The sequence below is a fragment of the Salvelinus namaycush genome, chromosome 40, assembly GCF_016432855.1.
Source record: "Salvelinus namaycush isolate Seneca chromosome 40, SaNama_1.0, whole genome shotgun sequence".
NCBI classification, from domain to species: domain Eukaryota; kingdom Metazoa; phylum Chordata; class Actinopteri; order Salmoniformes; family Salmonidae; genus Salvelinus; species Salvelinus namaycush.
In genome coordinates, this window is record NC_052346.1 from 8,448,819 (window position 1) to 8,592,997 (window position 144,179).

General features: G+C 44.5%; 4 protein-coding genes across 4 annotated transcripts; all 4 read left to right on the forward strand.

Moving 5' to 3' along the window:
• The first annotated feature begins 24,919 nt into the window (after positions 1-24,919).
• Positions 24,920-25,864, forward strand: dph3 (diphthamide biosynthesis 3). The gene is made up of 3 exons (XM_038979806.1): positions 24,920-25,114; positions 25,199-25,273; positions 25,470-25,864. Exons 1-3 carry the CDS (start codon positions 25,007-25,009, stop codon positions 25,542-25,544), a joined length of 258 nt encoding a protein of 85 aa, XP_038835734.1. The 5' UTR covers positions 24,920-25,006; the 3' UTR covers positions 25,545-25,864.
• A 1,443-nt stretch (positions 25,865-27,307) lies between these two features.
• LOC120033750 (cytoplasmic protein NCK2-like) lies at positions 27,308-87,321 on the forward strand. The gene is made up of 4 exons (XM_038980204.1): positions 27,308-27,473; positions 74,963-75,204; positions 84,942-85,696; positions 85,980-87,321. The coding sequence occupies exons 2-4, from the start codon at positions 74,979-74,981 to the stop codon at positions 86,172-86,174; spliced, it is 1,176 nt and encodes a 391-aa protein (XP_038836132.1). The 5' UTR covers positions 27,308-27,473; positions 74,963-74,978; the 3' UTR covers positions 86,175-87,321.
• A 2,352-nt stretch (positions 87,322-89,673) lies between these two features.
• Positions 89,674-93,469, forward strand: otos2 (otospiralin 2). Its single transcript, XM_038979479.1, has 2 exons — positions 89,674-89,737; positions 93,276-93,469. Exons 1-2 carry the CDS (start codon positions 89,674-89,676, stop codon positions 93,467-93,469), a joined length of 258 nt encoding a protein of 85 aa, XP_038835407.1.
• A 10,069-nt stretch (positions 93,470-103,538) lies between these two features.
• On the forward strand, positions 103,539-108,665 carry LOC120033197 (augurin-A-like). The gene is made up of 4 exons (XM_038979481.1): positions 103,539-103,728; positions 105,704-105,751; positions 106,900-107,060; positions 108,516-108,665. Exons 1-4 carry the CDS (start codon positions 103,539-103,541, stop codon positions 108,663-108,665), a joined length of 549 nt encoding a protein of 182 aa, XP_038835409.1.
• Positions 108,666-144,179: the final 35,514 nt, after the last annotated feature.

The window sequence follows — 144,179 nt, forward strand, 5'->3', positions numbered from 1 at the left end:
TGATAGGAGGTGTAGAGTAGGGGGTGGGATACTGTCTGATAGGAGGTGTAGAGTAGGGGGTGATACTGTCTGATGGGAGGTGTAGAGTAGGGGGTGTGATACTGTCTGATAGGAGGTGTAGAGTAGGGGGTGTGATACTGTCTGATAGGAGGTGTAGAGTAGGGGGGGTGATACTGTCTGATGGGAGGTGTAGAGTAGGGGGTGTGATACTGTCTGATGGGAGGTGTAGAGTAGGGGGTGATACTGTCTGATAGGAGGTGTAGAGTAGGGGGGTGTGATACTGTCTGATAGGAGGTGTAGAGTAGGGGGTGTGATACTGTCTGATAGCAGGTGTAGAGTAGGGGGTGGGATACTGTCTGATGGGAGGTGTAGAGTAGGGGGTGTGATACTGTCTGATGGGAGGTGTAGAGTAGGGAGGGTGTGATACTGTCTGATAGGAGGTGTAGAGTAGGGGGTGTGATACTGTCTGATAGGAGGTGTAGAGTAGGGGGTGTGATACTGTCTGATAGGAGGTGTAGAGTAGGGGGTGTGATACTGTCTGATGGGAGGTGTAGAGTAGGGGGTGTGATACTGTCTGATAGGAGGTGTAGAGTAGGGGGTGTGATACTGTCTGATGGGAGGTGTAGAGTAGGGGGTGTGATACTGTCTGATAGGAGGTGTAGAGTAGGGGGTGTGATACTGTCTGATGGGAGGTGTAGAGTAGGGGGTGTGATACTGTCTGATAGGAGGTGTAGAGTAGGGGGTGTGATACTGTCTGATGGGAGGTGTAGAGTAGGGGGTGTGATACTGTCTGATAGGAGGTGTAGAGTAGGGGGTGTGATACTGTCTGATAGGAGGTGTAGAGTAGGGGGTGGGATACTGTCTGATGGGAGGTGTAGAGTAGGGAGGGTGTGATACTGTCTGATAGGAGGTGTAGAGTAGGGGGTGTGATACTGTCTGATAGGAGGTGTAGAGTAGGGGGGTGATACTGTCTGATAGGAGGTGTAGAGTAGGGGGTGTGATACTGTCTGATAGGAGGTGTAGAGTAGGGGGTGTGATACTGTCTGATAGGAGGTGTAGAGTAGGGGGTGTGATACTGTCTGATAGGAGGTGTAGAGTAGGGGGTGTGATACTGTCTGATAGGAAGTGTAGAGTAGGGGGTGTGATACTGTCTGATAGGAGGTGTAGAGTAGGGGGTGTGATACTGTCTGATGGGAGGTGTAGAGTAGGGAGGGTGTGATACTGTCTGATAGGAGGTGTAGAGTAGGGGGTGTGATACTGTCTGATGGGAGTGTAGAGTAGGGGTGTGATACTGTCTGATGGAGGTGTAGAGTAGGGGGTGTGATACTGTCTGATGGGAGGTGTAGAGTAGGGGGTGTGATACTGTCTGATAGGAGGTGTAGAGTAGGGGGTGTGATACTGTCTGATGGGAGGTGTAGAGTAGGGGGGTGATACTGTCTGATGGGAGGTGTAGAGTAGGGGGTGTGATACTGTCTGATGGGAGGTGTAGAGTAGGGGGTGTGATACTGTCTGATAGGAGGTGTTAGAGTAGGGGGTGTGATACTGTCTGATAGGAGGTGTAGAGTAGGGGTGTGATACTGTCTGATAGGAGGTGTAGAGTAGGGGGTGTGATACTGTCTGATGGGAGGTGTAGAGTAGGGGGTGGATACTGTCTGATGGAGGTGTAGAGTAGGGGGTGATACTGTCTGATAGGAGGTGTAGAGTAGGGGGTGTGATACTGTCTGATGGGAGGTGTAGAATAGGGGGTGTGATACTGTCTGATAGGAGGTGTAGAGTAGGGGGTGTGATACTGTCTGATAGGAGGTGTAGAGTAGGGGGTGTGATACTGTCTGATAGGAGGTGTAGAGTAGGGGTGTGATACTGTCTGATAGGAGGTGTAGAGTAGGGGGTGTGATACTGTCTGATGGGAGGTGTAGAGTAGGGGGTGTGATACTGTCTGATAGGAGGTGTAGAGTAGGGGGTGGGATACTGTCTGATAGGAGGTGTAGAGTAGGGGTGATACTGTCTGATGGGAGGTGTAGAGTAGGGGGTGATACTGTCTGATAGTAGGTGTAGAGTAGGGGGTGTGATACTGTCTGATAGGAGGTGTAGAGTAGGGGTGTGATACTGTCTGATAGGAGGTGTAGAGTAGGGGGGGTGATACTGTCTGATAGGAGGTGTAGAGTAGGGGTGTGATACTGTCTGATAGGAGGTGTAGAGTAGGGGGTGTGATACTGTCTGATAGGAGGTGTAGAGTAGGGGGTGTGATACTGTCTGATAGGAGGTGTAGAGTAGGGGGTGTGATACTGTCTGATAGGAGGTGTAGAGTAGGGGGTGGGATACTGTCTGATAGGAGGTGTAGAGTAGGGGGTGGATACTGTCTGATAGGAGGTGTAGAGTAGGGGGTGGGATACTGTCTGATAGGAGGTGTAGAGTAGGGGGTGGGATACTGTCTGATAGGAGGTGTAGAGTAGGGGGTGGGATACTGTCTGATAGGAGGTGTAGAGTAGGGGGGTGATACTGTCTGATGGAGGTGTAGAGTAGGGGGTGTGATACTGTCTGATAGGAGGTGTAGAGTAGGGGGTGTGATACTGTCTGATAGAGGTGTAGAGTAGGGGGGGTGATACTGTCTGATGGGAGGTAGTAGAGTAGGGGGTGTGATACTGTCTGATGGGAGGTGTAGAGTAGGGGGTGTGATACTGTCTGATAGGAGGTGTAGAGTAGGGGGTGTGATACTGTCTGATAGGAGGTGTAGAGTAGGGGGTGTGATACTGTCTGATAGGCAGGTGTAGAGTAGGGGGTGGGATACTGTCTGATGGGAGGGGTGTAGAGTAGGAGGTGTAGAGTAGGGGGGGTGATACTGTCTGATAGGAGTGTAGAGTAGGGGGTGATACTGTCTGATGGAGGTGTAGAGTAGGGGTGTGATACTGTCTGATAGGAGGTGTAAGTAGGGGTGTGATACTGTCTGATAGGGGTGTAGAGTAGGTGTGATACTGTCTGATAGGAGGTGTAGAGTAGGGGGTGGATACTGTCTGATAGAGGGTGTAGATAGGGGGTGGGATACTGTCTGATAGGAGGTGTAGAGTAGGGGGTGGGATACTGTCTGATAGGAGGTGTAGAGTAGGGGGTGGGATACTGTCTGATAGGAGGTGTAGAGTAGGGGGTGGGATACTGTCTGATAGGAGGTGTAGAGTAGGGGGTGATACTGTCTGATGGGAGGTGTAGAGTAGGGGGTGTGATACTGTCTGATAGGAGGTGTAGAGTAGGGGGTGTGATACTGTCTGATAGGAGAGTTGTAGAGTAGGGGGGTGATACTGTCTGATGGGAGGTATAGAGTAGGGGTGTGATACTGTCTGATGGGAGGTGTAGAGTAGGGGGTGATACTGTCTGATAGGAGGTGTAGAGTAGGGGGTGTAGCTACTGTCTGATAGGAGGTGTAGAGTAGGGGGTGTGATACTGTCTGATAGCAGGTGTAGAGTAGGGGTGGGATACTGTCTTGAGTGTGTGGGGGAGTGTGTAGAGTAGGGGGGGGGTGTGATACTGTCTGATAGGAGGTGTAGAGTAGGGGGTGTGATACTGTCTGATAGAGGTGTAGAGTAGGGGGGTGGATACTGTCTGATAGGAGGTGTAGAGTAGGGGGGTGTGATCTGTCTGATAGGAGGTGTAGAGTAGGGGGTGTGATACTGTCTGATAGGAGGTGTAGAGTAGGGGGTGTGATACTGTCTGATGGGAGGTGTAGAGTAGGGGGTGTGATACTGTCTGATAGGAGGTGTAGAGTAGGGGTGTGGATACTGTCTGATAGGAGGTGTTAGAGTAGGGGGGTGTGATACTGTCTGATAGGAGGTGTAGAGTAGGGGGGGTGATACTGTCTGATGAGGTAGAGTAGGGGGTGGTGATACTGTCTAGGAGGTGTAGAGTATGGGGGTGATACTGTCTGATGGAGGTGTAGAGTAGGGGGGGTGATACTGTCTGATAGGAGGTGTAGAGTAGGGGGGTGATACTGTCTGATAGGAGGTGTAGAGTAGGGGGTGTGATACTGTCTGATAGGAGGTGTAGGAGTAGGGGGTGTGATACTGTCTGATAGGAGGTGTAGAGTAGGGGGTGTGATACTGTCTGATAGGAGGTGTAGAGTAGGGGGTGTGATACTGTCTGATGGGAGGTGTAGAGTAGGGGTGGTGATACTGTCTGATGGGAGGTGTAGAGTAGGGGGTGTGATACTGTCTGATAGGAGGTGTAGAGTAGGGGGTGTGATACTGTCTGATAGGAGGTGTAGAGTAGGGGGTGTGATTACTGTCTGATAGGAGGTGTAGAGTAGGGGGTGTGATACTGTCTGATAGGGAGGTGTAGAGTAGGGGGTGTGATACTGTCTGATAGGAGGTGTAGAGTAGGGGGTGTGATACTGTCTGATAGGAGGTGTAGAGTAGGGGGTTGGATACTGTCTGATAGGAGTGTAGAGTAGGGTGGGATACTGTCTGATGGAGTGTAGAGTAGGGGTGTGGATACTGTCTGATAGGAGGTGTAGAGTAGTGGGTGTGATACTGTCTGATAGGAGGTGTAGAGTAGGGGGTGTGATACTGTCTGATGGGAGGTGTAGAGTAGGGGGTGGGATACTGTCTGATTGGAGGTGTAGAGTAGGGGTGATACTGTCTGATAGGAGGTTAGAGTAGGGGGTGTGATACGTCTGATGGAGGTGTAAGAGTAGGGGTTGTGATACTGTCTGATAGGAGGTTAGAGTAGGGGTGTGATACTGTCTGATAGGAGGTGTAGAGTAGGGGTGTGATACTGTCTGATAGGAGGTGTAGAGTAGGGGGTGTGATACTGTCTGATAGGAGGTGTAGAGTAGGGGGTGGATACTGTCTGATGGGAGGTGTAGAGTAGGGGTGTGATACTGTCTGATAGGAGGTGTAGAGTAGGGGGGTGTGTATACTGTCTGATGTGGAGGTGTAAGAGTAGGGGGTGTGATACTGTCTGATCAGGAGGTGTAGAGTAGGGGGTTGGGATACTGTCTGATCGGAGGTGTAGAGTAGGGGATGGATACTGTCTGATGGGGAGTGTAGAGTAGGGGGGTGATACTGTCTGATGGGAGGTGTAGAGTAGGGGGTGTGATACTGTCTGATAGGAGGTGTAGAGTAGGGGGTGTGATACTGTCCTGAGTAGGAGGTGTAGAGGTAGGGGGGGGTGATACTGTCTGATAGGAGGTGTAGAGTAGGGGGGGTGATCTGTCTGATAGGAGGGTGTAGAGTAGGGGTGTGATACTGTCTGATAGGAGGTGTAGAGTAGGGGGTGTGAATACTGTCTGATAGGAGGTTAGAGTAGGGGTGTGATACTGTCTGATAGGGGTGGTAGAGTAGGGGGTGTGATACTGTCTGATAGGAGGGTGTAGAGTAGGGGGGGTGGATACTGTCTGATAGGAGGTGTAGATAGGGGGTGGGATACTGTCTGATAGGAGGTGTAGAGTAGGGGGTTGGATACTGTCCTGATAGGAGGTGTAGAGTAGGGGGTGTGATACTGTCTGATAGGAGGTGTAGAGTAGGGGGTGGGATACTGTCTGATAGGAGGTGTAGAGTAGGGGGTGATACTGTCTGATGTGGAGTAGGGGGTGATACTGTCTGATGGAGGTGTAGTAGGGGGTGTGATACTGTCTGATAGGAGGTGTAGAGTAGGGGGTGTGATACTGTCTGATAGGAGGTGTAGAGTAGGGGGGGTGATACTGTCTGATGGGAGGTGTAGAGTAGGGGGTGTGATACTGTCTGATGGGAGGTGTAGAGTAGGGGGTGATACTGTCTGATAGGAGGTGTAGAGTAGGGGGTGTGATACTGTCTGATAGGAGGTGTAGAGTAGGGGGTGTGATACTGTCTGATAGCAGGTGTAGAGTAGGGGGTGGGATACTGTCTGATGGGAGGTGTAGAGTAGGGGGTGTGATACTGTCTGATAGGAGGTGTAGAGTAGGGGGTGTGATACTGTCTGATAGGAGGTGTAGAGTAGGGGGTGGGATACTGTCTGATGGGAGGTGTAGAGTAGGGGGTGTGATACTGTCTGATAGGAGGTGTAGAGTAGGGGGTGTGATACTGTCTGATGGGAGGTGTAGAGTAGGGGGTGTGATACTGTCTGATAGGAGGTGTAGAGTAGGGGGTGTGATACTGTCTGATAGGAGGTGTAGAGTAGGGGGTGTGATACTGTCTGATGGGAGGTGTAGAGTAGGGAGTGTGATACTGTCTGATAGGAGGTGTAGAGTAGGGGGTGTGATACTGTCTGATGGGAGGTGTAGAGTAGGGGGTGTGATACTGTCTGATAGGAGGTGTAGAGTAGGGGGTGTGATACTGTCTGATGGGAGGTGTAGAGTAGGGGGTGTGATACTGTCTGATAGGAGGTGTAGATTAGGGGGTGTGATACTGTCTGATGGGAGGTGTAGAGTAGGGGGTGTGATACTGTCTGATAGGAGGTGTAGAGTAGGGGGTGTGATACTGTCTGATGGGAGGTGTAGAGTAGGGGGTGGGATACTGTCTGATGGGAGGTGTAGAGTAGGGAGGGTGTGATACTGTCTGATAGGAGGTGTAGAGTAGGGGGTGTGATACTGTCTGATAGGAGGTGTAGAGTAGGGGGGGGATACTGTCTGATAGGAGGTGTAGAGTAGGGGGTGTGATACTGTCTGATAGGAGGTGTAGAGTAGGGGGTGTGATACTGTCTGAATAGGAGGTGTAGAGTAGGGGGTGTGATACTGTCTGATAGGAGGTGTAGAGTAGGGGGTGTGATACTGTCTGATAGGAAGTGTAGAGTAGGGGGTGTGATACTGTCTGATAGGAGGTGTAGAGTAGGGGGTGTGATACTGTCTGATGGGAGGTGTAGAGTAGGGAGGGTGTGATACTGTCTGATAGGAGGTGTAGAGTAGGGGGTGTGATACTGTCTGATGGGAGGTGTAGAGTAGGGGGTGTGATACTGTCTGATGGGAGGTGTAGAGTAGGGGGTGTGATACTGTCTGATGGGAGGTGTAGAGTAGGGGGTGTGATACTGTCTGATAGGAGGTGTAGAGTAGGGGGTGTGATACTGTCTGATGGGAGGTGTAGAGTAGGGGGGGTGATACTGTCTGATGGGAGGTGTAGAGTAGGGGGTGTGATACTGTCTGATGGGAGGTGTAGAGTAGGGGGTGTGATACTGTCTGATAGGAGGTGTAGAGTAGGGGGTGTGATACTGTCTGATAGGAGGTGTAGAGTAGGGGGTGTGATACTGTCTGATAGGAGGTGTAGAGTAGGGGGTGTGATACTGTCTGATGGGAGGTGTAGAGTAGGGGGTGGGATACTGTCTGATGGGAGGTGTAGAGTAGGGGGGTGATACTGTCTGATAGGAGGTGTAGAGTAGGGGGTGTGATACTGTCTGATGGGAGGTGTAGAATAGGGGGTGTGATACTGTCTGATAGGAGGTGTAGAGTAGGGGGTGTGATACTGTCTGATAGGAGGTGTAGAGTAGGGGGTGTGATACTGTCTGATAGGAGGTGTAGAGTAGGGGGTGTGATACTGTCTGATAGGAGGTGTAGAGTAGGGGGTGGGATACTGTCTGATGGGAGGTGTAGAGTAGGGGGTGTGATACTGTCTGATAGGAGGTGTAGAGTAGGGGGTGTGATACTGTCTGATGGGAGGTGTAGAGTAGGGGGTGTGATACTGTCTGATAGGAGGTGTAGAGTAGGGGGTGGGATACTGTCTGATAGGAGGTGTAGAGTAGGGGGTGATACTGTCTGATGGGAGGTGTAGAGTAGGGGGGTGATACTGTCTGATAGGAGGTGTAGAGTAGGGGGTGTGATACTGTCTGATAGGAGGTGTAGAGTAGGGGGTGTGATACTGTCTGATAGGAGGTGTAGAGTAGGGGGGGTGATACTGTCTGATAGGAGGTGTAGAGTAGGGGGTGTGATACTGTCTGATAGGAGGTGTAGAGTAGGGGGTGTGATACTGTCTGATAGGAGGTGTAGAGTAGGGGGTGTGATACTGTCTGATAGGAGGTGTAGAGTAGGGGGTGTGATACTGTCTGATAGGAGGGTAGGTTGTAGAGTAGGGGGTGGGATACTGTCTGATAGGAGGTTGTAGAGTAGGGGGGTGGGATACTGTCTGATAGGAGGTGTAGAGTAGGGGGGTGGGATACTGTCTGATAGGAGGTGTAGAGTAGGGGGTGGGATACTGTCTGATAGGAGGTGTAGAGTAGGGGGTGATACTGTCTGATGGGAGGTGTAGAGTAGGGGTGTGATACTGTCTGATAGGAGGTGTAGAGTAGGGGGTGTGATACTGTCTGATAGGAGGTGTAGAGTAGGGGGGTGATACTGTCTGATGGGAGGTATAGAGTAGGGGGTGTGATACTGTCTGATGGGAGGTGTAGAGTAGGGGGTGATACTGTCTGATAGGAGGTGTAGAGTAGGGGGTGTGATACTGTCTGATAGGAGGTGTAGAGTAGGGGGTGTGATACTGTCTGATAGCAGGTGTAGAGTAGGGGGTGGGATACTGTCTGATGGGAGGTGTAGAGTAGGGGGGTGTGATACTGTCTGATAGGAGGTGTAGAGTAGGGGTGTGATACTGTCTGATAGGAGGTGTAGAGTAGGGGGTGGGATACTGTCTGATAGGAGGTGTAGAGTAGGGGGTGTGATACTGTCTGATAGGAGGTGTAGAGTAGGGGGTGTGATACTGTCTGATAGGAGGTGTAGAGTAGGGGGTGTGATACTGTCTGATGGGAGGTGTAGAGTAGGGGGGTGATACTGTCTGATAGGAGGTGTAGAGTAGGGGGTGTGATACTGTCTGATAGGAGGTGTAGAGTAGGGGGGGTGATACTGTCTGATGGGAGGTGTAGAGTAGGGGGTGTGATACTGTCTGATGGGAGGTGTAGAGTAGGGGGGGTGATACTGTCTGATGGGAGGTGTAGAGTAGGGGGGGTGATACTGTCTGATAGGAGGTGTAGAGTAGGGGGTGTGATACTGTCTGATAGGAGGTGTAGAGTAGGGGGTGGGATACTGTCTGATAGGAGGTGTAGAGTAGGGGGTGTGATACTGTCTGATAGGAGGTGTAGAGTAGGGGGTGTGATACTGTCTGATGGGAGGTGTAGAGTAGGGGTGTGATACTGTCTGATGGGAGGTGTAGAGTAGGGGGTGTGATACTGTCTGATGGGAGGCGTAGAGTAGGGGGGTGGATACTGTCTGATAGGAGGTGTAGAGTAGGGGGTGTGATACTGTCTGATAGGAGGTGTAGAGTAGGGGGTGTGAAACTGTCTGATAGGAGGTGTAGAGTAGGGGGTGTGATACTGTCTGATGGGAGGTGTAGAGTAGGGGGTGTGATACTGTCTGATAGGAGGTGTAGAGTAGGGGGTGGGATACTGTCTGATAGGAGGTGTAGAGTAGGGGGGGTGATACTGTCTGATAGGAGGTGTAGAGTAGGGGGTGGGATACTGTCTGATAGGAGGTGTAGAGTAGGGGGGTGATACTGTCTGATGGGAGGTGTAGAGTAGGGGGTGTGATACTGTCTGATAGGAGGTGTAGAGTAGGGGGTGGGATACTGTCTGATAGGAGGTGGAGAGTAGGGGGTGGATACTGTCTGATGGGAGGTGTAGAGTAGGGGGGTGATACTGTCTGATAGGAGGTGTAGAGTAGGGGTGGGATACTGTCTGATGGAGGTGTAGAGTAGGGGGTGTGATACTGTCTGATAGGAGGTGTAGCGTAGGGGGTGTGATACTGTCTGATAGGGAGGTGTAGAGTAGGGGGTGTGATACTGTCTGATAGGAGGTGTAGAGTAGGGGGGTGATACTGTCTGATAGGAGGTGTAGAGTAGGGGGTGTGATACTGTCTGATAGGAGGTGTAGAGTAGGGGGTGTGATACTGTCTGATAGGAGGTGTAAGAGTAGGGGGTGTGATACTGTCTGATAGGAGGTGTAGAGTAGGAGGGTGTGATACTGTCTGATAGGAGGTGTAGAGTAGGGGGTTGGGATACTGTCTGATAGGAGGTGTAGAGTAGGGGGTGGGATACTGTCTGATAGGAGGTGTAGAGTAGGGGGTGTGATACTGTCTGATAGGAGGTGTAGAGTAGGGGGTGTGATACTGTCTGATAGGAGGTGTAGAGTAGGGGGTGTGATACTGTCTGATAGGAGGTGTAGAGTAGGGGGTGTGATACTGTCTGATAGGAGGTGTAGAGTAGGGGGTGTGATACTGTCTGATAGGGAGGTGTAGAGTAGGGGGGTGTGATACTGTCTGATAGGAGGTGTAGAGTAGGGGGTGTGATACTGTCTGATAGGAGGTGTAGAGTAGGGGGTGTGATACTGTCTGATGGGAGGTGTAGAGTAGGGGGTGTGATACTGTCTGATAGGAGGTGTAGAGTAGGGGGTGTGATACTGTCTGATAGGAGGTGTAGAGTAGGGGGTGTGATACTGTCTGATGGAGGTGTAGAGTAGGGGGTGTGATACTGTCTGATAGGAGGTGTAGAGTAGGGGGGTGATACTGTCTGATAGGAGGTGTAGAGTTAGGGGGGTGTGATACTGTCTGATAGGAGGTGTAGAGTAGGGGGTGTGATACTGTCTGATAGGAGGTGTAGAGTAGGGGGTGTGATACTGTCTGATAGGAGGTGTAGAGTAGGGGGTGTGATACTGTCTGATAGGAGGTGTAGAGTAGGGGGTGGGATACTGTCTGATGGGAGGTGTAGAGTAGGGGGTGTGATACTGTCTGATAGGAGGTGTAGAGTAGGGGGTGTGATACTGTCTGATAGGAGGTGTAGAGTAGGGGGTGGGATACTGTCTGATGGGAGGTGTAGAGTAGGGGGTGGGATACTGTCTGATGGGAGGTGTAGAGTAGGGGGTCTGATACTGTCTGATAGGAGGTGTAGAGTAGGGGGTGGGATACTGTCTGATGGGAGGTGTAGAGTAGGGGGTGTGATACTGTCTGATAGGAGGTGTAGAGTAGGGGGTGGGATACTGTCTGATGGGAGGTGTAGAGTAGGGGGTGTGATACTGTCTGATAGGAGGTGTAGAGTAGGGAGGGTGATACTGTCTGATAGGAGGTGTAGAGTAGGGGGGTGATACTGTCTGATAGGAGGTGTAGAGTAGGGGGTGTGATACTGTCTGATGGGAGGTGTAGAGTAGGGGGTGTGATACTGTCTGATGGGAGGTGTAGAGTAGGGGGTGTGATACTGTCTGATAGGAGGTGTAGAGTAGGGGGTGTGATACTGTCTGATGGGAGGTGTAGAGTAGGGGGTGTGATACTGTCTGATAGGAGGTGTAGAGTAGGGGGTGTGATACTGTCTGATGGGAGGTGTAGAGTAGGGGGTGGGATACTGTCTGATAGGAGGTGTAGAGTAGGGGGTGTGATACTGTCTGATGGGAGGTGTAGAGTAGGGGTGTGATACTGTCTGATAGGAGGTGTAGAGTAGGGGGTGTGATACTGTCTGATAGGAGGTGTAGAGTAGGGGGTGTGATACTGTCTGATAGGAGGTGTAGAGTATGGGGTGTGATACTGTCTGATAGGAGGTGTAGAGTAGGGGGTGTGATACTGTCTGATAGGAGGTGTAGAGTAGGGGGTGTGATACTGTCTGATAGGAGGTGTAGAGTAGGGGGGTGTGATACTGTCTGATAGGAGGTGTAGAGTAGGGGGTGTGATACTGTCTGATAGGAGGTGTAGAGTAGGGGGTGTGATACTGTCTGATTGGAGGTGTAGAGTAGGGAGGGTGTGATACTGTCTGATAGGAGGTGTAGAGTAGGGGGTGTGATACTGTCTGATGGGAGGTGTAGAGTAGGGGGTGTGATACTGTCTGATAGGAGGTGTAGAGTAGGGGGTGTGATACTGTCTGATGGGAGGTGTAGAGTAGGGGGTGTGATACTGTCTGATGGGAGGTGTAGAGTAGGGGGTGGGATACTGTCTGATAGGAGGTGTAGAGTAGGGGGTGTGATACTGTCTGATAGGAGGTGTAGAGTAGGGGGTGGGATACTGTCTGATAGGAGGTGTAGAGTAGGGGGTGTGATACTGTCTGATAGGAGGTGTAGAGTAGGGGGTGTGATACTGTCTGATAGGAGGTGTAGAGTAGGGGGTGTGATACTGTCTGATAGGAGGTGTAGAGTAGGGGGTGTGATACTGTCTGATGGGAGGTGTAGAGTAGGGGGTGTGATACTGTCTGATAGGAGGTGTAGAGTAGGGGGTGGGATACTGTCTGATAGGAGGTGTAGAGTAGGGGGGGTGATACTGTCTGATAGGAGGTGTAGAGTAGGGGGTGGATACTGTCTGATAGGAGGTGTAGAGTAGGGGGGTGATACTGTCTGATGGGAGGTGTAGAGTAGGGGGTGTGATACTGTCTGATAGGAGGTGTAGAGTAGGGGGTGGGATACTGTCTGATAGGAGGTGGAGAGTAGGGGGGTGGATACTGTCTGATGGGAGGTGTAGAGTAGGGGGGTGATACTGTCTGATAGGAGGTGTAGAGTAGGGGGTGGGATACTGTCTGATGGGAGGTGTAGAGTAGGGGGTGTGATACTGTCTGATAGGAGGTGTAGAGTAGGGGGTGTGATACTGTCTGATGGGAGGTGTAGAGTAGGGGGTGTGATACTGTCTGATAGGAGGTGTAGAGTAGGGGGTGTGATACTGTCTGATGGGAGGTGTAGAGTAGGGGGTGTGATACTGTCTGATAGGAGGTGTAGAGTAGGGGGTGTGATACTGTCTGATAGGAGGTGTAGAGTAGGGGGTGTGATACTGTCTGATGGGAGGTGTAGAGTAGGGGGTGTGATACTGTCTGATGGGAGGTGTAGAGTAGGGGGGTGATACTGTCTGATAGGAGGTGTAGAGTAGGGGGGTGATACTGTCTGATAGGAGGTGTAGAGTAGGGGGTGTGATACTGTCTGATAGGAGGTGTAGAGTAGGGGGTGTGATACTGTCTGATAGGAGGTGTAGAGTAGGGGGTGTGATACTGTCTGATGGGAGGTGTAGAGTAGGGGGTGTGATACTGTCTGATGGGAGGTGTAGAGTAGGGGGGTGATACTGTCTGATAGGAGGTGTAGAGTAGGGGGTGTGATACTGTCTGATAGGAGGTGTAGAGTAGGGGGTGTGATACTGTCTGATAGGAGGTGTAGAGTAGGGGGTGGGATACTGTCTGATGGGAGGTGTAGAGTAGGGGGTGTGATACTGTCTGATAGGAGGTGTAGAGTAGGGGGTGTGATACTGTCTGATAGGAGGTGTTAGAGTAGGGGGTGGGATACTGTCTGATGGGAGGTGTAGAGTAGGGGGTGGGATACTGTCTGATGGGAGGTGTAGAGTAGGGGGTCTGATACTGTCTGATAGGAGGTGTAGAGTAGGGGGTGGGATACTGTCTGATGGGAGGTGTAGAGTAGGGGGTGTGATACTGTCTGATAGGAGGTGTAGAGTAGGGGGTGGGATACTGTCTGATGGGAGGTGTAGAGTAGGGGGTGTGATACTGTCTGATAGGAGGTGTAGAGTAGGGAGGGTGATACTGTCTGATAGGAGGTGTAGAGTAGGGGGGTGATACTGTCTGATAGGAGGTGTAGAGTAGGGGGTGTGATACTGTCTGATGGGAGGTGTAGAGTAGGGGGTGTGATACTGTCTGATGGGAGGTGTAGAGTAGGGGGTGTGATACTGTCTGATAGGGAGGTGTAGAGTAGGGGGTTGTGATACTGTCTGATAGGAGGTGTAGAGTAGGGGGTGTGATACTGTCTGATGGGAGGTGTAGAGTAGGGGGTGTGATACTGTCTGATAGGAGGTGTAGAGTAGGGGGTGTGATACTGTCTGATGGGAGGTGTAGAGTAGGGGGTGTGATACTGTCTGATAGGAGGTGTAGAGTAGGGGGTGTGATACTGTCTGATAGGAGGTGTAGAGTAGGGGGTGTGATACTGTCTGATAGGAGGTGTAGAGTAGGGGGTGTGATACTGTCTGATAGGAGGTGTAGAGTAGGGGGTGTGATACTGTCTGATAGGAGGTATAGAGTAGGGGGTGTGATACTGTCTGATTGGAGGTGTAGAGTAGGGAGGGTGTGATACTGTCTGATAGGAGGTGTAGAGTAGGGGTGTGATACTGTCTGATGGGAGGTGTAGAGTAGGGGGTGTGATACTGTCTGATAGGAGGTGTAGAGTAGGGGGTGTGATACTGTCTGATGGGAGGTGTAGAGTAGGGGGTGTGATACTGTCTGATGGGAGGTGTAGAGTAGGGGGTGGGATACTGTCTGATAGGAGGTGTAGAGTAGGGGGTGTGATACTGTCTGATAGGAGGTGTAGAGTAGGGGGTGTGATACTGTCTGATAGGAGGTGTAGAGTAGGGGGTGTGATACTGTCTGATAGGAGGTGTAGAGTAGGGGGTGTGATACTGTCTGATGGGAGGTGTAGAGTAGGCTATCGAGGTAATACTCTCTGCTCCTCCTGGTTGGAACACAGAGATCCTCAGCTCCTGTCCTCTGTGGGCTTTGGCTTCCTCTCACATGGCATTCCACAGAGTTTGTGAATCTTTACCAGGCTTGGGGGGTCGAGACCTTGCACCCATCACTAATTAACACACAATTTCCAAGAGCAAAATTTGTTTAAATTACCCCCATTGGTCTGTGGTTGCAATATCTAGTACTAGTCCACATGCTATGTTGACTATAGGCTACAATAAGCAGCCAACTACTGACCACGCCTCACAGTAACTAATCCATTCATTGTGACGTTGCTCAGACCATACTGAACAATCCCTTTGTAGTTTGTGTGTGCCTGTGCAATGTTTATATTAGTGCCTTTACAATATGAAGATGGTTTAATGATAATTGTACAGATTGGTTTAACTCCAATACAAACATATGATTACATGGAATTTGTCAACTGACATTGAATGCTTCCGGGGACCCTAATCCAAATTGAAGGGATTTTTAATATATTTTTTTACATCTTAAATCCAACGTTAATCACATTTTATGGTTTTATACCTTCTTAGTCACGCGGAACCCATTAAGAGCTGTTTCGTAAACAGGCATTACATAAACAGTATGTGTCTTATTATCAAATGAAGGTTTTTGGCCCACCTTCTGAAATTCTTCTCTGCCTTGTGACGTTCACTCCAACAATGTCAAATGGTCCTGCGTGCAGCAAGATATTTCCCCTCCTTTTTTTAAATGTCATCTAGCACTCATGATCCTGGAGAAACCCAAACCATGAGTGTGGTTCCAAACATAGCCTGGACTTAATGTGATAAGGGGAATGTTTGTGTCGTGACACAGATAAGCTGTGAGAGAGACAGTGTGTATAGACTTTTATGACTCTAGACAGTTCCGTGGTCTTGGAAATATCTATTGAAGAAATTAAAGAGAGTGACTGAGTGAGGACATGTTGTGACTGCTGTCCTATCTCTTTGCAGTGAAGTGCTGTCTTGTCAACACCTACAGCATAAACAGATTTGGGACCAGGCTAGTGAAGTGCTCCTAGATGACCCCTCAATGTCGTATGTACTTTACATTTTGGCAGCGCTCCTATACAGGTAACTGCCAAAATAATGGAAACACTTGAGTAAATGACGAATACAAAGTACATTGAAAGCAGGTGTGGTTCCTGAGTTAATTCAACAATTAACATCCTATCATGGTTAGGATTATGTATAAAAATGCTGGGCATGCCATTATTTTGCTACCATGGCTATGTCCCCAAAGGATGACAATGTCCCCATCCACAAGCACAAGTGGTCACTGAATAGTTTGATGAGCATGAAAGCGATGTAAACTATATGCCTTGGCCGACTAAGTCACCAGATTTCAACCCAATTGAACACTTATGGGAGATTCTGGAGAGGCACCTGAGACAGTGTTTTCCACCACCATCAACAAACCACCAAATGATGGGATTTATTGTGGAATAATGGTGTCAGATCCCTCCAATAGAGTGCTAGACACTTGTAGAATCTATACCAAGGTGCATTGAAGATGTTCTGGCTCATGGTGACTTTATGTTGGGGTTTCCTTTATTTTGGCATTTACCTGTACATGACCCATACATTAAGTGCATAGATTTCACCCATACGAGGTGGTGGCGGAGGCCCATGTCACAGCCTGGCATCTTATAAGCACTGCCTGATGGGTAGCCTGGTGACAGATATGTTTGTTCCAAAGTGTGACAATGACCATATGGCAAGACAGTACAAACAGATCTGAGACCAGGCCAACTGATGGGAGCCACAGTGAGTGCCTGGCCTGTCAGGCCGCCTGCTCTCCCAGCATGGCCGCACCGGCTAGATGTAACATAGTAAACGTACATTTGTATCCCTCCAATTAGTATGATATGTTCGGTTTGGTACGGTTACATAAGACAGAAGGTTACTTAAGCCAAAAATGAAAGGAAGGACATTAGTAGGGGAGGATAGGTGGGTTTATAAGGAAAACTTCTAGCAACCCAAAAGGTTACGTGTTCAAATCAAATCCATAGACATTAAAACCTGCAGCTATAACGATAGCGCCAACGTCATCCACGTAGTCGTATGGAAAACTCCTGATGGCGCATGAAGCCGGGAGTATTTCAATTTAAAGCGTGCCATATTGCTGAATGGGGATGAATGGCACCAAAAAATTGCTACGGTTAATGGTTTAAAGTGGCCGTAACAAGCAAAGGATCATGGTCGATGTAATCGTTTTCATCCTGCCTGAGCGAGTCAACCCCCGAGCCTCCTTGTAGCCTGCCGGCCCGAGATTGGTCTGTGTCAGCATGTGTGACGACAAATGTAGTAGTCAGAATGGATTACTATTTAATTAAATATCTCGAACTTTAAAAAAAATCACAGTGGGGATTGAACTTGATCATAATAAACACATTTTAGACCCCAAAACGTCCGTAAAAAAATGGTTTTGCCATTCTGGCGATTATAATTTACATAGGCCTTCTAGGGCAGACCAGGGCTTCTGGTACCGCTAAGTAGCCAACCAACAAAGCTTGTGACTGCACACTCCAGACCAGGCACTAGGGGCCTGATCGAATCACGGACAACTTTAGCATTTTAGGTAATTAGCAACTTTGTAACTACTTACTACTTTTTAGCTACTTTGCAACTACTTAGCATGTTAGCTAATCCTTCCCCTAACCCTAACCTTAACCCTTAACCCTAACCCCTAGCCTAGCTAACATTTTGCAAATGCGTAAGATATCATATGAATTGGAATTGGTAACGTATCATACGAATTGAAGAACGTAATATATCATACCAAATGGATGATGGAGATCCACAAATGAAAACATATCATACTAAATTGAGGAAGACAAATGTACATTTACTATGTTACTTTGACCCCTGAGTCTAGGCTGGCTCTCCCCAGCAGCTGATAAGGCCTCTGGATATAGAGTGCAGATTAGGCTACCAGAACTTAATACTTGCACCTCTGATCATTTACAGAGAAAACAGGCCAGGTTAGGGTAGAGCAGTAAATAATTTACACTGGAAAAAGATCTGTAGCCAAGGCTGGATTAATACTGTATATCTACACACTAAAAACAAATGGTTCTATATAGTGCCAAATAACATTTCTTTGGCTCGTAATGATCCCTTTTTGGTGCTATAAAGAACCATGCTCATATGGTTCTAAATGGAACCTTTATAATGCTATAAAGAACCCTTTCGTAAGGTTCTATAAAGAAAGAAAAAGGTTATATATGGCACCAAAAAGGGTTCCACTATCATCATAACCCACGACTTCAACACCATCATTAAGTTTGCCGACAAAACAACGGTGGTAGGCCTGATCACCGACAAGACAGCCCATAGGGAGGAGGTCAGAGACCTGGCCGTGTGGTGCCAGGACAACAACCTCTCCCTCAACGTGATCAAGACAAAGGAGATGATCGTGGACTACATGAAAAGGAGGGCCGAGCACGCCCCCATTCACATCGACAGGGCTGTAGTGGAGCAGGTCGAGAAACTATCATGGTCCAAACACACCAAGACAGTCGTGAAGAGGGCATGACAAAGCCTATTCCCCCTCAGGAGACTGAAAAGATTTGGAATGGGTCCTCAGATCCTCAAAAAGTTCTACAGCTGCACCATCGACAGCATCCTGACTGGTTGCATCACTGCCTGGTATGGCAACTGCTCGGCATCTGACCGCAAGGCACTACAGAGGGTATTGCGTATGGACCAGTACATCACTGGGGCCAAGGTTCCTGCCATCCAGGACCTCTATACCAGGCAGTGTCAGAGGAAGGCCATAAAAATTGTCAAAGACTCCAGCCACCCTAGTCATAGACTGTTCTCTCTGCTACCGTATGGCAAGCACCACCGGAGTGCCAAGTCTAGGTCCAAAAGGCTTCTTAACAGCTTCTACCCCCAAGGCATAAGACTGCTGAACAGTTAATCCAATGGCTACCCAAACTATTTGCATTGACCCCCCATTTTTTTGACGTTGTTGCTACTCGCTGTTTATTATTTATGCATAGCCACTTTACCCTTACCTACATGTACATATTACCTCAATTACCTTGACTAACCTGTACCCTCGCACATTGACTCGATACCGGAACCCCCTGTATATAGTCTCGTTATTTTTACTTTAGTTTATTTAGTGAATATTTTCTTAACTCTTATTTTTCTTAAAACTGCATTGTTGGTTACTGCTCCAGCGTTCCGCCAGCGGAACTCCTCCCACATTCCACTGAAAAGGCAGAGCACGAAATTCAAAATATATTTTTTAGAAATATTTAACTTTCACACATTAACAAGTCCAATACAGCAAATGAAAGGTACACATCTTGTGAATCCAGCCAACATGTCCGATTTTTAAAATGTTTTACAGCGAAAACAGCACGTATATTTATGTTAGCTCACCACCAAATACAAAAAAGGATAGACATTTGAAGTGGATTTAACAAGTGACATCAATAAGTGATCATAGCTTCACCTGGAATCACCTGGTCAGTCTATGTCATGGAAATAACAGGTGTTCTTAATGTTTCATATACTCACTGTATGTCAAGCATTCTACTAACAGTTAGACTCGGTCCAGAAAATGGACCCCGGTCCAGAACTACAACTTTCCTATGGGACTAGGGACTAGGGGTTGTTAATGTACAGGACCTCAGTTCAGATAAGGCAAAGTATTGTCACTTATAATTGTCTTATTAAGTCAATTAAAAACAAATCTGTCAACAGGGTAAGTAAACTGAGGCTAATTTGTAGTGGTTAAGGTTAATGAAGAGTTAATAAATGCCATGGACTTGGTGTGCAAAGGCTCATAGTAACTTGACTTGTTGTGAGACACATTCTCCGCCATCCAAACCGGGTCAGCGTTGTTTTTATTTTAACCTTGACTGTACAACATATGGACTGTGCGCAGATGTTGTACAGTCATCATCCCCATAAAGACATGTCTTTGCCTGGACGCCAGAGGATGGTCTCCTGATCAGGGCCAGGGGCCAGGAACGCATGGTGCCGTCAATAAGCACTCTTTAAAGAGACAAGAGACAGACAGGAGTCATCAACAGCAATAAATCGACTAAAATCACATGAGCAAATTTTAGACCATTCTAGAATTCTTCAAAATACTGCTGTTATATGGGTTCATGTGGACTGAGTGGACGCCGTACAGTGAAACCTGTTAACCCATGCATTTCACTCAGACTGGTTATGTCTTGCTAATGATAATATAATAATATATAATAAAAATGGCATATATTAACATTATATTATTATCTATTATATTATAGTATAATAATAATATAATAACAATATATGCAATTAAGCAGTTTTATCCAAAGCATCTTACAGTCATGCGTGCATTCATTTTATATACGGGTGGTCCCCGGAATCAAACCCACTGTCCTGGCCTTGCAAACGCCATGCTCTACCAACTGAGCTACAGAGGACCACAAAATGTACAGTAAACATGTGTAAGACATTGCCTCCTAATTTACAGTCTTGTGATACAGGCAGCCATGTAATACAGTTCAGCTGGTGCTTCTGTAGATCCGGGACCGCCAGCGTATCTTGGGTGAATCCTAAATGGCATCAGATATCCCTTTCTAGGGCCACGGGTTTAGGCGAGGCTGTGTCTTGTCCACCAGCCGGCTCCATAGCAATTAGCCTGGGGACGAGGTTATGCTGGTAAAAGTAATGGAGTGTCTAAGGAATAGGGTGCCATTTGGTGTGATTCCTTGGTTCCCTCATCTGAACTATCCTTTTCAGCAGTAATCCAATGGCATCCCCCTTTGTATTAGCATTAAGTGTCTCTGTAGAGCTGATGTAACAAAAGGGGTGTAGAAGAGAATGCATTCTCAGTCTACTTTCCTGGTCAAAAAAAGAGTTTGATACAACATACAGATAAACCACAGCATATTGAATTTCCTTACAGAAACCCATATTGGGTTTACGTAACACTTAGGCCACTAGAAACTGATGGAACCAGTGATGAATGGCAACCACTGACCAGCTGCCTGAACATTCAAAGTTCACAATACTGATGCGGACTAAGTCAACTTTCACTTGCTGGAAAAACAAGTTCAAAGTGTCCCAATTGAATCTCAGCCTATCATGTGTTGACTCATCCCTTTTAGAATTTGGGATGATGTTTTTCCGTTGAGCGTAGTCGAGCCTTCTGAAGTCTTAATTGACAAATCCACTTAATTCACCCTTGCTGACTCTGCTTATGCAATTATCATCTCCGGGTTTGTTGTTTACGACTGATGATCACATGAGGCTGGTTCTCTTGTTGTTTCCCCTATTCATGTGTTCATCCTTCCTCACGAGTTCCATCCAGCCTCATAACAGGAATCGTCTTATTTCATAGTTCCACTCTGGCAGCAAATCTCTTAGGGCTTTGTGCACTGATCTTGCATCAAAAGTTCTCAGAATCAAAATGCATAATAGGTTGTACTTGGAAGACGCTATGTGACACAGATGATTCCAGGAGATGAGTAACTGGGTCTTTAATCATGTGATGTAACATACCCTAGAAAGGTACTGTTAATTCACACACGCACGCACACACACACACACACACACACACACACACACACACACTAGAATTTGAAACAAGAAATCATTCGACTTCATAAGCGTTTCAACAATGTATTCTTTTCTCTCTCCCTGTGCAGGCAGGTGCTTATTAATCTGTCATGACGTAACCCATAAGCTTTGTTAGTCAACTAGGTAACGTTCACATCGATAAGTTAAAGCGTTTATCCACTGAATTATTGCACACAGGAGGTATTGCAGAGACAATACCCTTCATCAATTTTTATTAATTTATTTTGTCAGGCGTGACATCTGAATTTGATTAGGATGTAGATTAGTGGATCACACTCACTTAATCATGGCAGATGCAGACCATTCTATTCTCATTCAAAGTCCCAATTGGGAACATTGGCATAGAGTGCATTCGGGAAGTATTCAGACCCTTTTCCAACATTTTGTTACTTTACAGCCTCATTCTAAAATTGATTCATCAATCAGCAATTTGCCAAAGCCTCCCCCATTTCTCCTTCACCCAAATCCAGATAGCTGATGTTCTGAAAGAGTTGCAAAATCTGGACCCCTACAAATCAGCTGGGCTAGACAATCTGCACCCTCTCTTTCTAAAATTATCCGCCACAATTGTTGCAACCCCTATTTGCTAGCCTGTTCAACCTCTCGTATCGTCTGAGATCCCCAAAGATTGGAAAGCTGCCGCGGTCATCCCCCTCTTCAAAGGGGGAGACACTCTAGACCCAAACTGTTACAGACCTATATCTATCCTACCCTGCCTTTCTAAGGTCTTCGAAAGCCAAGTTGACAAACAGATCACCGACCATTTCGAATCCCACCGTACCTTCTCCGCTATGCAATCTGGTTTCCGAGCTGGTCATGGGTGCAACTCAGCAAGCTCAAGGTCCTAAACGATATCATATCCGCCATCGATAAAAGACAATACTGTGCAGCTGTATTCATTGACCTGGCCAAGGCTTTCGACTCTGTCTATCACCACATTCTTATCGGCAGACTCAACAGCCTTGGTTTCTCAAATGACTGCCTCGCCTGGTTCACCAACTACTTCTCAGACAGAGTTCAGTGTTGCAAATCGGAGGGCCTGTTGTCCGGACCTCTGGCAGTCTCTATGGGGGTTCCACAGGGTTCAATTCTCGGGCCGACTCTTTTCTCTGTATACATCAATAATGTCGCTCTTGCTGCTGGTGATTCTCTGATCCACCTCGATGCAGACGACACCATTCTGTATACTTCTGGCCCCTCTTTGGACACTGTGTTTACTAACCTCCAGACGAGCTTCAATGCCATACAACCCTCCTTCCGTGGCCTCCAACTGCTCTTAAATGCAAGTAAAACTAAATGCATACTCTTCAACCGATCGCTGCCTGCACCTGCACGCCCGTCCAGCATCACTATTCTGGACGGTTCTGACGGTCCTCTCCTTTCAGACTCACATTAAGCATCTCCAATCCAAAATTAAATCTAGAATCGTCTTCCTACTTCGCAACAAAGCATCCTTCACTCATGCTGCTAAACATACCATCGTAAAACAGACTATCCTACCGATCCTTGACTTCGGCGATGTCATTTACAAAATAGCCTCCAACACTCTACTCAGAAAATCGGATGCAGTCTATCACAGTGCCCTCCATTTTGTCATTAAAGCCCCATATACTACCCACCACTGCGACCTGTATGCTCTCGTTGGCTGGCCCTCGCTTCATATTCGTCGCCAAACCCACTGGCTCCAGGTCATCTATAAGTCTTTGCTAGGTAAAGCCCCGCCTTATCTCAGCTCACTGGTCACCATAGCAGCACCCACCCGTAGCACGCGCTCCAGCAGGTATATTTCACTGGTCACCACCAAAGCCAACTCCTCCTTTGGCCGCCTTTCCTGACAGTTCTCTGCTGCCAATGACTGGAACAAATTGCAAAAAAATCACTGAAGCTGGAGACTCATATCTCTCTCACTAACTTTAAGCATCAGCTGTCAGAGCAGCTCACAGATCATTGCACCTGTACATAGCCCATCTGTAAATAGCCCATCCATTACTCATCCCCATATTGTTATTTTTTATGTTGTTGCTCCTTTGCACCCCAGTATCTCTATTTGCACATTCATCTTCTGCACTCCAGTGTTGAATTGCTAAATTGTAATTACTTAGCCACTATGGCCTATTTATTGCCTTACCTCCCTATTCTTACCTCATTTGCACACTCTGTATATAGATTTTTCTATTGTGTTATTGACTGTACGTTTGTTAATTCCATGTGTAACTGTGTTGTTGTTTGTGTCGCACTGCTTTGCTTTATCTTGGCCAGGTCGCAGTTGTAAATGAGAACTTGTTCTCAACTGGCCTACCTTGTTAAATAAAGGTGAAAAAAACCCAACAATAAACCATACAATACCCCATAATGACAAGGCAAAAACAGGTGTAGAAATGTTTGCAAATGTTTTCATTGAAAAACGATATATCACATTTACATAAGTATTCAGACCCTTCACTCAGTACTTTGTTGAAGAACCTTTGGCAGCGATTACAGCCTAGAGTCTTCTTGGGTATGACGCTACAAGCTTGGCACACCTGTATTTGGGGAGTTTCTCCCATTCATCTCTTCAGATCCTCTCAAGCTCTGTCAGGTTGGATGGGGAGCGTCACTGCACAGCTATTTTCAGGTCTCTCCAGAGATGTTCGATCGAGTTCAAGTCCGGGCTCTGGTTGGGCCACTCAAGGACATTCAGATACTTGTCCCGAAGCCACTCCTGCGTTGTCTTGGCTGTGTGCTTAGGGTTGTTTTCCTGTTGGAAGGTGAACCTTCGCCCCAGTCTGAGGTCCTGAGCGCTCTGGAGCAGGTTTTCATCAAGGATCGCTCTGTACTTTTCTCTGTTCATCTTTCCCTCGATCCTGACTAGTCCCCCAGTCCCTGCCGCTGAAAAACATCCCCACAGCATGATACTGCCACCACCATGATCCCCGTAGGGATGGTGCCAGGTTTCCTCCAGACATGACACTTGGCATTCAGACCAAAGAGTTCAATCTTGGTTTCATCAGACCAGAGAATCTTGTTTCTCATGGACTGAGAGTCTTTAGGTGCCTTTTGGCAAACTACAAGTGGGCTGTCATGTGTCTTTTACTTAGGACTGGCTTCCGTCTGGCCACTCTACCATAAAGTCCTGATTGGTGGAGTACTGCAGAGATGGTTGCCCTTCTGGAAGTTTCTCCCATCTCCACAGAGGAACTCTGGAGCTCTGTCAGAATGACCATCGGGTTCTCTCCCCCGATCTCTCTCCCCCCTTCTCCCCTGATTACTCAGTTTGGCCGGGTGGCCAGCTCTTGGAAGAATCTTGGTGGTTCTAAACTTCTTCCATTTAAGAATGATGGAGGCCACTGTGTTCTTCAGGACCTTCAATGTTGCATTGTTTTGGTTCCCTTCTCCAGATCTGTGCCTCGACACAATCCTGTCTCAGAGCTCTACGGACAATTCCTTTGACCTCATGGCTTGGTTTTTGCTCTGACATGTACTGTCAACTGTGGGACCTTATATAGACAGGTGTGTGCTTTTCCAAATCATGTCCAATCAATTGAATTTACCACAGGTGGACTCCAATCAAATTGTAGAAACATCTCAAGGATGATCAATGGAAACAGGATGCACCTGAGCTCAATTTCGAGTCTCATAGCAAAGCGTCTGAAATAAGTAAATAAGGCATTTCTGTTTTTTATTTTCAAATATAGTTGCAAACATTTCTAAAAATGTTTTCACTTTGTCAGTATGGGGTAGTGTGTGGATTGATGAGGAAAACATTTAATTTGATCCATTTTAGAGTAAGGCTGTAACGTAACAAAATGTGAAAAAGTCAAGGGGTCTGAATACTTTCCGAACACACTGTAATAGTATAACCATCTGTAATTGCGAAGGTGTAAATGACCATGCCAACAATACTGTCCTCAGTTGAGGATTCACGACTCTATCTTACCCCCTGATGGTCATATTTGGCTTTTAATGACGACTTGATGTGCGACTGCGCAGAGGTCATTCGTCACACTTTCGCTTAACAGAGTAATGTCGTCAACTAGTTAGCTAGCTGGGTACGAATTAAATAATTTTACTCTAATAATGTCGGTCTATCACGACGAAGTTGAGATCGAGGACTTTGAATATGACGAGGATGAAGAGACATACTATTTTCCCTGCCCATGTGGCGACAGATTTGCCATAACCAAAGTAAGTACAGCGTGAGAAGATCCCCTGCGAGCCACGTCGTGCCAACTAGCCTGTGACGGTTGTATTTAATCTCTCTACTTGCAGGAGGATTTGGAAAATGGTGAAGAAGTAGCGACGTGTCCGAGCTGCTCGCTCATTGTTAAAGTAATCTACGACAAGGTTGGTGTTTAGATAGCCTTGGTGTCTCATGTTCTGATCGAGTCAACGAGACTAAACGAGAATTACGAGGCCTCGCGAGTCTAGTGTATTGATAGCCCCACCCTACTAGCTACTTGTCATTTAATATATTTTTGCTCTTTCTCTGATATTGTAACTATTGTGTTCATGATGCCTAATCTATTTCTCTATTAACCAGGAGGAATTTATGTCTGGGGAGATAATCGAAGCACCAACTACAGAGAGCAGATTGGAACTGGCTCAGTCGTCCTGACAGAGATGACACACCTCTTCAGTTTCTCATCTCCCATCAGTAAAAGTGGACCCTGTTGCATTTGTATGTGCTCCCACACAACACAAAGACACATTATGAACGATATGCTTCACTGGTGAGGTCTGGGATGGAGAATTCTCAGCATTCATTCACATGTTCCTGGCATTGATTTTGCAGAGTTACATAAAGGACCCAAACTACTACCATTTGCACAACGTATTTAAATAAATCCTTTATTCTTTTAAGTCTTTCACTCCCTTTTTTATAAACATGTTATGCATTTTTGTTGATTACTCAAGATTAAATCTGGATGAAGTGAATACTGCTTTTTTTTCTCTTCTTGTTAACTGCTTGTAGTTTTTCTGTTTGAACAGCAGGGGGGGCAGATGTTCAAGGAAAAACACAGGCCTACTTACTGTACACTGTACAGGGAATAAATAGAGTGCCGGTGGAAAAAATGGGTGTATAGACTTCTCTCTATTCTAACCTACAGATACTATCCTTGGGATTTCTGAGATTGTTTCAATTTAAAAGGAATGAGCTGGGGTAAGAAATACGGTGGAAACTCTTTATCCCATGCTTAGGCCAATCTTACATTGGAGAGCACTACACATAACAGTGTAGTGCTCTGCCATTAGTAATGCCATGTTTTAAAACAAAGGGATTTGGTTTCGGTGGTTATATGCGAGCCAGTGATCTTCTTGACCTTTACATTTTAATCTATGAGTCATACGAGAAACATGAATTATTCATATTGACTGTTCATTATGATGTGTATGTTATGGATGGACAAGTTGCTGAATTACAATTCCCTATTTACCTACCCTTCTCTCCCCCTCATGGATAAAAAAAATGCATTGGATCGGCGTAAGCTGGGTCTAGCATGCAAGTTCTCACCATACTTCTCTTACACCAGTCCATTCCTTTAAATCCAGGAAGAGTACAGAATAGTCCCTCAGCCAATACAATAAAATGACTCATTCCAAAGACCCACATAACCATATATTACAATATTGACTGATACTGTGTCAGCGTAGCTACTGTTTCACACAACCAGCTCTCCTTATTGGCTCCTTCGCAGCAGGGCCTGACCTGTCAGAGAGAGGAGAGGCGTGTTCCAAATGGCACCCTATTCCCTATATAGAGCCCTATAGGCTCTAGTCAAAAGTAGTGCTCTGTTTAGGGAATAGAGTGCCATTTGGGACAAATCCAGGGAGAGAACATGATGGTGTCCTTCACATGATATTGAAGGCCCTGCCTGTCTATTTATCCAATATCCAGTTAGCTCTGTGGCTGATGCTGTGGCGAGGGAGGAAGCTGAGCGGGAGTCAATACGTCTAACTGCATCTCCCATCAGGGGGGCCACAGCAGCGGCAGACAGGCATTAACAAACACGCCAGCACTCAGTCAAAGGAACCTCACAGAGCAGGTCACTGCTGAGGGAGAGAGAGAGTTAGAGCACTGAGCAATAGCATTCATGATGTGGGGATGTTTGTGTGGTGTGTGGATGGCATTATGTACAGTTACTCCCTCACATCTGGAGGAAAATAGTCATTATTCATGTGATGATAATCGTTTGTGTGAAGTGTGATAATCAGTCACAAAGAGTCATGAATTGCTCTGTTGAGAGGGATATACATTATACAAGACAATGCAAATGTGATGTAATGTATGTACAATAATTGTGTTGTGCTCTGTGCTCCCTACCCACTGCTTTTGGCAGGCGTGACGTCACATTTCAAGGCAGTTGGTTGAGCTGGAGGTAGAGGAGGAGACGAGCAACCCAGCGAGTTGAGAAAAAAAGGAAAAAAAGATAACCAAGCGTATTGGTTTTTAAACGTCAACTTTTAGACCTCGAAAGTGAATATCGAAGACTACTTTTGCAAATTCCTGACCTGATAATCAGATTCAACTGGAGAAACCACCAAGGTAAGAACACAACGAAACGCTGACGAACTGAGCGCAAAGTTATGGTTGCTTGCTTGACGGGAGGTGCGGTTGGTAATAACTGGCATTTGTGGATTTTGGTTAATGACACCATTACGAGCGGATTCAGATTGTTCTTTTTTAGATAATAAGATACAACAGTCAGAATAAGGCTCGTGGATTCGGCGCCGAGAAAGTAGAATAGTATTGTTGTGTTTGTCCATGCGGTTTTCTATCTCCTCCGTGGCTTTGTCAATGGCAGTACAATACAATAGCCCAGTGCCGCTTGGTAGGCTACGACAGAGATGGGTGTTTGCGCTTTTGCAAATATTCTTTGCAACATTGTATTAGTTATGTTTCAAACTTTAACATTATATCTCTTGAATAATCACTCCGCTTCGATTTTCATTCGTGGTACATTTGTTTACATACTGTAGTTAGACGGTCTTGGTGAGCAACATGTAGGCCTTTTTGCAATAAGCGTTGTTTTTTAAAATTCGCTGTAAAACGTGCTCATACATGCCCCGTGTAGTTGTTGAACTACAAACCCAATATATAAAATATAATACATTCTGCCTATGCGTTTCTGTTGTTTTATTGTGAGGTGATGGTTTTTGATGGCTATGATAAGGTGTGGTGAACCTGTTTTTGCTCAACTGTAACAACATGAAAAACTGTGGCGATGAAGAAGATACAGCCATTATTCTCTCTATGTCAGAGGGTGTTGGCTTGCTAGCCCAAAAGGTGTATGCAAGATGGGACTCAAACCTTTTCGTGCAATGAACACCTTCAGATCTTAGGCCTACATTTTCTTTGGCCACACCTAAACCACTGGAGGCTCCTCAGAGGAGGAAGGGGAGGACCATCATCCTCCAGTGAATTTCATTAAAATAGTAAAATATTGAAAGTTATCCTTTTTAGATAAAACTATAAATATAGTCACGTCACCAAATAATTGATTAAACACACTGTTTTGCAATGAATGTCTACAGTAGCCTCTGGGGCGGCAGGTGGCCTAGTGGTGGACTAGTAACCGGAAGGTTGCAAGATTGAATCCCTGTGCTGACAAGGTAAAAATCTGTCATTCTGCCCCTGAACAAACCCACTGTTTCTAGGCCGTCATTGAAAATAAGAATTTGTTCTTAACTGACTTGCCTAGTGAAATATATATATTTTTAAAACAACTCTGTAGGATAGCACCATGGTGTAGCTGGAGGACAGCTAGCTTCCGTCCTCCTCTGGGTACATTGACTTCAATACAAAACCTAGGCGGCTCATTCTCACCCGCTTCCATAGACTTACACGATAATTATGACAACTTACGGAGGATGTCCTCCAACCTATCATGTTGTCCACCCAATCAAAGGATCAGAGAATGAAAGCATAAGCTACAGCTATCTAGCACTTCAGTGCATAAAATGTGAACAGTTTTGAACAAAGTAATTTGTTCAAAAATGAAGGAAAGCTATATTTTGTATTTTTTTTCTCACTTTCACTTACTTAGCTAAAAAATGCAACTAGCTAGCTAGTTTAGGCAACTCCAGTCCTTGTGGGCCTGATTGGTGTCAAACTTTTTCTCTATCCCTAGCAAACACAGCTGATTAATCAAATTGCGTTCTAAAATGAAGATCATGATTAGGTGATTATTGGAGTAAGGTGTGTTAGCTGGGGCCAAACTGACAACAATCAGGCCCTCGAGGACTGGAATTGCCCACCCCTGGCCTACTCAAACACCCAGATAAAACAGAGGGATACTATGTTAGCTAGCTGGCTATGACTATCCAACAGATAATCATTGCCAAGTCACGGTAAGCTTTTGGTTTTACAAATGTATTACTGAACTGCTTACTGACTGTACACTGTAACGTTACTTCATGATTGTAGCGGGTTTGCTAACATGTTATTTCTATTATGTATCTTGACTATGATGTTACTTTAGCTAATATGGTGACAACGATGTAGGCTGTGTGTAGCGGTTATGATATGGTTTGGCTTGTAAAGGTTTTTTCGTCTGGTCACATACAGCTGATGTGTTCTGCATTGAAGTCCACAAGCGAAGGGAAAAGGTGAGAGGAGGAGAGCCCATAGATGAGAAGGAATATAACGTGGCTGCTATGAAAGTGAACTGTGTTTACGTGTGATCAGGGGTGTATTCATTCTGACGATTCTGTTGAAAAAACGTTTCTTAAATGGAATGAAACGGGGATAAACATACCTGAATTTGTCCAATAGAAACTCTTGTTTGCAACTGTTGGACTAATGATTACACCCTAGATCAGCTAGATGCAGGCAAGAGTGTGCAAGGCAGTGTTGAATGTGTCACTGTCTGTCCATGTGTCACTGTCACCTCATCTTTCTTTCAAACTGTGTGCTCCACCGCTGACCTAAACATAACAATTTTTGGGGGGCACAACCATGTCACCACAAAGGAGTGACAAACACACAGTTTGTCCTCCTGACCCGCATTTAGGAAGCACTAACCTATACTAACCTCGTTGTCTGTTCAGTCAGTCTTGACCTTAACTAGCTCTGTATAGGAGACTTAATTTGCACCACTATGGCTGCATTTGTACAAGCTGCCCAGTTCTGATATTTTCTTCTTACCCTTTTTCTAATTGGTCTTTTGACCAGTCACATAAGATCTTTTTCAGAGCTGATCTGATTGGTCAAAAGGCTAAGTGGAAAAACATATCAGAATAGGGCTCCCTGTGTAAACGCAGCCAAGCAATCTTCTGCACCTGTGCTAGAGATACCAGAAATTCACTCTCTCAGTTCTTCTCACTGCACATTATTTCCTCTACCTGCGCAGGACTAACTTAGAGAATAGTAATATCCTTCACAGACATACTATTTTCATCTGTCTGCTACAATGGATAATTGAAATCCAATAAGTCATGAATTAGTTATGTACCACATAGGGTGGTGCAAAATGTCGCTGGTAACATCATTTGACTCTCATATGCATTCCAACGGTTCTGCTTCAGTTCTCACACTGCTATTAAAAGCAAATCAAAATAGCAGTCTAAACTATAAATAGAGGGAATGAGTCTTTGGATGTAGACTGACTAGTTGTTGAATGACATGCATTGGCATCCAGACCTATGAATGTAGGCTAGAGGAATGGTGAAATGATTATGGTTAAACTTGGTCATAGTATTTTTAAACATAAATAATGATATGACTCTTAGATGGATACTTTGGAATTTTGGAAATGGGGCCCTTTATGTACTTCCCCAGAGTCAATCATTTTTGTCTTTGTGTGTGGTTTGAAGGAATTTGCTAGCTAGTGCTAGTGCTAGCACACTTGCTAACTAGTGCTAGCACACTTGCTAACTAGTGCTAGCACACTTGCTAACTATTGCTAGCACACTTGCTAACTAGTGCTAGCACACTTGCTAACTATTGCTAGCACACTTGCTAACTATTGCTAGCACACTTGCTAACTAGTGCTAGCACCATTGCTAACTATGCTAGCACAATTGCTAACTAGTGGAAAATACCCATAGACTTCCAGTCATTGTGCTAATGCTAGTTAGCAATAGCTCGCGACACTACGTCTAACTTCCTTCATACTGGACACAGAGACATATAAATTATATCAACGAGTTCATCGGACTCTGGGGAAGTAGATTGTGAAAATCCCGAATTATCCCTTTAAACTGTGAAAAGGAAATCTGGGAATGAATTTAACCTGTGTAGTACTGTAGAGTCATGTGTTTCTACTGTATCCCAAAGTGAACCTGCATGGCCAAAAATAATATCCAAGCTCCAGGTTTGAAATGTCTATCTGCAGAGCATTTAATTGCCTGTAAAACGCCTCCTCTCGAATGACGTTAGCTGCCTCTTGACTGTGATATTAGCACACAGTCTAGTTAAGTGTTCAGCTAGTTCACAATGTGTCAACTTAACAGGCTACAGCAGACACATGTTTCACAAAATGGACTGGTTCCAACTCCCAAGAGCAATATTGTTAGAACTTCATTAGCTACATAGTTGTAGCAAAGCAATTACACTCAACTGGCTTGCACATTTTGTGTAGTGCAAAGTCCATGACCAATCCAAGCCAGCTCACAGCACAATCAGGCAGGCCATTATCGATAAGAAGGTCTCCCTCTACTCTGCTTTATTTCCCCAACAGTTGGGTGAAGCAGAACGAGAAGGAGAGGGATGTTGATGGATGTCTGGAATAAGTCTTTTTTTTTATTAGAGGTCGACGTGGAAAAAGTAGCCTTTTAATATTTAATCGCTGTGCAGTGAGTCATCGATGCCATGAACAAGGATGAGTTTGGGTAATGGTACTTGAAAGTATTGGAGGAAACTTTGACTTTCCTTTTACATGAGGTAAATGTTATCCAGCACATAAAGCAAACTCCTGTGCCAGCGGTTACTGAGACAGAGCTGTAACATAACCTTAATGCTCAGGGTCTGCACTATATAGGGAATAGGGTGCCATTTGAGATGCAGCCAGTGAATCCAAGAAAACCTCGGGCTGAGCCACATCCTGGTCAGTATGACCCAGAACTAACCCAATGGTAGTCTAGATTATGCACAGGGCATTTGATTACCCTAGTGCACTCAAACATGGTTTCTTTCGTCACATGAAAGATTATCCCAATAGCATGCTGTAACCTCTGAACATGAGGAGGCATGGGCAGGGGAGGCACAAAGATCCGCTCTGTTTGGTAGTGAGGGCTGACGCACTTCCCGGACCCTCACGTTGGGAGCATATGTCTAGCCGATTTGGATGCAGAACTGCTAGTGCCCCTGGCAGTAGTAGGATACTTCTGTGTGGCCCCACTTGCTCTATCTTTTCTCCATCGCAAAGGGGTTCATTTACGTGGCTTGCAGTATAACACTAGTTACCGGACCTTATGTCACTTCGCCTGGTCTTTATATTGTATTTCCTTCCTCTCTCTCCACTTGTCCTTCACCTTGGAGAATGTAGTGTGGTAATATTTGATATGTGTGCATAGGCTATATTGTGTATATACCTCACATGCAATTAATCTATTAAAACGTATATCTGACTCCGTAAAGATTATTTAGCAATATGCAAGGTGCTATGTAGACCATGTGGAGGTATTATGCCTTTCTAAGTGTATTTCATTACTTTGTAAAAATGAACAATACATTATACAGGGCATGAAGCTTAAGTTACAAAGCATTACAAGGTACTTTTTTTAGGCATGATCAGAGGGAGAATCTCACCACAGCAGGTCAGGAACAAAAAAGAGAACGAGACAATGAATCCAAGACCTTTTATAACATCTGTGTTGGTTGGATTCAAAATCTGAGTTGTTGACAAATAGCATTACTGTAAAGTTAATCCCCAATGAGATATCAGACCTACACGATGTAATACCAACAGAACCTCAGCTTCTCAGAGGTGTGACAATGGGAGTTGGTGAGATCAACACAGAGGAGGCTGAATTCCTGAGAAGATGATAATAGCTTTTGCAGAGAATGTTAATAAGAAGAGTCACTGCGGGGGCTGCCCTACAACAATATTCTTTAGCACTTCTTACTAGAGGAAGGAGTTCAACTTCCTGTATCTCTCTACTATCTTTCAGAACACCATATGAACCAGTCTTTGATTCTGTCTGTGGGAACTTGGTAGTGCGCTAACTTTTAGGGTAGCTGTAAAACATGACCCTAGTTGGCGAGGAGCAGTGTTGCTAATTTGTTATGAGGATACTTTACCGAGTGAGTTTTTAACCCAGTTCCAGTAGCCAGGAATATTTCCAGTATCGGGGCTAGAGTTGGTGTCTCGCCTCTCGAGTGAAGGTGCTATTTGAGCATTCTCCATTTTGGAGTTGAAGCGGGCAAGCATAGACAGTGCATGTGGTGGTGTACGTGAATACAACTGGGTTTGAAACACAGGCCTAAAGCCTTGGGATGCTTGTGATCTTGAGGGCTGCTTGGCGGAAGAGAACATTGTGTTGGGGAAGAAATCCTCACCACTGCTGCTGTTTCTTATCGTGGGAAAGGGTCCTATCGGGGAGTTTCTGCTTGTAGACAGGTAACAAAAAGGCAGACGTTGGATTTACTTGGCTTCTGGTCAAAGCCAGCCAGGAAATCCACGGGCTGTAGTGCGTAGGCAGACCAAAGGGCTGTCAGGGGGAGGCCACTTTTTGGATTGTGAAGGCGTCTGTAGCTTAAATATGATAGCCTAATTGCAGTGTGTGTGTGTGTGTGTGTGTGTGTGTGTGTGTGTGTGTGTGTGTGTGTACGCGTTTTCATCTGCATCTGTCTTCAGCCCTGTTAAGCCTGAAGACAGACAGTGTTCCTCCACCCCAGAGCTCTGAGATTGGTAGTCATTACCGAACTCTGACACATCACGGTACCTCTGCTTCATGCGCCGGCTACATAATGATGTCGTTCCCGCGTCCCACAGGGCCACACCGTTGCGTGATCAGTTTTGCCAAGACGGAGACTCATCCAGAGAGGAAAAACAGAACAGGAGAGGGAACCGTTCAACATACAAGAAATGGTTGTTCCTTTTTCAAGGGGAGCAGATTCCAAGAGAAAAGGGGAATCTACAACATTGACTCTCCAGTGAATCAGAGTCAAAGTGAAAGAGGATGTTATGTAGCCTAACAGCGTAGACTAGTGTGTATGACTAAGTAAGTAAGCCGTATGCAGATAATATATACACACCCCATGCAGTTTCCAGTTTGTACGCTTCTTTGTGTTGACCTAGACTAGAGCAGGCCTCACAACAGGCTGGATGACAGTGAGATTACTCTACCGTGGTAATGTGAACTGCAACAGGAGCACAGTATAATGCAGAGACATTTTTCTGTTGTGTTGAGTGTGCATGTCAGAGTGGTTCTGTCAGAGTAGGAATTTTACACTCCGAGGTCAAAGAGCAATTCTATCAGTGAAGCAGAGCCTGGTGTCACCAGATCATAATCATTGTCACAGAACACCTTTGTCTCTTGTGACTCTGGCTGTCGATGCTAAATGGGACAAAGTGAAACCGGGAGGGAGGGAGGGGGAGAGAGAGATTGAGAGGGAGAAAGGCGAAGGGAGAGAGGGAGAAACAGCCCCTGTAGATATGTCTTGTCTAACAAATTCTGACAGTTACCCAAAATTTGGCACATTTGGCAATTGATCTCATTAAGATGTGCTGACCTCAGAAGCATTATTCCTTAATTGGTCTGAGCTAATAAAATATTTTCACCGGAAGATGGCTCATGGGTAGGTTACAATGTCTCTGGGAACCTTGTTGCTAGTTTGCACTGTTTCCTCTACTTTCATGTGGTGGTGGAAATGTCAGTTGTGTTTTAATAAGAAGTAATTTGAAAATTCTCCATCTGTTCTATCTTCCACCGGTATGTTTGTGAAATGGATGATTTTCCCATCTGTGATTCTCTGAGACATACGGCATCTGCTTCTGTTCTGTCTCTAGGCGAATAGTAATGGCTCTTCCGACTCCACCAATGTGAGATATTTGAATATTTCATGAGTATGTCTTTTTACCTGCTTTGTCCCACTTTTCCTCTGGAATATAGATTTCACAGTTTCTCACTGTCTCTGTTTTCTAAGCACTTCAGCTCAGAATGACAGATTTTAACACCATTTTGGAGGTGGTTGCTATCACAACAGTCTCAGGATGTGCCGTGGATGCCAGATTTCCACAACAATCACTTCACTTCAAATCTCAACATCTTAGTTCGTACCTGGAAGAGTGACTAGAGTTTTTCAGAAATTGGGGCCAAGACGAATTCCCCAACATCTATTTTGTTACCTCACGTAAGTCAGGGTTTGAAACATGCACATTTCAATCACGGGAGAGATCAATGAGAACCTGAAGATGCCTGTCAGAGTCAGACGGCCACAGTCTCTGCTAACCCAGTATACTGATAACAGAGATGCTTCGAGCTCCAGTTCCAAGTTCATTTGATGAAGACTAGAGAGGAACAGGGGCTTTAACTCCAAACTGACCGCTGTGTACAGTCAAATGAGGGATTCCTCTTCTTCCAGGAAACGTCAGGCAGGTCCTGGTCATCACCAAAACAACCTCTGTCCAGCCGAGGCATCCACAGCTTCCTGCTATGATGGCGAATTGCACAGATTCATGTGGACTTTCATAATGTCTTTTAGAACAAGCCCTTTTGGAGCTTGTTTTAGGCTAACTGCTGTGGAGATGGGATGTTACATTCCACTGCTGTGTCATTTTGAATGAGCTTAAAGGATCTGAAAAGCATAATCTTGCTAGCTACCCCTCATAGCAGCCGCCAATTCAAGTTGAGGCTAATACACTAATAGCACACATCGTAATTACTTTTATCGCCACTTAAAAGCCCTTTTGCTCAAAGTTATTCAGAGATTTTGCAGTCATTGACCGCGGCCCCAACAAGTAGAATAGGACCACCCTTACATTTGACATTTTAATAAGCTAGCAGACGATTTACAGAAGCAATTAGGGTTAAGTGCCTTGCTCAAGGGCATATTTTTTTTTTTTTTACCTAGTCGGCTCTGGGATTCAAACCAGCAATCTTTCGATTACTGGCTCAATGCTCTTCTGAAGTTTGAACCAAGGGGATGGCAAATTCACTTTTCAGATGCAGCACCTGACAGCACACACTACTTTTAGATGATTGTTTTGTGACTATGGACAAAGAAAAATACTTTGCAGCAGGCTTGTCATAGATTAGAATAGGCCTACGTCGTGACCTGCGCCTGACCTCATGAACTATCCATTCAATCATGATGAGTTGTAACGTTCGTCTTGTGGTGATTGAACGGACCAAGGCGCAGCGGGTGATGAATACATACTGAATTTATTAAACAGACGAAACACTGACAAAACACTAGAACAAACTACAAAACAATAAACGAAGGCAACAGACCTGAAACAAACAAACTTACATATAGACGAAGAACGCACGAACAGGAACAGACTACCTAAAATGAACGAACAAACGAAACAGTCCCATGTGGTATACACAGACACAGGAACAATCACCCACAAACAAACAGTGAGAACAACCTACCTTAATATGGCTCTCAATCAGAGGAAACGACACACACCTGCCTCTAATTGAGAACCATACCAGGCAAACCATTAACCCAACATAGAAAACACATAACATAGACTACCCACCCCAACTCACGCCCTGACCAATTAAACACATACAAAACAACAGAAAACAGGTCAGGAACGTGACAGAACCCCCCCCTCAAGGTGCGAACTCCGGGCGCACCCCTAAAACTCAAGGGGAGGGTCTGGGTGGGCATCTGTCCGCGGTGGCGGCTCCGGCGGTGGACGAGGACACCACTCCACCACTGTCTTTGTCCCCCTCCTTAGCGTCCTTTGAGTGGCGACCCTCGCCCCCGACCATGGTCCAGGAACCTTCACCAACGCCCCTCTAAAATAGAGGAGACAACTCAGGACAGAGAGGTAGCGCAGGACAAAGAGGTAGCTCAGGACAGAGGGACAACTCAGGACGAATGGCAGCTCCGGACTGAATGGCAGCTCCGGACTGAATGGCAGCTCCGGACTGAATGGCAGCTCCGGACTGAGTGGCAGCTCCGGACTGGGTGGCAGCTCCGGACTGGGTGGCAGCTCCGGACTGGGTGGCAGCTCCGGACTGGGTGGCAGCTCCGGACTGGGTGGCAGCTCCGGACTGGGTGGCAGCTCATGACTGAATGGCAGCTCATGACTGAATGGCAGCTCATGACTGAATGGCAGCTCATGACTGTAGGGCAGCTCATGACTGTAGGGCAGCTCATGACTGTAGGGCAGCTCATGACTGGAGGGCAGCTCATGACTGGAGGGCAGCTCATGACTGGAGGGCAGCTCATGACTGGAGGGCAGCTCATGACTGGAGGGCAGCTCATGACTGGAGGGCAGCTCATGACTATAGGGCAGCTCATGACTGTAGGGCAGCTCTGGCAGCTCCTGACTGGCTGGCGGCTCTGGCAGCTCCTGACTGGCTGGCGGCTCCGGCAGCTCCTGACTGGCTGGCGTCTCTGGCAGCTCCTGACTGGCTGGCGTCTCTGGCAGCTCCTGACTGGCTGGCGTCTCTGGCGGCTCCTGACTGGCTGGCGTCTCTGGCGGCTCCTGACTGGCTGGCGTCTCTGGCGGCTCCTGACTGGCTGGCGTCTCTGGCGGCTCCTGACTGGCTGGCGTCTCTGGCGGCTCCTGACTGGCTGGCGTCTCTGGCGGCTCCTGACTGGCTGGCGTCTCTGGCGGCTCCTGACTGGCTGGCGTCTCTGGCGGCTCCTGACTGGCTGGCGTCTCTGGCGGCTCCTGACTGGCTGGCGGCTCTGGCGGCTCCTGACTGGCTGGCGGCTCTGGCGGCTCCTGACTGGCTGGCGGCTCTGGCGGCTCCTGACTGGCTGGCGGCTCTGGCGGCTCCTGACTGACGGACGGCTCTAGCGGCTCCTGACTGACGGACGGCTCTAATGGCTCGGGACAGACGGGCGGCTCTAATGGCTCGTGGCAGACGGATGACTCAGATGGCGCTGGGCAGACAGATGGCTCAGACGGCGCTGGGCAGACGGATGGCTCAGATGGCGCTGGGCAGACGGATGGCTCAGACGGCGCTGGGCAGGCGGATGGCTCAGACGGCGCTGGGCAGGCAGGCAGCTCAGACGGCGCTGGACAGACGAGCAGTGCAGGCGGCGTTGAGCAGACGAGCAGTGCAGGCAGTTCAGACGGCACTGGGCAGGCAGGCAGCTCTGACCCGCTGAGGCGCACAGTAGGCCTGGTGCGTGGTGCCGGAACTGGTGGTACCGGACTGGAGACACGCACCTCAAGGCTAGTGCGGGGAGCAGGAACAGGGCACACTGGACTCTCGATGCGCACTATAGGCCTGGTGCGTGGTACCGGCACTGGTGGTACCGGGCTGAGGGCACGCACCTCAGGGCGAGTGCGGGGAGAAGGAACAGTGCGTACAGGGCTCTGAGGACGCACAGGAGGCTTGGTGCGTGGTGCCGGAACTGGAGGCACTGGGCTGGAGACACGCACCACAGGGAGAGTGCGTGGAGGAGGAACAGGGCTCTGGAGACGCACTGGAAGCCTGGTGCGTGGTGTAGGCACTGGTGGTACTGGGCTGGGGCCACGCACCATAAGGCGAGTGCGGGGTGCTGGAACTGGAGGTACTGGGCTGGGGCGGGAAGGTGGCGCCGGATATACCGGACCGTGCAGGCGTACTGGCTCCCTTGAGCACTGAGCCTGCCCAACCTTACCTGGTTGAATGCTCCCCGTAGCCCGTCCAGTGCGGGGAGGTGGAATAACCCGCACTGGGCTGTGTTGGCGAACCGGGGACACCATGCGTAAGGCTGGTGCCATGTACACCGGCCCGAGGAGACGTACTGGAGGCCAGATATGTAGAGCCGGCTTCATGGCACTTGGCTCAATGCTCAATCTAGCCCGGCTAGTGCGGGGAGGTGGAATAACCCGCACCGGGCTATGAACACGTACAGGAGACACCATGCACTCTACTGCGTAACACGGTGTCTGCCCGTACTCTCGCTCTCCACGGTAAGCATGGGAAGTGGGCGCAGGTTTCCTACCTGCCCTCGCCACACTACCCTTTAGCCCCCCCCCAAGAAATTTTTGGGTGAGCCTCTCGGGCTTCCAGCCGCTCTGCCTTGCTAGCGCCTCATAATGCCGCCTCTCCGCTTTAGATGCCTCCAGCTCCGCTTTTGGGCGGCGACACTCCTCTGGCTCTGCCCAGGGTCCTTCTCCGTCCAGAATCTCCTCCCATGTCCATTCCTCCTTGAACCACTGCTGCTGTCGCTGTTGCCCGTTAACCCGCTGCTTGATCCGGGTTTGGTGGGTGATTCTGTAACGTTCGTCTTGTGGTGATTGAATGGACCAAGGCGCAGCGGGTGATGAATACATACTGAATTTATTAAACAGACGAAACACTGACAAAACACTAGAACAAACTACAAAACAATAAACGAAGGCAACAGACCTGAAACAAACGAACTTACATATAGACGAAGAACGCACGAACAGGAACAGACTACCTAAAATGAACGAACAAACGAAACAGTGGTATACACAGGAACAATCACCCACAAACAAACAGTGAGAACAACCTACCTTAATATGGCTCTCAATCAGAGGAAACGACACACACCTGCCTCTAATTGAGAACCATACCAGGCAAACCATTAACCCAACATAGAAAACACATAACATAGACTACCCACCCCAACTCACGCCCTGACCAATTAAACACATACAAAACAACAGAAAACAGGTCAGGAACGTGACATGAGTCATGAGTCTGACCTTTACCGGAATTTCAGAATGCCTCATGGAACTGGTTATCCAGTGTTGAGCAGATGGGATGCTTGCTGTGAAAATTAAACTGGGGACATTGTTCTGTAGGTATGTTACCTGATGGCTCTAATAGCCTACTGTGCTCATGACACTAATACCCTGACTACACATGACGCGAGCGTTGCAAAATAAATTTAGGAATCTATGTTATTCAAAGATTGCACCCACAATGCTTGCGCGCGCCAATGAGCGTCTCCGTTGCCAAGGGCCTAAATAGAAGTCATTCCTATTTCTGACGCAGATCGCGCTGAAAGTTCTGCCTCTCCCATCTCCTCATTGGGATATAGAAGCAGGTACCCACGTGCCATCTCCTCATTGGTTATACCCACGTGGGTGATTGAAAGAAATGATCGAAATGATCGAATTGATCGAAATGTTTTGCCGGTTGTTGTGGTAACACTATGAAAGTGTAGATGGCAATCACCATATAAGTTCAAAGATGAAAAAGCCTGGAAGGAGGAGAGATGACTAGAAACGATTCGGTTGGCCGGTTTATGTGTGGATTAATTGTCAGAGTAGAGGACCTTGTGCATTTCAGGTAAAATAACAACTCAATGTTTATATCCCAGGACAAATTAGCTAGCAACAGCAAGCTAGCTAAATAGAACAAATTAGCTAGCAAGTGCAAGCTAACTAGCTAAATTGCCATACATGTTTAATGCTTTTCGACCTGTCCCCAAGTGAATGTCATTGGCTCAGAGTTTGTTTTGATATTTTAACCTGCGTGTCGTGATCGCGTTTGGTCTAGGGGGACAAAATACATTTATGCACGATAGCGCCAGATGGCGCACGCGCGCAGCCGGTTTGGGTTCTGTGTAACAGTGTGATAGAACAATACAATACAACTGTGTTATTTTGGCCATGGAAGAAGCTAAATCAGACAGACATCAAGATTACATTTTGGTCTACTGTTGGAGGCTATAACTAAATACTTAGTTATGTTTCTGTTTGTGTGCCACCATGCCTCACTGTCAACAGAGGCAGCAGGGTAGGGTGAGGCAGAGCCTGCCTCTGAGTCTAACTGTGGAGTTATCATTCCCTCTAGAACGTTCTATAGCTGTCTCTCTCTCTCTCTCCCTTTCCCTCTCTCTCCTCTTACCCTCTTTCCCTGTCTCTCTCTCACTCTCCACTCTATCTATCCACTCTCTCCACTCAAACCTCCATTCCGAGCAGCTCTTTCCCAACAGAAGCATGTTACAGTGCTATTTTTACCAGCTAGCAGGGAGGGATACGGCACCAGCCGTGGACAGGCTGAACAGGAGTCGAGACCACATTTGAACTGGGAAGTGGTTCCGAAAGGTTGGTTATGTAAAAAAAAAGAAAAGAAGAATTATTGGTAAGGATTGGTTTATGTAAGAGAGCTTGCTGCTGTTGACGGGTCAATGTGTCTTTTCTCACTGGTTTCTAAGAAGGGCAGGCTCTTCAATTCAGAAGGGCAGGATCTTGCTCCCTTGCACTTTCTGGGCAGGCCTTGAGTTGTTTTGTCCGCTTTGCTGTTCCGTCTCCATGTTCTTCTTTTCATAGAATAAAGATGGGTTTTCTTTGAATGAGGCTACTTTCTCTGCTCTTTGTATCTGCTTCCTGCAAACCCTTTCCTCCGCCAGACAGTGAGTGCAAAGAAACATTGTTTCTGAATATCAGGCCCAGACTCTCTCCTCGCTACTGAATGAGAGCCTTGGGGTGAACCAGACTGTTGCAGTGTTCTGTCTCTCTCTCTCTCCTCACTGGGGAAATAAGACGCGTTATACATCCAATAAGACTAAAAGTATGTGCTCCAACAGTAGACGTGAACATTGTCACACTGCCTAAAGGTCCTTCTAAAGCTCTCAGTATGCAGACCACGGTCTGGAGCCAGAGACTTCAGTGGAAATCCAATTTGAGGGAAGTGGAGACTGAAGGGGCAGTTTAGGGCATTTAGGATGACGAGGTGAAGTGAAGGGTGTAGCTGAGACTAGGGTTGCACATTTTGGGGAATATTCAGTGGTGGAAACTTTCCGTGGGATTTAACGGGAATATATGGGAATTAACTGAAATATATGCAAATTAATATTAATACCATTTAAATGTAGATTTTTTTTGCATTGGATATAGTCACCATATCATATGGAGACAGAAACATAAACCTTTTACCTTATCATAAGTAGACATAATTGAAAATGATTAAATCCTTCCAATTGAAATAAAAAAAACAATTTAGTTATGAATTTAACTTTAAATAAATGAGTTGACTCTTCACATGGGATGATTTCACTCAACAACAAAAGAAAGGGAATATTGAATGATCCCTAATGATCCATCGCATCTCCCAAAAACGTTTTCAACAAACATCTGTAAAACGATAGTCTAGAAACTAAAGATTTGGTTGTCTTCCTCTCAGGCGCCCATGTCTTCTCCCTGGACCTCCTCAATGTCCACCTCTTGAACATCAGACTCTGAGGCCTCATCTTCACTGTCACTTTCCAACCTTGTTGAGGATGGCTCGTTGTCAGGCTCAAAAAGCCTCAAATTTGCCTGGATGGCCACCAATTTTTCAACACTTGTATTGGTCAGCCTGTTGCGTGCTTTGGTGTGTGTGTTCCCAAAAAAGGACCGGTTGCGCTCTGAGGCGGCGGATGTTGGTGGGATTTGGAAGATGATGGAGGCAACAGGGGAAAGAGCCTCAGATCCACAAAGACTCTTCCACCAGGTGGCTGATGAGATATGTTGGCACGACTGCCATATTGCATCTCCATCCCAAAGCCCTTGCTTGGAAGTGTACTTCACCAGACTGCAGACTGTGATATGGCCATTTCTTGGAGACTCCTTCCCCCCAGGAGACTATCAAACATGATGACAACACCACCCCAAAGGGTGTTGCCAGGCAGCTTCAATGTGGTGCTCTTATTCTTCTCACTTTGCTTGGTGAGGTAGATTGCTGCTATAACTTCACCCTTCACATACCTAACTATTTCCTTGGCTCTCTTGTAGATTGTATCCATTGTTTTCAGTGCCATGATGTCCTTGGGGAGCAGAAGCAATGCATGAGCAGCATAGCTAATGTGTGTGATGTGAGGGTAGGACTCCTCCACTTTAAACCAAGCAGTCTTTATGTTCACAGCATTGTCTGTCACCAGTGCAAATACCTTCTGTGGTTCAAGGTCATTGATGACTGCCTTTAGCTCATTTGCAATGTGGAGACCGGTGTATCTGTGCTCTTGTAGAATACTGGTTGAGGGGTGGAGATGATGTAGTTAATTATTCCTTGCCCACAAATATTCGACCACCCATCAGAGATGATTGCAATACAGTCTGCTTTCTCTATGATTTGCTTGACCTTCACTTGAACTCTGTTGAACTCTGCATCCAGCAAATGAGTAGATAAAGCATGTCTGGTTGGAGGAGTGTATGCTGGGCGAAGAACATTCAGAAATCTCTTCCAATACACTTTGCCTGTGAGCATCAGAGGTGAACCAGTTGCATACACTGCTCGAGCAAGACATTCATCAGCATTTCTCTGACTACGTTCCTCCATTGAGTCAAAAAAACTTCTGATTCCAGGAGGACCATGAGCTGTTGCTATCGATAAGGTGTCTGATTCATCATTTTCACCTCGAATAGAAGTAGAGGGACTTTTGTCAGAGGTTGCTTGTTGTGAGCGCTGAGGGAACTTTATGCACTTGGCCAGATGATTCTGCATCTTTGTTGCATTCTTCACATATGATTTGGCACACTATTTGCAAATGTACACATCTTTTCCTTCTACATTAGCTGCAGTGAAATGTCTCCACACATCAGATAGTGCCCGTGGCATTTTCCTGTAAAGATTAGGAAAAAAAGAAGTTAACATTTAAAAAAAAATCCAATTCCATGTACAGATAAATAGTTAAGCAGTTAGATTAAACATCTCCTTTGTAAGATAAATGTTTTAAAATGAAACCTGTATGGAAACAGGTAAATTACCAATCCTCAGTTAGCAGGCTCAAGGAAGCTAAAACCCACATTGTAGCAAAAACTAACTAGCAGAAATGGTTAAACAAGTTAGAAATGATATAAACACACTTTGCCATAAGTTACTATTTACTAGTTAATAAAAAAATCAAATATGTCATATAAAATATATTCACCCAACCCAGTATTGTAATCAAAATTTACCAGATAGCATGTCGTCCTTAGCTCAGACAGTGTAGTAGTGTGGGCTCAATAGCATCTCATTAGTGTGCAAGATCTTGAAAATCAGCTGTACATGTGATGGAAGAGTGCACTGTACATGTGATGGAAGAATGCACTGTGCATGCAGAGGGTTGCATTTTCATTGAATTGGGGATAGTTTAACCAAAATATGCCACAAGACCTAGAATTGTCTTATGTGTATCAAACAAATAAGGTTCACTGTTATAAGCTAACTTTTTTTGATGAATTTAAGCAAAATTCCCAAAGTTCACGGGCTTATCTTCCCATGGAAAACTTCCGGAAGAATTCAGGAAATTTCCCGGAAATTTCCGACCCCTTTGCAACCCTTGCTGAGACAGAGGGGGTAGTCAGACATTTTGACATGCACCTGCCTTAATTGCTCTCATAATCTCTTGTGGACAGACTACGTGAACATAAATGGTACCGTAGATCTGTCACGATACAACCGGATGTGTGAGGTTACGAGCAGCATTACTTCCGGTGCTTTGGACAAATCACGATTTCGAAGGCGAATTCTGAAAGGGGAGGGGACATTTGGCCAATAGACTTGCAAAGAGAGACGGTGGAGCTCTTCCTTCCGGTTCCGATCCTCGTTCTATCTCTTCTTTTTAACATGTATGGACCCAGTCATGACACAGGAAGTACAGGTTCCCAGGCCTCTTCCGTTAACCGTATGGTTTAGTTAGCATGTTAATATGATATTAATATGCACTTCCAGGTGTCTTTGCTGCTCCAATAGCCAGTGACAAGAGAGAGGCCTAGGGAGCCTGTACTTCCTGTATCGTGACTATAATATGGGAGATAGAGGGACATTTCTTGGCCCCTGAGGCTCCCTAAGGCACAGTCTCCAGCTGTTGTGGTAACCTTTGACCCCACCTCCTTCCTGTTTAGGTCATGGATCTCTTCCCTCCCATTCCCTCCAGACAGCTTATCTGATGTGATAGGCCTGTTCAGTCATGCTATCATGCATACTTCATCTCCGTGTTTGAGCGGTAGCCGATGTCATCAGTTCTTGTCTGTTGGAAAGAGCCGTTCTGTGAACATGATGGATCCCACAACATTCCATTTCTGGTGGCTTCGCTATCTCATCATCGCTCTCTGCTAGACCAGTTGAGGAAGCTGGAGATCACATGAGAGAGAGAGAGAGACCCAGTCTAAATATGGACTATGTGTCGATTGAATGTGGTCTCATTTGAAACCCTCAGCTCTCCAGCCTGCTTGGCAGAGACCGATAACGGAGATTAGCATAAAGACTGGTTTTATTCTCTCTTTAACGCAGCAGGCAGCTAGCTAGTCCACGGGATGGGTTCACTCTGAGGTGTGGGTGTCATCAGGCCCCTCTGAGCAAATCAAGTGGAACGCAATTACCGTGTGCATCCTCGCTCTGATAAGGCTTTTAAAAGCTTTCTCTCTTTCCCTCGCTCTTGTCTTTTTTCTCTTGCGCTCTCTCCCTCTCTCCTTCCGTCTCTCTCTCTCACCCATCCGTCATTCATCCATGTTGTTGCACATCCAACAGAATTACCAAGGATTCATTGTTTCATGTCTTTTAGTTAGGGAGCCTGTCACCCTTGACTGTGTAACTGGCAACACTGAAAGGCCCAGTGGATGCCTGTGGTTCTGGTTGTCTTACTGCTCTAGCGGGGCTTGACGATCAGTCAGCAGTTAAGTCACGATATGCTTCATCTGATCTAGGGCCTATGTCTGGAGCAAGTTGTGCATAGCAGGGATATTTGCCTGCGCCAAAATATCCAAGCGGGCCGGCAAAAGGATGGCCGAAGATGACGACATTCCTTGCTCACACCGTGTGTGCGTAGGAGTGTGAGCGTGCGCGTGTGAGTCAGTCCACCGTTAGTGTGGCATTGAGCTCCGCCGTCTATTTCAGAATTCAGGGGAATAGTCCGTCTCCCACCTGTGACCGTGCTGTGTTGTCAGAGAGCCTAGTAGGATGATTAGACCTAGATGGTAAGTTGGCAGTCACACAGACACACACACTCGTCCCTCACCCACTGTGGGCCAAGGGCAGATCAACAGATGTAGCTGGACCAGCTCCCCTCCCCTCTCTCTCTGTGCCGTGACTCTTCCTGCGCTCTAGTTTACCCTTTAATACAGATGTACAAACCAGACCGTCACTGTGTGGGTACAGTGAGGGCCACGATGTGTATATACTCCTAGCACTGACTCCCACTCAGCAACAGTAGCAGCAGCTCCCTGGTCCATACTGACTACTGAAGGAGCCTAAATCACTAGCACTATGCTAATGCAAATATTGTCCTCTTTGACTAACAATCAATGACCGTGTGATCTCTTTGATGAAAACTCCTTATTTCGCTTAAGATTGGATACTACAAAACCCCTGAATGTATTAGGCTATGCTTAAAATATCAAAAATGAAAATAGAAAGATAAAAATCTGAGTAATTGGAATGGATTATCTTGAGTTTAATTTACTTTTATAAGCTGAGAGCAACTGTTTAACTGTTGAGAATTCCCCTGGCCCTGTCAGCCAGTAGGCTAATTTAATTATCACTGTTTACGTTCCTCTCTGTAATAAGTAGCAACGTGTGTTAGTTGTGTGTCCTCCGGCTTGTATATCACTTAATTCTGCTCCCTTTGTCAGGCTGCCTCTTCTGCCTCCAATTATCTGTACTCTCTCTCTATTCTCTCTCTCGGTTTTTGGAACATTCCACATCAACCTGGACCTATTGTTCAACTAGTGAGGAGAAACATTGGGAAATACATGTATATTGTGCGGGGTTGTGTGATGATGTGTGATGTTGTGACGTGTGATATTGAGCAGTGAGATGTTAGCTTGAGGGGACAAACATCATTGTAAATTCTTACAGAACAGAATGTTACACCTGTGACTTGTCTTGCTAACAACACAGAGTAAGACTACCTCTTCATCTCCCCATAACCTCCCTATGTGGCTCTGGGGCAACAGTGGGACACTAGTCATATTAGGAACACAGAGCAAACTGACAGACAGAAACCGAGTCACAAGTTTGTAGTGTTTAGCCTTGTGTAGCCTATTTTCTTGGATTAAAATGATATCTCACACAGGCTACTTTTTGTCAAGAATCTGGCTATTCCAAGTTGCAGGCAACAAATGGGCTCGTATTCACTTGGACGACACAACCTCTTCCAGAACAGACATTGTGTGTGGGAGAGTGTTAGAACGAGGCCGAGAAAAGAAAGACAGAGAGGGAAAAATGACAAACGTGTCATTTAAAAGAAATCCAAAATGACATCCTTAGCCAGGATAAACATGGCTCACTCTCTGGGGCAGAATCTGCAGTAATTGAAAAGGAAGGAGGAGGTAATGATGAATCTGAGAGGGGGCAGAGCAGAGGCCTATATTTTGAGTTGTATCCTTTAATGAGATTGGGGAATGAACCTGGTAGTTCAGAAAAACCTCTCTTTCTCCTATATTAAGTAATGAGAAGAGTAATGCTGGAATGTTCTCTTACATTTTTTTATATAACCCTTATTTAACTAGGTAGGTCAGTTAAGAACAAATTCTTATTTACAATGACGGCCTACCCCGGCTCAAACCGAACAACGCTGGGCCAATTGTGCGCCGCCTTATGGGACTCCCAATCCCGGTCGGATGTGATTCAGCCTGGATTCGAACCTGTAGTCACACCTCTTGCACTGAGATGCAGTGCCTTAGACCTCTGCGCCACTCGGGAGCCCCATTCTACAGGTGTAGAAAGACTGTGTGTGTCTTCTCTGTCTGTCTGTTTCTGCATAGTAGTTGGATTGCAAGATTAAACCAATGAATACCAATTAACAATCAGCAATTTCTCAAATGGAGCTAATAGCATAATAGCATTCTAATGAGATTCAGATCTGTTGCAGAATCACAAGATAAGGAGAGAACAGTTAGAATTGGCCTAGCTTCTGGGAACAGTTAGAATTGGCCTAGCTTCTGGGAACAGTTAGAATTGGCCTAGCTTCTGGGAACAGTTAGAATTGGCCTAGCTTCTGGGAACAGTTAGAATTGGCCTAGCTTCTGGGAACAGTTAGAATTGGCCTAGCTTCTGGGAACAGTTAGGATTGGCCTAGCTTCTGGGAACAGTTAGGATTGGCCAGCTTCTGGGAACAGTTACGATTGGCCTAGCTTCTGGGAACAGTTAGAATTGGCCTAGCTTCTGGGAACAGTTACGATTGGCCTAGCTTCTGGGAACAGTTACGATTGGCCTAGCTTCTGGGAACAGTTACGATTGGCCTAGCTTCTGGGAACAGTTACGATTGGCCTAGCTTCTGGGAACAGTTAGAATTGGCCTAGCTTCTGGGAACAGTTAGAATTGGCCTAGCTTCTGGGAACAGTTAGAATTGGCCTAGCTTCTGGGAACAGTTAGAATTGGCCTAGCTTCTGGGAACAGTTAGAATTGGCCTAGCTTCTGGGAACAGTTAGAATTGGCCTAGCTTCTGGGAACAGTTACGATTGGCCCAGCTTCTGGGAACAGTTACGATTGGCCCAGCTTCTGGGAATAGTTAGAATTGGCCCAGCTTCTGGGAACAGTTACGATTGGCCTAGCTTCTGGGAACAGTTACGATTGGCCTAGCTTCTGGGAACAGTTAGAATTGGCCTAGCTTCTGGGAACAGTTAGAATTGGCCTAGCTTCTGGGAACAGTTAGAATTGGCCTAGCTTCTGGGAACAGTTACGATTGGCCTAGCTTCTGGGAATAGTTAGAATTGGCCCAGCTTCTGGGAACAGTTACGATTGGCCCAGCTTCTGGGAACAGTTACGATTGGCCTAGCTTCTGGGAACAGTTACGATTGGCCTAGCTTCTGGGAACAGTTACGATTGGCCTAGCTTCTGGGAACAGTTAGAATTGGCCTAGCTTCTGGGAACAGTTAGAATTGGCCTAGCTTCTGGGAACAGTTAGAATTGGCCTAGCTTCTGGGAACAGTTACGATTGGCCTAGCTTCTGGGAACAGTTAGAATTGGCCTAGCTTCTGGGAACAGTTACGATTGGCCTAGCTTCTGGGAACAGTTACGATTGGCCTAGCTTCTGGGAACAGTTACGATTGGCCTAGCTTCTGGGAACAGTTACGATTGGCCTAGCTTCTGGGAACAGTTAGAATTGGCCTAGCTTCTGGGAACAGTTAGAATTGGCCTAGCTTCTGGGAACAGTTAGAATTGGCCTAGCTTCTGGGAACAGTTAGAATTGGCCTAGCTTCTGGGAACAGTTAGAATTGGCCTAGCTTCTGGGAACAGTTAGAATTGGCCTAGCTTCTGGGAACAGTTACGATTGGCCCAGCTTCTGGGAACAGTTACGATTGGCCCAGCTTCTGGGAATAGTTAGAATTGGCCCAGCTTCTGGGAACAGTTACGATTGGCCCAGCTTCTGGGAACAGTTACGATTGGCCTAGCTTCTGGGAACAGTTAGAATTGGCCTAGCTTCTGGGAACAGTTAGAATTGGCCTAGCTTCTGGGAACAGTTAGAATTGGCCTAGCTTCTGGGAACAGTTACGATTGGCCTAGCTTCTGGGAATAGTTAGAATTGGCCCAGCTTCTGGGAACAGTTACGATTGGCCCAGCTTCTGGGAACAGTTACGATTGGCCTAGCTTCTGGGAACAGTTACGATTGGCCTAGCTTCTGGGAACAGTTACGATTGGCCTAGCTTCTGGGAACAGTTAGAATTGGCCTAGCTTCTGGGAACAGTTAGAATTGGCCTAGCTTCTGGGAACAGTTAGAATTGGCCTAGCTTCTGGGAACAGTTAGAATTGGCCTAGCTTCTGGGAACAGTTAGAATTGGCCTAGCTTCTGGGAACAGTTAGAATTGGCCTAGCTTCTGGGAACAGTTAGAATTGGCCTAGCTTCTGGGAACAGTTAGAATTGGCCTAGCTTCTGGGAACAGTTAGAATTGGCCTAGCTTCTGGGAACAGTTAGAATTGGCCTAGCTTCTGGGAACAGTTAGAATTGGCCTAGCTTCTGGGAACAGTTACGATTGGCCAGCTTCTGGGAACAGTTACGATTGGCCTAGCTTCTGGGAACAGTTAGAATTGGCCTAGCTTCTGGGAACAGTTACGATTGGCCTAGCTTCTGGGAACAGTTACGATTGGCCTAGCTTCTGGGAACAGTTACGATTGGCCTAGCTTCTGGGAACAGTTACGATTGGCCTAGCTTCTGGGAACAGTTAGAATTGGCCTAGCTTCTGGGAACAGTTAGAATTGGCCTAGCTTCTGGGAACAGTTAGAATTGGCCTAGCTTCTGGGAACAGTTAGAATTGGCCTAGCTTCTGGGAACAGTTAGAATTGGCCTAGCTTCTGGGAACAGTTAGAATTGGCCTAGCTTCTGGGAACAGTTACGATTGGCCCAGCTTCTGGGAACAGTTACGATTGGCCCAGCTTCTGGGAACAGTTACGATTGGCCCAGCTTCTGGGAACAGTTAGAATTGGCCCAGCTTCTGGGAACAGTTACGATTGGCCTAGCTTCTGGGAACAGTTAGAATTGGCCTAGCTTCTGGGAACAGTTAGAATTGGCCTAGCTTCTGGGAACAGTTAGAATTGGCCTAGCTTCTGGGAACAGTTACGATTGGCCTAGCTTCTGGGAACAGTTACGATTGGCCTAGCTTCTGGGAATAGTTAGAATTGGCCCAGCTTCTGGGAACAGTTACGATTGGCCCAGCTTCTGGGAACAGTTACGATTGGCCTAGCTTCTGGGAACAGTTACGATTGGCCTAGCTTCTGGGAACAGTTACGATTGGCCTAGCTTCTGGGAACAGTTAGAATTGGCCTAGCTTCTGGGAACAGTTAGAATTGGCCTAGCTTCTGCCACTTGGGTGTTCTGTCATGTTTTGGGAGAACAGCTGAATTTTAAAAGATGTTGTGTGAAGCTCTGGATCTGCTCACAGCGCACACACATGCCTGCCATATAATCTCACGGGAGATGCTTGTTTTCTTGCACAACAGCCCGTCTCTTCTCTTTTCGCTCAGGGCTAGGGATTTATTGTGATGGGCCTGAAAAGAATACTGCTGTATCCGTGCCAGTCTCTCTCAGGCTAATGATTGCCTGCCGACGGGCCCCGGCTCCCCCGGTCCTTGCTTGTAAATGGATGTATGTTCACAACAAGTGAACGCTCTATGGAGTGTTTCATTGTGTCCCTGGCTGCCCGCGGCCATGCGTCTCCTTGATAGTCACGATCTGCAATCTCAACTGTCTGTAGGTACATTAATGATCTGGCCGGGGTCTGATCTACTTTTAATGGTGTCAGTGTGGATTAAACATGCAGATGCATTGAGTCGTAGGGAAATACGCTGATATTAAAAGGAGTACTAACCACTAGCTTATCGGTGTACATGCAAGGACAGGATACATATCCCTTTTAAAGCAGGGGCCAAAGGGTGCGTACGAGTTCTCCTTTTTCCCGAGGAGTGGGCCATTCAAGGTCTGTGGCTTAGAATTGGAACTAGGCCTGTGTCCCAGGTGAGTGAATTGCTCAACTGTACAGTAGAGAATGAATGAGAGCCTGTTGTCAAGGCCATCAGGAGGAGGAGGGCCCAGTTGTTTTGACAGGTGCTCAGCTAGCTGCTACCGTAGCGGGTCATTTTTGTGAGCGCTAACTGAAACCAGACGTCGGCCTAGAGGTTCAGGGGAAGAGAGAGAGCACTGGAAGCACATGCTGCTGAGAGAGAGAGAGAGAGGTCGAGAGAGACCGTGCACACACTTTGTGTTCAGTGTTGACGAATTAAGGAGACACTTTTTAATCAACGTGTGCACATGTTCATGGTATGTGTGCGTTCCTATTTTGTGTGGAAGGAGCACACCTATTGCTCTCCCCTGTATTGCAGGAGCCTGATTTTAATGTGGTGGACTACTGCAGTCATCTGCATAACCCATAGTAGTAATGGTTGGGCTTTATCATCATGAAGGGTAGAGGTAGCAGATCCATGAATCCCTGTACGGTCCCTGTTAAACGGAGCAGAAGACGACTTAAGGAGCTTTGGATGATAAGCACGGAGGTAAAAAGTCTGCTTTCAAGAAAAGGTTTGAAGGATTTTGTTTGAATTCGTTTTTTTCACTCAAGTACGATGTATTAATAATTCTAACTGGTTAGTTCACTTTTCATGGCCCAACATGTATTTATACCTTGTATAGCATCTTCTAGCTGCTTCTAGTACCAATGCCATCCTTAGACTAGGCAACTCAGACCACGGGCCAGGTGAAGCCAGGAGTGTTCCAGAAACACAGGTCTGCAATCTGCATAGAATATTTACAATGCCTGGAGAAAAGTTGAACGTCTTCAGAACCACATCAATATGATGTGATCAATCATTTATGTTTTAATTACATTCTGGTGGTACTGGGGTCAGAGTCACACAGTGTGGAGGGAGAGAGAGAGACAGAGAGAGCTCTGCCACTGAGGGTGAATATCATTGATTGTGCAAGGCTCTGTTTATTATAATAATAATACATTATTTATTAAACTTTTTAAAGTGCTATTCATTAAAATAATCTCAAAGTGCTTTAAAGCAACAACAAAAGACAATCAATTTAGAAAAACAACATCATTCATGAGGTGGCAGGTCATGAGAGGGTCAGGAAAGTGGTCATAAGGGGGAGGAGCGAGCAAAGCACGTCTGTGTCATCAAGGTGTCTCGCTGTCCCTCCCCTCTGTGTGACTCGGATGAAGTTTGAGCTCAGCCACTGCAGTTCATGCACTCCGGAGTAGGTCTAGGCTAGCTGCGCCTTCACTATTACCAAAATGAAGCACCCACTTGGCTGAAGCTACGGCAGTCAGCTGGCACCAGAAAGCACACCACATGTCAATAAGAATTCAAGAATAGCGTTAGTCCTCTCGATGATCCTCATCACTCCACACCTCTGCTGTGCCATCTTGCTTTCGGTTTCCAACATCCTCAACCTCCGGACACTGTGTTTATGAGTACTGTGTGTGTGTTTATGAGTACTGTGTGTGTGTTTATGAGTACTGTGTGTGTTTATGAGTACTGTGTTTATGAGTTCTGCCTGCGTCCGTGTTGGAGAGGAGAATTAGACTGAGGAAGGACAGTTATAGGGAGCATGAGGTACTACAGAGCCAATAATGCTCTGTGCGTCACAAGTTGCGGGCTGCTCCTCCAGATCAAAGACTAACACTCAGGGGCATTCAGGGAAAGCGAGAAGGGGAGGAGGGGAGGAAAGAGATGGGGGGGGGGGGATTTTTGGCCAAGCACCCACTGACTGTAGCTGTTTTTACATCCTTCTTTGTACTTGGAGCCCTGGCAGTAAAACTTGGATGATTTCTCTTTTCAAACAGGGTCAGCGTGGACATGTTTGTTCTCCGTTTAGTTTTTTTTGGCTTGAAAAAAACTTTTAAAGCATCCAAAAGGTTTACTAGGGTGTTTTTTGTTGACTAGCCTACATGGTTCTGTCTAGGGCTGGGCGATACAACGATATATATCGTGTGACTATAGAAAAACGTCTATCGTTTCATATTATGCTCTATCGTTTATTTCGTTGTGTCGCAAATCACACTTTACGGCAATATTTTTCGTCAATTGGACGACGCTTTGCATCACAAACAAACATGGAGCACAGTGCACGGAGACACGGAGCTCGTAGCTAAAAGAAGGGCTACTTCGGTCGCATGGACGTGGTTTGGGTATGAAAAGTCTGACACGGACCAGAAAACCGTCCTCTGCAAAATATGCCGCAGGCCGGTCCCGACAACAGGCTCAAACACCACTAACCTTTTTAACCACCTACGTAAGAATCATGTGAAACAGTACGGAGAGAGTCTACGGATGAGACCTGAAAAAGTACTTTTTCCCCCCCCGCGGTACACCATATGGCAAAGAATCACGAAGATAGGAGATAACAGCTGCCGTTACAACTTATATCTGCAAAGACATGGCCCCAATTTCCACGGTCGAGAAACGGGGGTTTCATGAGTTGGTGCTAACACTCGACCCAAGGTACCAAATGCAAATTGATATGTGACACGTATTAATGCCAAAATAACATGCAAAACAGGCAAGCCCCCCAAAATATATACACATTTTAGGCCTATATTTATTTTGTTTGCAATTATACACTGCTCAAAAAATAAAGTAAAACACTTAAACAACACAATGTAACTCCAAGTCAATCACACTTCTGTGAAATCAAACTGTCCACTTAGGAAGCAACACTGATTGACAATAAATTTCACATGCTGTTGTGCAAATGGAATAGACAAAAGGTGGAAATTATAGGCAATTAGCAAGACACCCCCAATAAAGGAGTGATTCTGCAGGTGGTGACCACAGACCACTTCTCAGTTCCTATGCTTCCTGGCTGATGTTTTGGTCACTTTTGAATGCTGGTGGTGCTCTCACTCTAGTGGTAGCATGAGACGGAGTCTACAACCCACACAAGTGGCTCAGGTAGTGCAGCTCATCCAGGATGGCACATCAATGCGAGCTGTGGCAAGAAGGTTTGCTGTGTCTGTCAGCGTAGTGTCCAGAGCATGGAGGCGCTACCAGGAGACAGGCCAGTACATCAGGAGACGTGGAGGAGGCCGTAGGAGGGCAACAACCCAGCAGCAGGACCGCTACCTCCGCCTTTGAGCAGGAGGAGCACTGCCAGAGCCCTGCAAAATGACCTCCAGCAGACCACAAATGTGCATGTGTCAGCATATGGTCTCACAAGGACTCTGAGGATCTCATCTCGGTACCTAATGGCAGTCAGGCTACCTCTGGCGAGCACATGGAGGGCTGTGCGGCCCCACAAAGAAATGCCACCCCACACCATGACTGACCCACCGCCAAACCGGTCATGCTGGAGGATGTTGCAGGCAGCAGAATGTTCTCCACGGCGTCTCCAGACTCTGTCACGTCTGTCACATGTGCTCATGTGCTCAGTGTGAACCTGCTTTCATCTGTGAAGAGCACAGGGCGCCAGTGGCGAATTTGCCAATCTTGGTGTTCTCTGGCAAATGCCAAACGTCCTGCACGGTGTTGGGCTGTAAGCACAACCCCCACCTGTGGACGTCGGGCCCTCATACCACCCTCATGGAGTCTGTTTCTGACCGTTTGAGCAGACACATGCACATTTGTGGCCTGCTGGAGGTCATTTTGCAGGGCTCTGGCAGTGCTCCTCCTGCTCAAAGGCGGAGGTAGCGGTCCTGCTGCTGGGTTGTTGCCCTCCTACGGCCTCCTCCACGTCTCCTGATGTACTGGCCTGTCTCCTGGTAGCGCCTCCATGCTCTGGACACTACGCTGACAGACACAGCAAACCTTCTTGCCACAGCTCGCATTGATGTGCCATCCTGGATGAGCTGCACTACCTGAGCCACTTGTGTGGGTTGTAGACTCCGTCTCATGCTACCACTAGAGTGAGAGCACCGCCAGCATTCAAAAGTGACCAAAACATCAGCCAGGAAGCATAGGAACTGAGAAGTGGTCTGTGGTCACCACCTGCAGAATTACTCCTTTATTGGGGGTGTCTTGCTAATTGCCTATAATTTCCACCTTTTGTCTATTCCATTTGCACAACAGCATGTGAAATGTATTGTCAATCAGTGTTGCTTCCTAAGTGGACAGTTTGATTTCACAGAAGTGTGATTGACTTGGAGTTACATTGTGTTGTTTAAGTGTTCCCTATATTTTTTTGAGCAGTGTAGTTTAATTGTTTTCTATTTACCTTTTTTTTAGATTTTATACATTAATATTTTGTTACATGCTTAATTGAAAATTTGCACAAAGGTTCTAAATAAAAGGAGAAATAATAAAACATGAGTAAGTACCTTTTTAATAAGAAATAGTTTATATAAAATTACCACATGTAAAGGCCTATTTATTCATTGAATTTACAGAAAATGTGCTATATCGTGATATGTATTGTTATCGGGATATGAAATGACCTATATGGCCAAAATCTCATATCCCAATATCACCCAGCCCTAGTTCTGACAGCCACTGGGACTCTCCTGTCTCTCCTCAACACTATGACCTCTAACCCCTAGGCCCCTTCACTCCCATTCTATTTTTACCCAACAATCCTCCTAACTGTTGCTCTCATCCCAACAGGCTACACACACTGTGGTTGGTCAATGCTAATCTTCCCACAGCTGCCTCAGAGATCTGTTTGGGATTAAATGGCTGTTTTCTCAGAGCCACCAAGGTTTTCACATGTCCTCAAATGGCTTGGGTGAAATCTGAAATGTGGAACAGGTCAACATCATTGGGGTCTGATAGGCTCCTATGTACTCAATCTCTTACATAAATGAATGATTTGTAGGCTAATAGTGAAATTAAGTGATGCTTACCATTAGGGCAGCACATTTAATTTAAATTGCAATATTGACATGTGCAATATCCATATCACACGGGGCTGCATTTAAAAAAAAAATGCCATGAATGTAACATTCAAATGTAGTAAGGGTCCCCTGGGAAACTGACCAAACACTTTGGTTCCTACCCTGTCACAACAACTTCTACTGTACCTGGCTTTGTCATTAGTTATCATGCCAAACAACACCAACCATAGAATCAGAATACACATTTTATGTATATGATTACAACAGTTCATCCAAGTGTTTTAATATAAATCGCTGGTAAAATCACAATATATATGTTTTAAAAAATCACAATTGTAGTGCAGCCCTACTTACCATGTGTAATGATAGCCTGATGGTCCCAGATCTGTTTGTGTTGTCTTGCCAACTCACATATGGTCATTGTAAAGCCAAACACACAACAGATTTGGAACCAGGCTATAGTTAAGTGGGTCAAGCTTAGGGTTGCAAAAGGTCAGAAACTCTCTGGTAAATTTCCCGGAATTCTTCCGGAAATTTTTCATTTGAAGTTAAGCCCTGGAATTTGGGGAATTTGGCTTAAATTCATCAAAAAAGTTAGCTTATAACAGTGGACCGTTTTTTGTGGGATACACATAAGACAATTCTAGGTCTTGTGGCATATTTTGGTTAAACTATCCCCAATTCAATGGAATTGCAACCCTCTACATGCACAGTGCATTCTTCCATCACATGTACAGCTGATTCTCAAGATCTTGCACACTAATGAGATGCTATTGAGCCCACACTACTACACTGTCTGAGCCAAGGACTACATGCTTTCTGGTAAGATTTGATTACAATACTGGGTGGGGTGAATATATGTTATACGACATACATAATTTTTTTGTTAACTAGTAAATAGTAGCCTACAGCAAAGTGTGTTTAAATCATTTCTAATTTGTTAACCATTTATATCTAGTTAGTTTTTGCTACCATGTGGGTTTTAGCTTGCTTGAGCCTGCTAAGTGAGGAGTGTTAGTTCATGTAATTGTATTTGTTTTGTTTTTTACTTATTTTTTTCTAATCTTTGCAGGAAAATGCCACGGGCACTATCTGATGCGTGGAGACATTTCACTGCAGCTAATGTAGAAGGAAAAACGGTGTACATTTGCAAATACTGTGCCAAATCATATGTCAAGTGCATAAAGTTCCCTTAGCGGTCACAACAAGCAACCTCTGACAAAAGTCCCTCTACTTCTATTCAAGGTGAAAATGATGAATCAGACACCTTATCGATAGCAACAGCTCATGGTCCTCCTGGAATCAGAAGTTATTTTGACTCTATGGAGGAACGTAGTCAGAGAAATGCTGATGAATGTCTTGCTCGAGCAGTGTACGCAACTGGTTCACCTCTGATGCTCACAGGCAATGTGTATCGGAAGAGATTTATGAATGTTCTTCGCCCAGCATACACTCCTCCAACCAACGTGCTTTATCTACTCATTTGCTGGATGCAGAGTTCAACAGAGTTCAAATGAAGGTCAAGCAAATCATAGAGAAAGCAGACTATTGCAATCATCTCTGATGGGTGGTCGAATGTTCGTGGGCAAGGAATTATAAACTACATCATCTCCACCCCTCAACCAGTATTCTACAAGAGCACAGACACAAGGGACAACAGACACACCGGTCTCTACATTGCAGATGAGCTGAAGGCAGTCATCAATGACCTTGGACCACAGAAGGTATTTGCACTGGTGACAGACAATGCTGCGAACATGAAGGCTGCTTGGTCTAAAGTGGAGGAGTGTTACCCATGACATCACACCCATTGGCTGTGCTGCTCATGCATTGCTTCTGCTCCTCAAGGACATCATGGCATTGAAAACAATGGATATACTCTACAAGAGAGCCAAGGAAATGGTTAGGTATGTGAAGGATCATCAAGTTATAGGAGCAATCTACCTCACCAAGCAAAGTGAGAAGAATTTGAGCACCACATTGAAGCTGCCCGGCAACACCCGTTGGGGTGGTGTTGTCATCATGTTTGACAGTCTCCTGCACCAGATAGGATGCTCTTGCCAGCATACTTGGGGTCCAACATGTGCGCTGTGGGCTTCAGGCAGAAGTCTTCACACTTTTTGATGTATTTCAGAACTGCAGTTTCCTCTGCTTGGAGCAACAGTGAAGTGGGGCAGGGCAGTACGGATTTATTTTTTTACATCTGCAAGCAGAGTCTGAACATCAGACAGGATGGCATTGTCTCCCTCAGTCCGCGCAATGGCTACTGCTATAGGTTTCAGGAGTTTCAGGCTGCTTACCACTCTCTCCCAAAATACATCATCCAGGAGGATCCTCTTGATGGGGCTGTCCAAATCGACAGACTGTGATATGGCCATTTCTTGAGTTTCACATTGAAGCTGGGAGTCTCTCCAAGAAATGGCCATATCACAGTCTGTCGATTTGGACAGCCCCATCAAGAGGATCCTCCTGGATGATGTATTTTGGGAGAGAGTGGTAAGCAGCCTGAAACTCCTGAAACCTGTAGCCATTGCACGGACTGAGGGAGACAATGCCATCCTGTCTGATGTTCAGACTCTGCTTGCAGATGTAAGAAAATAAATCCGTACTGCCCTGCCCCACTTCACTGTTGCTCCAAGCAGAGGAAACTGCAGTTCTGAAATACATCAAAAAGTGTGAAGACTTCTGCCTGAAGCCCACAGCGTACATGTTGGACCCCAAGTATGCTGGCAAGAGCATCCTATCTGGTGCAGAGATCAACAAGGCCTATGGTGTCATCACTACCGTGTCTCGCCACCTTGGCCTGGATGAGGGCAAGGTTCTTGGCAGTCTGGCGAAGTACACTTCCAAGCAAGGGCTTTGGGATGGAGATGCAATATTGCAGTCGTGCCAACATATCTCATCAGCCACCTGGTGGAAGGGACTTTGTGGATCTGAGGCTCTTTCCACTGTTGCCTCCCTCATCCTCCAAATCCCACCAACATCAGCCGCCTCAGAGCGCAACTGGTCCTTGTTGGGGAACACACACACCAAAGCATGCAACAGGCTGACCAATACAAGGGTTAGAAAATTGGTGGCCATCCAGGCAAATTTGAGGCTTTTTGAGCCTGACAAGGTTGGAAATTGACAGTGAAGATGGGGCCTCAGAGTCTGATGTTCAAGAGGAGGTCCAGGGAGGAGACATGGACGCCCTGAGAGGAAGACAACCAAATCTTTAGTCTCTAGACTATCGTTTTACAGATGTTTGTTGAAAACGTTTTTGGGAGATGCGATGGATCATTGGGGATCATTCAATATTCCCTTTCTTTTGTTGTTGAGTGAAATCATCCCATGTGAAGAGTCAACTCATTTAATTAAAGTTCAATTCGTAACTAAATTGTGTTTTTTATTTCAATTGGAAGGATTTAATAATTTGCAATTATGTCTACTTATGATAAGGTAAAAGGTTTATGTTTCTGTCTCCATATGGTAAATATATCCAATGCAAAAAAACATCCACATTTTAAATGGTGTTAATATTCATTTGCATATATTCTCGTTAATTCCCACAGAAAATGTCTTCCTCCTGAATATTCCCCAAGATGTGCAACCCTAGTCGAGCTTGAAGAAAACTTTGGGAGGTAGAATCATTTTTCGGGAGATAGGATAGGCTTGTCCCTGTTTGCTGGAAGCCTTGTTAGCTGGATGGATGCCTGGCTGTGTGGAAGCGGACAGACGGTGATTTGAAACTACCTTGATCTCCACTGTGCTGCCGTACTGTCAACGCACCATCATCCCAGGCTACACAGGATCTCCCGTAGCGCCTCGCTCCCATAAACATTCTCTCTGTGTGGAGGGATGACGCAAGCCCAGCTCAATCCTGTCACACACACACACGGGGACACACACGGCACATACGCAGACACACACACACACGGGGACACACACGGCACATACGCAGACACACACACACACACACACACACACGCGCACACATACCTGCAATAATCCATTCCTATCTGCAGGCATTCTGCCTTCAGATGTGTGACAACTGCTCAGTGTGCCAATTCACACTGAACAAAAATACAAAACGCAGCATGCAACAATTTCAAAGATTTGACTGAGTTACAGTTCATATTAGGAAATCAGTCAATTGAAATAAATTCATTAGGCCCCAATCTATGGATTTCACATGACTGGGAATACAGATATGCATCTGTTATTCACAGATACCTTAAAAAAAGGTAGGGGTGTGGACCACCATTTTCCTCATGCAGCGTGACACATCTTCTTCACATAGAGTTGATCAAGCTGTTTACTGTGGCCTGTATAATGTTGTCCCACTCCTCTTCAATGGCTATGCGAAGATGCTGGATATTGGCGACAACTGGAACACACTGTCGTACACGTCGATCCAGAGCATCCCAAACGTGCTCAATGGGTGACATGTCAGGTGAGTATGCAGGCCATGGAAGAACTGGGACATTTTCAGCTTCCAGGAGTTGTGTACAGATCCTTGCGACATGAGGCAGTGCATTATCATGCTGAAACATGAGGTGATATCAGTGGATGAATGGCACGACAATGGGCCTCAGAATCACGTCACGGTATCTCTGTGCATTCAAATTGCCATAGATAAAATGCAATTGTGTTCGTTGTCCATAGCTTATTCTTGCCCATACCATAACTCCACCATGGGGCACTCTGTTCACAACGTTGACATCAGCAAACTGTTCGTCCACACGCCATACACACTGTCTGCCATCTGCCCGGTACAGTTGAAACCAGGATTATTCCGTGAAGAGCACACTTCTCCAGTGTGCCAGTGGCTATTGACGGTGAGAATTTGCCCACTGAAGTCGGTTACGACGCCAAACTGCAGTCAGGTCAAGTCGCTGGTGGGGACAACGAGCACGCGGATGAGATTTCCCGAGATGGTTTCTGACAGTTTGTGCAGAAATTCTTTGGTTGTACAAACCCACATTTTAATCAGCTTTCCATGTGGCTGGTCTCAGACGATCCGGCAGGTGAAGATGTGGAGGGCGAGGGCATGTGAGGCCGGTTGGACGTACTGCCAAATTCTCTAAATCAAAGGTGTAGGCGGCTTATGGTAGAGAAATTAACATTCAATTCTCTGGTAACAGTTCTGGTGGACATTCCTGCAGTCGGCATGCCAATTACATGCTCTCTCAACTTGAGACATCTGTGGCATTATGTTGTGTGACAAAATTGCACATTTTTAGTGGCCTTTTAAAGTCCCCACCACAAAGTGCACTTGTGTAATGATCATGCTGTTTAATCAGCTTCTTGATATGTCACACCTGTCGGGTGGATGGATTATCTTGACAATGGAGAAATGCTGACAAACAGGGATGAGAAATAAGCTTTTTGTGTACATGGAACATTTCTGGGATCTTTTATTTCAGCTCATGAAACACGGGACACAACACTTGACACGTTGTTTACATTTTTTGTTCTGTGTATAATCATTTCTCCACAGTCACAGTGGCAATTTGAATGGCTTATACTTGTTCAGCCTCACAGCGCAATAACAGTAAACTCCCTGGACGTCACTGGATTACCTCCTTTTAAGGGGATACTGCTGCGTTCACCCTCAAAGTATAGCCGGAATAGCCATATTTTAGTGACTATAACTGGTCAGGCCACATGGTCATGAAAAACTATTGGTCTTGGTTTTTGGTCCCCAGTGTAAAGAAATCATGGGAATGCTGTGACTCTGAGTGGGAGACAGAGATGGAGACAGAGATGGAGAGAATCCGCCTTCCCCTCCACTACCCTAGAGCACTATATAAGACAGAGTCCAAGGTCAACTTATTTGGGTTTGGCAGCGGTTGTAACAGCACTGTACAATGATAGACATTCTGTTCCTCAAACGAGCTGGAACTCTGTCCGTTCTATTGAGGTTGAGGGGAATGGCATCGGCTGGGTTGTAAAATCAACACAAGGCACAGTGAGATTGATCACAGAGGAGCTGGCGGCTGGCTGGCATGCAAACAAATGTCCCCAGCTTTAGAATTGATCTGCCTCTTGGCAGCAATGCTTTCACTCCTACTAAAGGATCTTTGTCATTAAGGAAGCAGGCAAGTGAGGCAGCGAAGCCGAGAACATTCCTCAACACTTACACTGAGATCAAAATGTGTGTTTATGTGTCAAGCAAAGCAAAGTTATTATAAATCCCTTAGTTTACTTCTGTTTCTGCTGAGATACTAGATGTAGAAATATGTGTAATCTCGGCTCTTTTCATTTCTGTGCCTCTTCAATATTACGATAGAGGTCTAATGAAAGTGTGTATGCTTGTGTTTTAAACCACAGCTGTGCCAACATGGGATAGGCCTGGCCCTATAGCAGCCAATGTGTGTCAGCCAGCCTCTTCTGGTCTGTCTTCTGATACTAGTGGGCTGCGTTTAGACAGGCAGCCCAATTCTGATCCTTTTTTAATTATTATTTTTTTTATTTTTTTTACTGATTTGGTCATTTCACCAATCAGATGAGCTTTTAAAAGATCCAATATGTGAAGATATGATGTGATTGGTCAAAAGACCAATTAGTGGAAAAAATATCCAAGTTTGGCTGCCTGTGTAAACAGTGCCGTGGTGTCAGTTTGCACTGTGCTCTCTTGGCCCAGGGTCAACCATGTGACACCTGACTGCCATGAACCAGCTGCTGGGAAAGACTTGACCCTGGAGGGAAGTAGGGATTCATTGGAGGAGGGGAGGAGACGACCCTGGGGAGACAGGAAGTGACCGTGGCAGCAATACAAGCGGACCTCTGCACACAGGAAGTCAGAAACATGACCTCGGTGACCCCAGGTCCAGAGAGCACCATGGGAGCTGTCATAACACAAACAGCCTCTACAGACCAGTGCTAACCAGGCAGGCACCGACAGATAGACAGGGTCACTAAACGGCAACAAAAACAGTTGTCAGTCTGCGAGTGGCGCAGCGATCTAAGGCACTGCAACTCAGTGCTACAGGTGTCACTACAGACCCTGGTTCGATTGCCTAGTTAAACAGAAAATAAAATCGTCTTGAACCAGCCTAGTGTTGATATGTTGGCTGTGTCTGATCAGACAGCCTCGACAAACTAATATTACAAAACACCACAATGTAGCCCCTAAAGGAAAATAATTAATAAAAAAATAACATCATTTGTTAATTTGCAGTCTTTGGCCTTCCTCTTATTCAAGGACAGGCTTTAGAAATGCAAAGAGAATCGGCGAGAACCGAGAACAGATAAGACCTTCCTATTACAGCTGGTAGTGAGATCCATATCTTTAATAGACTACAACTGAGAAAGGCAAATGGGAGTGCTCAGAGACATTTATGGGTTATAAAAGCCAAACCGAACCTCGCTTCAATTAAGAAATTGCTGCGCGGTGAGGAGAGGGAGGGAGAGAGAGAGAAAGAGAGGAGCTGTATTAAAAACGTTGACCTTTTATAAAAGCCATTCAGCATGGTACTGTGGGCTGAATACTGTTGGATCATCACATTACTTATTCTTCATTCTCTAAAACTGGCTGGTCTCCGGGTCTCAACTGCAAGGGGAAATGTAGTGATTTTAGCAGGTCAAAACTGCTCTGAGTCTGAACACAACTGCCTCTCTTAGGGAAGTGCAGTTTGGGAGCGGTGCTCATGGTGCAGCAGTGAGTATAGGGACAGTTCCCAGTTCAGTCACTGTAAGCCAGCACAGAAATAGCCTGCACTTAAATTTGTATTCACATGAATGTCGAATATAAAACAACCATTTTTAAATCTGTAGTATGACATCAATCCATAAGAGCCTATAGAGTTTCAACCTCAACCATGTGAGAACAATGGAGAATGCGTTTTACCATCCAATAAGACCCGGTCTAATGCTTCACTGAGTCTCTCAGTGGTGGAATAGTCTCTAGCTCAGAGAGCAGCAGATCCATCTGCACAAAGTAATGAACCACTCAACACCTCCACCAGTGCCTGGATCTATGTGTGTGTGTCCATGTGCATGTCCAAGACTAGCCTTCCCTACTGTAGCAGGTATGTCCCTAGAGTACGGTACTTTGGGACGTGAGGAAAAGTTTTTAGTGGACTAGCCTACATGAGTGCTGATGTAGGTCTGACTATGGCCCTTCCCAGAGTATTTATTTTGTCTGTTGACACTCATGCCAACAACCGTATTAATGTGCTGAACATCACAGTTTGCACACACTTACCCCTCGTACCTACACTTAAGCCTGCAGCGTGCAGCACACCGGAGTGGACCTGTCTGTCTGCTCCTCTGTGAACCAGAGCATGGCTAAACCCGGCTCTCTGTAGCTCTCCTAGACTGGGAAGCCACAAGCTAGTGCACACCATTCTACTACTGTGGCCTGCACAGCAACAATATGCAGACTTAAGCCAAATCATCAAACCTTTTATCAAGACAGTTTTGGATAAAGTCCTGTTTGTGTAAATGGTACAGTTTGTGCCTGTGCTTTTAAACAGCTTGGAAAATTCCAGAAATTGATGGCTTTAGAAGCTTCTGATAGGCTAATTGACATCATCTGAGTCAATTGGAGGTGTACCTGTGGATGTATTTCAAGGCCTACCTTCAAACTCAGTTACTCTTTGCTTGAAAATCAAAAGACATCAGCCAAGACCTCAGAAGTCAGAAGTCTGGTTCATCCTTGGGAGCATTTTCCAAACGCCGGAAGGTACCACCTTCTTCTGTACAAACAATAGTACCCACGTATAAACACCATGGGACCACGCAGATGTCATACCGCTCAGGAAGGAGACGCGTTCTGCCCCCTCGAGATGAACGTACTTTGGTGTGAAAAGTGCAAATCAATCCCAGAACAACAGCAAAGGACCTCCTGAAGATGCTGGAGAAAACGGGTACAAAAGTATCTATATCCACAGTAAAACGAGTCCTATATTGACATAACCTGAAAGGCCGCTCAGCAAGGAAGAAGCCACTGCTCCCAAACCGCTATAAAAAAGCCAGACTACGGTTTGCAACTGCACATGGGGACAAAATCGTACATTTTGGAGAAATGTTCTCTGGTCTGATGAAACATAAATAGAACTCTTTTGCCATAATTACCATCATAATGGCATCATCTATAAGTCTATGCTAGGTAAAGCTCCGCCTTATCTCAGTTCACTGGTCACGATAACAACACCCACCCGTAGCACGCGCTCCAGCAGGTATATCTCACTGATCATCCCAAAAGCCAACACCTCATTTGGCCGCCTTTCCTTCCAGTTCTCTGCTGCCTGTGACTGGAACGAATTGCAAAAATCGCTGAAGTTGGAGACTTTTATTTCCCTCACCAACTTTAAACATCTGCTATCTGAGCAGCTAACCGATCGCTGCAGCTGTACATAGTCCATCTGTAAACAGCCCACCCAATTTACCTACCTTATCCCCTTACTGTTTTTATTTATTTACTTTTCTGCTCTTTTGCACACCAGTATCTCTACTTGCACATGATCATCTGATGATTTATCACTCCAGTGTTAATCTGCTAAAGTGTAATTATTCGCTCCTATGGCGTATTTATTGCCTACCTCCTCATGCCTTTTGCACACAATGTATATAGACTCATTTTTCCCCCTACTGTGTTATTGACTTGTTTATTGTTTACTCCATGTGTAACTCTGTGTTGTTGTCTGTTCACACTGCTATGCTTTATCTTGGCCAGGTCGCAGTTGTAAATGAGAACTTGTTCTCAACTAGCCTACCTGGTTAAATAAAGGTGAAAAAAAAAAAAAAAAAAAAAAATTAGGTTTGGAGGAAAAAGGGGGAGGCTTGCAAGCTGAAGAACACCATCCCAACCGTGAAGCACGGGGGTGACAGCATCATGTTGTGGGGGTGCTTTGCTGCAGGAGGGACTGGTGCACTTCACAAAATAGATGGCATCATGAGGCAGGAAAATTATGTGGATATATTGAAGCAACATCTCAAGACATCAGTCAGGAAGTTAAAGCTTGGTCGCAAATGGGTCTTCCAAATGGACAGTGACCCCAAGCATACTTCCAAAGTTGTGGCAAAATAGCTTAACGACAACAAAATCAAGGTATTGGAGTGGCCATCACAAAGCCCTGACCTCAATCCTATAGACAATTTGTGGGCAGAACTGAAAAAGCGTGTGTGAGCAAGGAGGCCTACAAACCTGACAAAGTTACACCAGCTCTGTCAGGAGGAATGGGCCAAAATTCACCCAACTTAAGCTTGTGGAAGGCTACCCAAAACGTTTGACCCAAGTTAAACAATTTTAAAGGCAATGCTACCAAATACTAATTGAGTGTATGTAAACTTCTGACGAACTGGGAATGTGATGAAATAAATAAAAGCTGAAATAAATCATTCTCTCTACTATTATTCTGACATTTCACATTCTTAAAATAAAGTGGTGATCCTAACTGACCTAAGACAGGGAATTTTTACTAGGATTAAATTTCAGGAATTGTGAAAAACTGAGTTTAAATGTATTTGGCTATGGTGTGTGTAAACTTCCGACTTCAACTGTTGTGTCAGATGTGTTGATTTTGTAATCTACACACATTCTGCTAGCTTAACCATCTGCGTCTTCATATTAGTGATAAACAACTACACATCAGCCCCTCAACGGGATTGTAGACTAGTCTGGACAGCAGAGCAGAAATGAATTCATCACATCCCAGGCTGACATATCCAAGGGCATTTATTATTACGATGATGACGATGGGGATTACTCTGTCTGTCTGGGCATCAGCACACTCAGCCTGTCTAAATGTCATTTCCCTCATGCTCAATGGACATTTATGGATGGAGGATATTTTTCTCAATTTTTCTCTTCGTCTTTCTATCATTTCCCCCCTCGCTTTTCCAGATGTAGAATGATCCCTCTCTTTGCCCCCCCAGTGCAGTGTTTTTGGCTGCTGTACACCACGCTCTGAGCATTATGTTGCTGTAATAAAAATTGAAGCTGCCTTTCAGGCTACTGCCGTGTTCAGCTCTGGCTCTGCATGTATCATCCTTCTGGTCCGTGTAGACTCTAGCTGTAGGCCCAGTGTTTGAACAGGTGTTCAGACAGAGGCACAGCAACAGACTCCAGTCCTCCAGGACCACAATCCTGTTTTTTGTTGCTCCCAGGCAAAGTGTAAATGTAGCACTCATTCAAAGGCAATAAGGAAAGGTAGCAGACTCTGGCCCTCAAGGACATGAGTTATTCATCCTTGTGTTGAGAGAGGCCCAGAGAAGCTTAGCTGGCTTCTAGGCTATCTGCAGGGGTTGATGGGTGGCTCAATAGCAGATGTTTCAAATAGGTTAAAAATGTCTGTATAACTGTATGGGGAGGAGTGGTGTGCTTGAAGACTCTACTTCACCTCTGGTGTCCCATCAGACTTGGTTGCTGTAGGATACCTATTAGAGATCAGAGGATGACAGAGTAGTTCATGTAGTGGTTGTGAAAGAGTGGAGCCTAGGGACTACCTGTCTCCTGTCACACACAACAGGGTTTTCAGTTCGGAAAAGCCGCATTTTAATTTACCGGACTCATATGCATTGGGTGCGTCCACCCACGGTGCATAGGGCGTCCACCCACGGTGCTCAGAATCACATTAAGATTATTGTAATTCACATTAACAGAACATGCAAGTCTATAGGATTCGACAGGATTCAACAATGTGCGGTCCTCATCAAATTCTGATGCGCACTTTGACGATTTTAGAATAATTGTCCACATGTACTTTTCCTCAGCCAACAAGATGAGTAACAAACTGCAAAATCACAAGTCTATTTTAATCTACTATCCCCCATAGTAGAAAAGTTGACGTATTCTATTGGTCAGCTTGTTGAGAAAGAAATGGCCTATTCCAAACACTCTGGGACAGTTGTGGGATGATAGATTCCAAAGTCATACAACCAGTAGGCCTAGTCCACATAAATGCAACAGATCAGAACGTTTAGCTTAAAATGTTGATAAACCATTATTTCTATACATTATAAACGCAGCAATGTGACAAAGCATAATGCAATTAGCGGGAAAACACCAGTCAATAGCGCACCGCAGGTGCAAGCAGTTTCAAGTGACAGAGATGAAAATATCCGTTCGAAGAGGGGAGATCTAACATGCAACAACTGGCATGGGTTGCTAAAATGACTAGGATTGTGCCTTTGCCTACTGGATAATGAAATAAAGTTGATATAAAATAATTGCCTCCACGGATATGGTCAACATTTTGGCTAGGCTACTTTAAAGCAAGGGCCTCATAATATGTAGGAAAACATTAAGGTTTCAAACAATTAAGTATATGTTTTCAAAATGCATACTCCCTCCAGTTCATTGCAAAGTGGTGTGTGACGTGCTGAAGAAGCCTGTCTTCCGTTGCCTGTGCGTTTGCTGTTTTGAGACGCTGTAGCAGCAGCTCTCGCGCTGTCTGACAGATTTCCCGCTCAAAGACTCTGTATGCTGTACGCTGAAATAAATGAGATACGTAACGAATATACTGTACACGCGCACCAATTTAATACCACTAAATGATGCTAATGAACCTATAGACCAATAAGCATGACCAGTCAAATGTATTTACATCGACTAGTATTTCCATCAATCAATAGGATAAAAACCATTCTTTCACAGTGGGATTTTTTCTTCTCCTGGACAATTGGCTGGTGCCAATTTAGTTTTTCAGCTTTTGTATTTTTTTTTGCTATTACAGGTTTACAGAAACCCTGACACACACACACACACACACACACAAAATGTGTCTATTAGTTCCACACTTCTCACATGCCCTCCCCTTGGCATGGCATGACATTGTACCCTGGCAGTGGTCCCTGCTGTCAGGGCTGGTTAGGCCTAGGTGAGCTGAGACATGCCACCCAGCCAGCAGGGGGAGTTGAAGGGGGAGCAGAGAGCACAGCTGGCACTGGGAACTGTGCTGAGCCTCTGTGCCTTACTGGGCCTCTGTGTGCTCTGCCTGCTTTTTTAACCTATAATTCAGTCGGGACTGGAAGCTCTGCACTGCCTGCTACTATAGCCTCTAATCCAGTCGGGACTGGAAACTGCACTGCCTGCTCCTATAGCCTCTAATCCAGTCGGGACTGGAAGCTCTGCACTGCCTGCTCCTATAGCCTCTAATCCAGTCCGTACTGGAAGCTCTGCACTACATCCCCGTCTGGATCTACAGGTTTCCCGTTTGAGGTGGGTGTCTTTATAGCACTCTGCTGCTCTCATACTGAGTCATACAGGTTTCCCGTTTGAGGTGGTTGTCTTTATAGCACTCTGCTGCTCTCATACTGAGTCATACAGGTTTCCCGTTTGAGGTGGTTGTCTTTATAGCACTCTGCTGCTCTCATACTGAGTCATACAGGTTTCCCGTTTGAGGTGGTTGTCTTCTAGCACTCTGCTGCTCTCATACTGAGTCATACAGGTTTCCCGTTTGAGGTGGTTGTCTTTATAGCACTCTGCTGCTCTCATACTGAGTCATACAGGTTTCCCGTTTGAGGTGGTTGTCTTTATAGCACTCTGCTGCTCTCATACTGAGTCATACAGGTTTCCCGTTTGAGGTGGTTGTCTTTATAGCACTCTGCTGCTCTCATACTGAGTCATACAGGTTTCCCGTTTGAGGTGGTTGTCTTTATAGCACTCTGCTGCTCTCATACTGAGTCATACAGGTTTCCCGTTTGAGGTGGTTGTCTTTATAGCACTCTGCTGCTCTCATACTGAGTCATACAGGTTTCCCGTTTGAGGTGGTTGTCTTTATAGCACTCTGCTGCTCTCATACTGAGTCATACAGGTTTCCCGTTTGAGGTGGTTGTCTTTATAGCACTCTGCTGCTCTCATACTGAGTCATACAGTGGCATGGTGACGAGCCTCTCTTCCAGTCGCTCTCCTGGTCTTCACATTGATCATCATTGGTCCTCTTGTCCTCCTTTCTCTAATGAAATACATCACTCTTTCTTTCTCCCTCTCTGTCTTTCTGCCCCCTCTCTATCCCTCTCCATTTGTATTACTCACCCCAACCTTCTCTCTCACCCCCCCATGTTTCTCTTAGTCTCCCCCTCTCCTCCCCTTCTCTCCTGGTTCTCAGACGAATGAAAAGGATCCTCAAATTGGATTACAGAGCTAGGTGAGATGGAGATGAAGGAATTGGCTAAATTGGGCCTGGTTAAACTCGTTAGGAATCTCTCTCTACAGGCAGCTCCGACCCTGCTGCACATTTATGCAAATACACTGAAAACTGGTCCACGTCCTCCTCAGCCTCTTGAGGGTAATCTCGGGGTAACCTAGGGTAATCTCTGCTCTCCTGACCTCCATAAGCACTCTCTGCTATTGGGTATAATAATGTTTTTTTTATACATGCTTTGTGCCCTAATGATCTATTAAAGACTTTAATAATAACTTTAAATAATACCTTCTTAACCTTCCTCTCAGTTCAGTATTATATTTGTGGAAATGCACAATATACATAAGATGCACAATGTGAAATAGTGATTTTTGTAGACCACTGTGTGTGTGTGTGTGTGTGTGTGTGTGTGTGTGTGTGTGTGTGTGTGTGTGTGTGTGTGTGTGTGTGTGTTTAGATGAGGCTGAGATCTTGACCTTCTGTCTCAGTTCTCTTCTGAGATGCCAGAGCAGGTCACGATCTTCCAAACCCTCCTGAATAAGCCTCGGACAGCTTGTCTCCATCTTCTGAGAAGAAAATGCATTATAGTTATTTCTCCATGTTGTCAGATTCCTATACTCTACCATAACTGTTTTGACTGATTTAAGGTGTGAGCAATGTTCTATTTCCCTTTTATGAAATCTTATATATCTCCTGAAGAACTTACCACGGCACCATGCTGGCGTTCCACTGCACACCGAGCTGAACAGGGTGTGAGCAGACAGAGCAGAGTGGTGATGGAACAAGACGACAACCTAGCTGAGTTTGTACGTCTCAGGTCAAAACATGGATAGCCATTGCTATCCATAACGATCATTTTGAAAAGATTGTCATTTACATGATTACTTTAGAGAGGAAAAACGACCGCTACGGATGTCACGCCCTCCGTTATGGATGTTACGCCCTCCGTTATGGATGTTACGCCCTCCGTTATGGATGTTACGCCCTCCGTTATGGATGTTACGCCCTCCGTTATGGATGTTACGCCCTCCGTTATGGATGTTACACCCTCCGTTATGGATGTCTTATAGAGACATTCAAATCTTAAAGATTTCTTGGCTCAAAATCTATCTTAACGCGTTTGTCATTTTGAGGTTTGGTACATGGTACATCATGATTGTATAATTACAGGCAGTCTGAATATAGTGTACAAGGCCAGGCACCACAACCTAATACATCATCTTTTTTTCTCTTTATCAATATGATTTGTATCCAAGATACTGCCAATCCACTTTTCTGGACACTGAATGAAGTCTTTATATTTTGGGGTGCTTTCAGTTGAAAAGTCACTCCAGGGCTTTTAACAGATTGTTGATAAATACTCTTCTCATCTTTCTGTCTAAAAAACAGTACTGCCATGTATGAGAAATTCACTTCAGCATATATTTGGCAAGAGAATCTTAGCTAGAACACATACATTTTCAAAATATCAAAAATATTCAAGATATCAACAATTTCAAGATATCAACAATTGCTTCAGGAAAAGTCTGAAGAATACTTCTCAGAACCAGCACACTAAATCTGGTGAATGCAAAAGCTTCTGAAGCTAAGATATCACATCAGTAGCGATGGGGGAAAATTGATGCACTTACATATCGAGAATATTTTTGACAATATATTGTATCGTTTTGACTATCGCAGTATTCCTTTTGCGCTAGTTGACTGTATCTGAACCAAATGTTTTTCCTTCATAGCTTGTTCTCCATCTTCTTTTTTAAATAGAGGGCCAAACTTGTTTTCTCATGACCGTTACATTACCTGTCTCTTGTCCGTCTGCAGCAGACATATGGTGAACGATATGTTTGGACCGTGGAATCGCAATAAAATCACAGTATTGACTCGCAATACATATAGATTTGCAATACATATCATATAGGCACCTAAGTATCGCGATAATGTCATATATTTACAAGACAGTAGAACACGCAAACAAAACTCAAGACACTTACATTTGTTCTGTATTGCTTCATGAACACCTCATATCCATAACTAACACTGGTTGACAGCTGTGAGTGGAAGAACAAGCTCTGTGAGTCCTTTCTAAAAGCCATGAAATACGAAAGTGTAAAAAACGTTTTTTGAGACTTGGCCTCCTACTCGGTAATGGTCAAAATTCATGCAATTTCCTCTTTAAACTGGTAAAAAAAAAAAAGGTGAACTGCAACGTATAGACCTTAAGCATAATTGTGAATGTAGTTTATTTTGGAAATGCCTAACTTTATTTGTATATGCTTAGGTTGACTTTCCCACGGAATCATCCAATGCTTGGGATAAAACCTACAAGGTTTTTTAAAGAAAAGGAGCTTAGGGTACAATCAGACAGAAGTCTAGTTGACGAACTAATACTGTATAATCAATAAAGATGGTTTAATATGCGTTGAGGTTAATATGTTTTACGGCTTTGCAATTTGCATATCTGTTTTCAGCATTAGGCCAAAAAGCAACTTCTGCTTGAAAATAATGCACTTGTTTGTGTCTTTAACCCTGCCAGTTGATGAGAGAAGACTGACAGCCTTTATCAGGCTCTTCCTGCCCTACGGTCATGGATGAGAGAGGAAAGAATTCCAGTAGTGTGACATCATCACTCTCAGACAATAGTGGCTTTCTCTTGCTGGGTCACTGAGGTTCTTTACTGTAGCCTTACTGAGTCATATCGAACTCAATGGGCTGTAGAAATAACAGCGAATCAGTAAAGACACAACTCTTGCAGGCCTACATACTTGTTTCCTGGACCCTGGTTAAACCTATTCTTAGACTAAAGAGCACTTTCAATCGAGGCACGCGTGCTTTTTATTCGAAGAGTTTGATCTGGGTCTGCGAAACTGTCCTTCCGAGTTAAAAAGAAAGACCGTATGAACTGTGAATAAGGCGGTCTCAGTCAGGCGGAGAAGTGGCCAGTGGTTAGTGTGACAGCTCTGAGGTGTGTGCATTATCATTTTTGCTTGGCGCCTGGAACCCCCCAGCCCTCCCTCCCTGACTTGTCAAGGCCGTCCCGCTAAAGGGTGATGGGTGAGAGGGCTGGGGACTCCGGTGCCGGCTGGCTCACAGCCTCATCCCCGTGGAGGGTGTCAGGACGATGTGGGAGCGCACCTCTGACTGGCCCTGGAAGGAAAAACGGCCTGTCACTGCAATATCTCTCGGACACCACACAGTCTTGCTGGAGACACCATCCAGTAAAAGAGCACTCCATATTCTCTCGCTCTCTCTTTCTGGCTTTCTCTCTTTCTCATTCTCTCTCTTTCTCTCACGGTCTCCTTTTCTACTTCTCATCTCTTTTACTTCCCCCCATGTCCCTAATGTCTCTATCTTGGTATCTCACTCTTGTTTTTTTTCCCCTCCCTCCCTCCCTCCCTCCCTCCCTCCCTCCCTCCCTCCCTCCCTCCCTCCCTCCCTCCCTCCCTCCCTCCCTCCCTCCCTCCCTCCCTCCCTCCCTCCCTCCCTCTCCATGAATAGACACCAGTCCTTGTGTTGTTTACCCCCAGTGTGCAGCAGCACTAGTTATCTCCTGGATCTGTTTGATTTATTCCTTATTAGGCCTGCAGGTGCTGGCTGCCTTACCTCCCTCCCTCTCTCTCTCTCTCTCTTTCTCTACTCCCTTCTCTTTCTCTACTCCCTCCTCTTTCTCTACTCCCTCCCTCCCTCCCTCCCTCCCTCCCTCCCTCCCTCCCTCCCTCCCTCCCTCCCTCTTTCCATAAGCCGTGTTTTATAGACACATTTAACATAGAACAGTCCTCTGCTCAGTGTGTCACTGAATAATTCAGTACATTTAAGATGAATAAGAGAAGCTGGTAAAAGGGAGAGGCTCTTCTGTGGTTTGGAAGTAAAGTGTGAACTCCCAGCTTAGTGGTTCCTTTGATTACTTACCTCGAGTCCTGAGTGTCACATATACTCATTTACACACACACACACACACACACACACACACACACACACACACACACACACACACACACACACACACACACACACACACACACACACACACACACACACACACACACACACACACACACACACACACACTAGGTAGGTCTCAGCCAACCTGGATTACAGGGCAGAGAGGCTCCGCTCTGCCAGATGTCTTACAACAACAGACACGCGAGTGCCAAGACAAGGCCTGCACACAGTCAGTCTGAGACACACACAGACCATAGTGGTGGATGGCACCATCCCTCTGAGATTGGCTTCAGAGTGTATGTGCGTGTGTGTGTGAGAAACATGTTCTCTCTCTCTTTCGTGTTTTTCTAGGGTTGCACGGAAACGGCTCACCTCATTATTTTATTAATGCGTGTGTATTGCTGGTGTTCATCTGTGTTTGCATTTTCGCGTGTTATGTGCCTTGTTAACTAGGGCAGGGACGATTCCTTAGTATCGTGGCAAGGAAACAAAACACAAAGTGGATTTGACTTCTTTAGGAAAACATAGCTAATATTTTAAACGAACATCATCATGTCGTCATCCAGAGTCACATGTACTTATTTTCCTAGCTATAGCTCACAATATTTTACATACATCGTTTTTAAAGAACCAAAGAGTTTTTGTGTTTTCATTTTTGCCATGGAAAGAATATCGCGATAAGGGCATCGTCACAGCCCTGCTGTTAACCCCACCCTGGCCTAACAGTATGTCTCTCTCTGTGTCTCTCTCTGTTCCAGAAGGACTCCATGAAAAATGACGGAGGAGGTGATAGTTATAGCCAAGTGGGACTACTCGGCTCAGCAGGAACAGGAACTTGACATCCGGAAAAACGAGCGGCTGTGGCTCCTGGATGACAGTAAGACCTGGTGGAGGGTGAGGAACGCCTCCAACCGGACCGGCTACGTACCCTCTAACTATGTGGAGAGGAAAAACAGCTTAAAGAAGGCCTCGCTGGTGAAAAACATCAAAGACACACTCGGTGAGTTGGGTTAAGTGTGTAGGTGGGTGGACGGGTGTGGGGGTGTGTGTGTGTTTGTGCGTGCGCGTGTATGTGTATGCGTGTGCGTAAGACAGGGCATCTCTCTGGTGTTTTCTAGGGGTGCACAGAGGCGGTGTGGCACACACAATCTCTAAGTTGGGCTAAGTAGTGTGTGTGTGTGTGTGTGTGTGTGTGTGTGTGTGTGTGTGTGTGTGTGTGTGTGTGTGTGTGTGTGTGTGTGTGTGTGTGTGTGTGTGTGTGTGTGTGTGTGTGTGTGTGTGTGTTTTCTTCTCTGCTGTTTTCTAGGTGTGCCTCCACAGAGGCGTCTCACCTCATGTGATTCATGCGGATGAAACACTGTTAAATGCTTGACTACCTCACGCACTTACACTCTCCGGTTAGCAATGATTTCTCAAGGATGGTGATTTGTAAACTGTATGTTTAATACAGGAGACTTTTGTTTAGTAAGGCATCCCTTAGGCTATTCGTTATCAGGCAAGGGAAAGCTGGTGTGATCGATGAGGAGAAATTCCGGTATTGAAGCAGCTTTTGTTCAGGCATTGAAGCATCTTCTTCCAAGGTCAGAGGAGGTAAGGACTAATTCAATATGAAGTGCAGGGGTTTTCTTGGATGGACAACAGCTAGGATTAGCTGATCTCTGGTAATTCTCACTGTGGAATAATAGGGTAGAACTCTCACCCTTATTAGGCGAATGAATTAATCTCCGTTGGTAGAAACTAAGATGTTCATACTCACAGAGAATTGGAGAGAATTTCCAATGGCGCGAAAAGGCAAGATAATGGAATTTTCATTATTTTCATTTTATTTTAATGGTCGACACTCAAGAGTGATACGAGGCAATAGGAACTGACGTTGTGATGAGACGGAACCTTGCCATCCAATGTTATCAGTGAAGAATAGACGCTTGCATCAGAAATGCACAAGATAGATGAGACGTCTAACTGAAAGATTAGGATAACTAGCCAAGAGGATTTCTCCCACTACTTTGCCTAGTTGTCAGAGGTCTTGACAGTCAATGCAATTAAAAACCTGCAGTTTGTCTGTTCCCAGTGCGCGCACACACACACACACACACACACACACACACACACACACACACACACACACACACACACACACACACACACACACACACACACACACACACACACACACACACAGAGAGAGACCCAGTTGTTGGTTCTAAATGTTCCATTGCCATACTAGCTACAATGTTCTTATCCCTTCCTTGCTAGCTAGCCAACTATGGCTAACTTACAGTCACGTCAAACAGTGCATCCAGAATAACAGCGAAGTAGCTGCATTTGCGTTTGTTTAAGCTGTTTTCTAGTGACATTTATTTGGGTACATCCATAACAATGATCTAATGATGCACAATTTCGCCTGGCATAGAACATGTGCTCTCTCATCAGGACACTGTAGTTCAGAGGAGCTAACCAACAACACAGCTAACACAATCGCTTCAAACTGAAGCTGGAAAGTCTGCAAACTAGCGGCACTACGTTTCGTTTGACCTGTTCTCTGTTGACATTTCTTTGTATATGTCTATAAAAATGATGCTGATTCATGATTTCGACTGGCTGAGAAAAGCTGCCTGTCTGTCTTGTCCTGACTCCCGAGCCCGACATGTTCATTACTACGGGACAGCTGGAGATCAAATGTCAATATTGAAACAATGTTGCAAATGTCAGAGAGACAGACAGCAAGTTCAAATACAGATCTCCGCTATTGAAAACCTATTGCTATTCTGAAAGAAATGGGAGATAATGTCTAGATGCTTTTTACAGTGGAGATCAAGTTTATAAGTGGTCTGGCTGGGCTGATGAGACAGTAGATTGCGCAGTGAGATTGAACAGTGTAAATTGGCATTGGAATGCGGTTTTAACCAATCAGCGTCCAAGATTAGAGCCTCCCGTTGTATAAATCGTGAGCAACCTGAGGGTGATTTCTGCTGCTAACAGTGACACATACTCTTCCCTATCAATCCAACTATTGATCAATTAATGTAACCCTGGAGACACTGTTTAAAGGGGGAACTCTATATCCACGACAGCTCTCTTTGTTCTCTGGGCCCAGAGCGCTGAGAGCACTGAAATAATGTTGTCAGGCCTGTAGTGAGACAAAGAGCTTTTTGGCTTTGCATGCACGCCACACACACACACACACACACACACACACACACACACACACACACACACACACACACACACACACACACACACACACACACACACACACACACACACACACAAAGCCAGATCACAGGAGCATAGCTGGAATATTTATTGAGTGTTCTCTCTCTTTGAGATGGAGGCAGATGAAGTGCTGTGAGGTGGGAGGCGAGTGTTACGGCTTTGTGCATTCCTCACACTCAAATACCATCAGGCTTACGTACTGTACACCGTGATTCCTAATGCGGACACACGCTTAAACATACGCTTAAACGCACATACGCCTTGAACACACACACGTGAACTTGCTGACTGCTATGTTCTTGTTGTATTGAATGGGTTGCATCCCCAATGGGGACGAGTGGAAATGTCAGAACATAAACCAATCATCTCCAGCCACCTGCTACAACCTTGGCTTCCTCCAAGGACAACCCCTGTATGTGTGTGGCTGGACCTCCATCTGTTTTCTGATTGGTTATTACCAGGGTTACTTCAACCAGTGACACGTAATGCCTTCTCCAAGGCAGGTGTTATGCGATATTTTCACTGGAATCACCTGAGAGACAATATTTGCTTTAGTCACCAGTTGATTTGAATCCTATCTAGTGTAGGCCTACTTATTTTCTATGTTTATTTAGTCATAAAGAGGTGTGTGTGTGTGTTCGTTCCATCCTAAGTAATCAGGTTTGTCCAGTACATAATCATCTCTAACCACTGAGGTGTTATAATTGCCAACACAACTGCAGCCCTATGTAGTGATTGAAATGACCTCCGTTTCTGTGTTGGAGTTGGGTCTACTGATACGCTTCCAGTGTGTTCTTAGCTCTCCATTGGGTGCCAGTCAGTATAATGCTCTGCCTGTGGAAACATTGGCTCCGTTCACCTTCCCACAGAGAATGACCTGGTGCCAACCCAGCTAGGATGAAACTCAACTCAATGTCCTCAGTTCATCTCAATGGAACAGTTCACATTGGGTGCATCAGAAATAGGCACCCTGTTCCCTATATAGTGCACTACTTTTTTAAAACCAGAGCTCAGGTCAAAAGTAGTGCACTATAGAGTGAATAGGGTGCCATTTGGGACACCGACAGTCTTGCCAACAGGAACCTTTCAAAACAACTAAAACTATAATCTATCTTAATGTTTCTTTACGGGCTATTGAATAATCATGACATTAAACAAACATGAGTTGGGTAATGAACCAATAAGGCCCGAGGGGGTCTGGTATATGGCCAATATACCACAGCTAAGGGCTGTTCTTAAGCATGACGCAGAGTGCCTGGATGCAGCCCTTAGCCGTGGTATATTGGTCATATACCACAACCCGTCGAGGTGCCTTATTGCTTTTATAAACTGGTTACCAACTTAATTAGAACAGTAAAAAGAAATGTCTTGTCATACCCGTGGTGTGAGTCCGATATACGACGGCTGTCGGCCAATCAGCATCCAGGGCTTGAACCACCCAGTTCATAATGACGAATAAATAATGTTTGTCGAAGATGAGGCTAATTAAAATTGGCTGACATAAGGCAGTCAAGTAGATTTAATTGTGTTTAAATTAACCCTCCAAGTACAGTTGTCTGTTGAAGATATTTTTAAGAAATGACTCTGGCTTATCAGTGACTCTGTAAACAAGGTGGTTAACAGAGGCCTTTCCTCTTGATTAACTACATTCTTTATGAGTCTTGGCACTTCGCAGACCTCATTCTGGTGTGCTACTTCCATTTGATTTGATGTTTTCTCTCTCATAATGTCATCGTAATGAGGGTGGTGTTCAGGCCACTGTAAAAGCTATAGGTCACTGGCTCTGTCAATACGCTGTTCAACCACTCAGGGCTGACATTGTTGTTACGGATTGATTTGTTGCCATGTGATGTATATGGTCACGTTGTCTTTGCTTGCAACTTCAGGGGCCCAATTTAGTATGCTGCTCAGGTAGGGGAGACGACGTGTCTTCTAGTTAACCAGAGGGTTGCTGGTCAGTGCTAAATGTTAGCGTTTTGAAAGTGTGTATTTTCAAGCTGATCATATTGCAGTCCTGATATAAAGATCAAACCACGTTGTGTTTGTCCGGAACTTGTGAAATGCGTTTGACAAAAAGTGGTGCTCGGTTTACTCCGAGCCAGGTGCTGATACTGCTGAAGTTTCTTCCTATCTGATTGAAGAGAGTTGTCAAGGGAATTGAGTCTGTGATGGGCGATCTGAGGACAGTAGAACAGACCGAGAAATGGCTGCTCAGACAAGAACGACAAAGGCTCGATTTGACAAGTGACAGAGAGCGATGGGGAGCTGTAGAGGGGTGTAGAGTTAAACGATTAGAGTATTGTCTGGGAGACGAGCACTCTCGCCTCCTCTACTCCCTCCATCCTACCACACTATCTTCCTCTCCATCTTCCTCCATCCCTCTCTTCCTCTAAGTACACCCACACAGCTTTCCCAGCTATCATCCAGAAAAAAACGCCATTTAGATCAAATGAGTTCCCGTCAAACATCAGATAATCATCTTACTCTGTTATTCAGCAGTGATTGTGGGGTAGATATAGGTAGAAATAGCCTAGGTATTCGTTTACAGTATATCCTCCTTGTGCTGGAAATTCAATTTCAGACCGAGGCATGGAGAAGAAAATCAGCTTTATGAAAATTGAATAAAGCAAAAGTTGTTGGCGAGTGATTCATTGGTCTCATACCACACCTTAAGTGAAGTGTCTCATCGGGAGAGAGAGGAAGGAGGGGGAGAGAGAGACAGAGTGGGAGGAGGGAGGGAGAGCGAGACATCGTTGGAGGAGGAGGTAGGAGAGAGAAGAGGGAGCGAGTGAAAAGAGCGAGACAGACTGGGAGAGAGCGGAAGAAAGCATCGCTGCTTTCATGGACACTAAGTGCCACCTGGACTCACATTCTTCTTATGGATCACACTGCTACTTAATTGGTCCACCGCCCACCATGCTATTATCTATTATTGGAGACCATCAGTTTTATATTGCAAAGAGAACATTCTGACTAAGCACGGCCTGTTCCATTTGTCAGCCCATGAAATGGGCCTATATCTGGGATTGATACTGAATAGCTTGGCATTCACTTCTCATCAAATTACTTTCTTTTCTCACTCCTCCAGTACCACTGCAGTAGCCATACATGATTAGTGTTACTCTGCAATCACCATTGTGCTACATTGAACAGTTGTCCCCAGGTCCTCCACATTGCTTCCCTGCAGCGAGCTGGATGGGGTTGTGCCTGGCCTGTTCTCCTTCATCAGCGTAAATTAAGAGCGTATCGTTAAGCATCGACGAGTCAGCTTTATGGGTCCACACTGTGACTCGCCTCGGGCCTGGTGGGTTGGATGACTTGGTGAGGGCCCAGTTGGATGGATGACTTGGTGAGGGCCCAGCTGAATGGATGACTTGGTGAGGGCCCAGTTGAATGGATGACTTGGTGAGGGCCCAGTTGAATGGATGACTTGGTGTGGGCCCAGTTGAATGGATGACTTGGTGTGGGCCCAGTTGAATGGATGACTTGGTGTGGGCCCAGTTGAATGGATGACTTGGTGTGGGCCCAGTTGAATGGATGACTTGGTGTGGGCCCAGTAGAATGGATGACTTGGTGTGGGCCCAGTTGAATGGATGACTTGGTGAGGGCCCAGTTGAATGGATGACTTGGTGAGGGCCCAGTTGAATGGATGACTTGGTGAGGGCCCAGTTGAATGGATGACTTGGTGAGGGCCCAGTTGAATGGATGACTTGGTGAGGGCCCAGTTGAATGGATGACTTGGTGAGGGCCCAGTTGAATGGATGACTTGGTGAGGGCCCAGTAGAATGGTTGACTTTGTGAGGGCCCAGTAGAATGGATGACTTGGTGAGGGCCCAGTTGGATGGATGACTTGGTGAGGGCCCAGTTGAATGGATGACTTGGTGAGGGCCCAGTAGAATGGATGACTTGGTGAGGGCCCAGTAGAATGGATGACTTGGTGAGGGCCCAGTTGAATGGATGACTTGGTGAGGGCCCAGTTGAATGGATGACTTGGTGAGGGCCCAGTTGAATGGATGACTTGGTGAGGGCCCAGTTGAATGGATGACTTGGTGAGGGCCCAGTTGAATGGATGACTTGGTGAGGGCCCAGTTGAATGGATGACTTGGTGTGGGCCCAGTTGAATGGATGACTTGGTGTGGGCCCAGTTGAATGGATGACTTGGTGTGGGCCCAGTTGAATGGATGACTTGGTGTGGGCCCAGTTGAATGGATGACTTGGTGTGGGCCCAGTAGAATGGATGACTTGGTGTGGGCCCAGTTGAATGGATGACTTGGTTAGGGCCCAGTTGAATGGATGACTTGGTTAGGGCCCAGTTGAATGGATGACTTGGTGAGGGCCCAGTTGAATGGATGACTTGGTGAGGGCCCAGTAGAATGGATGACTTGGTGAGGGCCCAGTTGAATGGATGACTTGGTGAGGGCCCAGTTGAATGGATGACTTGGTGTGGGCCCAGTTGAATGGATGACTTGGTTAGGGCCCAGTTGAATGGATGACTTGGTGAGGGCCCAGTTGAATGGATGACTTGGTGAGGGCCCAGTAGAATGGATGACTTGGTGAGGGCCCAGTTGAATGGATGACTTTATTTTTTTGTATTTTACCCCCAATTTCGATCTTGTCTCATCGCTGCAACTCCAACTGGCTCAGGAGGCGAATGTCAAGTCATGCGTCCTCTGAAACATGACCCACCAAACCGCACTTCTTAACACCCACCAGCTTACCCCGGAAGCCAGCCGCACCAATGTGTTGGAGGAAACACCGTTCACCTGACGACCGAGGTCGGCGTGCAGGCACCCAGCCCGCCACAAGGAGTTGCTAGAGAGCGATGAGCATAGTAAATCCCACCCGGCCAAACCCTCCCCTAACCCGGACGGCGCTGGGCCTATTGTGCTTTAGGCTCTCAAGGCACTTCCTCACGATTTATGCCTACTTGTTTTCTAAATTATCTTTCAGGTTCCAATTAGCGCTTGTTGTTGTCTAATTAGTATTGTCACTGTCATCGCAGTGTTGCTTAGTGGGGGCGACTGTGAGTTAGTGTGTCGTTACTGTTGTGGTGTGTGAGCGCAACACAGAGTACCTCGTTTGTTGTTGCATGCTGCAGAGGAATGAGCATGAAAGTCATGGATCAGCTGTCAGTTTGCCAAGGAAGGAATGTGTGTGTGTGTCATCTCTTGTGTGTGTGTTCATAGAAAAGGTTGTGTGTGTTCATAGACAAGCGTGTGTGTTTAAATGCCAATCTCCCTGCCTGCCACTTGCTCTACAACCCTTGAAATGAAATCGGCCCTACCATGTAAAACAACAGCCCAGTATGTAAAGCGAATGTTAGCTTTTTCCTTTATTTCTGTGAAAGCTATAAATAGTGACCGTGCCTCCTCCTCACAGTTTGTTGTGTGAGGGGTGGAATGGCCTGTTGATGGGGGATAGTTGTGACAGGGGCTAAGTGATGGTATTTCACCATCCTCCGTCCCCCCCCCCCCCCCCCCCCCCCACCTCTCAAGGTCACCGTTTCCCAAATCGCTCCCTTTCCCCCCCCAGGCTGAAACAGAAGCAGCTTCTTACCCCAGTTTTCCGTGTGACGCTGCCACTGGCCTTTCTGTGTCATGATGGAGGCTGATTCATGGAGACGAGGGCTGTCTTCTCGTCATTTTAACTCTGAGGGTGTATTATTCCGTTTGTTGTGGGTCTTATTTGACTCAGTCGGTCCGTCATGCTGTTCGTCTCCATATATGCGTGTCCGGCGTGTGTGTGTTTCTCAGTATGTACTGTAGGATCTAGGCTAGTCTATGATTGAACCAGTATCAGGACAAAGGAGCCTCTTCCAGACCAAAACAATACATTGAAATGTTTTCGGTTCCATGTAAATGTTTATTTAGTAATTTATTTGGAAGTACATACCGGGCGTAACGGGAGTAAATGACGATAGTTGCAGGCAAGGCGTTTTTAGTCAGTGACATGTATTTTAACAATCTAGCGCTTGCAGAGCGTGTGAATGGTAACTTTCTGGGCAGAGAGGAGATCTCGTCATATACATCGTCTCCTCTTTTCACGAGGGCAGTACTATTACAGGAGACCCGAGAGGTCTATGATTTAATCATGTTTTTTTGGTCCCACCGGCTTTGTGTCATCATGTTATCTGTGTTGCGTGTAACTGGGCATGTGCAAGCTATGTGATGCTTCCCGTGAGCAGGTGTGTTTGTAATTGTGAGATGAGTTCCACATTTGAATACAAGTGTATGTCTCTGTGTGCGTGCCTGCTTATTACAAACCCGTGTGCAGCCCATCTCATCTCCAGGTTTGCGTGCTCTTGTAAGTCTGCTAAGAACGTTGCTGTACACTCACAACAAAGACCCTCCTTGGTTGGCTGCGTGCTCCGTCAGAGCAGAAGGCCAGTTAAGCGTCAAGAACACAGAAGGTCAGAAAGCCTCCTTGTTTCATGCATGAGATGGGGAGTGGTGGAGGATGAAGAGGGGGGTGGGGGGGTGGAGGAAGAGATGGGGGAGATGGAGGAAAAGGGTTGTTGGTGACCTTTCGGAGTGCCCCCCTACCTGGCTGAGAGGGTTGAGGTTCATTCTCTCTGACACTAGGCTTTCAATGGCAATGATCCTCTTCCTTCTGCTTGCATTAGTGATTCTCTATATTGTCTTAAATAAATGTGTAAATGTTCAGAGAGCGAGTTAGAGGGATTGAGAGTCTAAAGTGAAAGGAGTAGTCTAATTTTCCGGGAGTAGTTTACAGTGGGGGACCGTTTTTTTTTTTTTTTATTGAAAGAGGTTAAAGGTCAATATTTTCCAGCGAGAGAGCCAACCAAACAAATGGCACCCTATTCCCTACATATTGCAATACTTTTGACCAGAGCCCTGTGTTTTGACCGAGGCCCATAGGGCTCTGGTCAGAAGTAGTGCACTATGTAGGGAATAGGGTGCCATTTTGGATGCAGTCCATGTCCACCCTCCCGACCACCTCAGTGTCATCTGATCTGCTTTTCCTGTCTCCTAAACAGCCTTCCTGCACAGTGGTCTGGTCAGTAGCTGCCTGAGAGGAATTAACATCGCCTGTCAATACCCAGAACCCCCCTTGTCTCTCCTCTGGCCTTACCTCCAGTTTCCTTCTGGCACTAATTACCCAGAACCCCTCACTCCCCCCTAACTCTACCTGAAGTGTTTGCCTCAGTGTTTGCCTCAGAGAGAGGTGGTGACCTCCTAACCACGGACCGTCCTCTACCATCAGTACTAGGAGCTAATTAACTCAGCTTGCTGCTGCACTTCACTTGCAGGCTGTTTTTTGAGTAGTGTAGCTGCCTGCTCAATCTCAATGACCACGTAGGGCTTTCTGTTTGGAGCCATTTTCTCTAGATGTACTATACTCTAGCCTCAGGACTTTTAACCTAATATGTTGAAGGGGGACTTTTTGCTATGTTATTCTGCTCTGATGTGGAGCTACTGCTGAGATCTTCAATTTGTGGTATAAATATTTATTGTCTATTGTACTAAGTTATTTCTCTCTCTCTCTCTCTCTCCCTCTAAGGCCTGGGGAAGACGAAGAGGAAGACGAGTGCCCGCGATGCCTCGCCAACGCCCAGCACGGACGCAGAGTACCCGTCCAATGGTGGCGGAGGTAGCAGCGCCGAGCGTATCTACGACCTCAGCATCTCAGCCCTGGTCAAGTTCGCCTACGCGGCGGAGCGGGAAGACGAGCTGACACTGGTGAAGGGGTCAAGGGTCATTGTCATGGAGAAGTGTAGCGACGGCTGGTGGCGAGGGAGTTCTGAAGGTCAGGTAGGCTGGTTCCCCTCTAACTATGTCCTGGAGGAGGGAGAGGAGGAGGCCGTCTCGGGGGACCTAAGCGGAGGTTACCCAGGACAGGGGGCAGGGTCGGGAGGGGTGATCAACGGGACCACTAGGGCGCTCCACACTGTCCAGACGCTGTACCCTTTCAGCTCTGTGACAGACGAGGAGCTGAACTTTGAAAAGGGCGAGGTGATGGAGGTGCTGGAGAAACCGGAGAACGACCCTGAGTGGTGGCGGTGTCGGAGCGCCCGTGGACAGGTGGGCCTGGTGCCAAAGAACTATGTGGTTATCCTTAGCGACGATCCGGCCCCCGGGGGTGGGATGGGCTCGGGCCCCCACTCGCCCCAGATCAACTACACAGGGCCGGCCCGCGTGGGAAAGTTTGCCGGGAAGGACTGGTACTATGGGGGAGTGACTAGGCATCAGGCAGAGTGTGCGCTCAACGAGAGAGGAGGTCAGGGAGACTTCCTGGTCAGAGATAGTGAATCATCGGTGAGTGGTCGAGAGAGAATTGTGATTGGTGGAAATGGGGGGAGAACAGTTGATTTGTGTTCCTGGTTATGTATATAATAATGTACTCTATGGTTTACAATAGCCTTATCATACTGTGTTTTGAGCTGTTTTTATTGGGAAAGCTGTCTTGAGGGAAACTGCATTAATTCAATGAGATGGGTGGACTTTACAGTAGATCTATAGCCCCCTCTAGTGGCTTAAGAATGAAACTCCATGGCAATGATCATCCATTTCTTATCTCTCGCTCTCTCTCTCCCACCAGCCCAGTGATTTCTCCGTGTCCCTCAAAGCGATGGGAAAGAACAAGCACTTCAAGGTTGCGCTGGCGGAGGGGGTCTACTGTATCGGCCAGAGACGCTTCAGCAGCATGGACGAACTGGTGGAGCACTACAAGAAAGCCCCGATCTTCACCAGCGAACATGGAGACAAACTCTACCTGGTCAAACCGTTGCTGTGACCACACACACCCACACACACACACAGACACACACACATGCTCGCATACATTTGCATACACACACACTCACACACACACACACTCCGGACCCCGGTGCTCGGCCTGGCCTAACAACAAGCCTTATTACTGGACTTTCCACTGACTGATTGAGCACAGCAATATCCACAGGTCTGCCCATGCCCCTTCAATACAGGAGCTACCAGTCACCATAAACTCAACAGTAAACAGTTAGCACGGAGAGAGACTCAAATGGTACATATTGGCCATCGTAGCTCAGATTCCTTTCAGAATAATGACATTGAGTCCTGTCCAGAAGTGTCCAGAGAACGCCTTCACTAAGGGACCGTCTGTAAGCATCTGCTCTTTGCCTTGGCTGACAACTCCACCTCCTAGTAAAGCCCTGCCGGTGCCTCTAGGTTTTTGGAGTGAGCACGGATGGGGATTTACAGTCAAAGGTTCCTTCACAACAGCTACATAACACCATGAACGTGAATATTTAATGTGTTGACATTGACATCACATTATCACTGGAGACCTTTTGATTTTCTGGGGGGAAACAAACGGGAGGAGAGAAACAGCTCTTCTCTTTTTGCTTGTCTCCAGTAGGTGTTGTTGCTTTGTCTGTCGTTATCGAGCGACCCGTCGTTTGCAGAAAGTAGTATTACGTTTCCATAAAGACTTGTACCAGAAAGAAAGGCACCTCAAATGGTACTGTATTTACCAGATAAGGAAAGGACGCCCTCTGTAGGTGTATTGTGGAATGGACACTGTCAGTAAGCTGCGTCGAATGTCCGTGGATGTATACCAACCGACCATGTGCCACACCCTCATACTGCTCAAATGTTCCCTTGAACGTTCTCTTCGAATCCACCGCTTTCCTCAACGTCCGAGTGAAACCGTCGCTGACCGAGGACGGAGATTCAAGAGCGATAGGAAAACGTTTTGTTGGTTGTCTGTTTGCCAATGAAAGTCTGTTCAACATTTGTTTCCTGCTTTTTAAAAAGAAAAACTGTCTTAATGTTACTGAGCACTGTTATTTAAATCTTGTTTTCAGCTGTGTATGTATATTTAAAAAGAAGAATAAGGTGAATATTATATGAATTTAGATACAGCTTAAAGGTACTGTACTCCAAGACGGTGTGGTGACTGAGGAATGAAATACTTTTGTTCAATTAAAAGTTTTTCCAAAATAAGCTTTCTGGTTGCACATTTGTCTGCAGTGTGTCATTTTATTCCCGTTCACCTTTTGAAAAGATTGTTCAATCTTCTTAAATTCGAATACATTCAAATTGCATTTCTGTATTTACCATCTTCCACCAACAGATGGCAATGTTACTGTAGGTAGGATTTCATCATTTCAGGACCTGAAGGCCCATCCTGATGCAAGAGCTTCGGTAACCACAAAAGTGCTTGCTTCCTTTACGTCTTGTCAGATCGTTTGGAATGTGTCTCCTTAATCCTGATATGGCATGAGATCTGGGGGGGGGGGTATTGTTTGTCCCAAATGGCACCCTATGGGCCCTGGTCAAAAGGAGTGGATTATTTAGGTAATAGGCCAGAGTACAGGCCTCGGTTTAAAACTCATTCCTTCGACGATGAACGTGAATCTGACCATCACCCCTAGTGAGACAAAACTGCAACACTTTTTGCCAGTCCTGTCTGGTTCAGCGACAGTGGGTTTGTGCCCATAGGCGACGTTGTTGCCGGTGATGTCTGGTGAGGACCTGCCTTACAACAAGCCTACAAGCCCTCAGTCCAGCCTCTATCAGCTTATTGCGGACAGTCTGAGCACTGATGGAGGGATTGTGCGTTCCCGGTGTAACTCGGGCAGTTGTTGCCATCCTGTACCTGTCCCGCAGGTGTGATGTTCGGATGTACCGATCTTGTTACACGTGGTCTGCCATTGCGAGGATGATCAGCTGTCCGTCCTGTCTCCCTGTAGCGCTGTCTTAGGCGTCTCACAGTACGGACATGGCAGCTTATTGCCCTGGCTACATCTGCACTCCTCATGACTCCTTGCAGCATGACTAAGGCATGTTCACGCAGATGAGCAGGGACCCTGGGCATCTTTCTTTTGGTGTTTTTCAGTCAGTAGAAAGGCCTCTTTAGTGTCCTAAGTTTTCATAACTCTGACCTTAATTGCCTACCGTCTGTAAGCTGTTAGTGTCTTAACGACCGTTCCACCGGTGCATGTTCATTAATTGTTTATGGTTCATTGAACAAGCATAGGAAACAGTGTTTAAATCCTTTACAATGAAGATCTGTGAAGTTATTCTGATTTTTACAAATTATCTTTGAAAGACAGGGTCTTGAAAAAGGGACGCTTCTTTTTTTGCTGAGTTTAGCTAGCCAGATGCAGTGCAGGTGTTGCCGAGACGTAATGCTCCTGTAGAACTCGTCAGGGACAAACGGAGGTAAATGTGGACTGTATGAGGCCTCCGTTGTGGTCGTCTGTGGTTGAGGCAGTGGAGACGTACATAAAGGGGAACCAAGAGAGAACTCTCCCAGTTACAATATGTGAAAGACCATGTAGTGTTTGTATAGTGTGTCTTTTAGAATATTATAATGTATGCCATTTAGCAGATGCTTTTATTTACCGTCACAAATTGCATACATTTTCTTATGGGGGTTACAAAATCAATGTAGGTTATGAACTTTTGTCACTTTCAAGATCAAGATGTGCAGGTATTGATCGAACGTTTTACTGTACATGAAAGGATGATTGATGATTGTGTTTTATTAAATGAATGTACAAATTTAACAGCCATCATATTTTCTGCAACAGTACACGATTGCCATGCTCAGGAGCATAAGCAATGGTAAGTTATCTAGATGGGTACAATTTGTCTGCATCGGACCTAGTTGGTGAGGGGTAAGAGAGTGTTGACATTCCCCTGCTCCCCCTCTCCTCCATCTCCCCTTCGTACACAAAGGAAGCCTTTCAGTCCGTTGACATGTCTGCTTCAGGTGTGAGAAGTGGAGACTGGGTAGGAAAGACAGGGCGGTTGGTTCGGAGTTAAGGTATGGCATGTGGATCTGAAGTGTGAAGGACCAACATATCCTGGACAGTTCTGTTTACTGTATCTGTCCTCCCATCCAGGGTCTGGGTATATCTGGACATACACACACACACACACAGAGCAAAAGGACCAAGAGCCTGGATCCAGCACCAGGTACCTGTATCAGTGTAAATTAATATTGTTTATTGATTTTGTTTTGGGTGTTTTGTCTGTTTACTGGGGGGGGGGAAATGTCAACATTGCACCTGCTGCAAAATCTGAAATGTACCTTCAAATGTTACATGTGGCTCTTAGTCTTCTTACTTGATTCAAACCTTCTTTGTTGTGTCCTTCTGTTCTCTGACACAACTCCTCTCCCCAAGAGAAACCTTAAGATGTTACAGAACAAACAAAACCATGTGGGGGTTAAAAGCTGTGACAATTTCTCACAGTTTGTGGTTGTGTTTCTGTCTTTGTGCGGCCTACCACAGTGTAAAACCATGCCTCGTCTTTGTGTCTCAATGCTGCTCTGGGTCGTCCTGCTGGGTCTCCTCTCTCTAATAGGTGAGTCAGCCTGTTAGCGCTCCACAGAGGTGAGAGCCTCTGAGCCTGTGTCATTTTCATCAGTGATAATGGAAGGCATCCAAAAGGTCCCGGTGAGCACAAGACATCTCTTCAACGTCATTGTAACCTATTTTGCGCATAAGGGTAGTATTGGATTGTGAGGTGTACTTGGATGAAACTCAAGTCTGAAGTGGCGGCGGCCCCTCTCTTCAATTCATCTCTCCAATATCTCTGTGGGCTGATGTGAAAGAACTGAGAAAAGAGCAAAGTTCACTACCTCTCTACTGGGTTCTCGGCTCTGTGTGCTGTAGATGGATAAGAGGAGATGGAGAGAGGAATCCTCCACTATTGAGACGTTAAAAGTGAGTTAAATGTTACATCTGAATGAGACTGTTATTGGCCCGCTGTTGTCTCTTACTGCAGTCTGGAGCAACTCTCAGAAACCGTCAACTGGAACTAATTACCTTGGAGATGCAGCCTGACAGTCAGTCAATTTGTTTCTCTGGAGGGAATGTTGTCCATTAGTTCACTAGGAATGTAACCTTCTGACAAACTACTTTGACATTTCAACAGCCGGTACAGTCAACAGCAACAAATAAAAGACCGGTATTGATTATTGTGTTTTTACTGGGTTCTGTCTCGATGCATCAAATATAAAGTTTAGTCCTCAACATTACATTGTTTATAGTCACACATTTTTCTGTCAACTTGGATTTTGTTGTGGAATATGAGGAGAAAGTTTAAGGTTTTTCTTTCAAATGAAACGGATGCCCTCCCATGATATACCGTGTTCTTTGTATTGGTATAAGGACAGTTGGCACCATTTCTTCAACAGCACACCACAATACTGTATATTTAATTGAGCAGAGCTTCCTGCTTGCCTAGCCTACATAATACATGTGCAATTTTGGCTATTCAGAGACGTAGAGCTTTTGTCACAACATCCCTCCAAGATATTTGATTGAGTGGAAATGACGTTGTTTTGATGAAAAGCATCTGGTTGTGGGTCAGAATAGACCAGTCGTAGTTCATTCCCTTCTTTTGCTTTCTCCCTCTTTCGTTTTCATTGAGACGATAGAAGTATCACACTGTGTGCCTACCTTGCTTAGCGCTCTCTAGTCTCTGTTGACCAAGCTGAGCGTTTCTCTTTCCCCTCCTCTATGTATCCTCCCAGACCTGGGTCCAAATACTACTCGAGATTTTTCAAATACGTTTAGCGTTTGCTTCGGTCTGCCTGGAGTGCCAGGCGGGCAGGGTTTGTATTTTCCCGACTATTCTATTGGTTCTATTGTGCCAGGCAAGCTCAATCAAGCCCAGATAAAGTATGTTGAAATGTATTCAAATAGTGTTTGAACCCAGGTCTGTTTCTTTCCACTGGGCTTTACCTTCTTCTTTGATCTGTCGCGACCTTCCTATCCTCTGAGGAGATTTAATAAAGGCTGTGAATGTCTGAATGTCAGAGCAGTCCAGGGCCAGGCGCAGCACATGGCACTTAGCAGTCAGCCGCTCCATATCCTCTTCACCCCCTGTCTTACACCTCACTGCCTCTGTCTCCCTCTCTCTGTCCGCAACACCCCCGTCTGCTAATCTGCTGCTGCCTGCCCAGCGTGTTGCGCAATGTCAGAGATAGAGACAAGGAGGGAGAGAGAGTTGATAGACAGAGATTTTTTTTTAAAGCACTCCTCAGTTAGACTAATTAACTTTATCTCTGTTTTGTCACAAGTCACCCATCAACAGGGCTGTGTGAGTCACCATGAAGACCCAAATGGTGCCTTCGGTCTGAATAATTCCTGTCTTTTCTCCCTTGAACTCAGGGGCTGAGGAAACAGCAGGAGAAGAAGGCAAAGGTGAGTGTGGGAGACTGGGTAACCAGGGGTTACCAAGATGGGGTTGGATTCAATCAAACCAGCCCTAGAAATGTTGATTCAATATTTTGAGTTGTGCAACTATAGCTTGAAGACATACACTGAGTGAACAAAACATTAAGAACACCTACTCTTTCCCTGACAGACTGACCAGCTGATTCCAGGTGAAAGCTATGATCCCTTATTGGTGTTATTTGTTAAATCCACTTCAATCAGTGTTGATGAAGTGGAGGAGACAGGTTAAAGAAGGATTTTTAAGTTTTGAGACCATTGAGACATGGATGTATTGTGTATATGTGCCATTTCAAAGGGTGAATGGGCAACACAAAATATTTAAGTGGCTTTGAACGGGGGTATGGTAGTAGACCAGAACTAGAACCAACATTTCTCTACTGCATGCAAGTAGTGTAAATTGTATATAGAGGCCTGCTCTATGTCCTCAGAGGACCCTGGAATAGACATGTATTGACACTCACCAAAGAGGAGAAAGGGAGGGGATGGAATGTCTGCATGGAGGTCATGTGACGCACAGTACTGTACGTGGGATAGACAGAGAACACAGGTTGACACCAGATCAGGCCTCTCATGCACTTGACTTTGAACGGGGTATGGTAGTAGGTGCCAGGTGCACTCGTTTTAGTTGGTCAAGAACTGCCACGCTGCTGGGTTTTTCACACTCAACAGTTTCCCCTGTGTATTAAGAATGGTTCACCACTCAAAGGACATCCAGCCAACTTGACACAACTGTGGGAAGCATTGGAGTCAACATGGGCCAGCATCCCTGTGGAACACCTTGTAGAGTCAATGCCTTGACGAATTGAGGATGTTCTGAGGGCAAAAGGATGGTGCAACTCAATAGGGGGTGCAACTCAATATTAAGGTGTTCTTAATGTTTTGTACATTCAGTGTATGTACACACACAGCAAGGGACAAGTAGAGAGGTCAGAGGGACAGATGTAAGAGAAGACTTCCTTGGTGCCTCCACACTACGTGGTGTTGTTCCTTATCATATTCCTATAGTCTCTCACTCACACCGTTGTTATGTTTGAGTTGGGAGCTGTGGAGTGTTGTTGTCCTAGCCTGCTTTCCCAGCGTGTACCTGGCCCTCTCTCCCACCACCCCACAGTGAGAGGCCTATCTCTGGGCTTAGGGGATGTCCGGCGCCCCTCGCCCCTGACTGGTCTTTAAACAACCATAAGCCTGAGATGCTCAACGGGGGCTTTGGTTACAATTCGAAGACAAGACGTTTTTTTTACAAGGTATTATATTGACTTTGGTTAAAGGAATGCGGCTTAAGCTCAGGTTGTATTGAAGGGGTGACAGAGAGGTGAACACAGAGAAATGAACGAGGCTCCTATGGTTGGTGTAGCAGGGAGGAAGGCTGGGAAGTGGGAAAATTGCCAGGGTAGATTTTCTCATTGGTGAGGCAGACATCCCTTTAGCAAAGGTTCCGTATGGCGGTTCTATCAATGTCACAAACACACATGTATAATCAATGAATACAGATTGTGTGTTGATTGTGTATTACACTGAAAGTAATGTATGTCGTAAACGGCTATCAATCCATGTCAAGTTGTGTCATGTGTCCAGTCTTAGTGAAGTGCAGTATCATTCACTCTGATTGGTTCCCTTTTGACGTCCTCTTCTCTTCTCGTGCTCTCATTGGTTCCCAGCAGCAGATTTGGGGCGTGAGAAGCGCAGCATGCCCAACTGGGCTCTGACCTCCTCTGACTTCTTCGGCTGGGTGGAGGCTCTGCGCGAGCATGCTGGTTATGAGAAGATTGAAGACTTGTCCAGAACCTTCTGGGCACACTTCCCCTCCGCCAGCCGCCTGGGCTATGAGCTGTCCGACCCTGACGAGGAATGAGGAACCACAACCACAACAACAACGACGTATATAAAAACTGGTGAATGATCAGTTTTGCCTTTTTAGATCCAAAAGAATAAGAGTATATGGACAGGGGGGACCTGAGTCTAGATCCGAGTAGGAATGCTGATCTAGGATCATGCCCCCCTGTCCATGTAATCTAATGAATTGTGATCTAAAATAAAGAAACTGATCCTAGATCAGCACTCCTTCTCTGAGACGCTTTATGATTACGGGACCAGAACTAGAACCAACATCTCTCTACTGCATGCAAGTAGTGTAAATTGTATATAGAGGTCTGCTCTATGTCCTCAGAGGACCCTGGAATAGACATGTATTGCCACTCACCAAAGAGGAGAAAGGGAGGGGATGGAATGTCTGCATGGAGGTCATGTGACTCTCAGTACTGTACGTGGGATAGACAGAGAACACAGGTTGACACCAGATCAGGCCTCTCATACACTTGACTTTGCCTTGTTTTGTGTCCGTGAACAATAAATCTGTATGCGTTCTGTGTGTGAAACTGCTTTTCCACCACGCAATTAAACTCCCAGGGCCCTGGAGATGTAATTCTTGTGAATAGTCTGTTTCTTTAAACTTGTCTTGAACAGCCGCTGCATGCAAAGCTCTCCTCCCAAAAGATGTGCTTGGCGCCTAAGTTAAAGTTGTTAAACATTTGATTCATGGAAAAGTACAGTCGTGCAGAAGCTATCAACATGTTTGTCTGTCAGAATCCTGGCTCGCTTGAAACTACTACTCGGGTCTAGTTTCCTGAACACAGATTTTGTTTATTCTCGGACTAAAAATAACTTTCTTACCAGGCTTAATCCGTGTAATCAACCATATGCAAATCCACATACCAGAGATGTCTGTAACTATTGAGTGATTCAAAGAGCAGTGATGTGGGCATGTTTGAATACTCCAAGAATTCATTTTTTACCTCTTCATATATGTGTGTTCTTTCCCCTGGCAGGCAGCAACTGCATGTTGAGAGAGATCAGAGAGAGGCAGTGAATATGACATGCCCGTGTAGCAGTGGCAGGGCATAGGGCATGCTGTGTAGTGGATTGTGGTGGCAAGGCATAGGGCATGCTGTGTAGTGGTGTGCGGAGTGATCACGCAACACGGGGGGAAACTTTACCATTAATAACACACACTTTGAAGAAGAAGCCCTCCCCCAGTTGCCATGGTAACAGATGGACGGAGGGGATAGGTGGATGTAGAGTTGTTATAAGGATGGGCCCCAGACCCAAGGGGATGGTGTCAGGTTAAGATGGTGTGTATCATCCTCATAGCTACACAGTACACCTAAACACTTATCTACGGCTGCCGGTTCTAAGAAATCAAGAACAAAAGGAGTATTGAGAAGCTGTGTGTTGTGTACAAATCTCATGAAGTGCGACCTTTCTCCTATTTCTCAGAATCTACCCAGTTTAAGTGTTAGTTATTCCCCGTGTGTGTGTGTGTGTGTGTGTGTGTGTGTGTGTGTGTGTGTGTGTGTGTGTGTGTGTGTGTGTGTGTGTGTGTGTGTGTGTGTGTGTGTGTGTGTGTGTGTGTGTGTGTGTGTGTGTGTGTGTGTGTGTGTGTGTGTGTGTGTGTGTGTGTGTGTGAGAGAGAGTGAAAGAGCGCTTTTTGCCCATCTCTGTGACTTGTCTTTGAACCCTGTTTCACACTAGAGACCTGCCCTGAGCTGAGTGCAGGTGTTCCTTCCTCTCGCAAGAGCACAGTCAGGAATGCAGACTGAGCCTCTCACTTTCAGGGTACGTGTCAGGCAAACCATTCAAACCCCAAGGTTAAGGTGTGTTCCATCCCAGTTTTATAATGCCATTCACAGATTATCACAAGGGGAATCTCTCCTGTGTGTATGTGCCTTACAGACAGAGGGGTCTGTCGTGTGACTCCCATGCAAGCCACAGCAGCTGAGTTCTCTGTGTGTCTTGACTCTTGAGGAAGAGTCAGTTTGCACGCTGACAGATGTTTGCCATATCGTCCTCTGTCGGTTGGTGAAGCAGTGGCTCCCTGAAAGCCTAATCGACCATTAACTGAACATCGCCCGCTCAAGGATGGCTTGCTTTGAAGCACAGAGAAATACTTTCATTCATTTCATCTTGCCCTAGTAAACAATTGAATGTTATCAAATGCTTGCGTTGGTAAATGTATTAGATCATATTTACTAACAAGGTAAAGAGAAATATTTGATCCCATAGACAATGATATATACAGTTGAAGTCGGAAGTTTACATACACCTTAGCCAAATACATTTAAACTCAGTTTTTCACAATTCCTGACAATTAATTCCAGTAAAAATTCCCTGTCTTAGGTCAGTTAGGATCACCACTTTATTTTAAGAATGTGAAATGTCAGAATAATAGTAGAGAGAATTATTTATTTCAGCTTTTATTTCTTTCATCACATTCCCAGTGGGTCAGAAGTTTACATACACTCAATTAGTATTTGGTAGCATTGCCTTTAAATTGTTTAACTTGGGTCAAACGTTTTGTGTAGCCTTCCACAAGCTTCCCACAATAAGTTGGGTGAATTTTGGCTCATTCCTCCTGACAGAGCTGGTGTAACTGAGTCAGGTTTGTAGGCCTCCTTGCTCACACACGCTTTTTCAGTTCTGCCCACAAATGTTCTATAGGTTTGAGGTCAGGGCTTTGTGATGGCCACTCCAATACCTTGACTTTGTTGTCTCTAAGCCATTTTGCCACAACTTTGGAAGTATGCTTGGGGTCATTGTCAATTTGGAAGACTCATTTGCGACCAAGTTTTAACTTTCTGACTGATGTCTTGAGATGTTGCTTCAATATATCTGCGGCTGCGTGGTCCCATGGTGTTTATACTTGCGTGCTATTGTTTGTACAGATGAGTGTGGTATCTTCAGGTGTTTGGAAATTGCTCCCAAGGATGAACCAGACTTGTGGAGGTCTACAATTTTTTTTCTGAGGTCTTGGCTGATTTCTTTTGATTTTCCCATGATGTCAAGCAAAGAGGCACTGAGTTTGAAGGTAGGCCTTGAAATACATACACAGGTACACCTCCAATTGACTCAAATTATGTAAATTAGCCTCTCAGAAGCTTCTAAAGCCATGACATCATTTTCTGGAATTTTCCAAGCTGTTTAAAGGCACAGTCAACTTAGTGTATGAAAACTTCTGACCCACTAGAATTGTGATACAGTGAATTATAAGTGAAATAATCTGTCTGTAAACAATTGTTGGAAAAATTACTTGTGTCATACACAAAGTAGATGTCCTAACCGACTTGCCAAAACTATAGTTTGTTGACAAGAAATTTGTGGAGTGGTTGAAAAACGAGTTTGAATAACTCCAACCTAAGTGTATGAAAACTTCCCACTTCAACTGTATTTACCAACAACAGACTGGTAGCCATTTAGTGTGTATAACAGACGTATGGTATATATTGAGTATATAAATAAATATTGGGATTGAGACAGAACAGGCCTAGATGTAACGGATGTGAAATGGCTAGCTAGTTAGCGGTGGTGCGCGCTAATAGCGTTTCAATCGGTTACGTCACTCGCTTTGAGACCTTGAAGTAGTTGTTCCCCTTGCTCTGCAAGAGCCGCGGCCTTTGTGGAGCGATGGATGACTGTTGTTGATGTGTGCAGAGGGTCCCTGGTTCGCGCCCGGGTCGGGGCGAGGGGACGCCATAAAGTTAAAACTGTTACATAGAGGTGAGTCTTGTTGTGTCCTGTGTTTTTTATTTACTGTTGATATACTGTCTGTACACCACAATAAGACATAGACAAGGACAAGGACAAAGATGGTTTGTCCATAATCTGGACTAGACACAAACACTTTTTCACAATGCCACACTAACAAACACAGCAGTCCTTGATTTGCAAGCTGCAGAGAGGATCAATGAGGTATTCAACACAACAAAAGAGGGCACATTGTTGCCTTGCCTCCTGTCTCCATCAGCAATGAAGAGAAAGAGAACTGATGGTAAATATCCAAGTATTGATTTCACATATAATGCCTTTAACACCTCTCCTACCTTCAGTGAGCGGACAAGGACGAGGTTGCAGTATGTCTTATACATGGTGGTGTCATCTTGGTTGACAGAAATCAAAAGTAGGGAAATATATACAGTACTAGTCAAAAGTTTGGACACACCTACTCATTCAAGGGTTTCTCTTTATTTTTTACTATTTTCTACATTGTAGAATAATAGTGAAGACATCAAACTTTGAAATAACACATATGGAATCATGTAGTAATCAAAAAAGTGTTAAACAAATACATTTTAGATTCTTCAAAGTAGCATCCCTTTGCCTTGATGACAGCTTTGCAAACTCTGGGCATTCTCTCAACCAGCTTCATTAGGAATGCTTTTCTAACAGTCTTGAAGGAGTTCCCACATATGCTGAGCACTTGTTGGCTGCTTTTCCTTCCCTCTGTGGTCCAACTCATCCTAAACCATCTCAATTGGGTTGAGGTCAGGTGATTGTGGAGGCCAGGTCATCTGATGCAGCATCATCAATCTTCTTCTTTGTCAAATAGCCCAGCCCTTACACCGCCTGGAAGTGTGTTTAGGGTCATTGTCCTGTTGAAAAACAAACTAAGCCCAAACCAGATGGGATGGCGTATCGCTACAGAATGCTGTGGTAGCCATGCTAGTTAAGTGTGACTTGAATTCTAAATTAATCACTGACAGTGTCACCAGAAAAGCACCCCCACACCATCACTCCTCCTCCATGCTTCACGGTGGGAACCACACATGAGGAGATCATCCGTTCACCTACTCTGCGTCTCACACAGACAGGGCGATTGAAACCAAAAATCTCAAATTTGGACTCATCAGACCAAAGGACAGATTTCCACCGGTCTAATGTCCATTGCTTGTGTTTCTTGGCCCAAGCAAGTCTCTTCTTCTTATTGGTGTCCTTTAGTAATGGTTTCTTTGCAGCAATTCGACCATGAAGGCCTGATTCACACAGTCTCCTCTGAACAGTTGATGTTGAGATGTCTGTTACAGTGGCGATTTTAGCGTGTAAATTTTTTTGATGCATGCCAGCAAAGACACTACACAACACAACACTAAACAATACAACTCTAAACAATACATGAATTGCACTTTATAAGCGACAAGCGGTACCCACAAACTGTTAAAGCTGTCCTAACAGCAGACCTTTCCTTCCAGCACCATGGAGTGAATCCTTATCCTTAGCGAACCAGTTCATTCAGCCTCATTTACTGCCTTTGTAAAAACATAGCTGATATGACTGACTTGCTTAAACAAATATGGTTTCTACTGACAATTGAGATGTACAATATATGGCATAAGGGAACAATGAGCGGATAAGAGGCATTCTGTAATTTCGATTAAGACGTTAATGAGCGAGCGACGACGGACGTAGGCAATATAACAATATATAACAATATAACAATAACAATATGCAATAGCACTTTTGAAATGTACAGCGACAGAATACAGAACATGGGCCACTCTTACAGTATTTTCCCTGTACACCAAGTCAGATAAGGAGAGCATATACAGTGGGGCAAAAAAGTATTTAGTCAGCCACCAATTGTGCAAGTTCTCCCACTTAAAAAGATGAGAGAGGCCTGTAATTTTCATCATAGGTACACTTCAACTATGACAGACAAAATGAGAAAAAAAAATCCAGAAAATCACATTGTAGGATTTTTAATGAATTTATTTGCAAATTATGGTGGAAAATAAGTATTTGGTCAATAACAAAAGTTTATCTCAATACTTTGTTATATACCCTTTGTTGGCAATGACAGAGGTCAAATGTTTTCTGTACGTCTTCACAAGCTTTTCACACACTGTTGCTGGTATTTTGGCCCATTCCTCCATGCAGATCTCCTCTAGAGCAGTGATGTTTTGGGGCTGTTGCTGGGCAACACGGACTTTCAACTCCCTCCAAAGATTTTCTATGGGGTTGAGATCTGGAGACTGGCTAGGCCACTCCAGGACCTTGAAATGCTTCTTACGAAGCCACTCTTTCGTTGCCCGGGCGGTGTGTTTGGGATCATTGTCATGCTGAAAGACCCAGCCACGTTTCATCTTCAATGCCCTTGCTGATGGAAGGAGGTTTTCACTCAAAATCTCACAATTCATGGCCCCATTCATTCTTTCCTTTACACGGATCAGTCGACCTGGTCCCTTGGCAGAAAAACAGGCCCAAAGCATGATGTTTCCACCCCAATGCTTCACAGTAGGTATGGTGTTCTTTGGATGCAACTCAGCATTATTTGTCCTCCAAACACGACGAGTACCAAAAAGTTATATTTTGGTTTCATCTGACCATATGACATTCTCCCAATCTTCTTCTGGATCATGCAAATGCTCTCTAGCAAACTTCAGACGGGCCTGGACATGTACTGGCTTAAGCAGGGGGACACGTCTGGCACTGCAGGATTTGAGTCCCTGGCGGCGTAGTGTGTTACTGATGGTAGGCTTTGTTACTTTGGTCCCAGCTCTCTGCAGGTCATTCACTAGGTCACCCCGTGTGGTTCTGGGATTTTTGCTCACCGTTCTTGTGATCATTTTGACCCCACGGGGTGAGATCTTGCGTGGAGCCCCAGATCGAGGGAGATTATCAGTGGTCTTGTATGTCTTCCATTTCCTAATAATTGCTCCCACAGTTGATTTCTTCAAACCAAGCTGCTTACCTATTGCAGATTCAGTCTTCCCAGCCTGGTGCAGGTCTACAATTTTGTTTCTGGTGTCCTTTGACAGCTCTTTGGTCTTGGCCATAGTGGAGTTTGGAGTGTGACTGTTTGAGGTTGTGGACAGGTGTCTTTTATACTGATAACAAGTTCAAACAGGTGCCATTAATACAGGTAACGAGTGGAGGACAGAGGAGCCTCTCACAGGTCTGTGAGAGCCAGAAATCTTGCTTGTTTGTAGGTGACCAAATACTTATTTTCCACCATCATTTGCAAATAAATTCATAAAAAATCCTACAATGTGATTTTCTGGATTTTTTTCTTCTCATTTTGTCTGTCATAGTTGAAGTGTACCTATGATGAAAATGACAGGCCTCTCTCATCTTTTTAAGTGGGAGAACTTGCACAATTGGTGGCTGACTAAATACTTTGTTGCCCCACTGTAAGCAGACATTAAAATCTCTTACGATATTAGATGATGGCATTTCTCTAAAACAGGTTATAGGCTACATGAGTCAGAACAGTAATGTTAGGCGAAATTGAGAGGTGAAAATAGACCAAATTATTAGGGTGAGGCACATTGGCTACTAACAGCTTACTACACAACATACACTTAGTATTACTTTCTTAGCTACAGTATAAATATCTCCCTTGCATATTACATAATTTATGCAGCAGCATGCAATACATTTTTCGACTCACTCCTTGGCTTTTGATGTGCTCACTTAAACATGAAGGTGGCGCGGCGGTTTTGTCATCAAAGTCTGGCATTCTCTGGTGGGAACTCAGAAGAAAAACACACAGCCACTCCATTGAATAGCAGGCTACTGTTACTGATTGCTTTGCACTGCTTGCAGTTAGCCACTGATTCCTTCCAAATGACTCATTGTTGAATTTGCGATTTCTAACTTGTTGTGTAATCTTTATGTCCAATGGCAGATGAACACCGATACGCTTTATCTATATTTTCTCTTCATTATTTCTCTTCACATGACAAGGATTTAAAAGGAGTTGCTAGTAGATTGTCGACTTGATTTATGATGATGACTGCTAGCTAAGACTTTGAAAGTAAGATGTTGACATGATCAGTCCAATCAAAGCTACTGTAGATATAACGTGATTTGATGTAATTCTATCTGTGGCCATGGACCTTAAGCCTTCTTGGATGGGCACTTCTAAAAGAACTCTATGTCAGAACCCAAGGAACAAACCTTTTCGAGCTCTAACCTTAGACTTGGGGGTGACGTACTGTCCCATGAGTGACAGAAAACTGAGCCAATCATGACAGAAAACTGAGCCAATCAGGCGCAACGCTCTGTATTTTCTGCTGGCTTGCCCCACCACCACAGAAAGCACTGAGCTAGGCTGAAACACCTGCATTTTGGAGCTGCCTTAAGAAAGCAAAAAAGAGACCATGTTTGTATGATTTTATTAACAAAATGAAATTGTTTAAAAAATATATTGTTTGCAAACTGATATGTGACACGTATTAATGTCTAAATAACAAGCAAAAAGGGAAAGCCTAAAAATGTGGGGCCCTGAATGACGGGTCGCCACTGGTCTGTTACTTGAACACTATGAAGCATTTATTTGGGCTGCAATCTGAGGCTGGTAACTAATGAACTGATCCTCTGCAGCAGAGGTAGTTCTGGGTCTTTATTTCCTGTGGCGGTCCTCATAACAGCCAGTTTCATCATAGCACTTTTGCGATTGCACTTGAAGAAACTTTCAAAGTACTTGACATTTTCCATATTGACTAACCTTCATACCTTAAAGTAATGATGGATTGTCGTTTCTCTTTGCTTATTTGAGCTGTTCTTGCCATAATATGGACTTGGTCTTTTACCAAATAGGGCTATCTTCTGTATACCACCCCTACCATGTCACAACACATTAAAAAGGAAAGTAATTCCACAAATTAACTTTAAACAAGGTGTCACGCCCTGACCTTAGTTATCTTTGTTTTCTTTATTATTTTGGTTAGGTCAGGGTGTGACGAGGGTGGTTGGTTTAGTTTTTGTATTGTCTAGGTGTTTTACCTGTCTAGGGTTTTTGTATATCTATGGGGTTTTTGTATGTCTAGGTATATGTAGGTCTATGGTGGCCTGAATTGGTTCCTGAATTGGTTCCCAATCATCTCCTCCTTACGACGACCGTGACACAAGGTACACCTGTTAATTGAACCGCATTGACTACCTCATGAAGCTGGTAGAGAGAATTCCAAGAGTGTGCAAAGCTGTCATCAAGACAAAGGGTGGCTACTGTGAATAATCTCAAATATATAATATTTCGATTTGTTTAACACTTTATTGGTTACTACATGTTTCCATATGTGTTATTTCATAGTTTTGATGTCTTCACTATGATTCTACAATGTAGAAAATAGTACAAATAAAGAAAAGCCCTTGAATGAGTAGGTGTGTTCAAGCTTTTGACTGGTACCGGGAAAAGGGTGCAGAATTGAGACAATTTAAAATCAAATCTACTGCTCCCTACCTGTGTAGAGAGGACTAGTCTCCATGATCTTGGGGCTCCGACAAACTTCAAAGAAGAGTAAGGAAATGTAATTTAATTCAAACGTTTTTTTTTTTTCTCTGTGGAGATGTGTTTTTTCATGTTCAGAAACATCTGTCCTTCCCTTGAGATATTTAGCTCTTTCTGCATGGAAACATGCCCCAGGGGGAAAGTTCCTTGAGCGGTGTTCCATAAATATGGTCCCAGATTTTGTTGATTGCAGCATCATGATGCTATTTGTTTAGTTACTACTTGGTCTGAAAAAAGTGCAGGAAAATGATAGTTTACTGCTGACTGTGTGGAGGAAATATGATATGGAGGTTTTCTGTGTTGTCTTTGAGGAAATGTTTCTGTTCTCAGTGTTTCTATGACATCATTGGTCAGGCTTGACAGTTGTTTGACAGTTACAATTTCCACTTTCTGTATAAAGACATTTGACAGAAAAACAACACAATATCTCAGTAAGAGAAAGCACAATATCTTAGCCGGACACTACTCTAGATGTAGCAATGCTCGGTCACACTTTATTTGGATAGTCCATCTATACATGCTCTACAGATTGTCATACTATCAACAAACTATCTGTTGATAAGCAACTGCTTGCTATGGTTAGGGCTAGGTTTAGAATACGGGTTAGGGGTAAGGGCTAAGGTTAGGGTAAGTGTTAAGTTTAGGGTTAGGATAAGGTTATGGTTAGTTGAAGTGTTACTGATAGCTTGTAGATTGTCTGTAGAGCATCTACAGATGGACTATCCAAATAAAGTGTTACCCATCCAACAAACATATCACCCACACATTAAACGAGAGAGAATGACCGAGTGCTTCTGTTTGGCTGGGTCTTCCTTTTACGACATTCCTGAACCGGCACAAGCAGGTTTTCCACCATGAAGGAATGTTTGTTCTCTGGGCCTGTGGGGAGACTCCTGCTTCCACTGCTCCTGATTCTCCTCCCGCTTCCTCTACCCACTGCTTCCCGAGACTCAGAGAGACGTCTGGGACAGAGAAGGAGACCATGGCTTTCCACAACCTCTGTCTGCAGGTTCTACTGCTAACTGCCTTCCTCTCCTACTGCGCTCACTCAGGTAAAACCCTTCCGTCACTCACATCCGTATTGTACATTTGTGATTGAGTGTACTCACTGACCCATCACATTTATACTGTAAATTCGCAGGTTGATTCATTCAAATGTCATAGTATGTTGCCACGTGACAAAATTGTTACAGAGAATAGAGATTTGGAAAAGGGTGTCTGCATGCCTGTCTCGATACATTTTCCCATCTCACTTCTTTTTTTTTTTTTAATTGCTGAGATCAGCCGAGACTGGATTTTTTCTTCTTCTTGAGGACAGTGTGACATCTGATTTCAGTGGCTATTCTATCCGCCTTCTAGCCACCATCTTGGATGCTCTGTAGGAAGCTTTGATTTTTGAAGTTCACCGGGAGAAAGAATAATGGTTGAGACAGAGAGGGAGAAAAAAGGAGAGGTAAACCAAGAGAATAGCAAGAGGGAGGGAGAGTAAAAAAAAAGGGGGGGGGGGGGGGGGGAGAGAGACAGAGGGATTGAAGTATTTGTGTGTGGAGGACAAAAGGAGGTCAAAACACAGCTCCTGGAGGGAGGATTTCACACCCTCATATCATATTGTTTGTCCGTGAATATCACCCTCCTACCGTCTACTGTCTGCTAGCTAGAGGAAGAAGGTCTCACTACCTCTCTAACCGGCCATCTAATATCAAACCAGACCCCACTACATTTAAAGAACTACATTGATACAACACATTCATTACCCTTTACACTTGTGGGAATGGGCCTACATGGATAGGGCTACATTGAAATGTTTCTTACAGAATGACTATGAAAAGCATATGCATAACCATGGTAACAATTGAAAGGGAACAGTTTGGAGATAATGGGAAAATGATTAGACCAAAGTTGGGCACACCTGACACAAGACTGAATCCAAACATTACACCGTTGATTTTATGTGCCTTTTACTGTACTTTTTGCCACATTTGTTGAAAAAAAAATCTGAAAATACTCTGGATATATTCTGTAACATGACGATAATATTTCTGGGGAAGGTGAGTGAGAGGTCTAACTGGTGTCTCCAAGTGGTCACACAACTCTCCAAAGTGTGCACAGTTCCTAAGCAATGTCAATGCACTTTTATGACTCAAAGAAGAGTCTTCAATTATGTGTTGTTGTTTTGCGGTCCTAGCTGTGCCATTGAGGAACTAGAGCAAGCATACTTGCAGTTGTTTCGTTTGGAACACAACCCCTCAGTCCCTGCCATCCCTGCTTTGGTAACACTTTGATTAACTGGAGTGTTTTTTAAGTATTGATATGGTGAACGGGTATGAAGGGAGGGATATACTAGGTTTTTGTATACTGCATTGGTTTGACGTCTTAATAGGAGAATTGTAACACTTAAATGTTTCAGAATTAGATTTCTTAGATACTCCTTTCGTGAACTCTCTCTCTGTCATCGGGCATTACAATGATATACACTGAGTGTACAAAACACCTGCTCTTTCCATGACATAGAGTAGACTGACCAGGTGAATCCAGGTGAAAGCTAGAATCCCTTATTGATGTCACTTGTTAAATCAGGTTAAAGAAGGGTTTTTAAGCCTTGAGACAATTGAGACATGGATTGTGTATGTGTGCCATTCAGAGGGTGAATGGGCAAGACAAAAATATTTAAGTGCCTTTGATCAGGGTATGGTAGTAGGTGCCAGGCGACTGTGTCAAGAACTGCAACGTTTCCCGTGTGTATCAAGAATGGTCCACCACCCAAAGAACATCCAGCCAACTTGACACGACTGTGGGAAGCATTGGAGTCAACATGGGCCAGCACCTTGTAGAGTCCATGCCCCGGCGAATTGAGGCTGTTCTGAGGGCAAAAGGGGGTGCAACTAATACAAATATTTTGTACACTCACAGTACGTCTTTCATAGTAATGATATAACAGTTGATACACCCTGATTGTAATGTTTAGGTCAAGTAGAATATATCTGATGTGTCTTTATTTAACCTATTTTGTCTGTGCGTCTCCAACAGATGGCGCAGGGGAGAACAAGCTCCACAGACTACTCAAGAAAAGAGATGGTAATATGGATTATGGCTGTTTTTCATGAGAAACATCTCACAGCTGAGACTACACACACACTGACTACACTGAGCCACGCTACTGTAACGTCTGCTTCCAACTCACGCTCTCAAACACATAGATCCCCTGAACGCAGCTCACTTTCCAGCCAACTTTCCAGCTCACACTCTCAAACACATAGATCCCCTGAACGCAGTTCACTCTCCAGATCCTAATCACCTGAATTCTGATCACCTGTTCACACACCTGTATGTCATTTACACACACTATTTAGTTCAGTTCATTGCACCCCATCATTGTGAGGTATTGTTTGTTTTGATACACATTCTATTCAGAGCTCTGTTTATTTCCATATTAGTCCTCCTGTGTATCATAGTTTTTGGCCATCCTCACTAACGATGCCTCTTTGCCTATTCCCTGCCTGTACTTTTGCCTATCAGATTTCCTGTCGTCAACCTCTTGCCTGATCTCCTGGACTACGTTATTAGCCTTTTCCCTGCCTGTACCGTTACCTTTTTGGATTCCCTGTGTATGACCTTCTGCCTGTCCCTGGACACAGCTACCTGCCTCCTCCTGTGGTCCTTTGCTAACAAACACCTGCTGCGCCCTGCGCTTTAAACCAGCACTCTGTCTCCAATCGTATTCATTAAAACTACATCCACATGTCTGCATCATTAATGTCAGGAAAACAATTCACCTTTCACTTGCCTAGCTAAATAAAAATAAATAACTTTATCGACAAATCCACCTCAGGCGGTAAACTTTTCACACTTGTCTAGCTTTGAATAGCCCTGTCAAGTTCAGACAGACCTCCATGGCACGCAACACACGCAGTCCTCTGTGGGATGAGTGCCTGGATTGATAAGTGACAGTCTCAGATGATGATGGCTTCATGAGTCTTATTAATAATCTAAAAACACCCGTTGATATTTATAGAGTGTCGCTGATGCAGCCTTAGGCTCCTCTCCTGTCTGTCCTGGCTGCTGCTGGCCGGTCAGAACCACTCTCTCTCTCTGTCACTGACAGCTCCCCTGCTCCCTACACACTTCCCCTGCCTCTGACCCTGCTGTAGGCAAACAGGTGTGCTTATTGACTTCTTTACATCCACACCTTGACCCATGACCTCTCCTTACCTGTATTTCCTTAGTGGGCGGAGGTACGAAGCCTGTGTGGGTGGCGGTGGCCCCCTCTAAGGCCAAAGAGTTCCTGACCTCCCTACGGAGGCCCAAGAGGAACATCTGGGACCGCAGCAGGCCAGATGTGCAGCAATGGATCATGCAGTTTATGCACATGGGGTATGACGAGGCGGTAGGTGCACTGCACACTGTACCCTTCACAATGCACTGCACTCTGCACACACAGACGCTTTACCCATTGGTCAGTAAAGCATTCCTACAGTCCTTAGAGTGATCCGATCTAGTAAACTACAACTGCATCATATACTATCATGTATTATAAAGTGGGTGGTTTGAGCCCTGAATGCTGATTGGCTGACAGCTGTGTTATATCAGATGGTATACCACGGGTATGACAAAATATGTATTTTTACTGCTCTACTTATGATGGTAATCAGTTTATAATAGCAATAAGGCACCTCGGTTGTTTGTGGTATATGACTAATATACCACGGCTAAGGGCTGTATCCAGGCACAATGCAAGAACAGCTATTAGCCGTGGTGTATTGGCCATATGCCACACATTATTGGCCATATATCATGCGTTATTGCTTAAATATACAATTCCATGTAACATTACAAATAACTGACTTACAGGAAGAATGTACAGCACAGTAGCAGCACATTCCTATGATGTTCCTAGTTATGTTCCTTATACCATTAATCTAATCAGAATTATTTTCCTTTAATATGGTTATAGAAACTCTGACTATTTTTCCATCCTGTATAAGTCCCATGGTGGCATTTACAGGAATGATAGGTCAACATATGAAAAGGTCAGTCTTTATGTTTGCTTTAGTCTCATACAGGCTGTACAGAGACATGACCTCCCGTCTACAGCAATGTCTTAGCAACACAATGCAACCACTCTCTGCCGTCTAGACAGCTCGATAAGAAAGTGTGTGTGTGTGTAACCTCTCTCCACTGTCCAGACAGCTCTATTATAGGGTGTGTGTTGATATTTATATGAAAGCTAGCGAGGCTGTGTGATTCGATTAATGTCGGTATCTGTGACACATGTCTCTTACCGGGCTCAGCAGCTGCCCCCTGTGTGTGTCAGTTCATCCCAGCTCCAACATCAGTCCATGAAGGGCCGTAATATTTCCCGCACGTCTGCGTCCATTGTCCAACAGCGGCGGACCTGTCCAAACCTTCTCGTCACATAAAGCCTAATAGAAAATGTGTCAGTTAATTATTCAAGACAAACAAGCACAAACGTAAGGCTGCCCTCTAACGCCAGTCATACTCTAACTCAGACACACCGTCCCTTCCAAGACTTCACCTATTCAGACATATTTACACTACTTTAAGTTGATTTCCCGCTGGGGTCATACATTATATACAACAACAAATATATATGCACTCAATGTACTGCAAGTCACTTTGGATCAAAGCATCTATTATGATATTATTTCATTGTATCTCCAGTTGTCCTTGAGTTGGATCTCTCCAACTGCATCTGTCACACAAATACACACACTGTGTCTTCTAACAACTTGTCTCTATTCACTCTCATTCAAACAAGTTCACGAGTCTCCTAGCTTGATTTCGTCAACGTTTTATCTCTTGTTGTCCATCCATCCCACAGAGGCTTGAGACTGACCTGTCCTACTGGATGGACCTGGCCCGGTCGTCAGACCAAGGTCGCCAGCACCATTATGACGAGAACGCCCCCATCGGGCCCCAGGACACCGGTTCCTACAGACACGGCGCCAATGTCAATTATGACTACTATTAATTGGCCCGCTGTGATTTACTCAGTTTCTCTGTCTCAACATAACAATCACATGAGCTTAAAGAGATAGTTCTGTGATTTTACATAGTAAGATATATGTTCCCTTAGACGACTTCAAAGTAAGGAAACAAATATGTTGTTTTGTAAAATCGCTGAACTGTCCCAATCACATGAGTGCTTCCTCCTTCTATGACTTATCCCTCTGATGCTATTCTGCACACATACAGTAATGTAGAGCCTTCTCTGTAATGCAAGAAATGGAGCTAAGACTATGGGTTGGGTTTCACTGTCTTTACATTGTATCCTTTGCTGTCTGGGAGATTGAGACCTGCTGGTGTACATGCTGTGATGGGACCACAATGCATTGGGTTGATCTGTCTGAATAACTAAATAAAGACAGTCAAAACCTTTAATAATGCATGACTCTTGTACATGTTGTGTCCAGTGTGTGGTGAACCAGCAGACTGTACAGATACAGGCAGTACCTCAACCAGCCTGTAGATTGGATGCCAATCTATCCCTAAACTGATGCAGAAAAACAAACCATCATGGTGAAATAAAGGCAAAGGAGGGGCAACACAGCAAGCTGAGGAGACAGCAGCACCAATCAGTCAACAGTTGAATGGAAGAAAAAGGAGGTTAAAAGAGGAGAGAAACTAGGTAGTAAGTGCTATCCCTTCTAACCTAAATGGATTTTCTGAATGATTGGGAAGAGTTAGTGCTATTTTGGATCCTTGGGATGTCCCTACCCTAAACCCTAACCTTAACCTTAACCCTTACCTAACCCTAACCTTAACCCTTAACTTAACCATTTAAAATGTCAACTTCAGTGTGTTCAAGTCAGAGTAGGGACGTCTCAAGGTTCCCAGATAGCACTGACCGATTGGGACGGTTTCTGCCACTAATGTGTAATTAAAGTGTGTTGTGTTTGAGTTCTTTGAGTTATTCTCTGTGATAGGGCTGCTTTATACAACTGTCAAACAGTCAGAAACTAGCAACAGTGGATGATAAATGTTCCACTCTGAAGCACAATGGAATATCTGTCAGTGATTTGTTCATGTCCATAGTCTCTTACAGATAAGACAGAGTCGTGTAGTTAACTATTGAATTTTGCAGTTGCTGTACACCCACCCACGCACACACCCTAAACAAATCTGTTTAGCAAGACTTTGTAGACAAACAGCCGTATGGACCGGGAGTAAAGTTCTGAGCGCTATGTTATTGCTTTCATATCCCTAGCTTACTGTACGTCTCATAAGTTCTCCTAACCTGCTACGAAAGTCATTTCTGAAATAAGCTGTGTACCATCTTGTCAAAACTACTTCTCTGTCAACACTACACCAGGGAGGTTGCTCCCTGCTCTGTCCGCCTCACCGCAGGGACAGAAGTCAGAATATTTCCTCTGAGAATAGCTACATTCACACATCACTGTTTCCCATCTTTTTATTTCACACAAATCAGCCATATCGCAGCCAGTTAGATTTCCTGCCTCTAATTTATAACACAAACAAGTTGATCTGTCATAGATTTGAATAATAATGTACACTACCGTTCAAAAGTTTGGGGTCACTTAGAAATGTCCTTGTTTTTGAAAGAAAAGCACATTTTTTTGTCCATTAAAATAACATCAAATTGATCAGAAATACAGCATAAACATTAATGTTGAAAAATTACTATTGTAGCTGGAAACGGCAGATTTTTTTATGGAATATCTACATAGGCCCATTATCAGCAACCATCACTCCTGTGTTCCAATGGCATGTTGTGTTAGCTAGTCCAAGTTTATCATTTAAAAAGGCTAATCGATCATTAGAAAACCCTTTCGCAATGATGTTAGCACAGCTGAAAACTGTTGTCCTGATTAAAGAAGCAATAAAACTGGCCTTCTTTAGACTTGTTGAGTATCTAGAGCATCAGCATTTGTGGGTACATATATGCAGGGAAAGGCACAGAAGGTGTGTTTAATAGTAATCTTGATGTTAATACTAAGCAGGAACCCAAAACCAATACTGCCTGATGACTGAGACTTACTGAGGGCTATATGAAGGGAGAGTAATCAGGGTGGTGATGAAGTCCAGGTGTGCGTAACGATGGGGAGCAGGTGTGTGCAATTCTGGTTGCCAGGACCTGTGGTTAGTAGACCACAACGTCGGGTACTGGAGGGGGGAATCGGGAGTAGACGTGACACCAGAATGGGAAAGAATCCAACTGGAAACCTGCTATAAAAGAATGAGAGACATCAGGGAGAATATATTGCCTTAAAGCTAGAATCCTTAATTGAAACAATAACAAAGCATTACCCTGACTCTGTTTTGGTAAAAAGCTGAGGGATGGGCCTGGAGAAACATAACCACTCTCAAATTCATGGAGAGAGCTGTGGATGCAAGGACTGACTATCCATGGTATTAACATTTTAGTTTGAACCATATTTTGATGCTATACCGTGTTTATATTGTTTGCAAACATTGGTGTAAAAAAAGCTTATAATTTGTGTTCTGATGGAGTATGACAGTTGAACTAAGGTCATGAGTAATTTATAAGTTCTATTCTTTGACAATCAATGGGTATATATCATTAATTTATAATTTAATTTGTTGATGTAGCAACTAAGGATTATAGGTTTAAAAAAAGGCATGTTGACTATCATTTAATCAACGGCCTTGGATACATGCCTCTGGGACACTATACACCCCAGCAAACAGCTCAGCCCATCAGCACAACATAACTTCTACATGACCGTTTCAGTTCATTAGACACATGCTCTTTCAGGCCATAAATCTCAGGGGGGGTGTCATGGATTCCTTTTAATTGATCTGTGTTTGTTTATCAGCGCTCTGCTTAGTGGAGGATGTGTATTGCATGGCCATACGCTACAGAGCTAAACAAGGGCCGGGCCAGAGGACTCAATAGCTGTCCATCTCACATGAGAATCAAATCAAATGTATTTATATAGCCCTTCTTACATCAGCTGATATCTCAAAGTGCTGTACAGAAACCCTGCCTAAAACCCCAAACAGCAAGCAATGCAGGTGTAGAAGCACGGTGGCTAGGAAAAACTCCCTAGAAAGGCCAAAACCTAGGAAGAAACCTAGTTCGGAACCAGGCTATGAGGGGTGGCCAGTCCTCTTCTGGCTGTGCCGGGTGGAGATTATAACAGAACATGGCCAAGATGTTCAAATGTTCATAAATGACCAGCATGGTCAAATAATAATAATCACAGTAGTTGTCGAGGGTGCAACAAGTCAGCACCTCAGGAGTAAATGTCAGTTGGCTTTTCATAGCCGATCATTAAGAGTATTTCTACCGCTCCTGCGGTCTCTAGAGAGTTGAAAACAGCAGGTCTGGGACAGGTAGCACGTCCTGTGAACAGGTCAGGGTTCCATAGCCGCAGGCAGAACAGTTGAAACTGGAGCAGCAGCACGGCCAGGTGTACTGGGGACAGCAAGGAGTCATCATGCCAGGTAGTCCTGAGGCATGGTAGAGAAGAGGTCTAAGAGGCAGGTGTGGTAGATAAATACTAGCAAGGCACTCGGAGACTGGAGTGTTTAATTACTGTGTAGAATATAGGGTCTAACAAGTCATTCTATATTAATTTTGATACAATCCATTGGAATATAGGATCTATCTTTATTTTCAAACAGTCCATCATATTATAGATTTGTGTGATGAGATTGGAGAAACGGTGGGCCAATACAGTAGAAATGTGGCGGTTAAAGGAATGTTATATCGTATTTGTGTTCTATCGATTCCCGGGGTCTTTTCATATTTTCATGTGTATCTGAGTGCTTCGTTCAAGCAGGCAGAAATACAGCCGGTATGACGCATCATACTGGCTGTATTTCTGCCTGCTTGCATGGGGAATAGCTCAACGATGCACAAATACGATATAACATTCAAAATGGTTGAATCTTTACTTTAACTAAGTTGATGGAACGGATGCCACACACACACAAAGAGACACACACCGAGACACACACGTACACATTTTTATGATGCACTAATTAAAGACAATATAACTGTGAGTGTCACTGGGATGTGAGTCATTTTCTCTCGAACCCCTCCACAGTTGAGGATGCCAGCAGATATAAAAACAGATCTTTCCATATGATCCCAGCTCCTCTAGTTTCTTTCACTTAGAAAAAATGACAATAGCTCAAATTGAAGTGTGGAGTTTATGATGGTCCAGATAGATGGTTCCTATGCATCATCATAATCCACACAGGACAGGCAGAACTTGACGAAAGCACCTCCCTGAAGCCGCAGGCGACGTGGTCACATGACACTGGAGAATAATCAGCAAAGATCTGTGTTGCTTATTGACATGTGAGATGAGGTAACGGGAAAGTGGATATGATGTTTCTGTCATGTCTCATCAGACAGAACTATTTCTACAACGATCCCTAGGCCTCTGTCATAAGCTTTCATCCTAAATGGCACAAACGTCTATCAAAAACAATCACTTTCATCATAAACTTCATAGACTCAAAACATCAGACATAGCCTACATACTGTATGTCTGCATGAAAGGTCTACTCTAACTAAATCACCCTCTGCCCTCTAGGACCTTAAGACAGAATCCAGGCCGGGCTGGTTAGAAGCCAAAGAGGAAACAGAAGAGATTTAAAGTCCTCTCTCTTTTCACATCCAGTATTCATCCAGTATTCCCCTGGGCTCACACCGAAGTCTCTATGTGTGATTGGCAAACCATGTTTCAACCCCAAAGAGAGATACTGGTCATGTCTGGCTTTTATGCAGTATGCACTGAAGACCGGCCACTAAATTACTGACAGGGACGGAGGAGGACATTGACTCACAGGGAATTTTTAATGACACTTCAGAATTATTTGACAACGACAAAATGTGACATTTCAACCCATAGAGGGAAATAATAGAGGATAATAAAGTGTTCTAATGTAATCTAAAACCAAATCATAAAAAATAATGGTCACATGGGTGCTCTTTGGCCTCTACTTGTCCGGGTTGAGGTTTGTTTTCTCACCAGAGCGTGGGCGAGAGTTGTAGTGTGTGACCTTGTCTAATAGCCGAAGGGCAGCCCAATGCCATGCCTAGTTACCACCTCGGCGTTTAATTAACTTATTCTGACTCCCCGGCCTCCTGATGCCTTCTCTGGACATGGCATATGCTGTGAACATATTTCACTTAGATGCTCCGGGCGGAATACAGACATGGAAACCAAACAGAGGTAACTGGAATATGAAGCATAAATCTATTGAAGTGACATATGAAAGTTTTTCTTTCGTCATTTATTATTTAAATAAAATATTGTATTTATAGTATCTCTCTTAAAAAAATACAAAATAAAATATCATTTATCAGAAGCAATGTGAAGTTTGTCCCAACAATATAAAATATAATTTATCAGAAGCAATGTGAAGTTTGTCCCAACAATATAAAATATAATTTATCAGAAGCAATGTGAAGTTTGTCCCAACAATATAAAATATAATTTATCAGAAGCAATGTGAAGTTTGTCCCAACAATATAAAATATAATTTATCAGAAGCAATGTGAAGTTTGTCCCAACAATATAAAATATAATTTATCAGAAGCAATGTGAAGTTTGTCCCAATATAAAATATAATTTATCAGAAGCAATGTGAAGTTTGTCCCAACAATATAAAATATAATTTATCAGAAGCAATGTGAAGTTTGTCCCAACAATATAAAATATAATTTATCAGAAGCAATGTGAAGTTTGTCCCAACAATATAAAATATAATTTATCAGAAGCAATGTGAAGTTTGTCCCAACAATATAAAATATAATTTATCAGAAGCAATGTGAAGTTTGTCCCAACAATATAAAATATAATTTATCAGAAGCAATATGAAGTTTGTCCCAACAATATATAATATCGTTTGTCAGAAGCAATGTGAAGTTTGTCCTAACAAAGTTGTCTTTTGCATGATTTGTGATATCTTATGTTATAATCTTGTTCAGTCGATCACGAAGACAATTACAATGGTGACCTTTTAAAATGAGGCATCAGACTCATTTCACAGAAAAGGGATTGATGTTTTGAACTTCAGGAAAACCGAACAGATTAGAAGTCCTGATGCTTTTTTTGCTTCAGAAAGGTAATCTCATGAATGTGGCACAAAATCGATTGAGTCATCTTGATGAGACATTAGAGTCTGTCACTCTTTTGTATCCAAATGATGACAATTTAAAACCAACTATTAAACAGCAGACAGATTTGTCTCGAAACCTTTTGATAGCACCTTCTGTTTAGGAACTTTTTTTCTGCTTCACCAAATACCTTTTTAATGCACTAGCAAACCTCAAATTACAAGAAATGTTCAAACATTTGAGATCCTGAGTGGCGCAACAGTCTAAGGCACTGCATCTCAGCGCTAGAGGCGTCGCTACAGACCCTGGTTCTATTCCAGGCTGTATCACATCCGGCCGTGATTGGGAGTCCCATAGGGCGGCGCACAATTGGCCCGGCGTCGTCCGGGTTAGGGTTTGGCTGGGGTAGACCGTCATTGTAAATAAGAATTTGTTCTTAACTGACTAGCCTAGTTAAATAAAGGTTCAATAAATCATTAAAGTGTCCTTAACCCAATGAGTCCCAGCACTTTTTCGACTTCTAACTCCTTTTAAACATTGTGCGTTTGAGCAGACTTCTGGGTTGTAACACTTGATTTGTCTGTTTCTTCCGCACCTGTTGGTAGCATTAGTCTGTGTGATTTAACAGGGGCTGAGCTAGAGCTGTGTTTGTGAGACGAGGGAGGATGCCTGAAGGGGCCCAGGGCCAGGTCTTTTTATATAGTATATAGTGTCTGAATGATTTGAGCTACAAACTATTAAAGGCTATCTATGAAAGGCTGAGACGAACACTCAGATGTTTGCTCTATGACACTTCTATATAGAAGATCATTGTAAATCCCAGGACATAGTATCTTTAATACTGTAATAAGCTTACATTGTTGCTGTCACAAACTCCAAACTCAATACAGTTGTCACTGACTAGTTGGATATTCATTTCCATTTCTGTACTTACAGCATTCATCAACTCCTTTTTATCAGGGTTTTTTTATTGACATTTGTCAACATTTGTCAATAAAACTCATGATTGCAAGTGTTTATGTCAAATAGTTGTGTGTTCTACTTGTAGCCCTGGTTGTCCTGAAAAGAACATGGTAAAACACTTCATTGTGAGTTTAAATATAAGGGCTGGACATAAATGTGTTTTTTCTGGGGTCTCGGGACTGACAGGGTTAAATAATCCTCTCACTTTAGGTCTTGGTGGGGTGTACAAAGTGCTCTCATCACCTCCCAGCAGAAATAAACCCTTTTCTTCTTTGTCTGACACGTCATAGATCGGATCATACGTCATTCCAGGTCACAGTGCGTCCAAATGGTTGCCCTTGATTACCTCTGTGTCCTCAACTCTCTTTCCAATGTCGTCATCGTTGTTCTCTTTCAGTCTCTATACAGGTCCCTGCAGCAGTCTTTACAACCATTTACATGCAAAGTGCAACACTTCCCCCAACCCTTCTAACACCCTCCCGCACCACCTCTCTCTCCACTACACTGTAAAACTGTCTAGTTTTTTTGACAGTATTATACAATAAAACTAACAGTAAAGTATCATATTCATTATTTTCAGTAAATTGCCATAAATGACAATGCACTCTGGGTGATTTTAGGCGTAAACAGTAAATGATATCGTAAATTCCAAAGAAACTTTGGCTTAACAGTACATTACTGTAACTGCACAGCATTGTTGGATTGGCAACTGGCAACTTTTCAAACAGTTCTGAGTGATAGGATTGAAAGATGTCTGAATATTACACTGTAATGGAAAACTGTGATCTACATGGTACATTTTTACATTTATCAACAGTAAATACTGTGAAGCACTACACTCCAGCATACTGTAAATTATGGTGCATTGTGGGAAAATGTTGTGGGCAGGGAAATAATTGCTGTATTTCAAAAGGGTACTGTAATTCCACCCCACAGAATACAGTACTGTACTATATTTTTGGAGCACCAAAAACCATTTGACCACACTGTAAAAACTGTAACTTGTTTTTACGGTAACTTATTGGCAGCCAGTTACCTGTAAATTACTGTATTTATTTTTTTACAGTATGTTAACATTAATTACAAAGAAATTGGTTTAAGATAAGTTATTTTGTGGCTATAGGAAGTTATTTCGTGGTTGCATGGTATTGTTGTTTATGGCTCATTAACCTATTTTAATGAGCCAAAAAGAAGCTACATTTGTGCTACCCATTAGTGAGAGTGCTGTACCAATTTAACTGATATGTGGTAGTGCCACAACAATTAAATGTGTATTGGGGACAGATTGAAGTGGCAGCAAGTCTCAAACCTTTAATGGTTGAGTACAGTATTTGCCATGTCCTTTGCCCTGTAGTCACCTCCAGTTTGGAATACCAAAAGGTGGTCTTTTATAGCACTTGCACTTTCAGAGTGCCACAACAATTAAATGTGTATTGGGGACAGATTGAAGTGGCAGCAAGTCTCAAACCTTTAATGGTTGAGTACAGTATTTGTCATGTCCTTTGCCCTGTAGTCACCTCCAGTTTGGAATACCAAAAGGTGGTCTTTTATAGCACTTGCACTTTCAGAGGCCTTAGCAAAGGCTTCCAAACTGGCATTCATTGATATTCTGTAATATGTAAACACATTACCTAGCAGCCAACATACTCACACGAATCCCACGCAATTACGGTAAAATACAAACCCCATCTGCCCTTAATGAGTTTAATTCATCCATTCGTTACAATTACCAAAATAAGATTACAATTATGCACTGTACTGTTGTTTTATGGTAAAACAAATATTACAGTAACACTATTGGATATTTTCTGCATTTTTCTTCCCACGCCAAACCTACCACTGGTGTAAAATACTGTCAAATATGGTGATGGATCTTTGATGTTATGGAGCTATTTTGCTTCCGCTGGTCCTGGGGCCCTTGTTAAGGTCAATGGTGTCATGAACTTGATCAAGTACCAAGACATTTTAGCCCAAAAGCTGGTTGCCTCTGCTAGGAGGCTGAAACTTGGCCACAAGTCGATCTTCCAGCAAGACAATAACACCAAGCACACATCAAATCCACAAAGGAATTTCTATTGACCATCTCAGTTTCTGGACTTGAACACTGTTGAAAACCTGTGGTTTGAATTGAAGAGGGCAGTCCATAAGACTAGATAAAGGATATCAAGGATCTATATGGAGGTCTAAGATCCCTCCGAATATGTTCTCCAATCTCAAAAAACGTTTTAGAAAAATAATCAGTGTCATTATTCTCGCTTGGGGAGGGTGCTGGAGCATTCAAAACAGGGGTGCCAATACATTTCTTCTCATCTTTATGAAGGGTGCCAATCATTTTGGACCTGACAGTGTATACGGTGCATTCGGAAAGTATTCAGACCCCATGATTATTTCCACATTTTGTTACGTTACAGCCTTGTTCTAAAATGGATAAAAAATCTATAATCAATCTACACACAATACCCCATAGTGACAAAGTGAAAACAGGTTTTTAGAATTTTTTGCAAATGTATTAAAAATAAAAACAGAATTACCTTACTTACATAAGTATTCAGACACTTTGCTGTGAGACTCGAAATTGAGCTTAGGTGCATCCTGTTTCCATTGATCTACAGAAGAAGGCAAGTTGGCGCCGACAGACATGGCAGCTCTACTTCTAGCTCCTAAGCAACTTTGCAGTATTTCGTTCTTTTGTGTGTTATGTACATTATTAGCTCAGAACGTTTTTTTTGTTATTACATACAGCCGGAAATAACTTTTGGATACTAGAGAGGCTTTAACTCCCTGCATTACGACCAGGAATACAACTTGGATCCTTTGTTTGTACCCACCAGAGCAATTGTTCCCATCCCAGAGGCTGCTCCAAGACACCGCCAGCGGAGAAGAAGTCCGACTCAGGAGAAGTACATGCACACCATCCACTGAAGTACATGCACACCATCCACTGCTTCTGAGCATATTACCCGCTATTGTTCAGTCTCTGGACAATAAAGTAGACAAGCTCATGGCAAGGATCTCCTTCCAGAGAGACATCAGGGACTGTAACATACTCTGTTTCACAGAATCATGGCTCTCTGTGGATATACTGTCCCCATCCATACAGCCAGCTGGGTTCTCAGTACATCGCGCAGACAGGAATAAAGAACTCTCCGGGAAGAAGAAAGGCGGTGTTGTATCTTTAATGATTAACTACCCATGGTGTGATTGTGATAACATACAGAAACGCATGTCCTTTTGTTCACCCGACTTAGAATACCTCACAATCAAATGCCGACCATATTATCTCCCAAGAGAATTCTCTTCGGTTATAGTCACAGCCGTGTATGTTCCCCCTCAAGCCAATACCACTACGGCCCTCAAGGAAGTACACTGGACTTTATGTAAACTGGAAACCACATAACCTGAGGCCGCATTTATTGTAGCTGGGGATTTTAACAAAGCAAATTTGAGGAAAACGCTACCAAAGTTCTATCAACACATTGACTGTAGTACTCGCTCTGGTAAAACACTTGAATACTGCTACTCTCCTTTCCGGGATGCCCACAAGGCCCTCCCCCGCCCCCCGTTCGGCAAATCAGATCACGACTCCATTTTGCTCTTCCCTTCCTATAGGCAGATACTCAAACATGAAGTACCTGTGCTAAGGTCTATTCAACGCTGGTCTGACCAATCGGAATCGATTCTTCAAGATTGTTTTGATCACGTGGACTGGGATAAGTTCTGGGTAGCCTCTGAGAATAGCATTGATGTATACACGGACACGTGACTGAGTTCATCAGGAAGTGTATAGGGGATATTGTTCCCACTGTGACTATTAAAACCTATCCAGTTTGCAATCACAGGTTACAAAGGGAAAACCAACCACATCACAGACACCGACGTCTTGCTCCCTGACAAGCTAAACACCTTCTTTGCTTGCTTTGAGGATAGCACAGTGCCACCGATACGGTCCGCTCCCAAGGACTGTGGGCTCTCGTTCTCCGTGGCCGACGTGAGTAAGACATTTAAGCGTGTTAACCCTCGCAAGGCTGCCGGCACAGACGACATCCCTAGCTGCGTCCTCAGAGCATGCGCAGACCAGCTGGCTGGGGTGTTTACGGATATATTCAATCTCTCCCTATCCCAGTCTGCTGTCTCCACTTGCTTCAAGATGTCCACCATTGTTCCTGTATCCAAGAAAGCAAAGGTAACTGAACTAAATGACTATCGCCCCGCCCCGTACCACTCACTTCTGTCATCATGAAGTGCTTTGAGAGGCTAGTTAAGGATCATATCACCTCTACCTTACCTGCCACCATTAGACCAAGTAGATGCAATCGCCATCACACTGCACACTGCCCTCTCCCATCTGGACAAGAGAAATACCTATTTAAGAATGCTGTACATTGACTATACTGTAGCTTAGCCTTAAACACCATAGTACCCTCCAAACTCATCATTAAGCTCAGGGCCTTGTGTCTGAACCCCGCCTTGTGCAACTGGGTCCTGGACTTCCTGATGGACCGCCCCCCAGGTGGTGAAGGTAGGAAACAACACCTCCACTTCACTGATCCTCAACACATGGGGCCCCACAAGGGTGCGTGCTCAGCCCCCCCCCCCCCCCCCATGTACTCCCTGTTCACCCATGACTGTGTGGCCACGCACGCCTCCAACTCATTCATCAATTCTGCAGACGACACAACAGTAGTAGGCCTGATTACCAACAATGACGAGACAGCCTACAGGGAGGAGGTGAGAGCCCTGGCGGAGTGGTGCCAGGACAATAACCTCTCCCTCCATGTCAACAAAACGATGGAGCTGATCGTGGACTTCAGGAAACAGCAGAGGGAGCACGCCCCTATCCACATCGACAGGACCACAGTAGAGAAGGTGAAAAATCTTCAAGCTCCTCACTGACAATCTGAAATGGTCCACCCACACAGACAGTGTGGTGAAGAAGGAGCAACAGCACCTCTTCAACCTCAGGAGGCTGAAGAAATTCGGCTTGGCCCCTAAGACCCTCACAAACTTTTAATGATGCACAATTGAGAGCATCCTGTTGGGCTGTACACCACCTGCAACTGCACTGTCTGCAACTGCAGGTGTCACCAGAGGGTGGTGGGGTCTGCCCAACGCATCACCAGTGGCACACTGCCTGACCTCCAGGATACCTACAGCACCTGATGTCACAGGAAGGCCAAAAAGATCATCAAGGACATCAACCACCCGAGCCATGGCCTGTTCTCTCCCGGTTACTCAACCCTGCACCTTAGAAGCTGCTGCTCTATATACATAGACATGTAATCACTTGCCACTTTAAAAATGGAACACTAGTCACTTTAATAGTTTTTACATACTGCTTTACTTATCTCATATGTATATACTGCATTCTATTCTACTGTATTTTAGTCAATGCCACTCCGACCTTGCTCGTCCTAGTATTTATATATTTCTTAATTCCATTATTTTACTTTTAGATCTGTATGTATTGTTGTGAATTGTATTACTGCACTGTTGGAGCTAGGAACACAAGCATTTCGCTACACCCGCAATAACATCTGCTAAATATGTGTATGTGACCAATAAAAGTTGATCTGATTTGATTTGAGAAACATCTCATGGATGATCAATGAAAACAGGATGCGCCTGAGCTCAATTTCGAGTCTCACAGCAAAGGGTCTGAATATTATGTAAATAAGGTATTTGCCAACATTTCTACAAACCTGTTTTCGCTTTGTCATTATGGTGTATTGTGTTTAGATTGATGAGGAAAACATTAATTTGCTCCATTTTAGAATATGGCTGTAACGTAACAAAACGTAGAAAATGTGAAGGGGTCTGAATACTTTCCGAATGACCTGTGTTATGAGACTGACCCTCTTCTTCCTCTCTCCTCAGTGGCACCACCGCACATTGGACAAGGCTCCTTCAGCTTTATTACAGATAATTGGCAGACAAGACATGGACTAGCTTTCCCTCTGATGGTAATAAGACCCACACAACTCCTCAGCCTTTGTTCCTCTGTCACTGCTGCTGGACCAACTAGTCTTAATGCGAGACTGTCAGTCTTCATGTGTTCAACCACATGCTGCTAATACCGCTTACCCCCCCCCCCCCCCCCCAACCCCTCTTTTACGCTGCTGCTATCTTATATGCAGAGTCACTTTAACCATACATCCATGTAAATACTACCTCAATTGGCACGACCAAGCACATTGGCTAACTGGGCTATCTGCATTGTGTCCCACCTCCCGCCAACCCCTCCTTTTACGCTACTGCTACTCTCTGTTCATCATATATGCATAGTCACTTTAACGAGATCTACATGTACATACTACCTCAATAAGCCTGACTAACCAGTGTCTGTATATAGCCTTGCTACTCTTATTTTCAAATGTATTTTTACTGTTGTTTTATCTCTTTACTTACACACACACACACACACACACACACACACACACACACACACACACACACACACACACACACACACACACACACACACACTCACACATACCTTTTTTCTCACTATTGGTTAGAGCCTGTAAGTAAGCATTTCACTGTAAGGTGAATTCGGCGCGCGTGACAAATAAACTTTGATTTGATTTGCTCTCATATAATCAGGTTAGGTTAGCATCGCTGCAGCGGCAAGGATGTGTATGCGTTCATGTCTTTGAAATATGTGTCTTCGTACTCTTCACCAGGTCTCCACATGTGTTCATGTGATAATGCGTGCCCTGAAGCTCTGCCTACGTATCAATCAAGGTTACGCCCAGCACTCTCATGATGTTCCATGGACATAGTCATGATAGGGTTCCACAGTGTGTGTGTGTGTGTGTGTGTGTGTGTGTGTGTGTGTGTGTGTGTGTGTGTGTGTGTGTGTGTGTGTGTGTGTGTGTGTGTGTGTGTGCGTGTGCGTGTTTGAGGGGTAATAACCAATCTGTGGAGAGGTGTAGAGCAACATGAGATAGAATGTGTTCGAGCAGAGCTGTTTCTATAGGAGAAAAGCTGTCCCTATAGGAAATAAAGAGAGGAACGCTCTCAGTCAAACACCAGGTGTACCAGCTCAAACTTATGTGCTGTTCAGACATATTTAGAATGTTGAACTTATGGCATGACGTGGCATTTTCTTTCCATGACAAATGAGGTGTACAGGTATACCGTATGTTGTATTATGTTACACAATTCCCCAATGCTCCACATGTACCCACCAGGGGTTTATCTCCACTGGTACAGCATGAAAAGGTCATGGCCCTTCACTAATAACCCTTACATTCTCAACAATGCCTCGATATATAAAAAAATCAAATAGGAATTCCATGATGTCGGCAGTGTTACAAAATGTGAGGGGATTACCAAAGGAATACAGGAAATAGCAGACAAAGATGATGGGAGAGTCTCACTGTCACGTATACTCCCTCTCCGGCCTCTAGGTTACCAGGCTGCTGATTATTTCGCACACCTGTCACCATCGTCATGTCCGCCAACGCTTCATGACTCTCACCTGCACTCCATCACCTCCTTGATTACCTTCCCTATATCTGTCACCCCCCTTGGTTCTTTCCTCAGGTGTTATTGACTCTGTTCCATGTCAGTGTGTTGTTCGTGTTGCTTGTTTTCTGGTCTGTTTATTTATTAAACACTCACTACCTGTACTTGCATCCCGACTCAGCGCATTCGTTACAGATCAACACTTCACCAAAAGGAAGCATCAGGGAGGGATTTTTGTTCTTGTGTTGGAGGTGACGTCGGGTCTGGGTTCTACTGCCGGAGCAACCGAGGATGCCTCAGCCGACTCATCAGGCTTTCATGCCTCAGCCAGTACCTTGGGATGTCAAGACTCGGTTGGCGGGTCAAGCGTCTTTTACCGAGGATGCTTCAGCTAGCTCGTAAGGCTTTCATGCCTTAGCCAGTACCTTGGGGTGTCAAGACTCAGTTGGCGGGTCAAGCGTCTGTTACCGAGGATGCTTCAGCTAGCTCGTCAGGCTTTCATGCCTTAGCCAGTACCTTGGGGTGTCAAGACTCGGTTGGCGGGTCAAGCGCCTGTTACCGAGGATGCCTCAGCTAGCTCGTCAGGTTTTCATGCCTTAGCCAGTACCTTGGGGTGTCAAGACTCGGTTGGCGGGTCAAGCGTCTGTTACCGAGGATGCCTTAGCTAGCTCGTCAGGTTCTCAAGATTCGGTGGGCTCGGTAGGCTTCCATGCCACAGCTGGCTCAACAGAATCCGGCTTTCCAGGCTGCGCGTCAGGTTCATGTACCTCGGTGGAGGCGACTGGTCTGCTCCTGATCCTCGGGATCGTCCCTTTGGTCGGCGTCCTGTGGCTGGAGTTGCACGTCGGAGTAGGGGTACTGTTTCGTCTGGTCCTTCGGCACTCTAGGTCGCCATGCTCCCGCGCCCCAGCCGGCTTGACAGGTTCCCGCGCTTCAGCAGAGGTGACCGGTCTGCTCCTGATCCCCGGGATCGTCTCTTTTGTCAGCGTCCTGCGGCTGGAGCCGCGCATCAGGGAGGGGGTACTGTCATGTATAATCCCTCTCCGGCCTCTAGGTCACCAGGCTGCTGATCATTTCGCACACCTGTCACCATCACGCGCACCAGCGCTTCATGACTCTCACCTGGACTCTATCACCTCCTTGATTACCTTTCCTATATCTGGCACTCCCCTTGGTTCTTTCCTCAGGTGTTATTGACTCTGTTCTATGTCAGTGTGTTGTTCGTGTTCCTTGTTTTCTGTTCGGTTAATTTATTAAACACTCACTCCCTGTACTTGCTTCCCGACTCAGCGCATTCGTTACACTCACAATTATAAGCAAAAACAAAGAGGCTAAGGTAACATAACAACGTCATAAACTCTATGCTGCACAAACCCATGGAAAAAAAACGAATGACATAGCCAAGCCAACAACAGTTAGAAACACAATTTGGACAATGTGTTATTGCTGGAAGCACAGTGGCTTGTTAAATTGACTAACAGCCAATCCACTTACAATCTGAATCTCTAAACTATCCCCTCTTCTGCTGTGAGAATATGCACCAATAGTCACATAGTGATATGAGGGGGATTTGGAAGAAGTGGAGAGAGGGGAGAAACCTCATCTGCCTTGCCCTACAGCAACAGTGTGACTAAATGTGTAGAACTCAGAAGGAGCTATTCAGAGGGGACTCAAGGTTTTGTAGAGCTAGTTGAGAGGGCCTGATGAATTGATCTCATTTTCAGGTATTATTGATGCCGGATTACAAGACGTCTCATGACAGTGAAAGTCCGATTGACCTCAGGCTCAGTTTAATCCACTTTATAGTGCGACTGACAATTAAAGGCAATGTTCCTGGGGTCGCAGAGACTGCATTCACGGTAAACGCTGCATATGTCGGCTCAATCGGAAATTACCTTTAAATGTGAACCCCTGCAATCAGGTGTCATATAAGGCTCTGAGTGGTCATTCCCACGGAAATCAGTGTTACCCTTGTGTTGAATACACATTATTTTATCTTGATATGCCAACTGATATTCAACAGGATCCCACTTCTGAGAAAACATTCAGCTTATTGGGAAGGCTTATTGGGAAGGCTTGAATGTAATTGTAGTGGTTACCAGACAGTTGTCAACAATCAAAATCAATGAAGTTGACACAGAATGGACAGAAATGACAAATTCTGAAATATTTCCTCCCCCTTGCACCAAAAACAGTGTTATGTTCATTATCTCCGAATTGTTTGCTGAAAGATTAAACAATTATCAACAGTTATCTTTTCCTCCTGTCACGCATCCTTGACAGAGTCCAGTGATTCATTCACATTTACATTTGTCATTTATTTAGCAGATGCTCTTATCCAGAGTGGTTTACAGGAGCAATTAGGGTTAAGTGCCTTGCTCAATGGCACATCGAAAGATGTTTCACCTAGTAGGCTCAGTGATTCGAACCAGTGGCCATTCAGTTATTCTCCCAACGGTGTGTTGCCATCCTTCCCTTCATTTATTTATTGCTTTTATAGTTTATTTAGAGAGGGAAGACACTTTGAGATTGATACTGTATCTCTGTTTGTGAAATCTAGTAAGCCCTGACCTCATTATATTGGAATAAATAGATTATAATAAATGATTTCTGGCTTTATTTTTATTTGTATTAAGAGTGTGAGAAATATTCATTTGAAATATAACTCCAGTCATTCTGGGGAGAAGAACGAATACAAAATACTGCATCTATTTGTAGAATACCTAAAGCAAAATAAAAGTGGTTGAATTGAAAATGATTATATGAAAACATCAAAAATATGAAAACAGATTGATTCCCAAAAGCACAGCATCTCCTTCACCTACCTTCTCTATGTATCGGAGATCTGATGTTCTCAGTCTTCTTCTGAAGATGATGAACAGTCTTCCCTCTCTTTCCTACTGTGCTTTCTACTTCCATCCCTTTGTCTGAATGGATAGAAACACAGCTTTAGTGCTATCTTTTATCACCTTGAAATTGGCACAGTGACGTGGTGAGAAACTACAGTCAACAATTTTAGTTAGCATTTACCATGTGGATATGAATTAGGACTTTTTGAGATGAAACTAGAAGACTGCGTTTAGCAGGAGCATTTAATCACATTGTTCCACAATGTATAATGTTATCGGCAAAGTCCAAAATGGCACCCTATTCTCTCTATATATGTAGTGCACTACTTTTGACCAGAGCCCTATGGGAAAGTAGTGCAATATAAGGGTATAGGGTGCCATTTGGGACATATCCCCCAGTCTTTTGTGACCGAGATTTAATTGTGGGTGCTGAGATGAATAATGTAATGTGGACACCACACAAGTCATTAAAGTGGAAATGACAGCATTTTAACTACTTTGCAGATAAGAAACAAACAGTCAATCATAATATCAGTCAAAAATATCAAATTCACAGTTTGATTTAAAACCAACTTTATAAGAGGTTTTAAAAAAAGGTTATATTTGATTCAAAATTCAATGACATACAGTAAGGCATTGTTGGCAGAATAGATGAATGCATGAGTAATATAATTCATCAATGCATTTCTTGATAGTCCCCCCAAAAATGTATATCGGGTTGTAAATCACAGCTGGCCTGGTACACTGGTACATACAACTAAGGCTAGGAATGCCTATACACTCAAACTAGCAAGGGCAATGATCACAAGTCAGTCATAACGGGGCTAATAGGCTAGTGCACATGTGTCAAACAAGGCCATCGATCCAAATAGGACACACAGTGAGTACAAATAAGTCAACAGATGGGACATCTACTTCATGAAATTACAGCCTGACGCACCGGCATCAATTATTTTAACTTCAATTGCGCTGCTTTTGTGTGTCCCGTTTACAGCGTGCGGCGGATAGAGTGTATACAGACAGACACATGCCACGGTCCTAGCTAGGCTACTAAAATGTTGCAGTCTGGCTTGGGCTTTTAAAGCTTGACATCAATAACCAAAAAACAAAACCTGCAACAAAACATCATGCAAAGGAGAAACATGTAGGCCTGTTACAACAACATCTGAGCAGTAGCCGAGGCTGGCTACTCAACTACAATACATTTTGAGTGCACCATACAGCGATGCTGCATTCAACTGCACCAGTGATCCATGCACTGCAAAAAAAATGTAAACCATGTATAAATGTTACAGCAACCAATAGCAACTTTTTTGTAATTTAAAGTTATTAAATACTTTTTGTTTAGGGTCGCAGCATACTGTGTCCATCTGCAAGCAGCAAAAGCTGGACACATTATTTATCTCTTCTTTTGTTTCAATATGTCAAAATGCTATATACAGCAACCTGTGTACAGAAGTAGACATTATAAAGGGACATTTTCAAATAAAACAATGGCCAGTTTGCAAGTTGCAAGTTTTTTTTGGTAAAATCAAATAGGCTATGTCTGGCCCGCGAATTCATTGTTTTTTCAATATGGCCCGTTCACGGATTGAGTTTGACACTCCTGAGCTAGCGTATCTATTTATGTAGCTTGCTATTTATTTAGCAAGCTAAACACTTGGAGCCTGTCATGTCATTGGAGGAGTGGGCGAGTGACTGACTTTTTACCCTCATCATTTTTCGGTGGCTACAGCTGGAGGTGCAGGTGTCATTTGGTTAGCTAGCAAGAAATGTGAATCACTTTGCTGGCTAGCTAGCTATGCTGAACTTGAATGACTGTTATCCACACTTAACATATCTCTTAGTTGACAATCAAATGTATTTGTCATTGATCAAATGGGCGGGGAGGCTGGCAAGTTTCCATTCAGTTGAAAAATGCGGGTTGGGACAAGCATGTATTGGGAGGCAAGCTGCAGAAGGCCAACTAGCTGAAAAAGTTTGAGAGGGTGTATCTAACGTTCCCTTGTTAGATTTTAGCTGATCTTGCTCTGGCTAGCATTAGTTGTTGATCTTGTTGTTGATGTGCATAAACACCTGAGTGAGAGAGAGCCTACCGTTTCATGGTTGTTTGATCAGTAAAGTTCTCAAATGTAAGAGGACTTCAGTGGTATTTGCATATTTGCAGAAATCCATTCAGGTGTATTTTGTGGCTCTTTGCAAATACATTTAGGTGATCTAAAGTCGTGCTGTTGCTACTGCCTGTAAACACACAGTCCAGTTCAAACTGAATGATGGCAGGCCCATGTGGCAAATGGCTTATTTGCATATATTGGTCTACTGTAGCTCTGATTGACTAGACTCCGGTCCTGGACAATATGTTTTTTTTTTAGGTTTTATTTACTGCAGTGTCTATTAATTGTCCAAATGCACAGGCGCCTACCCACTCTATATTGCTATAGAATTTTAACAAATGCCTTACTATATGTCATTCTCAAACATTCTATGAATTGATGAAAACAACCATATCTTAAGTGCTCGCTTGTCAGAAAATGTAGGTGTCATATTCTTCCTGGGGTTGTATATGAACAGATTTTAATAAGATTTCATGTTGCTAAAATGCTGTTGGATTCACTTTTAAAAATAAAGATGAATCACCTTTAACCTTGATGTGTCCGTCCATCCATACTCTTCATCCACCAATTAACAGAATTATTAATTATTTCACTCTGCATTAAACGCATATACTGTATATACACTGCTCAAAAAAATTAAGGGAACACTTAAACAACACGATGTAACTCCAAGTCAATCACACTTCTGTGAAATCAAACTGTCCACTTAGGAAGCAACACTGATTGACAATACATTTTACATGCTGTTGTGCAAATGGAATAGACAAAAGGTGGAAATTATAGGCAATTAGCAAGACACCCCCAATAAAGGAGTGGTTCTGCAGGTGGTGACCACAGACCACTTCTCAGTTCCTATGCTTCCTGGCTGATGTTTTGGTCACTTTTGAATGCTGGCGGTGCTTTCACTCTAGTGGTAGCTAATTATAACTTGCCTATAATTTCCACCTTTTGTCTATTCCATTTGCACAACAGCATGTGAAATGTATTGTCAATCAGTGTTGCTTCCTAAGTGGACAGTTTGATTTCACAGAAGTGTGATTGACTTGGAGTTACATTGTGTTGTTTGTGTTCCCTTTATTTTTTTGAGCAGTGTATATATATCTAGGTTGCTCTTATCATGGAGACAAAGCTCTGACATCTTTTCATGCGCTGACTGATTTTGTGCCGCTACCTAAGTACTACACCTATTCCTTTATTAAACATATATCACTGATTAACCCCTTGAAATAGTGTTAAACAGCTTAAACAACAGCAAAAAACTCTATCAGTTCACAACCAGCTTGTGTCTGTGTTCGTGCGTGCATCAGGGGAGGCTCCTCAGAGGAGGAGGGGAGGACCATCCTCAGTGAATTTCATAAAAATGGTAAAACATTTAAAAAGTTATCCTTTTTAGATAAAACTATACTAAATATAATCATGTCACCAAATAACTGATTAAACCACACAATTTTGCAATGAAGGTCTACAGTAGCCTCAATAGCACTGTAGTGTAGCACCATGGTGTAGCCGAAGGACAGCTAGCTTCTGTCCTCCTCTGGGTACATTGACTTCTATACAAAACCTAGGAGGCTCATGGTTCTCACCCACTTCCATAGACTTACACAGTAATTATGACAACTTCCGGAGGACATCCTCCAACCTATCGGAGCTCTTGCAGCATGAACTGACATGTTGTCCACCCAATCAAAGGATCAGAGAATGAATCTGGTACTGAAAGCATAAACTACAGCTAGCTAACACTGCAGTGCAATAAATGTTGTGAGTAGTTGACTCAAAGAGAGAGGAAGATAATAGTTGAATAGTTTTGAACAAATTAATTTCTTCTAAAATGAAGGAGAAACAAGAGAGTAAGAGTCATTTTTTCCCCTTTAAGTTTCACTTACTTAGCTAGCTTCTACGGGATCGGTGTCCCTATACCGGGATGGTTGAGCTAACATGCGCTAATGTGATTAGCACGACAGTTGTAAGTAACAGCAAACTTTCCAGGACATATGTCTTATATGGGCAGAAAGCTTAAATTCTTGTTAATCTAACTACACTGTCTAATTTACAGTAACTATTACAGTGAAAAAAATACAATGCTATTGTTTGAGGAGACTGCACAACAACAAAATCTTTTATCACAGCAACTGGTTTGATACATTCACCTCTGAAGGTAAACAATGTACTTACATTCAGTAATATTGCTCTGATTTGTCTTCCTGAGGGTCCCAGAGATAAAATGTAGCATAGTTTTGTTTGATAAAATCCATTTTTATATTAAAATGTAGGAACTGGGTTCTACAGTTTGATCCTACTGCTGTCTCTGGCTCCACACCCACCCCGCCCTGCCATCTAGATGTTTGAAAGTTAGTGTATAAGCTAATGATCCATCATGTATGACATGCCTGGAAGTGTGTAAACTTAAATATTGTATGTTCTCTATAGTTATGTACTTGAAAATGTATCAATTGTCCAATGCAGCACATTTTGGAAGACTTAAAAAAAAATATTGTCCAGTATTGCAATGCTCCACTGGATCAATCTGAAACTTGCACATACACTTCACAAGCTGCTCTGGCACACTCACTGGTCAGCAAGTTGGTCGGTGTATATCACAAACAGCTCCAGCAACTTCAAAAGTTGCTCTAGTTTGGCCCAGTCACGCTCCGTCGCTCGCCCTCAAATTTCTTCATTGTTAGCTAGTGATAGCTAGTCATAGTGATGCACAAGCTAGGCCTTTCTGAAACATCGCCATCTACTGGTAGCATCTACCCGACAGATTCAGAAGCTTGAAAACCCCATTAAAAAAGCTTGAAAACTCCATTTGATTTTTGGCCAAAGTTTAGAAGAAAAAAACTAAAATTAAACATAATTATATATATATATTATTTTTTTCTCGTTTTGCAGTCAGTTCCTACTGTCTAGTAATTGTCAGGTGACTATTCCTGTCAAAGGGGCGCTAGTGAGCTCACTACCTAGCTGACGTGTTAAACATTTTTCCTGTCAGAGAGGCGCTAGTGAGTTCACAATTAATTGATGTGTCTGACAGGGTGGCACTTTTGAGGATTCTCACTGATGTGTAGTCATTAGTATGAACACAGTTTGGCACTCGTCAGTACCCAGTTGCTTTTGAGCACCTACTTATACCATAGAAGAGAAGAAGCTATAGAAAATGGTGCATTGTATTTGTTCTAGAAGAGACTGTTGTTTTATAGCTCAATGGAAGAGACAGGGCAGGACTTCATAGGCATGTTTTATTGAAAGCTAATGTAGTTATTTAATTTGATGTCAATACATTGAAGTGGCAGTGTTAGCATGATTTATCTGTAGAAAACACTATGTTAATGAAATGTAAATCTGAAAAGAAGTGTATGAAAATCAGCGTGCATGAACAGCGGCTAGTTAGCTAGCTAGTTAACGTTAGCTATATTATTAGACTGTAGGTAGCTAATTGTCATTATAATTACATGCTTTGTCTCTTAGTAGCTATGTCTTGATATTTTTGACAAACGTAATTCATATTCAACGAATATTTATATCCATATTCAACGAATATTCATATCCATTTGCGTGAATGCATCTGAAGACTTCCTTAGTGAAGACCATAGCCAACTGTAGCGAATCCTTTTGCAATGTTAAAAGTTTTGCAAGGAAAGCCTGATTTATTGTACAAATTCAGATTATTCCCTCCCCGCTTCAATCCATTTGCTTCCGTTTGGTTCCTAGTGAATACAAACTTGAAAAATATGTCTGCACTCTCGTGAGGCTAGCCATTGTAAACAATCTGATAGCTACATATATGGTTTATTGATTAGGTATTCAGGCTGTATGATCGGATTGCTGAACTCTTTAGAATGCAACAATAGTTTCAGGACAGGTGGGTGAGATATTTATGATGATACAAAAACTGTGGTGATTTGAGTTGTTTGAGACAAGCCCTGAGTGGCTGGAGTGATATTGCTAGAGTAGCCAGCTAAGCTACTGTTACGTTTGATAAAAAGTTATTCTTAGGTAGTTTTTTGCCTCTTTAACTACCTGGCTATCGATCTGAATGTCATTCTCATCTACAGTGCAATCAAAGTATTCAGACCCCTTCATTTTTACACATTTTGTTACAATACAGCCTTACTCTGGAGCTCTGTCAGAGTGACCATCGGGTTCTTGGTCACCTCCAAGGCCCTTCTCCCCCGATTCCTCAGTTTGGCCAGGAAGAACCTTGGTGGTTCCAAACTTCTTCCATTTAAGAATTATGAAGGCCACTGTGTTCTTGAGGACTTTCAATGCTGCAGAAATTTGTTGGTACCTTTCCCCATATCTGTGCCTCAACACAATCCTGTCTCAGAGCTCTACGGACATTCCCTTCGACTTCATGGCATGGTTTTTGCTCTGACATGCACTGTCAACAGTGGGACCTTATATTGACAGGTGTGTGCCTTTCCAAATCATGTCCAATCAATTGAATTTACCACAGGTGGACTCCAATCAAGTTGCAGAAACATCTCAAGGATGATCAATAGAAACAAGATGCACCTGAGCTCAATTTAGAGTCTCATAGCAAAAGGTCTGAATACTTATGTAATTAAGGTATTTCTGTTTTTAATACATTTGGCAACATCCAAAAACCTGTTTTTGCTCATTCATTATGGGGTATTGTGTGTAGATTGATGAGGAAAAACATTAATTTAATCAATTTTAGAATATGGCTGTAACGTAACAAAATGTGGAAAAAGTCAAGGGGTCTGAATACTTTCTGAATGCACTGTAAGTAGCAGGTAATAAGTTGAAAGTTTGCTAAATGTAGATTACATTTACATTCTTAAGATAGCTAGGTGGAACAACCACATATCAGTAAGTACATTTTTCCTCAATAAAGTAGTTATCTGCAAAGTCAGACCTAGTACAGGGGAAAAAAGTTAAGTGTGAGTGTTAGTTCACAAAAGTCTTTTTTTTGGGGGGGTAGCTCCAGGGGGAAGCTGGTTCCACCATTGGGGTGCCATTACAGAGAAGAGCTTGGACAGGGCTGAGCGGGGTGGGAGGGCCAAGAGACCAGATGTGTAGGGTTTGAGCATAGCCTGAAAGTAGGGAAGGACAGTTCCTCTTGCTGCTCCATAGGCAAGTACCATGGTCTTGTAGTGGATGCGAGCTTCGACTGGAAGCCAGTGTAGCTGCATGACATGGGAGAACTTGGGAATGTTGAACACCAGGCGGGCTGCAGCATTCTGGATAAGTTGCAGGGGTTCGATGGCACAAGCGGGGAGCCCAGCCAACAACAAGTGGGAGGGGGACACCGTGGAGTTCTCAACCGTGATGGAAAGGTAGTGGAGTGGGCAGAGACCTATCCTCTCCACGTCACCTGGTACTGTAGGAGCAGCCTGCCAGCTAGGATGCATTACAAGAATGTGCAGAGCCTGAGACACCCAGCCCTGAGAGGGTGAAGAGGAGGATCTGATGGTTCACGGTGTTGAAGGCAGCAGATAGATCTAGGTGGAGAGGAGAGAGAGATTGAGTCAGCTTTGGCAGTGTGGAGAGCCTCCATAAGAAAAGCAGTCTCGGTTGAGTGACCCGGCTTGAAGCCTGACTATTTAAGGTCAATAAGATTGCTCTCAGAGAGATAGCCAGAGAGTTGGTCAGAGACAGCATGCTCAAGTGTTTTGGAAAGAAACGAAAGGGATATTGGTAGGTAGTTTGATGGCAGAAGAGTCTAGTGTTGGTTTCTTGAGGAGGGGAGGGACTCGGGCCATTTTGAAGTAAGAGGGAACACAGCCAGTGGTCAGGCACTACAATGAGGGAAGTGAGGAATGGGAGAAGGTCCACAGAGATGGCCTGGAGAAGGGAGGAGGGGATTGGGTCGAGTGGACAGGTTATCGGGCAGCCGGACCTCACTAGTTTCAGGATTTAATCTGGAGGAGAGGGGAGAAAGAGGTAAAATGTAGGGTAGTTCTGTGTGAGTGGGACCAGTGGACTCAATAGGCTGAGTGAATGAGGAGTGGATGTCGTCAACCTTCTTTTCTAAGTGGTTGACAAAGTTGTCCACAGAGAGGGAGGAAATTGTTTACTAGGGTCAGAAACTTGAAATCTTGATAGTGATAGAAAGTGGCTTTAGCAGCGGATACAGAGGAAGGTAGAGGAGAGTAGGGTCGAGAAGGGTTTAGCTAGGGTTGGAGGAGGAGTAGCTAGGGTTGGAGGAGAGGAAGACAGAAAAATAAAGAAAATAGTGATCAGAGACCTGGAGGGAGGGGGGGTTACAGTTTGATTAGTAGATGAACAGCCTCTAGTAAAGATGAGGTCAAGCGTATTGCCTTCCTTGTGAGTGGAAGAGGATTGGGAAAGGGTGAGGTCAAAAGAGGCAAGGAGGGAGGGAAAAAAAATAGTTGGAAAGAAATTAATCAAAGACAGACGTCGGGAAGTTTAAGTCGAAGTATGAAGAGGAGTGAGCCATCGTCAGGAAATGATCTTATCAAGGTGTCAAGCTCATTGAGGAACTCTAAGGGAACCTGGTGGGTGATAGATGACAACAATGTTACGCTTGAGTGGAAAAATGACAGTGACAGCTTGGAATTTAAATGAGATGGAGATGGACAGGCGACTGAGGGAGAAAATATAAAATCTCCACTTAGAAGAAATGAGTAGCCCTGTGCCACCACCGCGACGACCAGACTGAAGGGACTGAAGGGCAGCTTAGGCTGCCAGAGACCAGCAATTCCATATGGGTTGTGCGCGCAGGGTACACTAAATTAGAAGGGTTGCTGCATCCAAGGGGTGGGAGTGTCTCTGAGGCCTACAGGGATGGAGAAAATATTTATAGAAAACACACATACATAGTTGCCAAAGCTACAAAAGAGATAAATTGATCTGAAAATAACTAGGTAAGATACTGAAGTGAGAGAGTGGTGTGGGGCCTTCCTCTCTTTTCTTACTCTATTAACTCGGCAGAACAACTCAACAGAACTGTCCGACAAGACCTCTGCTGACACAGCCACCACTGAGAAAACAGGGGAGACTGAAGAACTAATACTAATTGCCTTGCAGAGTTGAAGAGCCTACCTCCCGGGAAAGTAATTGCTGATTGCCTGGGAGAGGAGAAACCACTCCCCCTCCAGTACGGCCACTGATTACAAAAACAACAGTCACAAATCACACGTTAACGACCTTCTGCAAGTTATGAGCAGTCAGCAGTTCACACACTAGGTAAGCTACTGGGAACACAGGCAGCGCTTAAAGTAGAAGGCCCTAGCTAGCAAAAAGACAGTACTGGAAAACAGATGAAAAAATATATATATACTTATCACTCCTGGAGATATCAGGAGTCCTCTAGCTATAGAACACAGGAGGTTGGTGGCACCTTCATTGGGGAGGATGGGCTCGTGGTAATGGCATTCGATAGCCTCCACTGCTATAGAATTAAGCCAGTTGTGCTGTTGTGTCTGCATTGCCGTTGTTGGTTAGCCTGCCAGAAGTTTGTGTACTTGCAGAACATAACAGAGTCCTATTTTTAGATGGTCAATTTCAGTACAGATGTGGCAGTCAACAGATAATAATCTATATGAGATGAATACATGTGCAAGTTTTTTGAATTTATATTTTTATTTAACATTTATTTATCCAGGTTAGTTTTGAGCAGAAATCTATTTTTCAAGAGAGACCTGGTCCAAACAAGACAGCAGATATTAGACATATAACAGACATACACACCATAAACACAATATAGACGTAGACACACATACATTACCATTACAGAGTATTTGGAATGATTCTAACAAAAAACACTAACAAACAAATAGAAGCGCATGAAACACGCATGAGTTGCCGTCTTGGTAGAATGAGATCTGAGCCTTTGCTTCTTACTACATTGTCTCCATGTTGCCTGTTGCCCAGCATTGTGCCAGTGTCTCGTACCCTGTAGCCTGCAAAATTCCATGGCAATATTGGCTCAACAACTTGGCAGTGTATAATGGGCTATATTGAAAAGAGTCTATGCTAAACAGATTTGTGCATGGAGGACGTAAAGAAAAGGAATGTGTGTTGCCAGTCTCTTACCTACAATTAAAGATGACATACCATTTTGAGACCCCTGATTTTCACTACTTTTAATTCCTTCTACCTGACACTTTTTGTCTTCCCATGAGGATGTTGTATGTGTGGGATTGCAGCAACTCTGTGTGTAGCAGCAGAAGCGTAACAGAGGACAGCAACACTGTTTTCAGTCAAAGAGAATTGTAGCTTCACTGATACCGAGCTACTAACATTGATCCTTTCTGTAATTCTACACGTTTTACTTGTTCTCTTAACACAGTCAAGACTGTAGTTATGTACAGCTACTACTCAGTCAGTAGCTTACAAAATGTTTTTTACGCTGCAATCAGATGGAGAAAGACAGTGTTGAATAGGTGTTATTTTAAGCTCGATTTCCCTCCTGTCCTGGCACACTAAATGAAGCATCCAATGTTAATACTAAAGCCATTGTTGTGAAATGTCTTTCAGGATCAGGCGTCTTTCAGGAGATGAAGGGAACGAAGCAGAGAGGTTTTGGAAGAGGACACGCATGGAAACAACCAGAAGGCTCCATCACTACAGTACTTCTATGCAGATCTTTAAGAGCATGGGAACATGTGGGCTTCCTTCAGCAGCAGCAGTGCAATGAGGTGATGAATAGACACTGCAATGTCTTTGAGTCCGCTTTGGTAAATTCTTATCCTAAGATAGGAAGTGTTCATGTGTTTTTCATGTGGTTCAGGTGATCAAAGAGAAAGGACACTTGTTGCTGAGACAGGACATTCCAAGCGGTCAGTGTATTCATGGTTTAACAGGCTTATTTCAAATGTAACATGTCAACTACAAGACTTTTGTTCAACTGAATTCTGTACATGTAATTGAAAAAAAGTATTTCCTAATGTATCTTTCTGAAACTCAATATTAGACTATAAACATTTTCAATTGTAATTTTGGGAGCCTCTGACTGTTGGGGTTAGTTCCCTTCTGTTATGTTACAGAGTATTATTTTCTCCCAGAAAGCAGAGCAGACAGAACTGTCCCTCTGGCGTTTGTTCCGGAACCCTCAGTCTACAGGTAAAGGTAATATCTAGACACTAATTTCAATAGTAGCTAGCAGCCCAACTCAAACCCATTATCCTTCTCTAGTGAAGGAATATAAATGTTCCTGTAGTACCTAGTCACTGCAACAAATAAACTCATGATGTGCGGTTTCCAGTTTGCTCAAAGTTCCATATAGTTCGTGGTGTCGGCTTGAGGGGGGATAACGGCCATGACAATAACCGATGTGAATTCTCTTGGGAGGTAGTCGAGTCGGCATTTGATGGTGAGGTATTCCAGACCAGGAGAGCAAAGGGTCTTCAGTTTTTGTACGTTGTTTCAATCACACCATGAGTGACACTCAGGGGAGCAGAAAGCTGCAGCAAGAAAGGATATATTTTTTTTTACAGCAATCTTAACCTGTCTGGCTCTGGCGTTCCGCCAGCGGAACTCCTCCCACATTCCACTGAAAAGGCAGAGCGCGAAATTCAAAAGATTTTTTTTAGAAATATTTAACTTTCACACATTAACAAGTCCAATACAGCAAATGAAAGATACACATCTTGTGAATCCAGTCAACATGTCCGATTTTTAAAATGTTTTACAGCGAAAACACCACATATATTTGTGTTAGCTCACCACCAAATACAAAAAAGGACAGATATTTTTCACAGCACAGGTAGCATGCACAAAGCCAACCTAACTAACCAAGAACCAACCAAACTAACCAACAAACAACTTCATCATATGACAGTCTTATAACATGTTATTCAATAAATCTATGTTTTGTTCGAAAAAATGTGCATATTTCAGGTATAAATCATAGTTTACATTGCAGCTACAATCAGAAATTGCACCGAAAGCAGACAGAATAATTACAGACACCAACGTCAAATACCTAAATACTCATCATAAAACATTTCTGAAAAATCGATGGTGTACAGCAAATTAAAGACAAACATCTTGTGAATCCAGCCAATATTTCCGATTTTTTTTAAAGTGTTTTACAGCGAAAACACAATATAGCATTATATTAGCTTACTACAATAGCCTACCACACTACCGCATTCATTCATCAAGGCACGTTAGCGATAGCAATAGGCACGTTAGAGATAGCGAATAAACCAGCAAGATATAATTTTTGACTAACCTTGATAAGCTTCATCAGATGACAGTCCTATAACATCAGGTTATACATACACTTATGTTTTGTTTGAAAATGTGCATATTTAGAGCTGAAATCAGTGGTTATACATTGTGCTAACGTTGTGCTAACGTAGCATCTTTTTCCCACAACGTCCGGATATTTTTCTGACACACATATTCTGACCAAATAACTATTCATAAACATAACTAAAAAATACATGTTGTATAGGAAATGATAGATACACTAGTTCTTAATGAAATCGCCGTGTTAGAATTCTAAAAATAACTTCATTACGACATCCAGCTTAGGTATAGCGAGAGAGTACCCAAAAGCTGGGCGCAAACGACTAGCACAACATGTTCGACAGATATATGAAATAGCATCATAAAATGGGTCCTACTTTTGCTGATCTTTCATCAGAATGTTGTACAAGGGGTCCTTTGTCGGGAACAATCGTTGTTTGGTTTTAGAACGGCCTTTTCCCCTCTCGATTTAGCAAGCACACTTGCCAAGTGGCGCGAATCTCTCCATCGTCGACAAACAAAGAGAACGGAACACGGCAAAACTCCCGAAAAAATTTCAATAATCTGATTAAACTATATTGAAAAAACATACTTTACGATGATATTGTCACATGTATCAAATAAAATCAAAGCCGGAGATATTAGTCGTCCATAACGACAGCTTATCAGAAGGCAAATCCAGGTCCCTTCTCGCGCTCTCCAGAAAACAGGAAACTGGTGACACGTCATGCCAAGAGCTATTATTCAAGCCCAGATCAAGTTACACACTCAATTTCTTCTCTCACTGCTTGTCGACATCTAGTGGAAGACGTATGAAGTGCATCTAAACTAATAAATATCAAGGACTTTAATAGGCAGCCCCTAGAAGAGTACATCGATTTCAGATTTTCCACTTCCTGTCAGGAAGTTTGCTGCAAAAGGAGTTCTGTTTTACTCACAGATATAATTCAAACGGTTTTAGAAACTAGAGAGTGTTTTCTATCCAATAGTAATAATAATATGCATATTGTACGAGCAAGAATTGAGTACGAGGCCGTTTAAATTGGGCACGATTTTCCCCCAAAGTGAAAACAGCGCCCTCTGTCCTCAACAGGTTTTAAGGCATCTAGCATACCGCAAAACACAGATTCACTGGAAGTTGACTGATCTTCCATCGAGCCAACTGGAGAGGGAAGAGCAGACGACTGACCAGGGTAAATTAAAACACTTCATTTGAAATAAAAAGCATGCCGAGCTAAAGTGCTGATTAAAAGCCCCACTTATCCAATTTTCCTCCGTAATAATGCCAGAGTCTGGCAACTACATAGGCAGGGAAGGAGTTTCCACGCTTGAGTGCATTAACTGTTTTCTTTCAATAATATAAGGCAATTTTCTTTCAATAATATAAGGCAATATAAGGCAATTAGCAAGCTAGTAGGTGTACCACTCACCAGACCATTAGAAAGAGCATCTCAAGAGCACCCAACATCAAAAATGACATTATGTAAATTGGTGGCTCACGAAGCACTTTATTTGCATTATTTATGTGACAGGGCCCATTGAATCAGCGCCCCTCTGGAGGGAGAAAATGTATATCTGCACATATAGGTACAGTGCCTTCAAAAAGTATTCACAGCCTGGATTAAATATAGATTGTGTCACTGGCCTACACATAATACCCCATAATGTCAAAGTGGAATTACTGTATGTTTGCATTACTGTGTTTGCATATTTTTACAAATGAATAAAAATGAAAAGCTGAAAAGTGTTGTGTCAATAATTATTCAACCCCTTTGTTATGGCAAGACTAAATAAGTTCAGGAGTAAACATTTCTTTAACAAGCCACATAATTGTCACGCTGTAAAATGATAGGAGGCACACGCAGAAATACCTGATAGGGGGTTTTATTTTCTCCAGTCAAACAAAAGAGCGAGGCGTAAACGTCTAAATAATACATGGGATGAGACCCGTAAAACAAGTGCATAATAACACGTTGCATGGAAGCCGATACAACAGCACAGGTACTCACAGGACCACCCCATATGGTAATAATAACCAACAAGGACAATGGGGAACAGAGGCCACATGTATAACATACTAATCAGGGGGAATGGGAACCAGGTATGTGTAATGAGACAAGACAGTACCGGGGGATCCGTGACAATAATCAGCTGCGTGGACAAACTCTGTGTGCAATAATAGTGTTTAACATGATTTTGGAATGACCTAATCTCTGTACCCCACACATACAATTATCTGTAAAGTCCCTCAGTCGAGCAGGGAATTTCAAACACAGATTCAACCACAAAAACCAGCGAGGTGTTCCAATGCCTCGCAAAGAAGGGCACCTATTGGTAGATGGTGAAAATAAACAAAGCAGACATTGAATATCCCTTTGAGCATGGTGAAGTTATTAATTGCACGTTGTTGCTCAGTTGCCGGAGATGAAGGAAACCCCTCAGGGATTTCACCATGAGGCCAATGGTGACTTTAAAACAGTTACAGAGTTTAATGGCTGTGATAGGACAAAACTGAGGATGGATCAACAACATTGTAGTTACTCCACAATACTAACCTAACTCACAGAGTGAAAAGAAGGAAGCCTTCACATAAAGTTAATTTCTTTGCCAAATTTTGTGGAGATTTACTTTAGTGCCTTATTGCAATCAGGATGCATGTTTTGGAATTACTTTATTTTGAAGTAATTCCAAAACATGCATCCTGATTGCAATAAGGCACTAAAGTAAATCTCCACAAAATTTGGCAAAGAAATTAACTTTATGTGAATACAAACCATTATGTTTGGGGCAAATCCAACACAACACATCACTGAGCAGTGGTGTAAAGTACTTAGGGGTTCCTTCTTTAAAAGTTGCGTCATACTGCGGCACACCTTGCGGGCTGCTGCAGCATTCTGTGGCACGTCATTTAATTGTCAGCCATTTTTTCTGTTACTGCAAGTTATTGCTAGTTTGACCACCAGAGGGCATCTTTAAGAAGCATTTGATAGTATTCCGTATTGGCATTACCAGAGAATTTAAAACCTTTTTTGTAATAACATAGTATATGGGATTGATTTTAAGAAATTTGGCTTAATTAATTAGATTAATATTATGGTGTTTCTATTACGAGAAAAACGAAAAATGAAACCCTCAGTTTCCATTAGGATGGAATGGAAAATATGGATTGGAGGATTTTAAATTGTTTGCCTTCATTAGACAACTTTGTTCCAATATTTCTGTAAAATCAGTGATATTTATTACCATAGTAATTCATTATGGATCCATAACTAAATCAACATCTGTATTTTGAAAGAGTATTTTTTTATCATTATTTTATTAACGAAAAGTGTTTATTTGTTTATTAGGCTACTGTGCAGTCTACAATACATACTGTAGTAAACATGGGAAAGTGACTAATTCCTTAAGGGAGAGCAGGCCATGTCTGTACTACAGAATGCAGGACACATGCAGGGTTATTTCATAGTTGTGATGTCTTCACTATTATTCTACAATGTAGAAAATAGTAAAAATAAAGAAAAATCATGGAATGAGTAGCTGTGTCCAAACTTTTGATTGGTACTTGCTTAATTCATTTGATTAATATTATGGTGTTTCTATTCCATGAAAAACTGGGTTTCCGTCAGGATGGAACAGAAAATATGGAGCTGTACAACGTGACGCTCATAAATTCAGAGCGTTGTCAGATTGTCAGTTTGTAAATTCAGACCGTTTCGCTCTCGGAGCGCACATTGGACGTTTGGGCCGAGGAGTAGGGTTGATTTGAGCATTCTGGCCTTACATTGGCAGTCAAGCACCCAAGCTAACGTTGGCTAGCTTGCTAGATACTTCCAGACACAAATGTACCATTTTACTCACCCTAGCAGAGCTGGTAAGGCAGTTTTTGTGTTAACCAGAGCGTTGGTGACTGTAAATGTGCTGCTGGAAACAATTTAATTACACTTTTTTCCGATGTTTACTGACACCGGCCATATTCAACGGGTGTTGAGCACTCGTAAATGTATTATTCTGCGCTCTGGTACACTCAGACGAGAGTGCTCTGAAGTCCGTGTAGATAGTAGGCTGGACGTAAGTAAGCATTCCACTGTACAACACCTGTTGTATTTGGCGCACGTGACAAATAAACTTTGATTTGATTTGACACATTAAATTTTTAACAACGTTCTTTTCTGATAACTAGTTCATTGCATCCGCCGTGGAGCCCAGTTTCATAATATGACCATATGTCCCAGCTGCTTGCCGTCGTTTTGAAGTAATCACGAAAAACAGGCCTTATTTTAGTGCATTTTTCACCCTGCCAGCTCCTATTAGTTCTATTGAGCACCGTGGCACCAACTCGCCTTCAGAACGTTCTATTCCCAGTTTATTGTTCAACGTCACAATGCCTGCTTCGCTTTTGTTGGCAATGAGACCTGCTCACGTTGTTTTATAGTTAAAATGTAAACAACAACAAAAATTACATTGAACTGTGGTCTTCCCATTGTTTCCTATGGGGAAATATAGGCATGTCTGTCTATTTCGCCAAATATATTCAAATGTGTATATTTAGATTTTTTTCAAGTCGGACGCCATTTTAATCATGAGAATCTCTTCTTTCTAATTATATAAGCCTGGGCAGCTAGCTCGCTTGTCATCAAATGCTAGCCCCCAAATACTTTTCTCCCTTGGAATGCTGAGCTCCCCCCATTGTTTTCCTATGGAGAGGCATGCCGGTCTATTTCGCCAAATATCTCAGTGTATATTTTGTTTTGTTCAAGCCGGGCACCATTTTAAATCAGGAGAATCTCCTCTTTGTAATTATGTAAGTCTGGGCAGCGAGCTCGTCTGTCATCGATCGCTAGACCAGAAATAGTCAGAAGCTAAAAATTGTTCCCTACTTTCTCATTACGCAGACATAAGCACAGTTGACACCATCGAAGTGTGGATGTTTATTTTCTACACAAGGTGTTTTTTTCCCAGTTTCGTCCGACAAACAGATTATAGTAGTAAAATAAAAAGGGATAATTTTTGTGTGCCATTTAGGCGAAATGGAATTCTAAGCATCACTCCAGTCCAGCCGTTTTTCAGCCTTGGGGTGAATTTTGACTCGTTCTATTGTCCAGCCTATAGAAAGCCAGAGCGAATTTACGAAAGCACCCGCATGTCCATTGAGAAAGCACAACGACTATACCATTTAGCTAAGCTAAGAATGACGGGATTAATCAAGTCAATAAACGTTGGGTAGATAGATAGCCTGTAGTTAATATACTGGCAAGTTTGATGTATAACTACTAACATTAGCTAGCTTAAGTCGTTTTTTGGGGATATCTGTACTTTACTATTTATTTGTTTATTTAACCTTTATTTAACTAGGCAAGTCAGTTAAGAACAAATTCTTATTTACAATGACTGCCTACCCTGGCCAAACACTAACCCGGACAATGCTGGGCCAATTGTGTGCCGCCCTATGGGACTCCCAATCACGGCTGGTTGTGATACAGCCTGGAATCGAACCACGGTCTGTAATGACACCTCTAGCACTGAGATGCAGTGCCTTAGACCGCTACATTCCTAAAGAAAATAATGTACTTTTTACTCCTTACATTCCTTGACACCTAAAAGTACTATTTACATTTTGAATGCTTAGCAGCAAAATTGTCTAATTCACACATTTAAACAGAACCTCCCTGGTCATACCTACTGACTCTGATCTGGCAGACTCACTAAACACAAATGCTTTGTTTGTACTGTAAATTAGGTCTAACACGGAATCCAAACCGGCTGCGCGCGTGCGCCATCGTGCATAAATGTTTTTTGTCCCCCCACACCAAACGCGATCACGACACGCAGGTTAAAATATCAAAACAAACTCT

Excerpts from the sequence above, each read along its gene's own strand:
- dph3 (XM_038979806.1), top strand. The coding sequence starts at position 25,007 with ATGTCGGTCTATCACGACGAAGTTGAGATCGAGGACTTTGAATATGAC. Across the intron at positions 25,115-25,198 it reads ACAGATTTGCCATAACCAAA|GAGGATTTGGAAAATGGTGA; the intron begins GTAAGTACAGCG and ends CTCTACTTGCAG. Across the intron at positions 25,274-25,469 it reads TTAAAGTAATCTACGACAAG|GAGGAATTTATGTCTGGGGA; the intron begins GTTGGTGTTTAG and ends TCTATTAACCAG.
- LOC120033750 (XM_038980204.1), top strand. The coding sequence starts at position 74,979 with ATGACGGAGGAGGTGATAGTTATAGCCAAGTGGGACTACTCGGCTCAG. Across the intron at positions 75,205-84,941 it reads AAACATCAAAGACACACTCG|GCCTGGGGAAGACGAAGAGG; the intron begins GTGAGTTGGGTT and ends TCTCCCTCTAAG. Across the intron at positions 85,697-85,979 it reads TCAGAGATAGTGAATCATCG|CCCAGTGATTTCTCCGTGTC; the intron begins GTGAGTGGTCGA and ends CTCTCCCACCAG.
- otos2 (XM_038979479.1), top strand. The coding sequence starts at position 89,674 with ATGCCTCGTCTTTGTGTCTCAATGCTGCTCTGGGTCGTCCTGCTGGGT. Across the intron at positions 89,738-93,275 it reads GGGTCTCCTCTCTCTAATAG|CAGCAGATTTGGGGCGTGAG; the intron begins GTGAGTCAGCCT and ends ATTGGTTCCCAG.
- LOC120033197 (XM_038979481.1), top strand. The coding sequence starts at position 103,539 with ATGTTTGTTCTCTGGGCCTGTGGGGAGACTCCTGCTTCCACTGCTCCT. Across the intron at positions 103,729-105,703 it reads CTCCTACTGCGCTCACTCAG|ATGGCGCAGGGGAGAACAAG; the intron begins GTAAAACCCTTC and ends CGTCTCCAACAG. Across the intron at positions 107,061-108,515 it reads ACATGGGGTATGACGAGGCG|AGGCTTGAGACTGACCTGTC; the intron begins GTAGGTGCACTG and ends TCCATCCCACAG.